Here is a 133,802-nt window from a genome sequence, read left to right as displayed (position 1 = left end):
ACATCACATTATAACGACATTTCTTCATCACGATATCAACCAGCAGCTTTATATAACGACACATCTTTTTATTTCGACCCCTTAACATGATGTGACGTGTTAGGATAACGACGTCAATTTAGCATTCCTCTATATAACGACGCCTCTTTTTATCAATTTAGTGAATAAAATGGAAATTTCTCTTCAAGTTTTACTGTTTTCCTCTACATACCTCTATAGTAAACAACACTTGTTTATGTTAGAAAGATATGTACAGTAAACATTAGCTGGTGCTTACTCAGCCCAGTAGTCTCAAGTTCGCTTGGAACATAAGTTCGTGACCGTTTATGACTGATAACCATTGCTGTGGAGCTATAAAACAATAAATAACACTTTCATGATTTACTCGCCTATTTCAAATTCGGGAACTTCTGTGTAAATCATGTCTGACTCTGGAACTGACGTCAATCGTCACATATTTCACTTTCGAACCTTGTTTCCAAGGTAACATATTGCGCTAATGTAACGCTTTTAAATGCGAAGATGTGCTAAAGCCAACATTGGATATCTATACAGTATCATGAAAGGTTCCGCCTAAAACTTTGCACCTAAAATATATCTAATATTTCTTATATACAAGTAGACATTTAACCAAGCTACCAACACAAAGGAACGATCCAAGCTACCAACATAAAGGAATGCTAGTATTCTATTGAAACAACTTGCTTGTTTATTTTTCTATTTGAGATTTTGGCAATTCAATTTTTTCCGAAAATGGCCAAAAGTTCTCCAATCAACGGTCGCCACCTGTAGGAACTTGGAGAGAAACAAAACGCAATCATACTCCGATAGAGGCCAGAGTTTACGATTCAATTCATAAAATAAAATTGGATCAACTCTATTTCATTCTGTGCGAGAGTGAATACTTCAATTTTTTATAATGAACTTCCGGCAATTCGTCAATTTTCATCTGATGTCGTTCCCTTTCTCCTCCGACTTTTTATATACATCGTGGTGCCATATAAACGGAAGTGACGTCACTCTAATCTAAAGCACACGGTGAAATTGTTTCCGTGGTACATCTTGCCGTTTCCCTTGATTGTGTTTTACGATGTTTTTCTATGTTTGTTCATGGCGTACCCACCTAATATTTTTATCAGAATCGTCAATTACAAGTGGAATAATGTATTTCCTGATACGTGGATATGTGTTCATATTCAAATCTAAATTCCAAGCAAACCAGTCAGTTGTAAAAGATGAAATGTAAGGTAGGGCTACACGGGGTTGACCACCTTAAACAAGGTGAAAACAGACTGATATCTCCAGTAGGTGAAGCTGCGTGAGATACTCACCAGGTGGCGCTGTATCTTAACACACTGTAACGTTAAATGTAGCATGGACACAAGATGATAATTTGATAATACAAAACAAAATTACGTCATCATTTTTTCTCTATCATTTGTTTGTGTTTTCATGTGAATTTTAATTCAAGGATTTAAAGTATAAGTTCAAACATTGTTCAAAAGACACGAAAGTAAATTGCATTAAGCATGTTTAATTATTTGTAAAACTGCAACACAGCTTTTAGGTGAAGTATCAAAAGTTTGAAAACAGGAAGACCTGTTGATATGAACAAAATTTCAAATATAGAATGCGGATGGGGTGGGGGAGAACACGGAGGGCAAGGTACTCTCCCCATTAATCAAGCAATTTCTTAATTTCAAGGCGGGTTTAATTTCCAGTTGGAAAAGTAACCTGGTGCAATCACATCACCACCAGGTGGAGCTAAACACATGACTCTTATCAGGTAGATTTTACACCTATGACCGCCACTAGGTGGCGTTAGTGAAGAAAAATGAACTGAAGACCGCCACCATTGCTCACCACGAGCGAACATCTGTTCACCACCAAGTGGCGTTTTTGCACACTTTGATGGAGTTGTGCACACCTATGTTTCCGCCAGGTGAAACTACATCTGGCCACACTTGCTACCCTCGCAAAGTGGAGCTATATCGATGTCTTGAAACACAGCCGCCAGGTGGAGCTTTTTGTTTGGGCTCATTGTCTATAGGAACACCCAAACTTTTACAAAATGACGCAATGCTATGTTACCGCCACCAGATGGCGTCATAGTTGCGTGCTACTTAGAATGGTCCCGATCGATGTAAATTGAACTACTAAAGCTTACAGATGTTCACATGTTTTTTTTTTCACTTTTCTTACAATGACTGATTATTGATTTTCCAACACGGCAGTGAAATGTTCGTATAGATACTATCATTTAGGCGCTTGTAAGGGTACCTTTATTCTGGAGGCGTGCCGGTTTCATGTAGTGTTGTGTACCTTCGATTTCTGTTTAGTATTGTGTAAGGAATAGGTAGGGGAATGGAGAAGGAGGAAGGGCTGACATTGTCTTTTGCATGTTACCATGTAATTAAAATGAACATGAAACGGGACACTTAAAGATGGCGAGGTTGATCTTTTCCTGACATCGGAGTCGGGACGGTGATAGCAGGGGGGAGGGAATGGATAGGTTAGGATAAAGGAATCGGGGTCTAGTGGGAGAAACAGCCAAATATCACTGAAAAGTTACACCTTCTTTTAGAATATATAAAGATACACGTGTTTTAATGTTTAGAGCACGAGCTGGTGTCGGATCAAAATTGATTTATAAAAAAACCTCCCCAATTCAGTTGAAAGAGAATACTCTTGTTTACGTTTTTAAATTGAATTTTCTTGTCACGACATTTATATCGGAATAAATCGTATATGTTGATTTCGACAAACAGTCAGCTGTATTAGTTTAAACAAAAGGAACAGTCAGTGTTTGACTTGTTGATGTAAATACATTGATTTTTATCGGTCGTGATAAATGATATGCCCAACGAGTATTCGTATACACACAGCGTGTAAGGTTCTCTCTCTTCCTTCTAAACATGCTCCACTAGACTAAATTGTATCCTGCACGCCACGTTTCTGCATACTTGTCTATATTTATCAAACATTTCTTCTACAATAATATCTTTGTAAAACTCGTATGTGTTTTAAGCACATTATTCCAGACGACTTCGTTCACTTCATTACTGCAAGTGTATAAAAGATATCTGTCATGATATGATTATTTTTTATTATATTTGTTTGGTTTATATTTATGACATCACCAGCCTCATTCTATTAACTATTGGTTGCCTCATTGAACACCATGCGGAAGCCCGCCACTTACTATCCGTAGCAGTAACGGTAACGGGGAAAATAAAAGGCTGTACCTGTTGCAATTTCGCACTAAACGGATTTAAATATCCTCCTCCTCCTCCTCATCCTCCTCATCCTCATCCCCCTTCTCCCTCCTCCCTTCTCTCCTCCTCCCTTCTCTCCTTCTTCCTCCACCTCCTCCTATTCAATCAATAAAGATGTGGAAAATGAGTAAGCGGAGGACGAGTGACAAAACAACGAGATAACCGAGGACGAGGGGAGGAGGTACAAGAAGATGAGATTGATAGAAGAGTGATCTGTACAATGAGGAAGAGACCAACGGCGACTGCGAGAAATGTCAGATACAGGGGAAATTTTCTTAAATTTTATACCAAATACTAAACATATAACATCGCCTGAGCGTATTCACCAGCATGCCTAATCTATCAACATCCCGGGAATCAAGTCCATTGAACTTTTTACATTTTTGTAAGAAAGCGAGAACATTTATTTTATCGAAATGTAATTATCTGGAGAGCGGATCCCGCAGATAGACATAAACCAAGAGAGATTACTCACAGCGGTATGGATATGTAAATTAAATTCCTCGGTCGTGATTTCATGTGATAACGAGTTGATTTAATTTCATTTTTCATAAACTATTGAATTTTACTCACATGGCTTATTGAATAGTACATGTGAAGGAATTTTTGTTAGTTATTTCTATATATTGTTGTGAGATCGCAAGTTTAAAAAAGATGCGTGTTAAGATTGCATGAATACATTTGCACAGACCTGACTAAAAGTAAGGTTTACAAAGCGAAAATGAGTAAAACCAGAGTTATCCTCCCTTACTTATATAAGTGTTGGGATTGGTTGTTCGGAAGAACTTATCATAGCGTTCTATATAAAGAAGAATTGGGAGACAGAACTGTGTTTTTATTTGTTGGATTTGTTGCCGTACCTATTTATATATATTTAATTTCGAGGTGGGGTATCACCGAACAACATACGGGAGACCCGACGAATGCTATTCAGACCAATCAAGGTGAAGTGTCTTGCCCAAGGACACAACGTCACAGCAGATGGTCCGTTTCTCAGCCTCCTGAGAAATAGATACCGCCACATGTAGGGAGCGTCGAACCACGTACCTCAGATATACACATGATACTTTGTAGAAGCATGTATATATGCAGGATATTAAATCATTTTGATCTAATTGTTCATTCGGTGGGAATATATCATATGTGAGATTTCTTAACAACGAATTATGTGTGTATATACGTTTTATTTCAATATAACCATATCCCATACATAAGTGATGTTTCATGCATTTGAGTAGAGTGCATTACGGCAGATAGCTTTAGATGTTGCTGAAACAAACGATTACACGAACCCAGTCATAGCCGTAAACATAATCTTCCTCATGGCATTGTGTTTCTCCGTACATACTGTCTAGATCCGTATCAAAAACTCGTGATTGGATTCAGGACGTTTGACCTTGTGCTTGAAAAAATATTAAAACTATAAATCTTTTACAATACTGGTCTGATTTACTTCAACAATTCAAAGCGTAATATCAGTGGCGTAGCGTCCGTGCATGCTTGCATGCTCAAGCATGCAAGAATAAAATTCGAGAAAACATGTTTTCTTTTTCTTGTTTATTAATCTATTTCCATAATGTGCATGATTCTTTTCTCGCGATTTGTTTTATATACCGTTGCGACGATATATTCCGGAAACTTTCCAAGTGAGATTAAAATCTTTATAATCTTCATATATGCTGGTCTTTTTTAATAATTTCGAATGATTACAATGCTGTAATCAAAATACCTTCAGCTGCCGCCCCTGCACCCCCAAGCATGCAATTGAATGAAGGCCTCGCTACGCCACTGAATATAACGATATTAAATCTACAATGGAGGTAATTTAACGAAACACGTGCTTTATGCCATGTCCTTGACCCTCATTTGAAAAAAAATATATCATTAGCCATAACTATTGTACCGTAAGAGGTAGAGATTTCATATTTGGCAGGTGCGTTCCTTGTCAGCAGATCTTTCCGTTTGTACTAAAAGTTTTCACGGTGTGACCTTGACTGAGGCCTTTGACATTCATTTGAAAAATTGTGCATGAAATTAGCAATTTTGACGTCCCACTTCAGATTTGTTGTAACCGGGACATAATGTTTCATAAACACATCATGTTTTCCTATGTATTTGAAAGAATAAAATCCGCTTTCTTTATACCGGTGGTCCATCGTGTGGTTTATATTTTTCAAAATCGTTCATCATTTAAAGAAAATATATATCAAAACATATATATCTCACATGCATATTGGGGAGTATGGAGACCATTGGGTAGCGCTAATCTCGATTTCAATGCGAAAACTCGACGATGTATTAGAAAAGTTACCTCGCAAACGCGACATTATCTTTTTATCTCGTCGTATTTGCAGATTACTTTCGTCACGTTGTCGCATTGGCGCGTTGCTCTCCCGCCATCTAGCTATTCTCCATATATCAATGTTACAGCCGCTGTTTCTGTATGTTAACTTCACGATCAGTAATTGATGACCGCACTTGCTGACAGACAACGAGTAACTCTATTGCCTTCACGTTCTAGTAGTATTTTTCCCAGTTAATTTCGTCGAGAAACCTCAATAGAATTTGCCAGAATTACCCGATTGCCGTGCATACGTCTGTACCGAAAACTTGGTCCAGCTTTGACCTTTATCAAACACGCGCAACGTTGTGCATCATATCTTATTTTGAGAGGGAAATCTCAGCGGTGTTCTAAATATATACATGAACGCGTGAGCGCGTGGATTCTCTACAGAGTACATACCTATGGAAGTTTCTATGTGAAGTATAAGTTGAGGATCAGATCGGTTCTTTTGAGAGGCAAAGCAAGAATCGTCTATAGAACAATATGATATTTTTTCAGGGGACTGACTTTGTCATTGTAACACAATGTGAAACAATGAGATTTGGTGGTCGCGTAGCGCAGTGGTAATGCACATACCTTTCCAGGCATCCAGGGTTCGATTACAGGACGGACTTGAAAAGACATCCTGTCCGACCCCGTGGATTTTCTGTGGGTACTTTGGTTTCCCTTTGGCAGTAAGACCCTTCGTGCGATTCCACCCTGCCCAACAAAATGATTCATATGAGTTGGATGAAATAACTGGTTTTACGATTGGTGTAAAATGAGTAATTAATGGAGAGTTCTATACATAGTTAAAGATCTATGTCATGAATAAGTCTATATCATTTGCTTAATTGTGATAGTGGTTGGGGGTGGGGGGTGTTCGAAGAAAATGAGGGAGAGGATAAGATAGGAAGTTAAGAGGTCACTATAGAACTTTTTCCCAGATAAGATTATTATTTTGCAATAATAAACGGAAATATCCAATGTCAATATCATGTGGAAAAAACATATCAAAAACAAGGAATGTTAATGAATTACTATACCGCGGTTACAGCAAAATTCTGAAGTAGGACATTAAATCTGTACTGTGTAGGGCATGTGTTAATTACACGCATATTTTTTTCAAATGTAGGTCAAAGGTCAAGGTCACACGTTGAAAATTTTGTACGACCGGAAAGGTCAACAGTTATGGGCAAGGATAAAGTTGACAGACTGATCGACAGACAGACAACACAAAAACAATACTGCCCAGATATTTCGATCCGGGGACTTAAAGATCAATAACTTTCTGTGTCGACGACAGATCAACTCATATGACATCGATTATTTTGCATTTACTTTTCGATGTTGGGTTCTTTTAATTCATTCGCGACTGGTCGTAAAGTACACCTACACGTGAAGTACACAGCAGGGAGATCTTCATTCCATCCGATTATACATATTCCTCTATCCAATTGAGTCAGCGTAGCTCTGGGAACCTTCACTGACAACCACTTTCAAGACACTCCTGCGTTGTTTTCCTTACATATCTACCCTAAAAATAATTAGATAAGTATATTGATAATAAAATTCCCTCGTAATATAACACATTCACATAGGTCTCCCCTTGTTTTCTCTCTCTCTCTCTCTCTCTCTCTCTAAAGAGTGCCTTTGAGTGCACACGTAATTTATCGATATATTTAGATTAAGTCCAGGAATTAAGCTCGTTCGATTTTTCGCTACTATTTTTCAACGAAAAATTATTTACACTAAGTTATGCACAATTACCAATTATACAGTGTATACTAATTCTTAAACACAGAGTTTGGAACTCTTTTTTGAAATGAGATAAACATCGGTATGGTAACACAACATCTTAACTGATAGATGTTTGACGGAAATGTACGTGATTTTATTTTAAATGGATATGAAGCTGTATTTAATAGTTATCGGATACACAACTATACAACACGCGAGCTAGCTTTATCTGTATTTTTAGCCCCGTGTCTGATAACTCAATGTTATGTAACATCTCCCAGTACCAGGCTATATATACATTCTGTCATTAAGGGCTTTTATCTGATTTAGGGATCTTGTTTTCAAATTGAAGAAACTAATCGATAGCAACGGCAATTCCTGTTAAATTTAAACATCAAAAGTGGCCTAAACGTATATTTCGACTGTACACCGTCATTTGGTGCAGTTGCACTGTGTGCTGCTTCTATCAGTTTAATTTTGTAGCCTTTGTCATTTACCAGAATCGTGATAATTCGCATTTTATCTGCTACACCACGTGGAGCGAACCTTTCAACGGGCGGAGAGAAATCAGTGACGTCGTGGTAGGGAATTTGGAAAATAATTTTATACTCACCTTCATGGAGAACGCGATTACGTATATCAGTATCACTCTCGGCCGATTCCTATCTTACATTCGGGGATAATATTTTTCTTTCTTCAGAATAGAAAAGAAGAGACACTTATCAGATCCCTGATGAATGCCTCGAAAATTATCAAACGCTGTCACTGTTTTCCAAATGTATACATTAGTTCAATGATTGAATAATAAAATCGAGCTGGATTCTTAAAATATAAGAAATCGTTATAATAATAATCAAAAGATAAGTTTTATTATTTATGAAAATGTTGAGAGTACAGTAGTACCTAGTACGATGTTCCTATTTCATAACCTTGTACCCAGTCTATAACCTTGTACCCAGTCTATAAACATGTACCCAGTCTATAAACATGTACCTAGTCTATAAACATGTACCTAGTCTATAAACATGTACCCAGTCTATAAACATGTACCCAGTCTATAAACATGTACCTAGTCTATAACCTTGTACCTAGTCTATAAACATGTACCTAGTCTATAAACATGTACCTAGTCTATAAACATGTACCCAGTCTATAACCATGTACCTAGTCTATAACTTTGTACCCAGTCTATAACCTTGTGCACAGTCTATAAACATGTACCTAGTCTATAACCTTGTACCCAGTCTATAAACATGTACCTAGTCTATAACCTTGTGCACAGTCTATAAACATGTACCCAGTCTATAAACATGTACCTAGTCTATAAACATGTACCTAGTCTATAAACATGTACCCAGTCTATAAACATGTACCTAGTCTATAAACATGTACCTAGTCTATAAACATGTACCTAGTCTATAAACATGTACCCAGTCTATAAACATGTACCTAGTCTATAAACATGTACCTAGTCTATAAACATGTACCTAGTCTATAAACATGTACCCAGTCTATAAACATGTACCCAGTCTATAACCTTGTACCCAGTCTATAAACATGTACCTAGTCTATAACCTTGTACCTAGTCTATAAACATGTACCTAGTCTATAACTTTGTACCCAGTCTATAACTTTGTACCCAGTCTATAACCTTGTACCCAGTCTATAAACATGTACCTAGTCTATAAACATGTACCCAGTCTATAAACATGTACCCAGTCTATAACCTTGTACCCAGTCTATAAACATGTACCCAGTCTATAAACATGTACCTAGTCTATAACCTTGTACCCAGTCTATAAACATGTACCTAGTCTATAACCTTGTACCCAGTCTATAACCTTGTACCCAGTCTATAAACATGTACCCAGTCTATAACCTTGTACCCAGTCTATAAACATGTACCTAGTCTATAACTTTGTACCCAGTCTATAACCTTGTGCACAGTCTATAAACATGTACCCAGTCTATAACCTTGTACCCAGTCTATAAACATGTACCCAGTCTATAACCTTGTGCACAGTCTATAAACATGTACCTAGTCTATAACCTTGTACCCAGTCTATAAACATGTACCCAGTCTATAACCTTGTGCACAGTCTATAAACATGTACCTAGTCTATAACTTTGTACCCAGTCTATAACTTTGTACCCAGTCTATAAACATGTACCTAGTCTATAACCTTGTGCACAGTCTATAAACATGTACCCAGTCTATAAACATGTACCCAGTCTATAACCTTGTACCCAGTCTATAAACATGTACCTAGTCTATAAACATGTACCCAGTCTATAAACATGTACCTAGTCTATAACCTTGTACCTAGTCTATAACTTTGTACCCAGTCTATAACCTTGTACCTAGTCTATAAACATGTACCTAGTCTATAAACATGTACCTAGTCTATAAACATGTACCCAGTCTATAAACATGTACCTAGTCTATAACCTTGTACCCAGTCTATAAACATGTACCTAGTCTATAAACATGTACCTAGTCTATAAACATGTACCCAGTCTATAAACATGTACCCAGTCTATAAACATGTACCCAGTCTATAAACATGTACCCAGTCTATAAACATGTACCCAGTCTATAAACATGTACCCAGTCTATAAACATGTACCCAGTCTATAAACATGTACCTAGTCTATAAACATGTACCTAGTCTATAAACATGTACCCAGTCTATAAACATGTACCCAGTCTATAACCTTGTACCCAGTCTATAAACATGTACCCAGTCTATAAACATGTACCCAGTCTATAAACATGTACCTAGTCTATAACCTTGTACCCAGTCTATAACCTTGTACCCAGTCTATAAACATGTACCCAGTCTATAAACATGTACCTAGTCTATAACCTTGTACCCAGTCTATAAACATGTACCCAGTCTATAAACATGTACCCAGTCTAATTTTCGTTACAATGTACATATTTTGTGACGGTGTAGCAAATCTGGTGCCGCTTCCAGATAACAATTCGCAACAATGTGCCTTGTTACATAGCAACACACGTGATTATTGATGCAGTCATTCGAGCTAAAATCGCCTGCATCTAAATGTTGCAACCGACAGCTGATTTTACGAGGAAACATCTCCTCACGAGAAGTGCCCCGCTGGTTACCCGAGTCTTCGAGAATGTTAAGCACAACAGTTAAGAACTCTAATACACACTGAAGCCCTCGAGATTATAAACAAAACCCAGTCGGAGAAATATTTTGGTAATACGTACATTCTCTAACGTAATCAGCGGAGTCATATTTCTAAAAATCGCTTGGGTATAAAAACACCTCGATGAAATAAGATATACACTGTATTTATAGCCTATCTTGGCGTGTACAATAATAGTCAATAAGATTTTTGTTTCGCGATGACGTCACATGGAATTAACACCTTGGCACGTGCAGATATTCCCTATAGTAACTATTAGCTGTATCAAGTTAATGTAACACCAAATAGTCATCTTAAAACACGTCTGATGTTACTCTATGTCTAAGCTCTTTTTGTGTTATCTTAAATAGCCAAATTTCAAAATCTAAACGCTTTGAAATAAAGGGTTGTGTATACAAGCATTTACCTATAAGAACTGGAGATGTTCTTTGTTATCCTGGTTCATGTTTCGTTACTTTAAACTTTTATCTAATATTAAAACTGTTAGAGAATGAATTTCCAACTAGATGTGTTAAGAAGTTGACAATACTTCACACACTCGTATTCCGGGAACGTGAGTGCACAGAAGTCGCGTTCCTTCCATATGTTAAAAACTGGGACCGGAATGGTAATAAAATTCATTGTTTTATTTGTTGGTTGGAATGTGGTTTGCCATTTAGACCTTTTTCTAATAAATGCTAGACGAAATGTTTGAACGTTGCTTTGTAAACAAACTCGGAGTTTACAATGTCAATATCAGGCCATGGAAACGTGTTCGAAAAAAACAAAACAAAACTGGTGTACGCGGGAAATAATTGATCACGTTGTTTGTTTGAAAAATCATAAATTGTTGATTTTTTACTAAACTTTTTTTATCTACAAGTGAAAGTATGCAGCGGCCAAATAAAGTACATTGTGTAAGCTAGTTTTCTACTCTGTTCTGTGCCGTCTTAAGTACAGTATTTGGTTTTTACGTATACATGTGACATAATTGCGAAGAGCGCACTGAAGTTCAACTCTTTGTTTGATTCTGACAGGGGTTTTATAGCGTTACCATGCAGAAATGTCCCAACTGGCTTACTACACACCCCCTCCCCCATCCCCTCTGTCCATTTAAATATAGATAATGGGTGAACAAGTCCTTATCGTTCGTTTACAGTTGAATGTCAACCATAGAGAAACAAGAATCAGTTTGCATTCACTCTCTTGAAGACGAAATAGGGGCAGAAGGCACATTGGAATGGAAGGAATCATTCTCAGTGCGAATAAATGGGTTAGTTGGCAGTCTGTCTTACAACAACCGCTTCTCTTTTTACATGTAGTCTTACACAAATTTTATACATCAGCTTGCGACTGGAATTTTTGTACACAATTGAAATACGACGACTTTTACTCTCTGCATGGATATTAAAGAGACAAACTTAATGGACTGTGTATAGAAGGGCGGTTTTATCTTACTTGTAATCAAACAACCATATTAAACACTTTAGAAGGCTATAAAGATGTTTTTTCTCTTACGATGTATATTCTTTTTATATCAATTAAAGTTCCATATATAGAATGCCAAGATATCGGTTTTCCTCCCTTTTCAAAGGCGTTGTCGTCATTTCTGTGACCTTTGACCCAGATACGTAAAAAAGAGCGTCTGACGTCAAATGAAGCACAGACATAGACATTACAATGAGACAAGGACATCAAATATCACAGAACCTATAGTTTATGAAAGGCGAAGTTATATGAAAATATTCAGTGTTATTTTCGTTCAGTGCGGCTCAAATAAGAAACTGGCGCAACATAAATTCTGGCCATATAGCGAATTTGTATTTGTATTTATATTTACGTCATACAGTCAGTGTATTTAGCGGAATTAGGTTTTATCGCGTTGTCTTCAGCGTGAACAGCGCCAAAATAAGATTACCACTGATTACTCGGTGTGACAGTTGCAGCATTCGAATGCCAAATTTTTAGGGGATTTTTTTCTGGTATCCGGTTGGATTTCAGATGTGAAGTTTGAGTGCATATTTTTTAATAGTACAGTCATCGGTTATGCGTTATCGGTCGTATAGAAACCAACAATGACAATTTCTTAAGTTACATTCGGGTCATGGTTCGAGTACATCCGGGTCAGAGGTCAAGGTCAAAACAAATAGCTGAAGGTGGTTCAAAGATTACAATGGTACGTTCGGGTCTGAGAGCTACGTTAAGATAGATAGTTAGAAATAGTTCAAGATTGACAAAGATATTTTATACAGAACTTGTTGTCGATCTCAACAGTAGTATTTGTAAGGAATTCCGTCTAACTGTCCCAAAATAAGCCCCAACAGATTGGTTTAGAGCAGGTCACGTGATCTACATGTAGCCAGATGGAGATTTGGCTATATTCGTTTAACGGAACTTGATTTTGTTTATTTGAATTATCATACAAATATCCCATAGGTGTCGATCACCTACTTTATCAATATATATTCACCGAATTTCTTGACAATCTTGATGAAGGTAGAGCACGCGCATGGCACGAGGTGGTCACCTTGACTCAGATACAACGAATAGATAAGTTATGTCGAGAGATCGCAAATCTTGACGCCATCATCGCACACTATCATGTGAGGTTGTGATGAGTACTTTCTCTCGGCGATTTCATATCGGTAAGATCTGGCTCGCGAATGCCTGTCGACATATTCAGTGATAACATTAATTTTGCCCCAATAAAACAGAATCACCACATACCGAGGCATTATACGCCCCAGATATAACAGTGATGGGAAACACGTCACAGATGCCTAAAGGTCATTCTTTCAATTATATTATGGTGATTCTTACGTCAAAAATAAAAACAGTTCATAAGCACTTTGAAATTGATCTTAAGGGAATTTCATCTTAGTACAGATAAAATGTATTTCGTACCGTCTTTCCCATACATTCTTACAAGAAAACGTATTCAACTGAATTCTTTAAAGAGGATACACTACATAAATCAGGAAAGTTTATTTGCTTTGCTTGTCGTCACCTCTCTTGTTCACCTCTCTTGTTCAACGTTTGCTTGGTTTTTTCCCGGTGGTTAACCCTCTTACAAAATTCATCGTGTAGATTACCTCCCTTTATGCATAGGGCGCCAGGGTCAAAAAGGAAAATAGGGTATCACAATCTTCTAATTTATAACGATGTAAATGATAAGTTTATTGCTTGCGTAGTGTCATACAATTTTCTTTAAGGTTGACAATAATATTAAATGGTTCGATGAAAAAGAAAGTTCAGAAAAATATATTTGAAAAAAGACGAACGGACATGAAACAACATAAGCTGATAGGAACGGAAGTTTGACGAATAACATATTTTCTGTTTTCTGATTTAAGGTGATTTGTCAATCCGTAATTTCATTTATTCGGAAAGTAATTCACCAGTTATCCGAATTAATGGCTCGTTATTCCAGATAATTATTCTAAGGAAAATAAGATAAGTTTCAATTATGGCGTCGTAAGTGGTAGACGATGTACGGAATCTCGATCAACCGGACCCGTTAATCCGGATATTTATACCACGCGTTGCTTATCCCCTTAATGGAGCCTCATTGTTTAATAAAATAATTTTTTACAACGCCACTAACTCGTTTCATCGCATGAGCCTCGGTATATCACTAATCACATTTAAAATTAGTACAGAGTTTCCCTGTGCTGTTACAGCTAATTGACAATTGTCCATTTGAGAATTTTGCCGCTTGATGGCTCGATTTCCTCTTTGGCGCCTCACTGCTTGTATAACACGAAACATATTTTCCCTGCATGTCATCTGTTCACTTCCCCATCATCTTGAGAGAAAAAAGGAAAAATAAACAAATACCACAAGAGTATCAGTCATCGCGGTTCTCCCCTAAAACTGGTAAAACTTCAAATGTTGACCTTGATATTACGATCTCGTGACCTTGAGGTTTCACGCCTCTTGTTACGTAATACACGTGTAAACCTTACATGAGCCATGTACAACAGTTGCGCCGCGATGAGGAATAGAGTCGATGTTTCCTTTGTCTATCTTATCTGGATATTTCATATAAAAAAGTAATACACGTGTATTTTGAATGAGTGGCATTAGATGACACTCCCTCTAAAGATGGAACAGTTGTGCGAATGCGCGTGAATTGAGCCTGATCACTATGTTTGTCTAAGATAAAAGAAAAAATATACCTGTAGTATAAAGATGGCTGGATTCACTATCCTTTACATAATATTTGTTTGGTTCTTCCATTCTTTTTTTCATTTTCTTAAAATCTAAAAACGAGGAAATTTAACTTTGTGAATAAAATTGCAAATAGCGTATATGTAGTAAAAAGCCTTTGCGGTCAACCCGAATATCAGACCGGTCTGAATACAATTATTTTTACGACAGAAAGTTTCGCAGAAGATTTTAGTGTTTGAGTTACCTCCCCTCATTTAATATGTGAAAGGATCATTTAACCTTCATATATCGCTATGTGGTTGTTCTTGTCTCCCTTTTAATCAATGTATGGATAGATAAATAAGATGTAAATGATTAAACAAAATTATGTAAATGCAATTGACTTCAAAGATAAAGGCCAGTATCACCACAGCATTTCTGTTGATTTGTTATGGTGATTTATCAACTGTTTGATAGGAAACAACAAAAGAGACAACATTTCGGTATACGGATTTCTAATGTTTATAGGTCAATGTAATCGTTGAGAAAGGGAGACAAATGTCATAAATGTAAATGTGTTGATTAGCCAAAAATAAAGACAAATTAAACTTAATATTGGTCCGGAGCACGAGAGGGTTCTGGTTATTGTTTCGAATTCGCGTCATCAGTTCGACAGCAGAATGCGTTTGTGATGTCAGACAGACAACGTGGAGATGACGTAAACACGAGACATAGTATACTCAAAGCGGCAAGTCTCCGGATCGGAGGGAGCACCGAAGTTATGAAAGCCATAGATATAAATAGAGATATTGAGTTATAAATAATTCGCGGTCACGTGACGCACTCCAGTCGGTATAATTTATACATTTCTTGAGTAATAAAGCCGTATTGGAGGAGATGTCTATCGCCCTGTCAGTCAGAATGCGCTCGTGCATCGCACGTGCAAATCAGACATGACCGAGACCTAGCTTTAGCAAGATTAGGCTGATCATATCAGTGAGGGAATTAAGACCCTACTGTAAAGTGAGGGATGTGTTAAAGGGAAGGGAGACCGAGTGCCAGCTACTCTTAAGAGGAAGACTTAATGATCTCAATATGTCATTCTTTTCTATTTCAAAAGTATTCGGCAGGAAGACGAGCTGATGATACGAGCAGGTCGTTATTTTGGAAGTGTGGATTAGATGGAGTACGGAAATGAAAGAGTTTTATGTTGAAGTAGTTTGTCTGTTTGTCTTAAGAGGGTATGCTACCTAATTTTGTATGTACATCGTTCGCTTGTAAAGAATTTTCTCCTGTAAGTGAAAAAGCAAAAATAACTTTTTGTGTAAGAAACGCGGAGGGTTTATTTGAATGGTACAGAACCACATCTGTGGTACTAACAACGTCGATTAAAAACCGATAAGGGGCAATAACTCTAACACATACCACGTGTATTAGATCGCTAACCTCAATTATAATTGATATAAAAGAGAGGATAACGTATGATTGCAGAAAGGGAATATTGTATTTGAGGAAGTATGGCGTATAATGAATGAGAGTCGCATTGATAATATATTTGTGAAATAATTTTGTTTATAATGTCAAAAAACGTCGGATATGTGGAAAAAAAAGTCAGATGCATGTAATGTGTCGTGTAAAATGTCTATAAATTAACCTTTTTTTGTATATCAAGCGTAAGTATAATGGAATGAGCTTCTAATATCAAAGAGTAGGCTGGCTACAAGTCCGGGAGTTTTTACAATTACTTTTCTCTGCTTGGTGATCTCCCCTGGTTTTGAACTGTTCTTATAAACGTTTATAAGTCTCTTTTTTAATGCTGTAGGCGGAAGCAAAACGAATATATAAATGATAAAATTAGTGTCATAATATTATATCAAAGTGCTATTTATTTAACTATTTATTTATTACAGTCTTCCAACATGCTTTTACCGGTAGCAAGATATAAAAAATACCAATTCCCTACAGGAGGGCTATCCAGGGGGTAATTGTTCAAAGAAGGAACACGGATTAGTGTATATCGGGTCGGTCAGGGTAGATATGGCTCGAAGGAAAAATAACTTTGATGGAAGACAGCCAGCTCCCCATACACGTGTATACAATGGACGTCACACCTGTAAAACAAATTAGTTGACGAAAGACATACACGTCATATTAAAGCATTCGCGTGACGTCAAACGTCTTTACAGGAGTCACGTGACCCCAGTGCGGGAATTGTAGACTCGGTAGGTATTTCATGCACCCAGCATCCACAGCCTTAACATGGATAGGTACATACACGTGTTCCAGGTGTGGGGCAATATCTTGTTAAAAGCTTAACGTGTGGAGGAGGTGAGAGATTGGAGTTAAAAGAAAACGAGAGAAAAAGGAATGGAGGGGGAGGGGGATCGGAGGGTACCATAGCACAGAAAGAGACTCACATATAGATGAAAGATTGAGAGTGGAAATGAAAACGAATTGCAGAAGGAGGGAGGGAGAGAGGGAGGAAAGGAGGAGGAAGAGGAGAAGGGGAAGTTCTATATTTGCTCCAATTTGTAAAAGATAAAGGTGTTGTTTTATGAAGACAATTCAAACTAATTAAAGTAGGTCTTATACTTATCGTGTGGTTCATCTGAGCTAATTTACAATTGTTTTGACTTGTGTGATCCGTTATCCCTGGTCACTTCTGAAAATATAGATGCTATGGCTAACATTTTCTTATCATTTGGTTTGGGTTTTTTTTAATAATTTGTTTAGAATGAATTCTTTTCGATATAGCGCAATATATAGGCCTCTTCCCTTTCCCTTCCTTTTCCATGGGACCACATCTCTTTCCCACTCCCTTTCCAGATCTTAAACAGAAGACAACGTCTCCTTTCGACTTCCTGTTTCCTTCCTCATACACGAGAAATATCTCTTTCCCACTCCTTCCCTGATTCAATATATCAGGAACTCCCTTACTCTCTTACTCCCTTCCCCGTCTTAATTCACAGAACCTCGTCCCTTTCCCTTCCTATCATCATGCTTTTAACACAAGATCTTCTAATATCATCTTGCCTTTTAGCACAAGATCTTATCCTATCATCATGCTTTTAACACAAGATCTTATAATATCATCTTGCCTTTTAGCACAAGATCTTATCCTATCATCATGCTTTTAACACAAGATACAAGATCTTATCCTATCACAAGATCTTATCCTATCATCATGCCTTTAACACAAGATCTTATCCTATCATCATGCTTTTTACACAAGATCTTATCCTATCATCATGCCTTTTACACAAGATCTTATCCTATCATCATGCTTTTTACACAAGATCTTATAACACAAGATCTTATCCTATCATCATGCCTTTTACACAAGATCTTATCCTATCATCATGCTTTTAACACAAGATCTTATAATATCATCTTGCCTTTTAGCACAAGATCTTATCCTATCATCATGCTTTTAACACAAGATCTTATCCTATCATCATACCTTTTACACAAGATCTTATCCTAGCATCATGCTATTTACACAAGATCTTATTCAATCATCATGCTATTTAAACAAGATCTTCAATCATCATGCCTTTAACACAAGATCTTATCCTATCATCAAGCTTTTAACACAAGATCTTATCCTATCATCATGCTATTTACACAAGATCTTATCCTATCATCATGCCTTTAACACAGGATCATATTCTATATACTATCATCATGCCTTTAACACAAGATCTTATCCTATCATCATGCCTTTAACACAAGATCTTATCCTATCATCATGCCTTTAACACAAGATTTTATCCTATCATCTTGCCTTTTAGCACAAGATCTTATCCTATCATCATGCTATTTACACAAGATCTTATTCAATCATCATGCCTTTAACACAAGATCTTATCCTATCATCATGCCTTTAACACAAGATCTTATCCTATCATCAAGATCTTATCCTTACCTCTTTCCTTTAACACAAGATCTTATCCTATCATCATGCTTTTAACACAAGATCTTATCCTATCATCATGCCTTTAACACAAGATCTTATCCTATCATCATGCTTTTAACACAAGATCTTATCCTATCATCATGCTTTTAACACAAGATCTTATCCTATCATCATGCTTTTAACACAAGATCTTATCCTATCATCATGCCTTTAACACAAGATCTTATCCTATCATCATGCCTTTAACACCAGATCTTATCCTATCATCATGCCTTTCACACCAGATCTTATCCTATCATCATGCCTTTAACACAAGATCTTATCCTATCATCATGCTTTTAACACAAGATCTTATAATATCATCATACCTTTTACACAAGATCTTATCCTATCATCATGCTTTTAACACAAGATCTTATAATATCATCATGCCTTTAACACAAGATCTTATCCTATCATCATGCTTTTAACACAATCATGCCTTTAACACAAGATCTTATTCTATCATCATACCTTTTACACAAGATCTTATAACACAAGATCTTTATTCTATCATTATGCTATTTACACAAGATCTTATCCTATCATCATACCTTTAACACAAGAGCCTTATCCTATCATCATGCCTTTAACACAAGATCTTATCCTATCATCATGCCTTTAACACAAGAGCCTTATCCTATCACCATACCTTTAATACAAGATCTCATCCTATCATCATGCCTTTAACACAAGATCTTATCCTATCATCATGCCTTTAACACAAGATCTTATCCTATCATCATGTCTTTAACACCAGATCTTATTCTATCATCATACCTTTTACACAAGATCTTATCCTATCATCATGCCTTTAACACAAGATCTTATCCTATCATCATGCCTTTAACACAAGATCTTATCCTATCATCTTGCCTTTTAGCACAAGATCGTATCATCTCATCATGCTTTTTTACACAAGATCTTATCCTATCATCATGCCTTTAACACAAGATCTTATCCTATCATCATGACTCTAACATTAAGTCTTATCCTATCATGCTTTTAACACAAGATTATATCCTATCATCTTGCCTTTTACACAAGATCTTATCCTATCATCATGCTTTTAACACAAGATCTTATAATATCATCATGCCTTTAACACAAGATCTTATCCTATCATCATGCTTTTAACACAAGATCTTATCCTATCATCATCATCTTATCCTATCATCATACCTTTTACACAAGATCTTATCCTATCATCATGCTTTTAACACAAGATCTTATAATATCATCATACCTTTTACACAAGATCTTATCCTATCATCATGCTTTTAACACAAGATTTTAACATCAACAATTTTTGTTTGTTGATTGCTTGGTTAATTGGTTTTTTTTTATCATTATTTTATTTGACTTAAAAATATATATTTTTTATTTTTTTTTTCCTTTTTTTTTATTTTTCATGTCAATTTTCAACAGATATTCCCTTTTGTATTCCAATAACATGAAATTTTACTGAGAGCCATTTCTCATTCATCGTTTTACTTTGAAATTCATTTCAAATGATACCAACTTTGTTTAAAACAAACAAAACAAACAAAAATACTAATAAAAAATGTCTGGTCGGTAATCTGTCTATGATTGGTACCAGTAAAAGGCAAGGGTCTCCGGGTTTTTACCTCGTCATGACGTCTTAATTACAAACAAACAAAGTCTGACATTTATTCCTCTCCATTCTAACTCTCCCGTTTTTAAAATTGCTCTCCTGGTATTGAATTTATGGAATGGTGTGTGCGTGTCTGGAAAATAACCACAAAGTTTTATATTTCTAAACGACTGAAGATATATTCATATTACCAACGGAGGCAAAATATCAATTTTCTGAAATATACTCCGAAACATTTAGTAGTCGTTGCACGGAAACATCTCCCATGGGACAGAATATATGTAAATGTGTTACCGTACTTTAACTTGAATCGGATTGCGGAATTGCTTTACTGATAAACATACTGGTGATAAAAAGGGGGAAATTGATAATATTAGTCAATAAAGGCGCCAGGCACGGCGAGACAGATTGGAAACCGATTGAAGTCTGATCACGTGATATGTAATACTCGGATGGAAGGTTCGGGACATGACGCTTCGATCACCTCGTTAGAGACTGAATTATACAGCAGTCGGGAGTATCATATGACACCATTTTCACCAGTGTAGGCAGATAGAGATATATAACTTATTACAGACAGTCGATACAGTTTTAACCTCTTGATGAGATTGATACATAACATTTTTATTGGAGAAAAACACTACTGTGCTATTTAACGTTTGTCGATAATAAGTGGCGGTTTGTGTTTCTAAGGAGCTGAGAAATTACCGGATTGGTGTGTCCATGGCCAAGACACTTCACCTTTATCGCTTTGGGCGGACATTTGACCAGCCTCTCGTATGTTGTTCATTGAGGTAGTCACCGGCTGTTTCATGGAGACCTTATCTCAGATTTACACTGGCTGCTGATGGGGAGACAACCAGACAAACAAACTTAAATTTACCTGTCCCTTTTTCACGAGGTAGTTTATAGACCTGTTTACTTGATAGCATTAGACCATGATCGACACCACTCCTATTTCCTCTACTAAGCTATCTGTGCTGTGTATAATAGGGCTGGTTTGAGGAGGGTTTTTTCCTAAGTATTTAATTGGGTATATATTTAGTTGTTATTCATCTTGAGGTTGTTTTTGTGTACTCATTTAAAAAATAAAAAATAGTTATAAAAAGATATATTATTTTGTGTTAATTAAATTTGTGAAATTAAATCGAATTATTTTACTTATCAGTGGTAATATATTATCTATCGATTTAAAAAATGTTGGGAAAAAAATAGCTGAAGACAAAAACCTCCGGCGGGACTCGAACCCGCAATCCCCGGCTTAGGAGGCCGGTGCCTTATCCATTGGGCCACGGAGGCGATGCAAAAGAGAGCACATATACTGAATATATAGTAACGAATACAAGCGATACACGTTATATTGTGCTTTTAACAAAGGATAGGAAATTTAAGAATTGTTTTTTTATCAATAAACATTGTATCGTCTGCATTTTTCAATTATTATTGATCACTGAGGATTTACCAAGGATAATAACAGAATAAAGAATACTCCATTTTCCCGCCCTTCCATGGCGGTTTAGCTTGACTGTAACTGGCCTACACACAGAGTTGGACACTGTTTACTACACCCCCGTTGTTAACATTACGGATAACCTTACCCAGATCGATGTATTCAGATAGTCATATATCAACGATTTCACCTATTAGCTCAGGACATCGCATGGATTCAAATACAAAGAAGTTGGTACACCATTCGTAGCCAAGGACGCTTTGTGTATTTACGACAACTCGTCTATTGTCATTTAAGGCGGACGAATCGTCCCATTGTTGTAAGACCAATTAGTTTAGTTTTATGCCTATATATTCTTATCTCGATAGCTATATCGAATTTCAAATAAGCAAATACGTTAAAACAGGTTAAAAATCTGCTTTTGTATTAATTCAATTTTCAAAATTCTCAAATAAGCACTCCAGAAATAACACGATATAGCTAAAATTCTACATAATATACATGTATATCAAAATATATCTTTGTAATTTAGATAAAATATAAAGTTTGGCATTTCGCTACGATTCAGCGACAACTCTAGGGTAAACACCGATATGATTTTTTTTTCATTGTAATTTACTATAACTGTTTAACATGATAATTTTTCTCACACACTTCTAGTCTTTTTAGGGTTCTCTGTAGGCGTCTCAAAGACAATTAGTAAAACTTAGTGTCAGCTAAAAGCTTGATATAACCTAATTATAAAGTTATTTCACTGATTTTTTATTTCAAGATGAAAAAAAATCTTATTTGTATATTTCACATGTAAGTACATTTTCAAACCAAAGCTATGGGATAAAAAAGTCATTTATAGTTTTTTGGGAACAATTTGGTAGCTATAATGTAGTAAAGTAATAGTACTATTGAAAATAGCGATATCATTTTGGTGAAAATAGGAACATTTTTTCTGTGAAAATACCATTATCACTGAAAGAAATGAAAATACATCATTTTGTAGTGAAAATAGAAAGTTTTTTTTTATAGTTATATGTAGTTTTTAAACGTTGTTGTTATAAAGAGTGCCATTAAGCGGTCCGGAGACAACATTTCAAAATGGCGGCTTGTAAACAACTGAACGCCTGTGCTCTAGATTTCTATGTATTTATCTGGTTTTCAAGATGGCGCACATAGCCTGTCTAATTTGAATGTTGTAGTATTCATTTAAACAATTTGAAGTAGATATTCATATTATCACTGATGTTATTTAATCTAATTCATGGAAAACAAAAGGTGAAAAAATAACCTGCACGCTCAATACACATCGTCATCAACTGATGATATATCGATATTTGTGCCAAGTCTAAAAGAATTTTCAGCGGACGAGACACAGACAGTCATTTTTTTAACTCCGTGCAAAGGTACCCTCCGTTAAGAAACAGCTTCAGTTTCGAGCTAATAATAAACAATTTCAATTTATAAACAGGATGAAAAATGCACTCAAATTTCTAATATTTTTTAACAAATAACGCGGCTCCGTCACGCGCTTCGACAAAAACGGCGATTTCGTAAGGGATAGTTCCCTGTCAGTAACCAGATGACAAAAATACGTTTCATAATGTTTGCGACAGAGGGACACTTCGTATTGATCCGAGACAAAGAGCTGTTATGCAAATACTCATTCTCAACAGCTACAGTTTCTGTTGTTTGTAGATACATGGACCTCGTTATCGATTCAGTGACGAGTATAACTAATATTCTTTTATTGGTATTTACATTTAATCTCAGATTCTACTTCAAATCAGAGATGTGCAACGTACCCGGTCAAAGGTCGCCCAAATAACCCACCATGTCTGCTATTCATAATAGAATATTAATTGCTGCTGATTTCGATACTCACACAGAGTACACAATTGTTTTAAGAAAGTGAGGAGTCACGGTGAGATAGCATAGATCGTACTCAGTACACCTAACTATCCACAGATCGGCGTATTCTTCTAATGTTTGTAAACGCCCAACTTGAATATTTTAGATTCAACACAGCAGATGATTATTGTTAGAATACAACTGTTTTAGAAAACAATTGGGGTTGGAACTCTGGCTTTGTCGCTGTTGGGTAAAAGACCGTGTCCTTGACGATTTGTTGGTATTAAAAGCATACACAATTGGAGATTTCGAAAGTTAAATGAACATCGAAGCTGCCATGTTGTTTAGAAGCGGAGATAAATATAAATGATATGCCCATGCCCGATCTTAAACTTTCCGTTTCCAGTAACAAAAAAACATGACGATTACGTATGTACATTGACTACGCATGCTCCTGAAAAGGAAACTGAATGAGCAATGCATATGTATTGAAATGAATTTTACGATACTAAAACGCATGTTTGCTTTTTAAGCTTTTACGAATGAGAACAGGTGACAAGGGAGGAAAAACAATAAAACAAACCAGCCAACAGAAAGAAAGAGCAAACAGGACAGAAAAAAACATCCAAACTTTGGAAAATTATTTGCTACCCCATTATATTACAACATATTACAACACTTCTCAAGTGCTGCTTGGAATGAGCTGCAAATCAATTTCGGCCTCTTTAACGTCCATTGATGCAGGAGGTTTCACATGACATGTAGCACATTTTGCAAAAGGCATTCTACAAGACAGTGCCGTATGTAAGACAGAACAATTAGTTCATCAACATACACAAGGTTATTTCCTAAGGTCATAAAAATGATGCAAAATATGACTATCAAATATCTATCAGAATGCCGCAATGTAATTAGATATGAACACTTATTTACCGATTCTGATCAAACGCACGTGCTTGTTTTATCGTGACCTTGCTATAATATGCATATCTAGCACTCGGTGTAGACAGCGGCAACAATTATGACACAGGAACGTATACACTAAGTCAATGCACATCAGACAAGCCAGGCAGACGATAGACAATAGTTCCGTAATGCACGTGCATCGTCCGAGATTGTGCAAACATGCATATTGCATATCACGTGCACCATACCGGGGGATTTGTTATTGTGTAATATTACCGGACGCGTATTATATCTCACGTGATAATATTCTCTTATATATCCATTTTGCACTCCACTATGTCTTCGTCTATGCTCCCACCCCCTCCCGTCGTGTGAGTCTGTGTAGATCCTGTCCATCTATAATAAATACTTCCCGTTCTTTCACATATCCTCATTCACACCTGGTGTTCGTACTATCCTTGATTCCCCCTGTCGGAAGATCCCCAATATCCTTCCCATCCTCGACAATCGGAACATCTCGTTACGTTCCGTATGCAGTGTTCTGTGTGTTCACCGTCATCACCGGTTTTCAAACAGGTTGTTCCTACTTCCTTGTCTGTTCAAAATGACTTATGTCATTTTCCCGCCTCCTCCTAATCTCTAGTGCCTTCTAGGCCTCACGATCGCTTACTGTTTCACTCCCAGTCCCTCCCCCTCTGAGAAAACATGCATCTGGTAGCATTAAGCGCAAGCAACACATCTGGTAGTATTATACGCGAGGCACTGTCAGATTTCAGATTTGTTCTTTTTCGTACTGAACGTCAGAGCTAATTAATATCAATTGCCAAATGACGTCATAGATAATAAAGGCGCACGCGAACACCAGCGTGCATGATGGTGGGAGAGAAAACCGTATATATTTTGAATACTGCATGTCCTGGTTGACACACGGAAGACCCACCAGTCGCGTTTATTCCTGTAATATATGGGCAAACAGAAAGTAGACTGTTGTCGGGAAACGATAATTCATGTGTATAAATAGCCGACATGACGTAAATCTTGATACATGACGTAACAACGGCTGTCTTTATCTAAATATAACATGTGCTGATTCGATTGCGTTCCGTCTCTTATGTACATTTCGTAAAAAATATGGTAATCTCAAATTACGGTACGATCGGTGCGTGCGTTCTGGGTCGAAAGCAATATACCCTCGACGATACTCTATATATACATTATGCATGTTAAGTTTGGATATTCATACTGTTGCCAAGACTCGCTGCGACCACGGGAGTTGAAATGCACGTGTTTTTATTGAAACAGGTGGCTACTTCTGCGGACCGATCCTGTCCATTGGTGTGAACGTCTACACTATCTGCATTAACTACTGCACTTCACATATCTAAGAACATGAATCAAACACAGGGCCACGATGCTAGTCTGCATTATATCTACCGAGTGACTCGTTCACAGGGACTTGACAAACCACGATCCCAAGTCCCTAAAACAAAGGGAAACAAAGGTCTTGTTTTGGCACATTCATATAACCTAACGTGTCTAGCACATCTTCCTATATAAATTGTGACTATTCCTTGGATCACTTTGGATTTTCCTCAGCCCCCTCCAAGGTTTCAAAACACTGACGAATCCTAGCTAGAAGGACAAAAAATATATGTGATAATGATAATTATGCAGGGGGGTTGGGGGTGGGGTTGGTTGGCTGGGGGGGGGGGGGAGGGGAGGTAATGAGATATTACATCATCAATCTCCAGACCGGAATAGGAATACACGAAATGCTGTCTAGGCACATAGGATTATCCACGAGCGGCCGGCGGGGAAGTTTATTGTACAATTCGGGCGGAACATAAGAAAATACCGTCATTATTGGAGAGGCATTCCTCAGTGGCGAACAAACCTCCCAGAATACAACATATAATAGTACGCGCTATGTCAGATATTCACTGTCTGCTGCGACACATCACGTGCTTTGAATTCATTTCGCATGTTTCCCCTATACATCATAAAACACATTTCCAATGCAAAGTTGGGCCAGAGTGTAGTTCTAATTACATTTACGGAAATAATCCGTGCTATACGTGACGTTTAGTCAAGGTCAAGCTTGGTGAGATTTCAAGGTCACCTGTTTTGGTGTTCGAGAAATAGGTGTGAATGTCACTTTTTAATTATTAAAAAAAGAAACAGGCAACATTCTTTGGACAATGACGTTACAAAGTCAGATAGCTCACATTAAATTATCTTTAAGACGAACGAGCAGTGGCGTAGCAAGGTATCGATCCTTTGGCATGCTCAGGGATCGGGGGAATGGGGTGGCGTGGAAGGGAAAGACGGGTCACCTGATAAAAAACGCTGTAATTTAGTATACATTCAATATCTTAAGATTACCATTGTATATGGGGGAAAAGTTAGATAAGCAGAAAATGAATCCGAAATACCCGATCGTATGATAAATGTTTTTAAAAAATGACACAAAATATCGAAGCCGGATATTTTTTGTGCATGTTTTAGAATGCAAGAATGCACGGAAGTTACGCCACTGACAGAAACGAGACAATTCTCTTTGTGGAGGGGTTTACGTCACCACAAAAAAGTAGTGTCACGTGAGGATGCGTGTTTAGGAAGACACCGTCAAAAAGCAAATAAAGATAGCATGAACAGGAAAGAAAGAAGAAGATAAGATCCCAATAGTCCAAAGGAGACAGAATATGTATTTCGATTTTTTTCTATGTCCAGTCAAAAAGGTACAGAAGAACTCATCCCATCCATTTCTTCAGAAGAGATTTGTCATCTCATACGACATACAAAGGATTACAACAGGTGTATCATTTCCCAGTATATGCACGGACGATACAAAATTATCTGTACATTTGAGTTGGCGTAAAAAGATATGTTTATACTACCGATATAAAACAAATACTTCCGTACTCTTAGTTTCAGTGGACAAAAAATGTCTCTGTATCAACCCCTTATAGCAATTCTTCCTCTAATGAAGCAAGTGACAAACATATCTGGGTTTCTTTGTTGTCATGTTGTCTTCGGCAAGACATTTGCCACCCCTTCCCGCAAGTGCTCTGTACAGTACGCGATGGGCGTCCCGCATGTAGTTCAATGATGAGTAACCAAATGGAGAATGCGCCTCTATAGAACAAAGACTATTCACGGTGGTCACAGGTCCATTAACAAAATAAAGAAACACATTTAAACATAAACACCCACCATTTTGAGACCGTTAAACCAATATGCTAAAAGTAGAAGAAAATCATTGTGTCAGGTAATAGATAACAGGTGTAAATCTATCACTAAACTTGCTTTATGTTTTCAGATAAAAAGCAAAACGTGGTACAAATTATCCGTACAGGGGGTTATGTACCTCAGCGACGTACCTGTATTACTACCACGGGGCCATGCATGTAGTTCATTCCTTTGTATTCCGAAAAGTTTTATCAAATGTGTATGAACGCGCGTGAATTACGTGCCGGAGATATAGTCATGTCCTTACATGACGGTTGGGTCATCTCTAACGGCGGTCAATTTCGATTCTCCATAAAAGCCTCAAAAATAGAAAGTAACCGCACAAACATCAAATGAATTTAATCCAAAGAAATTCATTCTTTCTGTACAATGCCAACGCGTTTGAATTCCACATGCCGTGCACGTGGATCTAAAAGTCTAAAAGCGTCCTACAGATCAGTTGGAGAGCCAATAAGATTTGTTTGAAATTGCCTTTAATCTATTCAGTTACGTCATTGATACAAAAAATGTTCCTAATTCAATCTATGCTGAAAGCGAAATGCTCTTCAAGATCCGAAAGTAGTATAACCGGATGTTATGTGATGTTTATAATAATAGAAACGGATTGAGCGTGTGTCAGGTGTAAAAGATTAAGCTACAAACAGCCACAAAGAACAAATTGTCCATCATAAATTCTCTCCAAACGAGAGGTCTGTTTGGTAAATATAAATTAAAAACTAATAGAAAGAAAAGTGTGTCTAGATTGGCGTACATACTTCCGGAAAGAGCGACGAACAAATTTAGTCCCGTGCTTTAAAGTACATAAATTGGATTGGGTTTTTCCATTTTTTTCCCTTTCATTTTGAAGTGGCCTTACAGTGAAGTTGTAGACTTCGTATCCTATCTGAGCGAAAAATCAAAGAAGTCAAATCATATATAACCACTGTTTTTTAATGGCGTACAGCTCTAACGGTTTTATGTACGTAGAGCTCAGTATAATGTGATCGTTGAGTTGTCATAGTAGCTGTTGACAAGTAACCATCACCACTTGCGATCTATGGAACCCGAAACACGGACTAATCCGAGGGAGTAGTGTAATTTACTTTTCTATAAACTTTGATAATTTCAAACATCAAGTCTTTAGGGTTATGTTTTTTAATTCGTTAATGCTTTTCTTTAAATAGTAATGTTGGCCTTGACCTTGACCTTCGAACCTGAAACACGTACTGATCGGACTTAACATCGTATTTGTACTTTGTATTGGTAATGTCAATTGTTTATTATAGCATTAGGAAAGCAGCCTCCCATCCAATAATCTTAGATATTTCTTAATGAGTCCCACATTTTCGTTTTATCGAAGCTTTATTAAATGGTAAATAAAATTCTTAATGTACTTTAAAAGAAAACACTTTAAGATCAAATAGTTCGATCCAGTGCACGGATCATATAAAAACAATTAGCTTGATGATAAGGAAGTTCGAATTATGATCAAAATAGTTATATAGTTTTGCCCTAACCGCACTCTTCAATCGTCTGTATGAAACAGTCCACAATCTCGGAAAATCTCACTCTATAGGCCCTCGGCAGAAATGCACCAAGCATACAAGAAACAGATGGTCTTATTAAGGTGGCAAGGGGTGTTTATTTTGATCCGTGATGACGTGCGCGGAATCGGCTACTATTCCGATAGTCTGTCTAGCACGTGCTAACCTCAAACAAGGTCATGTCGTCACTATGGAAACCTTTAGTATAGACCTTTTCCTTTTCTGATGAATGATCGATGTAAGATGACGTCGGTAAAGAGTTCTGAGGAAATATGACAGGTTTTCGTCATTTGGTCTGTCTAGAGTCTTCTCGTCTATATGAATTCCGTATGTTAAGATTTACCGACGAGCACTGTACACGAGATATACAGCATATTTTCCGTTCATAATTTTGTATTAACCAATTAATATTAGCATCTTTCGTGAATGTGCTCACAGGGTCTGGAGAATAAATTATAACATATATTACACGACTTGGCTATGGAAACTGTGGGTTTAACCTCTGTTAAGCCAGAGAAATTCTAATATGGCTTCGGATACACAAATGTGTCATTTCGGCCTCTCTGAATGTTTGGGGAAAATCGTTACAAGATGTAGTATTTGTGATTTCTATACCTCTGTAACGTGATCGTGTGACAAATGATCTGCTGATTTACATATCTATAAATGTCACGTATTTGTGTTCTACTCTTTCTATAAACCGAAGTTACCCGAGGCTAACGCTAGCTGGTCAAACAGTACGGCGCATTATTCAAGCACAAAAACAGAAGGGCAGATTTTCCGGAACTGCGAGACGAATGCCTGATCTTGGCGATGTCCATTTGTACTCATTGTTAATACATATGAGCCCTTGTTTATAAACAGAAACCTGGCAGGATGGTTTATTTAACTACAAACAAATGGTGTTTGTCTATTTAACCCCGTGCCTACTTAGCAACAAGACGGGCATTGGTTACCAAGGAAAAACTTAAACGGCCAAAATGAATAATTTGTAATAGCTTTGGTTACCATGACTGCGACTAACTCCGTCATGTAGCCCGATCTGACCCTTTTACCCCTGGTAACATCACAGAATTAAGAATATTGGGCATGGTTTACCCCCTCTACCTGCAAACGCCAAAATCTCGGCTGTTTCCCTCGAATATCGGGATTGGCAGTTAGCCTTAATGTTGCTATGTACCATGTAACAAAAACATCAATGCTAAAACATTGAGAGGTTACTTATGTAAAGGATCATTACAAAATCGGAATTTCTCTTAACTCTTCCATCTAAAAACATTAGACGCATGGAGAAATTCTACAGCATTAGAATACTGCGAAAGTCTTTGAAGAATAAGTTTTCTTCCATGCCTTAGTTTTGGAAAGTTGGGTCAATCCATACTAGTATTGTTACACAAATGCAGCCTTCTGTTCGTTTTTCTGGCGCCACTCATAAAACATTGGTCGGATTAATACTTAACAACGTGAGATATTCGTTATACACAAAACCTGTGCTGTTTTCATTGCTATAGATATAACCAACAATAAAATTTACGAATTAGGCTTAAGATGAAATATGTACATTTATTTGACATCGACGAAAAAAGTTATCCTCGAAAGGATGTATAAGGCTTAAACCACGAAAACAAAACTCACGAACATTTTATGTTTTACAGTATGCCAGGTCGGTGTCGAGGTTCCAGCGTCGACGAATATGTTCTATTACGGGTATTTGACGTTGACTTTAGTTCTGACGTAAAATGGTAAACATTATTGTTTATTTATTTATAATATACATGTCACTTACATTGAGTTAACACAAGTTCATCGCTGATTTAGATAAAGAAGCAGATGAGGGCCTTTCTGAGCGAGTTAGTAACCATGTTTCGGCAGCCTTTATCAGCCGGCGTATCTCTTTATCGGTGTTGTTGTAAAGCCTGGTACACGTGTTCCGGTGACACAAACATCCCCGCGGGTCAGAGCAGTGACGTACCCTGAAGTGAAGTTACTGGCCCGAAGGACCGACACAGGGCCATGAGAATCCTGACTATTTTATATATCCGTGATAGTTTGATATTATTTACACAGAGCAATAGGGTGACATATTTATAAAGTATTTTCGATGAATGTGTAAAATTATTCCCATGAAAACTTTCTCTTCTTTACAAGGCTGTAATTCAAGAACGCCAATCATTGTTTCCTTTTTTTTACATAAGTTTCCCCCCAATTCAATACACTCAGTTAAGCAGAAGGATTGAGCAAAAGAAACGAGTCTTCTCCACAATGACCTTACTCGCTTGGGAATCTCGTGTCACATAATAATGAACAGATGGTATCATGAGTTCTTCGGAAGTTTCAGAAATGAACAAAACAAAAAACTATGGAGCGATTACAATTTTCGATGTCAAAGGGTTTCATAGAAATCTGAAGTTCTGCTATAATCACTTTTTTTTTCTTTTGGGTTGTACCTCTTTGTTGTAACGGTATTACATATTGAAAGCGGCAAGTTCCTTCCAAATTATGTACAGCGAGATACCACTGCATTGTGTAGCTACCAGACACACTAGTCCTCATTACCTTGGCGACTGAACATTTGTTTAGGCTATCAACACTCATTAGTTAATTGTACACACGCTAAGCCAATATGCATCTCTCCAAAAGAGCGTCTCGCATACGCATAACTTTCAGGGGTCAAAGGTCATGTTTTGATACAGGAAATGAAAAAGACCTCGAAATTGACAACCATCATAAATTGCTTGATGTAAGTAGCAGACGCTCGAGGGAACCTGGCTGTTGTTACCAAGACAACGCACTTCACCGCCAACACGTGTTAAAACAGTACACATTCCAATGTCACATTTTCAAGGTCAAAACTTTCCATCATATAATGATTGATGAACATAGATAATTATGTTCATTTATTTGATAATATATTTTACTAAAAGAGGTAATAAACCAATTCATTAATATCAAGGCTAAGGGGAGATAATTCATGTTAATAAAAGAAATCTTCAGCAATTTAATTGACGAAACGAAAATCGAGAGCCCGTTTCCCCAACATAGTATTTAAAGAGAACGACAATGTTTACTTTGAAACCTTGATCATTTTGAAATGTATTTACCGAAGCACAATAATGAAACTTTCAAGTTTTTTCTACTTTCTATTTCAATGGCCTTAAATGTGGAGCAATTTCATTTATTAGAGCACATTTGGAAGTAGCCGTTTCTTATCATTTTCTGTTAATTATAAAGACATTTTATCATGAAAACTAAATATGATCCAAGAGAATTCATAAGAGAAAATATAATGACTCTGAGCATTATAGATCTTCAGAAGAAGTGAAAGACAACAGGGAAGATCATATGAAATAAATTTAAATGATTGAAAATAGCAAGGTATTACCTAGTAGGATAAAATGACTGTATAGCTGTTATTTGTACAACTTTAAATGGAAAGAAAAAAAAAAAAAAAAAAAAGTTTAATGAATTAAAATTTCTCTAGATTATCAGAGGATGCATAAATTTTGAAAAATTTTGGATGTCAAATATGTGATCAATGATTAATCAAGTACCAGTATAATTGAAAGAGATTTGATAACAACTTATGCTCATAAACTGTAGTATACTGTAAAACCATGTAAAAAAAACTATGTATTATTTATCATTTAATCCCTTACTTCCAAACAAAGTGTTACAATACCCTCGGATACTTGGAAATTAACAAGTTGTCTTGTGATGGTATGCACTGTATTTATGAAGTGCATAGGATACCAGATGTGTTAATACCCGATAAAAAAAGTGCGAAAATCTCATCCCTGCAAAAATTAATTTACAAGTTATCAAATTATTTCAGTATAATAAAAATATGAAATAAAATAAATAATATATTCCAAGAGTTTTAGTGAAATAAACAACATACAGCAAGCAATCAGTTCTTTCAATACAGAATGTAAAAATTCCAGGAATTTCCACCTCTTCCGGTAAGTTTGAATTATTTCTCTTAAATATTTTCTTGGATAGATTTAAAAGCAACTGTCAATAGAGCTTTGGGGTCAGGTCAGATCAGCAATGAATTACCTATCCAGATGGGTAAAGTGCTTTCTGTGAGGCTGACTTAAGAGATGTCAAGAAGAACAAAAACAGATTTAGTATCTGTGATGTAACAACATTAACACCAAACCTCAATAACAATTTATTATTGTTCATTATCTTACAACATTTCACAAATGCTGAACACTACTTATTCCCATTGATGTACTCGAGAATTAAGAAGCTCATCACATCACAAGCAGATGTCTATTTCACTCTTATTCCATCACGACTGTGATTATGTAACATCACATAGTACATGTGGTAGATTTTGATCAATTGCACCTGGTGTAAAGTCCACACCATTAAACTACCCAGCAGGTACTTCTAACAGTCGACAGTTGTCACTTATTTTGTATTACAGAAACACTTTATTAGCCTATTTACTTGTTTCCATGTCTCCATCATGTTGTAATATACAGTTGCTTACATGTGTCACTATCCAGGTATATACAACTTCATGTCTTCATCAAATTGTGATATACAGTTGTTGACATGTGTCACAGTCCAGGTATAAACAAGCTCATGTCAACATCTAGTTGTGATATACAGTTGTTGACATGTGTCACAGTCCAGGTATATACAACCTCATGTCTACATCAGGTTGTGACTTACAGTTGCTGACATGTGTCACTATCCAGGTATATACAACCTCATGTCTTCATCAAATTGTGATATACAGTTGTTGACATGTGTCACTTTCCAGGTATATACAGTTGTTGACATATGTTACTGTCCAGGTATATACAACCTCATGTCTCCATCAAGTTGTGATGTACTGTTGATGACATGTGTCTCTATCCAGGTATATACAACCTCATGTATATACAGTTTTTGACATGTGTCACTGTCTATATACATCAAAAGTTGTGATGTACTGTTGATGACATGTGTCTCTATCCAGGTATATACAACCTCATGTCTACATCCAGTTGTGATTTACAGTTTTTGACATGTTTCACAGTCCAGGTATATACAACCTCATGTCAACATCTAGTTGTGATATACAGTTGTTGACATGTGTCACAGTCCAGGTATATACAACTTCATGTCTTCATCAAATTGTGATATACAGTTGTTGACATGTGTCACTTTCCAGGTATATACAGTTGTTGACATATGTTACTGTCCAGGTATATACAACCTCATGTCTCCATCAAGTTGTGATGTACTGTTGATGACATGTGTCTCTATCCAGGTATATACAACCTCATGTCTACATCCAGTTGTGATTTACAGTTTTTGACATGTGTCACTGTCCAGGTATATACAACCTCATGTCTCCATCAAGTTGTGATGTACTGTTGATGACATGTGTCTCTATCCAGGTATATACAACCTCATGTCTACATCCAGTTGTGATTTACAGTTTTTGACATGTGTCACTGTCCAGGTATATACAACCTCATGTCTCCATCAAGTTGTGATGTACTGTTGATGACATGTGTCTCTATCCAGGTATATACAACCTCATGTCTACATCCAGTTGTGATTTACAGTTTTTGACATGTGTCACAGTCCAGGTATATACAACCTCATGTCAACATCTAGTTGTGATATACAGTTGTTGACATGTGTCACAGTCCAGGTATATACAACCTCATGTCTACATCAGGTTGTGACTTACAGTTTTTGACATGTGTCTCTATCCAGGTATAAACGACCTCATGTCTACATCAGGTTGTGATATACCGTTGTTGAAGCATGTTATGTCGGCAAGACCCCATATCAACATCAGAGATTCATTAGTTCTGTCTACAATTGCATTTGATTTTGACCTCACAGCACCAGTGGTAGCCAGGTATTTCCCACATTCTCATAAGAATTTCCAATATCTTTACTCAGCTTCTGACTAATATTATGTGTTTTTTGAATACTCAAATTCAAAATAAATATGATTTCAAGTTTTCCTCAAGAATTAGTTGAATAATATATATTTAATCTAACTATTCTGGAGAAACTCTGTTGGAGAAAGTCTTGGTTGAAATGAGTGATGGCCACAGAAAGCTCTGTAAATTTGACTCCAACACTTGAATTCATCATGATAAGGACTGACATAACGTTACTGGACAGTAGCATTTCTGGATGGTCAGACTGATGCAGCACAGGCTTTTCGCACACTCATCTCCTGAAATGTATAACAAAAATTATTTGAAATGTGTTTTTTATGTTATTTTTATGGGAAGGGGATTGGGAATTATTTGATAATTCTAACAAAATGTAGTTTGTTAATAATAGTCTTAGCTAACTGAACATTATTTTAATAACTCATTAGACTCTGCATAAAATGCATACTACAGACAATTTACTGTACTGCAGTAAATATTTGTGGCTGTTCTCCATCCTACGATTGTATGATATTAACACATTGACTGCTGACACTATCAAGGCCAAACACAAATATAATTTAGTCCCTTGCCAGCTTTTATCATTGGTACACACAGCCTTGGATTTCCAGACCAAGTAATTTGCTTCCTTGTCTGGAGACATTTCTGATCAGTCAATCCAAAACAGGGATCTAATCAACCATTCTGAATCCCTTACCTGTAGATAACTTTTGACCAGTCAATCGAGAGCATTCAGCTGAACAACCAATCACATGACCTTGAATAACTGATTTACAGATGATCTATGACCAGCCAATCAGAGGCATTTAACAACCATCCATCAGATGTCATGCTAAATGTGCCAAATAGCCAAGTTTGTTGCCATGGTGGCAAAACAAGGACGTGCTGAGTTGCATAACACTTTATAACGTGTCTTAGTACCAAGTACGTATGTTGCCTCACACATGGATTTGATTAAATACAAATGTTCCGACAATGCAACCACTCAGCCCAGTGGCTGTAACAATCATGTCATCCAATGCATAAATAAGGTTAAATCATGCTGTCATGGTCACTGCAATTCTAGCTGTTTGTTGTTGACTAGTAAACAAGTCCCAAGGCCACACTGCATGTTAATCTCCCGTATATAAGACAGCCTTGGGAACTGTATATTGTGTTGGAGGACACCTACCAAACCATGTTGTTTCATATCTACTGGGATGGAGGAAAGGTACATTGTCTCATTGCATTAATTTAAGAAGTTTGTGACAAATACCATTTGTACCGTTCCTCTCTCCAAATCATCATCCTCTTATCTACTGCCAAATGAGATTCCATTACTTACTTCATATAAACAAACATATCTATACCTATATCAAACTTGGGAAAAATTACGACAGGTCATTCAAATCTGGAAGCTTGTAATCAACATTTCTGTTTAATGTATATTTCGTATTCATGTATATATATACATTGCAGTCCAGGTGTTAATATAACGTAATGTGCCAATTTGCCACCATGATCATGTGGAGAATTTCCAGCTGTCTATCAGTACAACTTCCAAACATCCTATTTTGGGGATGTCGTGGTGTAATGGTTTGGCAGTTTGCAATTTCTTGGCCAAGCAATTTGATGCCATAGATCATGAGTTTGAGGCCTAGCCAGGGCACAAGTAAAAAATTATCTTCATTCAGCAATTGTTCACAACATCAAATATATCTATATATGTACAGCATCTACATATATCAAATACTAAGGCAACATACATGAAATATTTGACACGAGGTAACCAAGTTGGCAATCAAAGGGCAATTATATAAGGTCTGTTAGCTTTTTTGTCTAAAACTGCAACAGCTATGGATGGTCTTATTACTAACATCGGCTTATTACCAGATCATATAACAATTACATTTCACTTTGGACTCCTGTGATATCTGACCCCTTCAACTCTATATAACTTACCCATTTGTCTAATAGCTCTGTAAATGTAAACTTGTCAGGCATCCGTAAGAGGAGAACCTCTAGAGTATTTTGTACTGACTGCAGGAAGATGTTGGATTCTGGAAAGAAAGTAAAATGGCAAAAATATATTGTATGTAAAAATCTTATTGGAAGGGCAGTTTATCCTCCAAGTACCGGTAAGTGTTCAGTTGTATAATGTACTAAAACCAGTATTTGTCCAGGTGAGCACAGTAAACCATTCACTATTCCCTTAGACAAAGTAAATGAGAATATACCAGGTCACCAGCCATACAGGTTTTTCCATAAGTACTCCAGTCTTCCACACTGAATATTACTGAATATAATACTGAAAAATACAAATTGGCCTAACTAGTTTTTCATCACTGAAGAAAAATAGATATTTCTCTTGAGAGACATAACCTGACAGTTTTCTGCTAAGAGAATTATACAGAAACAGTAAGGTTTTGAGGACACTATATCGGTATTACTGTTTTACTTATCAATTTTCCAAACCTAAATGGATGGTCGGGTGGTAAACAGGACATGCTCTTGGGTTTCATCGAGGTGACTAGGTCTTAAATCCCTTATTGGATGTGAAAAGGAACAAGGTCACCTTATTGATCAAGTAGATTTTCCCACTGACATGCAGATTTCTTAGACCCCTTGTATGCTTCAATACAGGAAACTAGGAGTGATTAATGAAAGTGGATAGCTTGTTTAACAATTTTGGTCAGATAAAGCTTGTATCTCAAGTGCTGAATGCCTCCTTCCCCAGCAGAAAAGCCCAGGATTACACTAAGCGTGTACAATAGTACAAAAGACATACAGTACCTACTTGGTGTACTACAACAATGTGTTTTTATCCATTAGTCTACAGAAGAATGCAAACAATTTGGTATTGCAGAGAGCTGAGAGCCGGCAGCAGAAACACATAACACTTTGGTATAATGTGCTGATGATGGCTGTTCATATAAATACCTCATTCTCCCCTACACTCTGTACCTGTCCCAGTAACAGACTCCATGTCACTGGATACAATAGATATTAATTCAATAACTACCAGTAGCAGATTCATATCTGACAAATAATGTATACAGTGCACAGAGGTGACTTCTATAAAAAGATGGTGTACATAGAGAGGGAGAGGGGGGTTGGGGGGGGGGGGGGTTGGGTTGGGTTAAGGGAGTTTTCAGACAGATGACATAACAGCTGTATCAGATGATGGCATTGATAAAGAAAATTTCATACAGTGACTTTTACAAGCCAAAACCAAGAAAGGGATCCACTACACAATGGTGACCTTTCTAAATACATGATGACATATACAGAAAGGTGAACAATGATCTCTAAAAAGATAACTGCCAGGGGCCCACTTCAGGGAGAGATGACTGTTTTGTGATCTCCATGGACAATGAACACTATTTGGTGACCTCTACAGACGAAGAAGACTGTTTGGTGACCTCTTTAGATAGAGGTGACTGTTTGGTGACCTTTAAAGACAAAGATATCTGTTTGGTAACCTCTACAGACAAAGAAGACTGTTTGGTGACCTCTTTAGATAGAGGTGACTGTTTGGTGACCTCTACAGATGAAGATGACTGTTTCGTGACTTCTTTAGATAGAGGTGACTGTTTGGTGACCTTAAAAGACAAAGATATCTGTTTGGTAACCTCTACAGACAAAGATGACTGTTTGGTGACCTCTACAGACAAAGATGACTGTTTGGTAACCTCTACAGACAAAGATGACTGTTTGGTGACCTCTTTAGACAAAGGTGACTGTTTGGTGACCTCTACAGACAGAGACGACTGTTTGGTGATCTCTACAGACAGATGACTCTTTGAATATCTCTTCATACAGAGATGACTGTTTTGCAACCACTTCAGACAGAGATAACTGATGATTGACCTCTACAGAAAGAGATGTCTGTTTGGTGACCTCTACAGACAGAGATGTCTGTTTGGTGATTTCTACAGACAGAGATGACTGCTTGGTGACCTCTACAGACAGAGATGTCTATTTGGTGACCTCTACAAACAGAGATGACAGTTTGGTGATTTCTACAGACAGAGATGACTGCTTGGTGATCTCTACAGACAAAGATGACTATTTGGTGATCTTTACAGACAGAGATGTCTGTCTGGTGATCTTTACAGACATAGATGTCTGTTTGGTGATCTCCACAGACCGAGATGTCTGTTTGGTGATCTTTACAGACAGAGATGACTGTTTGGTGATCTCCACAGACCGAGATGTCTGTTTGGTGATCTTTACAGACAGAGATGACTGTTTGGTGACCTCTACAGACAGAGATGACAGTTTGGTGATCTCTACAGACAGAGATGACACCTTGGTGATCTCTACAGCGATGACTGCTTGGTGATCTCTACAGACAAAGATGACTATTTGGTGATCTTTACAGACAGAGATGTCTGTCTGGTGATCTTTATAGACATAGATGTCTGTTTGGTGATCTCCACAAACCGAGATGTCTGTTTGGTGATCTTTACAGACAGAGATGACTGTTTGGTGATCTCCACAGACCGAGATGTCTGTTTGGTGATCTTTACAGACAGAGATGACTGTTTGGTGATCTCCACAGACCGAGATGTCTGTTTGGTGATCTTTACAGACAGAGATGACTGTTTGGTGACCTCTACAGACAGAGATGACTGTTTGGTGATCTCTACAGACAGAGATGACTGTTTGGTGATCTCTACAGACAGAGATGACTGTTTGGTGATCTCCACAGACCGAGATGTCTGTTTGGTGATCTTTACAGAGATAAATGTCTGTTTGGTGACCTCTACAGACAGAGATGACTGTTTGGTGATCTCCACAGACCGAGATGTCTGTTTGGTGATCTTTACAGACAGAGATGACTGTTTGGTGACCTCTACAGACAGAGATGACTGTTTGGTGATCTCTACAGACAGAGATGACTGTTTGGTGATCTTTACAGACAGAGATGACTGTTTGGTGATCTCTACAGACAGAGATGACTGTTTGGTGACCTCTACAGACAGAGATGACTGTTTGGTGATCTCTACAGACAGATGACTCTTTGAATATCTCTACAGACAGAGATGACTGTTTTGTGACTTCTTTAGATAGAGGTGACTGTTTGGTGACCTTAAAAGACAAAGATATCTGTTTGGTAACCTCTACAGACAAAGATGACTGTTTGGTGACCTCTTTAGACAAAGGTGACTGTTTGGTGATCTCTACAAACAGAGACGACTGTTTGGTGATCTATACAGACAGATGACTCTTTGAATATCTCTTCATACAGATATGACTGCTTTGCAACCACTTCAGACAGAGATAACTGATGATTGACCTCTACCGAAAGGGATGTCTGTTTGGTGATCTCTACAGAAAGAGATGTCTGTTTGGTGACCTCTACAGACAGAGATGACAGTTTGGTGATCTCTACAGACAGAGATGACTGTTTGGTGATCTCTACAGACAGAGATGACTGTTTGGTGATCTCTGCCGACAGAGATGACTGTTTGGTGATCTCTACAGACAGTGATGACAGCTTGGTGATCTCTACAGAGATGACTGCTTGGTGATCTTTACAGACAGAGATGACTATTTGGTGATCTTTACAGACAGAGATGTCTGTCTTGTGATCTTTACAGACATAGATGTCTGTTTGGTGACCTCTACAGACAGAGATGACTGTTTGGTGATCTCCACAGACAGAGATGACTGTTTGGTGATCTCTACAGACAGAAATGTCTGTTTGGTGACCTCTACAGACAGAGATGACTGTTTGGTGATCTCCACAGACAGAGATGACTGTTTGGTGATCTCTACAGACAGAAATGTCTGTTTGGTGACCTCTACAGACAGATGACTCTTTGAATATCTCTTCATACAGAGATGACTGATGATTGACCTCTACAGACAGAGATGACTGTTTGGTGATCTCCACAGACAGAGATGACTGTTTGGTGATCTCTACAGACAGAAATGTCTGTTTGGTGACCTCTACAGACAGAGATGACTGTTTGGTGATCTCTGCCGACAGAGATGACTGTTTGGTGATCTCTACAGACAGTGATGACAGCTTGGTGATCTCTACAGAGATGTCTATTTGGTGACCTCTACAGACAGAGATGACAGTTTGGTGATCTCTACAGACAGTGATGACAGCTTGGTGATCTCTACAGAGATGACTGCTTGGTGATCTTTACAGACAGAGATGACTATTTGGTGATCTTTACAGACAGAGATGTCTGTCTGGTGATCTTTACAGACAGAGATGTCTGTCTGGTGATCTTTACAGACAGAGATGACTGCTTGGTGATCTCTACAGAGATGACTGTTTGGTGATCTCTACAGACAGAGATGACTGTTTGGTGATCTCTACAGACAGAGATGACTGTTTGGTGACCTCTACAGACAGAGATGACTGTTTGGTGACCTCTACAGACAAAGATGACTATTTGGTGACCTCTACAGACAGAGATGTCTATTGGTGATCTCTACAGACAGAGATGACTGTTTGGTGATCTTTACAGACAGAGATGTCTGTTTGGTGACCTCTACAGACAGGGATGACTGTTTGGTGACCTCTACAGACAGAGATGTCTATTTGGTGATCTCTACAGACGGAGATGTCTGTTTGGTGATCTCCACAGACAGAGATGTCTGTTTGGTGACCTCTACAGACAGAGATGACTGTTTGGCGACCTCTACAGACAGAGATGACAGTTTGGTGATCTTTACAGACAGAGATGACTGTTTTTAATTCATTTCAGGTACATTTGTATGTTATTCAATATACTTCATTTACAAAAAATTATCCTTCCTCCTACTAACTTGCTTAATGTGTAGACCAACTAATCTCTGGTGCATACTAACTAGCCAACCATGTAAACAGTATAGACCATTTATACATACTAACCTGAGTATAATGACTATCCTGCCAAGTGTACCAACTAGTCTGCCGTTTATACCGACCAGCCACCCTTAATAACAAGTAGCCTGCCATGTATACCAACTAGTTCATTGTGTATACAGACTAGCCTGCTGTGTATACTAACTAGTTCATTGTGTATACAGACTAGCCTGCCATGTATACCAAGTAGTTCATTGTGTATACAGACTAGCCTGCCATGTATACCAACTAGTTCATTGTGTATACAGACTAGCCTGCCATGTATACCAACTAGTTCATTGTGTATACAGACTAGCCTGCCATGTATACCAAGTAGTTCATTGTGTATACAGACTAGCCTGCCATGTATACCAACTAGTTCATTGTGTATACAGACTAGCCTGCCATGTATACCAACTAGTTCATTGTGTATACAGACTAGCCTGCCATGTATACCAACTAGTTCATTGTGTATACAGACTAGCCTGCCATGTATACCAACTAGTTCATTGTGTATACAGACTAGCCTGCCATGTATACCAACTAGTTCATTGTGTATACAGACTAGCCTGCCATGTATACCAACTAGTTCATTGTGTATACAGACTAGCCTGCCATGTATACCAACTAGTTCATTGTGTATACAGACTAGCCTGCCATGTATACCAAGTAGTCCATTGTGTATACAGACTAGCCTGCCATGTATACCAACTAGTTCATTGTGTATACAGACTAGCCTGCCATGTATACCAACTAGTTCATTGTGTATACAGACTAGCCTGCCATGTATACCAACTAGTCCATAGTGTATACAGACTAGCCTGCCATGTATACCAACTAGTCCATTGTGTATACAGACTAGCCTGCCATGTATACCAACTAGTTCATTGTGTATACAGACTAGCCTGCCATGTATACCAAGTAGTCCATTGTGTATACAGACTAGCCTGCTGTGTATACCAACTAGTCCATAGTGTATACAGACTAGCCTGCCATGTATACCAACTAGTTCATTGTGTATACAGACTAGCCTGCTGTGTATACCAACTAGTTCATTGTGTATACAGACTAGCCTGCCATGTATACCAACTAGTTCATTGTGTATACAGACTAGCCTGCCATGTATACCAAGTAGTCCATTGTGTATACAGACTAGCCTGCTGTGTATACCAACTAGTCCATAGTGTATACAGACTAGCCTGCCATGTATACCAACTAGTTCATTGTGTATACAGACTAGCCTGCTGTGTATACCAACTAGTTCATTGTGTATACAGACTAGCCTGCCATGTATACCAAGTAGTCCATAGTGTATACAGACTAGCCCGCCATGTATAGCGACTAGTCCATCGTGTATACAGACTAGCCTGCCATGTATAGCGACTAGTCTATCGTGTATACAGACTAGCCTGCCATGTATAGCGACTAGTCCATCGTGTGTACAGACTGCAGTAGAGCAGGAAGTGCATGAGCCCTTAATGCTTTAGACTTGAAAGAGATGTCATTTTTTGTAGACCTGCTCAATAAAGGAAATAAACAGTAATGTTTTTACTACAAAACGGTAAATATGAGTTAGAAAATAACTGATGTACAAAAAAAGCATTCTCAATAACATGACCATGCAGTACAGCATGGGCGCTAAGACAGAAACAAACACTTGTGTGCCTGATAGATTCACTACCATGATATCAGAGTATGTGCAACACTTGTAACTCGTTGCCGAAGGAGACAAATTATTTCTCTGTACTTAATGAAGCGTGGGAAAGTTTGATTAAAAGTACCTGCTAATAAACACTCAACCTGCCTGGTTAATATTTTGAATCCCTACAAAGTTTAACACTAGTTGTGCTGTCTCTATTAAGTAAAATGTTAACTGATCAGCTGTGTATCATTCTTTAATTGCCTCCATTTTCCTCCTTTTTTTTAACTGAGGAAATTGTTAATGATCAACAGCAATTTAAATGCATCTGGTTTGACTTGCAGACCCCAGGTGTTAACCAAGTTTGTCAGTTCTCTATTTGTTTTTGACAGAGAAGGCTAAGCTCACCAGACTCATGCTTGATAACTAAACTGACTTTTTCTATTTATGCCATGTTCATGTTTGAATGGGTCTTTTTCTTGATACAGACTTGCCATTAATGCTTCCATACAGAGATTAAATCGCTTTTAAAATATTTTTTGGAGGAAGAGGAGTCAATAATGGGCCCCATTCTCAAATTGAATATATTTCATACTTCCCAAATTCAAATATTTAATACAGACGATAAGCATGGAGCTCAATATGGTGAGATTATAATGAAATAATGGTCTTTGATCTTTTCTAAAAGACATGTTAGATCAACATTGGGACCAATCCTTTTTATAAAAGTATTCTCCATTCTGTATTTCCAAATAAGAAAATTTTCAAAGAATTCTAAATTGCTTTTGAACATCCTGAGAATTATTGGTATCATGTACGTTACAGTTGGTTATATCTACAGAGGATTGGATTGTGCTGTATTCGTGGTCATTAAGAAGGTACAAAATTTAAAAACCTAGTAAATATGTTTACAGTGAATGGAAATCTTGGGAAATACATGTTATATGCTCATGTTCATGAACACCAATGTATAGGCATGCAAAAAATTAAATCTCTGTGAACTAGCCTGAAACAGGAAAATCTGAAATAACCCTCCGAACTTAAAAAATTATATAGTATATTGTTTTTCCCGAAAAATTTAGATTTCTTAGTTTGTTGGAGATCTTTACTTATAAGAGGTAAGAAATACCACTACAATGGAAATTTGATAGAGTAATTTTCCAGACCTCCACATCTTAATTCAGACTTAAACTGTGTGTCTAGACAGGTCAGAAACGTATGTAAATCAATAACCCTTGTCAAAACAGTCAAACAAGGGGCCTGTTTCTCAGTATGTTACATTTCAGGAAATATTGATACAAGCATTGAAAGGCTTTATAAAATTTCAAGAGAAAGCAAACAAAGATCAGTTCAACCATATTTATAACAAACAACCCTGGTCCCACTTTTACAAACCTATTCATCAAAACAAACCAAATCTGGTTTATCTGAGGGAGGGGAGACAACCTGCTGAGAAGAATTACTCACCGTATTCTGTTGCTGTGGTGTCACACTCTGGACTGTTGTTGGGATACGTTCCCGGAACTTTAACAGATATGGGTGGTATACTGGGCAGGTTCTTATCATCTGTGGATAGAAATACCAGACTTATCTATACACAGAAATATCCCATACATTCTGTTAAATCACAAATGTCTATCTACTAATCCTTAAAGTACATACAAACATTTCTCATGATCAGCTAGAAACATCAGAATTAGCTTTGATAATCTCAGTGTCGCCGATTCATCTGATTTCATCAGGTCAACCTGATACTGACCATCACAATGATTTGCTCAATCCGTGAAAAATGCAAGAATCACATGCTAGTCTTTAACTTTTGATTAGTGTTTTAAAATTCCAAAACCAATTTTTTTAACAAATATAGGCAAAATAATACCATAGAACATCATGTAAATATACACAAATGTGGTAGTTATACAAGAGAAATTTTATAAGGGTCCCTTGTTATCCCTACAATGCAGCCCTTCACCTTAAACTTTTAAGGACCATGACCAGTTATTAGATGGCTAGAGGTCAGTGACACTGAAATCTGAGATACTTTGATCTGAAATCTTGGGACTCTAAATAAGGATAGAACATCAGGGTACAGACACATTTTATGTTACAGTTACACTAAAACGAGTGCTTACAGAGATAAAGCATAACTTTTTACTTCTTGTACCTCTTAAAAAAGTTACATTAGATGGACTCTGCAGATAATTCATATGTAAATGTTTGAATTATATTACAACCAACACCGATGCAAAACTGACTAAATCCTGTCTACATCAATACTGAAACAAAAATCTTTGTGGTTACCTAGGCGACAAAGAAGGTGGATATCCTTGGACCCGCCGTGTTGCGTTGGGTCAAAGTTGACTTTAAAGCGATTTCCTAGGCGTGCAATTTCGCCTTGAAGAATGTGAGGGATTTCATCATGTTCTTGTTCCTCAACACGGCGACGTTTCGGAGGTGGACTTGGCGCCCTGGAAACAATTGAAAACAATTTAATCAAAACTTTCATTCAGTGACATCTTAAGAACATATTATATGTCTCACCTGTTCTTCATCGTCTGAAATTTTTAAGTAATCTGCTAAATACAACAATAATTTATATCTGTTTTCTCCCTATAACACTGAAGTCAAATTCTGACACACTGTAAAGCAGAAAAGCTAGTAAATTCTACAGTCCTAACAACAAATACACCAAGTTTAGTTAAAGTTTGACTTATAAATTTTGAGAAACAAAACCAAACGAAAAATTTTAACAATGGAATGTTGATGACAACTGATTTTTCATTGTAAAGAATTATTCAACTGATCTTCATACTTTTTCTAAGGACTGTGTTTGCAAAGGGAACAAGGACGACTGTTGAGGCTTATTAAAATACACTTAAATAAGTTGGTGGCCAAATAATCATATAGAAATCAGTTGCTCATGAAATATAAAGATAATTTTATTAAATAGGTTCAATAATTTTATAAGGTACAATTCTTTTTATGGAAATATTGAATGATTTTGTTAAATTTCACATAATATGTATTAGTGCAAGATTCTTTTGACCACATGGCTCACATTCTTCAGAAAATCAAACAGAAAAAATATTTTCTGAAGCCAGGTAATCTATAGAATTAAGCTGGACCTTTGGTCTGTATTTCTATATCTTATTAAAATTCATCTTTATTAATATGACTACATCTGTTTCTTTATACCTGATTGGACTGCCATGTAAGGCTGTAACGGCTGGACCAAACGTCCGCTGTAAGGAGTGGTTCAACATTGGTGATGCCATGTGTGCAGCCACTGCATCTAATAATGGCTGACACATGTGAGTGGCTGTCGTTGTGGCCTTGGTGACAACTGTATCTGCTGATGGAGCCTGGAACATAAATATATAAAAGACATAAAGACTGACACTGGTGAGTGGCCGTCCTAGTGGCATTATGATGTGACGGACGTATCTGTTAACTGAGCTTGTAACATATACATGCAATGCATGTAAAGGACTTTCCTGTTGCCTTTCTAACACATATTAATGACATCAACACCACAACAAAACTTATTACAGATCAAACACATGATATATGTTACAGAATCCACAGAAATAATCTGTTAGTTATTAGGGTGTTTGGGTTTTATCGTCATAAAAACCATAAAAACTGAGAATATCAAAATGCTGATAGACTATAATATATAGATTCATTTTTTTTCAACACCCGAGGTTATATTGCCACATTTCTATGAACATTTCAATGAAGCCAGCACTCCTCTCTATCTTGTTTCAGTGTAATTTTGATTTTCTTACCAATTCTCCAGTTTTGTCCTGAAAACAAAAAGGAAAACAATCAACAAATTACATTTGAATCACAGAAACAGGTAATATTTCATGAAATACAGAGAGAAAAAATATTTATCAATAAAAAGCAACCCACAATCTTAAGGAGTTTTCACTTATGACTGAAAATTGTGAAAGTGAATGACTACATCTCCAGTAAAGTATATTACCTATTTTCCTTGCCACATACAAAAAAACATTTTATAGAAACTAGAATCATCAAAACATCAGACCTGCTGCCTGAACATCAGTTGTTGAATACACAAGGATTTGCAAAGCAAACTTACATTAACCTGACCTGTCTCAATAAATCTACAGACATGAAATGATACAAATGTCCCCCCCCTCCCCCACCCTTTTTAAAAATTCACATTTGAAAGAATTTTCACCAGGGGCCAGGTTTGATGTTTAACATTATATTTCTTAAACTCATTATTTGCCCTTGTTAAATAACATAACTATGACAATGACCTTATGAAAACGCCCTACAAAATGTGACCTTATGATCAGGTGAGATCACATCTTGCCATTTTTGACCTTATCATGTCATCTAGTACGTATGATTTAATGAGACAGGATATAGATTGATGTGACCTTTAACAGCTGACCCTGATATGACCTTGACTTACCCATTCCAGTTCAAGTTTGAGTAGCACCTGTTCACATTTGAGAAGAGTTTTCCATGGTAACCTGAAGAATAATATAGATCTTATATACCAATAAACCCTGGTCACCGTTCCGTTACAGTGATCTGGAATTTTTAATTTAGGAATCAAATGGTTCCCATTTAGTTATTTACACATTTCAAATTTTTCTGGATAATATATATCTTGAACAACATATCAATTAAGTCAGCAGAGGCTCCTATAGACCTGTCACCAACCCCTGATAATATTTCTTGTCAGTGGTCAGATGTAACTTTCTCACATTTTATCTCGGCAAATTAAGACTGAAATTAAATCAGGCATAAAATTTGATGTGATATTATGGGAATAGGATTTAAATTTGTTCACATATTCATACAATATCAAATACACTCAAGAGGAAATTTACTGAACAATATGTTACCTTTTAGAGGGATCTGTCAAGATTTCCAGTAGGTTCTTCATCTTGTGGATTTCCCTCACTCTGTCTGCAAATACAACAATACTGGCATGTCAACAGAATCTTGATTTATACAAAAACTAATGAAACAAGAGAAAAATATCCTAATAAGGAGAAAATTTACCTAGTAATCCTTAAGAAAAAGCACTTCATTACTGCTAACTCTACATCACTGTTAATCCCTCATTACTGCTAACTCTACATCACTGCTAACCTTACATCACTGTTAACACTTCATTGCTACTAATCCTACATTGCTGCTAACCCTTACCTTCATCCTTGTCTGCAGACTGTCTGTTCATCATACGACGATTTATTCTCCTAAGTGGCTCTATGTATTTAGACAGCTGGTTTAACTTGTCAAGGTAAGCTTGGTCCTCCTGTGATATTGGAGCCTGGCCAGATCCAGCGGCTAAAATCAAAGGGACATAACTCCCATCAAAAGGTATTACTACCACCAAAAGGAGAACATTCTGATAGAATGGGAGTACTCTGCCCACTATTTTTCATACCATAGGACTGAGACTCCCATCACAAAAATATATATTTTGATGACAAAGAGGCATAATTCTAATAACAAAGGGTACAGTAGCAAGGCAGCTTAGCCACTTCTTCCATGTGTACCAAAAACTGCTGAAATGATGAACTAGGTAAAAGTGATTGGCCAGTAACACAGAAATCTGTATGTCCGAATTCATAACAAAGGAACATGATTCTGATTACAAAGAAAATATTCTAATGACAAAAGGACATTTTTACTTAACTAGAAAATGTCTTGTAAGACATGAATGACTCTGGTCCCATATTTGTATAACAATGATACAATGTTTTTACACTGTAGCAAGAAGAGACTCAAGGGGCCTGCATCACTCGCCTTGCTTATTTAGCTATTCACCTATTTACTAAAGAATTTCAACTATAACAAACAATTTCTGATAAAATTTCCATATTTGGGTCCAGACCTTGTGGTCAAACAAAGGCCAGATTCACTATTCATTAAATTGCTTCAGACCAAACTTTGCCAATACCCTTGTATGGAAGGAGGATTCATATGAACTTACATTTTCCCAATTTGGCCCCATCCCTCTCGGCCTAGCTTCACCCAAGAGTACTTCAGACCAAATTTGGCCAATATCTAATAATTCCTAATGGAGAAGTAGAACTTAAAGAAATTTGTTCTTTTTCCCCAATTGGGCTCTGCCCCTCAGGCCCCAACGGGGCAGATTCCACTGACAACTGCTTCTGCTTCACCAAACAATGAAACCCACCATTTATACAAACTTGATACCCCTTTACCCAACAATGCTTCAGACCAACTTTGGGCAAAATCCTATCTGGAAGAGTAGTAATTTAAAGAATTTGCTCGTTTACCCCTCTTTAGCCCCACCCCTCAGACCCAACGGGGCCAAGACCATCCATTTATACAAAATTGATGCCTCTTTACCCAAAAATGCTTCATACTAAATTTGAGCAAAATCAAATAATTATTACAGAAATAGGATTTTAAAGAATTTGCTCTAATTCAGGCCAGTTGAACTAATAATAACTTCAGGAGGCCCATAACAAGCTTGCTTTTCAAGAGGAAGAGGCACAACCCTCATAGTAATCTTAGTATTATAGACAACATGACATCCCTTGAAGATTACAAGTGATATGTACTTTACCTGGTGTGTTGAGGTTTGTGCTACTAGGAGAAAGAGCACTGAAGTTCCGAGACGCAGGGGACGGGACTACATAGCCCTGGGGGGAGGGGGATGTCATCATTGAGATTGGTGAGTGGGTCATCTGGGACCTGTAACAGATGTGAGCATTCATTATTTAGAATTTAATAAAGAACCTGAAACAAAAGGGAGCGTTCATTATCTCAAATATAATAAAGAACATGCAACATATGCCAAATTTAATTCAGGACCTGCAACCTGTGGGAATATTCATTACCATAAATCAAATGTAGTTTGTATTATTTAATAATTATTAAATATCTGACAGTTTACATTAATCACTTTTACGATTAGATGTAAATCATAAAATACACACAACCTGGCCATGTTAATTTCCTCCTACCTAAAACACCTTTATTTTACAATCCTATTTTAATATAACTACTGGTTATGGAGTAATAAATTGACATATCTGTGAGGGTGCCTTCTTCAGAATGATCATCTTCCTACTAAGAAAATTTTAATTGCCAATTTTTTCCTGGAGAATGATCAGTTTTCTACCAAAAGGTTTTGTTCATATGTCTCAAGTTTAATTACTGTATAATCATTTATTTTTGTGGGAGTTTTATTTTCAAAGCTTTCATTAGTACTCTTCATCTATAAATTCATAGGTACTCTAAATCCACAAACTGTTGAAATTTGTACAAGCGGATTTATTCAGCTACATTATCTACAAAATCAAGTGTCCATGAAAGGGCCTTTTTTTTTTTTAAAGAAAATTGAAAAAATTGAGATCTATGAGAATACAGGATTTACACTTAACCAGGGTTTAATTTAACATATACAGCAATGAAATAGCAGTGATGTAGATTTTTCTAATTTACAGAGCAGTTTAATAATATATAGTTCTAAATACAGTCAAATTGTTGTAAGGAACTACCAAAATAACTTTGAGACTTTGAATCATGCATGATGGGTTATATTGACGTTTTCATGTCATGGCTATATAAAGTTAATGACACAATATTTCTACCTGAATAAACACAACAATTATCAAAAATACAAGTTTAAATGGAAAGATGCATTTTTATTTTAAAACACAATATTTTCATTCAAGAAAAAAAAAAAGAAAACCCTCCGAATTTAAAAATTCTGTAAACTAGACCGAACTAAATGCCATTACCACAATGGCAGCTGTGAACATCACACAACATTCAATTATCTTTGATTTAAATATCATGGCTTTTAATTAACCAATTAAATTCTAATCTGTGTCCAGTCATTAATTAACCTCATAATACAGAGCCAATGATAGCGGGCTATGGTAATCCCATTGTCAGGTAGCATTCTTCATTAAAATGTGTGAAATTTTGCAGCAGCAGCAGGAAAATACCTGCACAGTGCAGGTAAATGCTTTGTTCGAATCATCATGTATCAATGACTGTGTTATCATAGCTTACGGTGCGTAAAAAACTTTGATACATCAAAAAAGTTTGATTTATAAATCTTTGATTGATAAAGGGGTAAGTAAGTAGTAATATATAAGAATAAAATTCGGGACAAAACAAAAACTTTGATACATCAAAAAATTTGAATCATCAAAGTTTGATTCATAGAAGTTTGCCTGTACATTGCTTTATAATTCAAAATTTTGAAAGTCAAACAGCAATAAAAAATTCCACCTCAAAAGTATTTCATTTCAGACAACAATTACATGGTGTTCTAACATAACTCTACAGACTACTGACCCTGTTGACTGTTGGATAGGGGAAGGAACAGCTGATGACACGGTGCTGGCCTGAGACATCATTTGTTGAGGCTGTGCCTGCTGCCCAATGTTCTGTGCATATAAAACAGATAACAATATGCATCATTTTCCAACTTTCTTCTACTTTTAAAAATTTTCAAAGTGAATTTTCCAAGCCTAATTTTAGTGTGGTCCAATTTCTCAGATTCTGAAAAACCACAAACCATTGTTGGGAAGGGATCCAGCCTAACAACCTCAAATCTTCACCTGATGTTTTATTTGGCTGATACTTGACTAACTGAGCAATTGTGGCCCCCTCATTTATTATCATTTTCTCTAATAATAAGTGACTTTTTGTAATATGTTAGGTTCCTAACTTACCCCCTGAGGGAAGTTTCCAGGTTGGGACATGGGTACCCCCTGGGGTCCAGGTCGCTGTTGTCCTACAGGCATGTTCTGGTGTTGGTACTGGGACTGTTGTTGTTGTTGTTGCTGCTGCTGCTGAAGAAGAAGACCAACTCAAGATCACTGCTAACTTATCACAATATTAATATCATGACATGGCCTTTCTTCAGGGGCCTGAAATAAGCCCAATTGTCAACTGAAAGTATTCCATATTTAAGCCAAATTTCCAAAATTTGCGATTTCCTTTTTAATTCACCAATTTTCTTCTAAAAATGAGGTAAAAATGCCCCCATCCCAAACAGTGAAGAAACCCTGAATGATTATTAAATACATAATAAAAACAACATTTTATATATTAATTCTTTTTCAAGTACATGAAGACTGTTACAAATCATTCTTGAAGACATCCAAGATATTTTACTTTGCTTTAAGGTTTGCAACTGTTCCGAAGAGCAGGTTTCTCATAAAATATAATCACAAAATATATTGCCAAATAAATTTACTACTGAACCTGTGTTTTTAAAGAAGAGTTACCATTTCATATTATCTACAGTCCAGATCAGTGGGAAAAAAACTATAAATGTATTAAACATGCAGATGTCATATGTATTTGCAGTTTCATAAATGTTTGGATGGGAAATTTTCAGTTAAGGAAACTTTTGATGTAGTGAACTTTTGATGTAAAAATTTGAGAGTCAAAATTTAAAAATTCAACAGATTTTGTTCTGGTTGTAGGAGACATACTGGGTTGGCACTGGCCGGTAGCTGTTGGGCAACAGGCTGAATCTGAACCTTGTCAGCAGATGTCACAATGAACGCATCCTGCCTCTGAAACAATGAAATATCACCAAGCATTTTCTTAACAAAATATACTGTGGTTCTATTATATAAAAAATAAATCATCTATTGCATACTAAATGTATGAAAAATCTCTAAAACCATACTTGCTTCAGTGAAGAAAAACAGTATTTCATTATCAATTGAATTTTAAGAAAAAGGAACATGTAATTAGTCTGGAAATGCAATATTCTGACTAAACAAAAGGTCTACTGGCCTTGATGGTCACATGGTAACATTGATGATTTCCAAATGGAAATAAACAATGTTATGCTCAAAAATGCAATTTTTTCCATAGAAATTACAGTAAGGTTAACCTCCTCCACAGGAAGAAATGTGAGGCCCATTTTGGTAATTAATGCATCTTAAGACACTTCCATCCATGACGGGCTTTTGAATCTACCATACCTAAGTGTTGAGATGAAGATTTTTGAAATTTAGGTCAATCTGGCTCCTTTTGACCCTGTCCATCAGCCAATGGGGGTAGGTCAGGATCAATATATACATATCGTCCAGTCATCATCCCTTGCTCGTAACTCTAACAAAGTTTGAAATATTTCTGATGGAAATTAAACAAATTGTGCTCAAAAACCTAATTTGATTATATAAATTTGAGGCAATTTGACGCCTTTTGGCCCCACCCTTCAGACCCGCGGCCATGAACTCTAAGGATCCTAAAGTAGTCTTTTCTTAAGCTTGAGATCTTCACATATGAATATTCTTGAAAGAGTTTGACCTCTATAATTAACTTGCACTCTGACAGATTAACATTTTCAAAATTATGACCTAGACCTTGACTGCAATATCATCAGCCTTGTGACACTAAATGACCTACAATGAGAGACTTGCATGATATTTATATTGTGACCTTGACCTTTATCACTCATATTAACTTGTGAATCCTGACCTGTAATGGTGGTCGCTGTTGTTGCATATTGGCCATGTTACGTTGTTGTTGTTGTTGCTGTTGCTGCTGTTGTTGTTGTTGTTGCTGTAGTAACATGTGTTGCTGCATCAACTGTTGTCTGTGTTGCTGTTGTTGCTGTTGCTGCATCTGTGCCTGTTGCTGAGGAGTCAGTATTCCTGTAAGTAGCTATAGTAATTAAGGATACACATCAAATAAAAATCCCTTCCACAAATAAAAAAATCCTCACACTCCAATTGCCATTCAATTTCAAAATAATGAAACATGTTTGTCATTGTTTGATAGGTGACATGTTTAACAGGAAAATTTTCATATTTCTTGGCTAAATTTTGGATTAACTACAAAAATAAGAGGACATGAAAATCTCATTGACATTGTATGGAAAGGCAGCACAATGGCAACAAGGGTCTGTTTATTTCTTTGTGACTTTACGTCCTTACAACAGCCAGTGTTGTATGGTGACCATGATGTCTATCTATGAGCCACCAACATACTTTTATAGTGCCTTCACAGTAAAATGTCAATACATTGACAATGTAGCACAACACCATACCCTGTCACAATATAATGACTAGAGGGACACTTTTATAGTGTCATCACAATGAAATGTCAACACGTAGACACTGTAGCACAACACCATACCCTGTAACATTATAATGACTAGAGGCACACTTTTATAGTGTCATCACAATGAAATGTCAACAAGTGGACACTGTAGCACAACACCATACCCTGTCACAATGTAGTCATTTTAGGGCCACTAGGATGTCATCAGTGTCATACCACTGAAATATCACCAACACATGGTACCATGACACTTACTCTTGTCATATTATACTAAAAATGGGCTATTAATTGTTAATACATATCATTCCATGCCAAGTAACAAAAATTGAGCACAAAGTTCAATTATAACTAGAAATTGTTGGCCAACAATTTGACACGCTTTTCACCTATACACAACATCTTACCTAAAGGTCAATAATTTCTATAAAGATGATAGCTAACCATTCAAGCAATTTATACACTAGATATCTAGACAGTGCAACATCAGATAATTTATTTGTGTTACCTAAAAAAGAATTTTTTAAAAGTGACCTCTTCCTGAAACGGAAAGTTGACATTTGACACAATATTTTCTTACAACTATCGTATGCAATATGCAAATGATGAAACCTTATCACCTTGTTCCTCTTAGTTTTTTAAAAGAAGTTACTTTAGATATTTAAACAAAATTTTCCCATGTGACCTTGAAAGAGGGTCAAGGTCATTCATATTATCAAACCTGATAACAAATAACTGGGACATCTTGCATGTGAAATATCCAGGCTCCACACCTTATTGAACTTGATAAGAAGAAGTTTTACATAAAGTTTGTTACCTAAAATGGTAATTTTCAACTTTGACCCAAATCAAGAACTGAAGAGTATTTGATTCTACAATATTTTGATGTTGAGGAGAAGATTTTTGAAATCTGAGTCAATTTGACACTTTTAGGTCCGTCCCTCAGGTACCTGTGGGGTGGGGACCATATTAACTGTTTTTTTAGTTTATCTAAGGCCAGGGAAAGTTTCAGCAAAATTTCATTGAAATTGGTTCAGAGGTTTTTGAGGAGAATTCAAAAATGTTAAATTGTTTACGGACAAAAGGGGGTCGCAATAAGTCACCATGAGAACTTGTCTCAGGTGACCTCAAAAGCTGCTTAAACTTCTTTCATACCTGATGCACCTTTTCTGATAAATTGAAAATCACCTTCATATCCATTGTCAGGTGAATAACTTTATACTGTGAAATGAATAATTTTAGTGCTCATTTGATATTAGTGGTTTTCGTGCCAAGACATCAAAGTGCTGAATACATATGACTGCCAAAACTTCCATGATGCTTGAAACAGATCAATGAAAAAGTGGAAACTGGAAAAACAATTTATTAACACCAATAATTTGTACAAAAGTCCAGTAACAATGTCTAATGATTTGGACAGTTTGTGTTTTACATCACATCTAACATTCCTATAATCTACCTAGAGGAGCTTTTTGTTTTGTGTGATGGCATCATCATGACCTCTCACAAGCAATGCAGTGTGAACAGGTAAAAATTCTATACTGCCAACGGAATGAAAAACAATTCATACCTGGGAGCTGCAATAATTGATTCAGTATCTACATTGACACATATCAAAAAACCAGTCAACCGTACCCGTAACTCTGTTCACCTCTTCTGACTGCTGAGATTATGTTGTAAATAGAACAGGAATACACCACTTGCACAACTTCAAAATTTATGCTGCTGTTTCCCAGTGCTAAATTTAACTGCGTGAAAAAGGTAACAAGACCCCAGAGCGCTAAATATAGACTGTGCCAAATTAAATTCTTTTACAGTATTAACGTCCAGTCAATCAAATTGATATATCCAGTCAGCACATTATTTCCAGAAATTATAGAACTATGTAACTACCTGTTTGCTGGCCAGACACAGTTGTGCCTTGCATGGCAAGATTCTGAAGGGCATTGATTGGGTCCTGCATTGGCTGTTGTTGCAGTCCTGTAGCGCCACCTTGTGGCATACCCTGTTGTTGAGAATACATCATCCCTCCTGGACCCATCCCTTTCTTTTCCTTTTCTTTTTGGGCATCTATGAGGAACAAAGAATTTAACTTTCTCCTTTATCATTTAAAATGTAACCTGTCTGAATCTTTACGAACTTTCATTTTTTAGAAAATAAAAATTCAGCATATATTTTTTGATGCCACTTTTTCAGTGATTGGCATGAAGTTTTTAAAATTACTACATTGATGTATTTAAACACCTACAATTTCAATCTAAATCCATTTTTCTATTTTCTAAGTCAAAATGTTAAATCTTAGTATTTTTCCCATTTTATTCTGTTTAATTTCTGTTCTCTATGAAATTCTCTTTGACAAATATTTAATATGACAACTTCATATTTTATTGAAAGTTAAGGAAACAACCTTAATAAACCTTTACTATGCACCAGGCACTTACTTATTCCTTTGACGTGGAGGATAAGTCTAGCTACAAGTGCTAAGTACTCTTCCTGAAATGACACAAAACAAAACCGTAAAAATATATGCTTTCTTTTACAAGATTTCTACCCCAGTTAATGATGTCTATTTTTCTTCAAAAAAGTTGTACAGATGAATACTTTACAACAACAATTTTTAAAATCTGAAAAAATTGTATACATGTTACATATCAGTATTACACAAATCATGTGTACTACACTTAGGCAACTGTTGTAAAACAAATAAAGTTTATATTTTACCAAACTGAAAACGTACATATGCAGTCCATACAGGAAGCCCATTTTCTGAAAGTTTTTATATGGTTAAACACTTACTCTGGTCTTGGCTTTAAGAAATACATGGTTTTCCATTTCCATGCTAGATTTTGTCATGGGTGTAGCAGCCATTCTCACTGCTTCGTCTCTATGAAACGTATAAAATACAAACATAATATTCATTTAACTTTCTGAATACACATTCAAGACATTTATAACAATATTGAATTTGATTGCTTGCTGGGTTGGTCATTTCACATTATTTTGAGGCTAAGTAATAACTAGAGTCGAAAGTTTCTTTCCCCAAGGACTCAAACACATACGAATAGGGTGGTCTGTGAAAAACATAAACAGCTACAGGTAGGGAACAATGAACCATGCACTTCAGATGTTCACCTTAGGTAATGTAAGCCAATAAATATCATGGCCCCTAGAAATATCCAATAAATCACACTATCATCAGACAAATACCATGTAATAACTTAGCCCCAGACAGTTCACAATCAATGACTATCAGACTTTTATCAATATGTATTAATATATTAATGTAAAAAGTATGAAATGCCTCACTGAGTAATAGCAAATAGCACCCTTCCAGACATTCCTGATAAGCACCCTCTTAGGTAGCATCAGACACCTACCACACAATACATGACTTTGAATAAATTGAAGTTATTATGGTTCATTGAGAAATACAACTTAACACCAATCCTAAGTTTTGGAGAGAATCATCAACATAAGGTAATTGTAACAGGTCACATGAACAGCATGCACCATCACTTAGGCCAGAAAAGGGTAAAATCCCTCTCTTGCAAATAAAAATCTAGTACAATCCACAACAAAGAAACACCTCAACATCTAAAAATCATTCTCCATGAACTTTACTCTCTTGTGTTTTTAATATTAAAGCTGGTAAAGCAAATTGTTGCCATGGAGAAAACAGATCCTTGTGTGACCTTTTAACAAAATCAGGTCAGATCTTATCAGAGCAGTTTGGCAAACTGACCTAATTACTTTCATTAGCTGTGAATTAATCAAGATACAATTAATACCTCTTGAACTACAGACTGAAAACTCAGTCACACTGACAGTATCCATGGATGAAAGTAATCTATACATGATGTGACAACTGGCAAAACAGACACTGTTGATCTAAATATATAGAGCCAGCAGGTAAACAAGTGAATCCTGGAATTTTTGTACCAAACCATTTTTGCACTAAGAATCTTTGTACAAAGTCGTCTTCACTTAGGGAATATTTGTTCAATAAATCAAAGATAGGAAATTAACAAAATGTGAAAAAAGAACAGAAAGTGGTGCATGCCACAACACTAGAATCATGTTATATTTCTATGATTGAAAGAAATTACATAAAACGAAAATGAATACCGGTACTTCAATGATAAATTTCTTAAAATAATGATAATTACAAAAAATCCTTTTTTGAATGGTGAAAAATATTATCGTATGTTGTTTAAAAAAAATTCAGCTGAACCTGACTCTTCTGAAATGGCTACATTGTGTAAAACAAACAACAGTACCTAAGCCAACTGAAAATGGACCGAACCGTATATATTTTTTCATTTTGGCAAATAATTTATGTTCCATCAACAAAGACTAAAAACACAATACATTAAATGAACTTAAAAAGGAAATTAAACACAAAAATGTTTTTTTGGGCAGATAGCAGTGATCCTGAATTCATAGATAAGACATAATATCATTTCCGATGACTATTTTCAAAAAACATTTCTAAAGTGCATTTAAGCTTATTTAAACCATTGTCTCTGAGGAGTATAGTCTAGTGTCTGATGTGATGTTTTAGTGTAACAGGATTGAGTAATGAAAACACTCTGCCATCACCTGGGGTACAAACTAGCAACCTTCTAGCTGTACACTACGCTGCTTGACTAAATGGAAATTCTCACTAGTTTCTTAACATCCTCACAAATCGAAAGATGTGCCAAACCTGCCATTCTAGCTGGGTCCAAGGAGGAACTGTATATTCAGAACATGTATGAAATATATGGCAAGTTATATACAATGTAATCTGCGAGTAAGTCACTCTTATCATATAAGCTTAGATATATCAATATCCTTACTGTATACAAAGTATATTGCAACTTGCCCCGTGCCTGGCCGCCAGCTGGGACAGTGTTTACAATCAAGTCAATGGGAGTGTTTAAAACGAAACTTAATATTCACTTGTTTATGAAAAAGGTATAAGATAATGAGGGTTTTGCTTGAAGCCTAACATGAATGTCTGATAACCACTTCTTTCTTACATCTGAGCGATGACTTTACGTCGGAAAGCTTCACTGCGCCAATCTTCCGCCATTTTCGTTTTAGTGTGAAGAGTTGTATGAAGGGAAGTAACTCGTCTTCGATGTACGTTCTAAAAAATAACTAACTATATATCCGTTTTTCGGTCTATATATAGTAAGAGTGTCAGTAAAACACACGATGAATCAGTCTACGGTACTGCAAGCGTATATAGGGACATGTGACGGAAGTTATGTTGAAGTCGTATCTTATGAACAGTTTTTATAATAGTAATAATAGCTCTACAAAGCTCAATGTTTTATGGTTCAAAAACACATATTTAGAAAAAAAAATCTTGTATCTTGTAAGTGTTGCGACAAAACATAAAAAAGTAAACAGACCTTTACATTATAGACATGCAGAGCTAAAGAAAAGCAACACAAGCATAGCTGTAACATTAGAAGTAACCAATGGAGTCACACATCTTAAGGACGTGGAAAGAGGACATAAAAAGGACCTCTTTCACGAACAATGGGATTTTGTCCACGATCCGATTTAATCCAAACCATGTGGCATTTATAGCACCCCAATACCCCCCCCCCCCCCCCGGAAATAGCACTAAAATTTTTCAAAAGGCCCATAGGGCCTGAATTATTATAGAATTTGTGACATTTACTGGGGTATAAGGTAAGGTTCAGAAATGGCTCCATAACAAGACAAGGGTTCATCGTAAGGCTTCTTATAACCACTTATTTTGTTCATTGGAATTTATTTGTTAATTTAAGCAAACTTTACTTGTCGTCAAATTTGGCATAAGAAAAAAGTTATGATCAATTAAATAAAGAAAAATGTGATTTTTTCTTGATTTTTAGAACATAGTTTGATCTTAGGAGGAGTGTTTCAAACTCTTCCTGTTTCAGTGCACCCAAGTGCTTTTAATATAATTTGGCCCCTTATATTTGCTGTTCTTAGCCAAAAAATCGAAAAAAATCGTGACCGGTAAGTTTGTCAATTAGCAGCTAAATTGCGTGGAGTCAGAATCTCGAAAGTGACATCATGTGATTGATATGATGTTGAGATATATTTCTTATCTTGGTTTTTGTTCTTCAAAATATGAAAGAGAGATAAAGAAAGTTTAGAGATGACATTGGATATATAAACATCTTTGTAAGTAAAGTAAGAGGCCTGGAGGGCCCGTATCAGTGCTTTAGATCAAGTCTCTTAGAAAACATATTCAGTATGCACAGTAAAGTTACATATTTCGTTATGAACATCTACCAAGTAGAATAACACACTACTTGTGTGCACCTCATTCCATTTGACTTTATTTCATTAGATATATCTGGTAAATTTGTAGTTATATAAAAAAGAGAAACTGTAACCGGTAATACTATTTGTAATACATGGTCAGAGTCTGGAAATGTAAGCTATATTTTAAAACAAATGTAGCTTTTGACTGTCATCTTTTGATGCATGAATGTATGATCAGCTGTTGAAGTGAAAATGGGTCGGAGAACATAACAAATATGTGTCTGGCGGGTTAATGTACTTAGTGCCAAATGCCGCTGTTTTCTACTACAAGAGTTCCTCGGAACTGTATGTGTCGCCTGCATAAAGTGTCACGGTCACCCAGAAATTGAACTGGATGTGCAACGATCAACCATAAAGTTGTATTACCAAATTTCATTTCTATAACTTGAAGCATAAAGGGAAAACTGTACAAAGCAATATTCCTGAGAAATTTTCCAAGTTCAAAGGGGTATAACTCAGCCAAGAAGGGTTACAGACAGCCAGCAATCAAACTTAATCTGTACCCTTGCAACAAGAAGCCATATATCAAATTTCATTTCGATAACTCAAAGCATAAGCCAAAAAAGTCCGGAAAACCATATTCCCAGGAAATTTTCTAAGTTGAAAGGCGCATAACTCTGCCTAAAAGGGCCACAGACAGCCGGGAATCTACCTTAATCTGTACCCTGGCAACAAAAAGCCATATGCCAAATTTCATTTTGATAACTCAAAGTATTACTGAAAAAAGTCCGGAAAACCTTTATACGGACGCCGACGACGACGCGTGACGTCGGACAAAGTGATCCCTAAGTGTCTTCTAAAGTGATTTCTTTATTTTACAAGAATAAAAGAGAACATAAGAAAGACATTAAAGATTAAAGGTTTTAGTAAAGATCTGAATGTATGTATAAAATTCCCTGTATAAATATTCAGTAAGAAAGTAGTTCCGACGCACGCAAAAACATACAGTGTATTTCCGCTCGGCCAGAATACAGCAAAAGTATATGTAGCAGCTGTATTCCATTTACCGAAGCCCATGCAGTTGCAGGATAAAAAAATGTTATACTGTTGAGTTAAAATCCATAAATTCAATGAATCTGTATTGTAAATCAGCCATCCACTTGAGCCAGGTTATTATAGCCTTATTCCTATAGTTAAACGTGGGCGATGCCTATGAAAATGGTATATCTTAAAGAACTGATATGGGCCCTCCAGGCCTCCTTCTTTACTTACAAGGATGTTTTATATCCAATGTCATCTCTAAACTTTCTTTATATCTATTTCCTATTTAAAGAACAAAAACAAGGATAAGAAATATATCTCAACATCATATCAATCACGTGATGTCACTTTCGAGATTCTGACTCCACGCAATTAAGCTGCTAATTGACAAACTTACCGGTCACAAATTTTTTCAATTTTTTGGCTAAGAACAGCAAATATAAGGGGCCAAATTATATTAAAAGCACTTGGGTGCACCGAAACAGGAAGAGTTTGAAGCACTCCTCCTAAGATCAAACTTTGTTCTAAAAACAAGAAAAAAAATCACGTTTTTCTTTATTTTATTGATCATAACTTTTTCTTATGCTAAATTTGACAAATGATGTTTGCTTAAAATGACAAATAGATCCCAATGAACAAAATAAGTGGTTATAAGAAGCCTTGCGATGAACCCTTGTCTTGTTATGGAGCCATTTCTGAACCTTACCTTATACCCCAGTAAATGTCACAAATTCTATAATAATTCAGGCCCTATGGGCCTTTTGAAAATTTTAAGTGCTATTTCCGCGGGGTGTATTGGGGTGCTATAAATGCAACATGGTTTGGATTAAATCGGATCGTGGGCAAAATTCCATTGTTCGTGAAAGAGGTCCTTAGTACATATTCATCAAACTTATTTCAGATTACCCATCACATCAGATTCCTATCACACGACAGAATGATTTGGGGGACTAAATTCCTATCATAGCAGATCACAGAACTGTATATAGATTCTATAGAGAATATTTTAATTGTGCCTTGTGCACTCGTGAAAAATAAAAAAAGACACTCGAGCGGTTAAGGTTTAAATAGACTAGAGACATCTTAAATAAGGTTAAGTAAAACAAAAGTTAAGAACAGATCTACACACTAAATAAGTTACACCTACAGATTTGACCATTTCTGGCATGCAACATCCTCCGAAATGTTTTGTAATTCTCTACCTTTTTGGCATTTATCTATACGAGAAGCGCCAATGTAGTTATCAGCATCTGGTAATTTGATGTGAATGGAAACAAAGAAGCCAGCAAAGTTTATACAACAAGTAGTCTAGACTGTGATTAACAGGAAATACTCTAGGCAGTGAAAAACACTGCCGCCGTTGAAGTTCGAACTAGTGACCCTTCGGTTACTAGCCAGGCACTCTACCGCTCGGCCGAGTAAAGGAAAATCCACACCAGCCAGTTTCGTAGGGTGACCTGCATTCTCAACTTCTACATTGATCTCTTCACTCCTTCACAAAGTCCTTGACTCCGAACGGACAACAGCAACCCAAGTTCTGAAGTTCCAAGAAAGCATTGCAACCTCTTATAGCTTCTACCTATGGACTGGCCAACGACACCAAGTATGTAATAGGAAGGAATAATGAAAAACACACAGCCGCTGTTGGGGTTCGAACTAGGGAACCTTACTTCGAGCAAGACGGGCGATCCGTCTACCGCCCACCAATAAGCCAATTATAGTAAAGTGACACGTACTCTCAATTTCTACAGAATCAGAACAGACATTGGGAAATTACACGAGACTACGTAATCTGACTAACAAATGTTAAAAAATCCCTGTCAGAATATTTTAGGAAGAGTCGTGATGAGGGTCCTAAATCTAAATATAGGGATTTCCAGGAAGCCATTAAACTGTTTCTATCTAAACAAAATCTGTCAGTTGTGATTATAATGGTATTCTATGTGGGAAGGGTAAAGATTGCTAACACTAGATACATATAACTAGATATATTTGAAATCTTCAATTTATTTTTTGCAAACGTTTCAAAAGATATTGGAGGAAATCTTGAAAACGTAAATTGTTTAAAGAATCAACCAAGGATGATTGAGTTTACAGAATAGACAGTCATAAGTCACATGGCGTCTTTATAGTTAAGGTAGATGACCGTCAAGGTCCGTGGGACCCTTGTTGTTTCTACTATCAGTACTGGTGTTACACTTGTGTCTTTATAGTAAAGTCAGATGACCGTCAAGGTCCGTGGGACCCTTGTTGTTTCTACTGTCAGTACTGCTGTTATACTTGTGTCTTTATAGTTAAGTCAGATGACCGTCAAGGTCCGTGGGCCTTTTGTTGTCCCAACTGTCACTACTGCAGTTCCAATGGGTTGACACGCATTAGCGGGACATTATCAAACTTGTTATTTTTCCATACCTTTCCAGACCACAGGATTTGACATGAATTCCCAACCCACATCCCATATATATGGATTATAGTAGTCCCTATGTCCTGGACAGTCTAAGGTACGCTAGAGTAATCCCTACTATTAAGAAGGTTAATCCACAGACCAGTTTAAGTGTGCTTCCTAGTATCTGTAAAGTGTATGAAAGACGTATCTGTGATCATGAATGTGAGTCTGAGGTTCAGACTCGGGCCTAGGGTGACTGGCTATGATAGGGAGTCCCTCGTCCGCTGAAAGGCCGAAAGGCTGTTTTAGGGAATAAAACACCATGAATGAAACAAATAAATCTCCGTATACATATAAGGAACCATGTGTTGCGGTCCTTTTACAGTAAACGTGTATGCTAAGGTTTTAACAGTTTTCATCTTTCAATGCTATTGTTTAAACATGTCTGCTTGTTACTTTTATCGATTAGGGTGTCTGCATGTTTCATTTTAAATCGACGGAGAAATCCAGTTAACCAGAAAATCCGATCACTTTTTTTTTCATTTTACGCTCTGTACATTTCTTCTTTGCTCATCAAAGAAATGAGATATTACGTCATCAGTATAGTTATGAAGAAGAGCAAAGGCGAAGGTATGAATTGAGATGTGTAGGGGACATTTCTTACAGGTATTTTTCTTGGCATTTTGGGCAATTTCGGTGTAATTTAAGTGATAGTAATTGTAGGAAGGGACATGCCAATATGTTCCAATGTCCCCACGGTCGTAAGAGTTTCCCCATAACGAGGATACAAAAGCGAGAAATGTTCCCTTAACTACGGGACAATCGCTTGATCATGTGTAAAACGCCCGACAAGTATAGCTCGAAAGAGGTCATGCATATGACCATTTATCTTCTTTGTTTCGTTTACAAACCACGAGTGAACAGGCATCCAAAATGTTAAACATTAAAACCGCACATAAATTGTACCATATGTTGCCATTCAGCGCAAATAAATTGAAATTTGAAAAGTATATTACGAAATGCGTAGATAAGTTGAATCTGGAAACTTTTAATCCGAATGTGATTTATATTTTCCGTGTACGGATGTATGTCACAAATTAAATGTAATACCCCTGGGCTTGCGTTTTTCATTGCTACGCCACTCAGATATAAATTGTGATGTCAACTGGAGAATGACGCTAAGTCATGAATTGAAAATGGGACAACAAAAGTGCTGCCTCCTAATTTTGTCCATTATCTGTTCATTTTGAAAAGGCATCAAAATTTGATGTAATTAAAAAAATATAATGACTTATGTGATCAAAATGTACCTGATTTGGTCCACTTCATGTGCGACTGATATTGTATCAAACTCTGTTCGAAGTTTTAATTTCTGTTTACTGCACAGGCTTGCCAAAATGATAACCTCTGATATTGATTTTATAAAATCCCAAATGAAATGAAGCTGGCTAATTTAAGCTAATATATTCAAAGAAACGAAGTACTGAGAGCTGTTATCCATTCAGACTCTCTTTCTGTTCTACAAAGTCTTAGCAATAGAAATATCGAAAATATTTTCATTCGTAATACCTTAATACTATATATCATGAACTTGCTTTGAACGTTCGTATTGGAATATTGGAATACCAGGCAATGAAAAAGCAGATCGTGTCGCAAAGGAAGCTTTATCGCTACCACCTGTTATTTTTTTAAACTTCATTTTACCGATTTTAAACCATCCATTAAACACATTTTAAAAGCCCAGTGGCAGGAGGATTGGAATACCTATACCAATAACAAATTGCACTCCGTTAAACCGCTGTTATTGGTCTCCATGCTATAGAGACAACCACCGAGACGAAGTTGTCCTTGCCCGTCTTCGGATGGGTCATACATACCCGTTACACATTAATATATGTTGAGGGGCGGAGATAATCCTTGGTGCATAGGATGTGATTAGCCATTCACCGTTAAACATTTTTTTATTGGACTGCAGTGACCTTCTGTCTACCCGAGAACATTTTTATCGTAACATTACATGTCTAAAATTCCTTTTTGAAACTGTTGAGATTTGTAAAATTCTACATTACCTGAAAGATGTTGGTCTATATAATAGACTAAGACGTACCATTTTAATCTTTTGTGTTAACATACCCATTTAAGATTTTTAACATTTGTCTTTCACCTTTTGGTTTGTTTAATGTTATTTCCTTTTGGATCGCTGTGTGTTTTACCATTTGATGGCCCTGGGTCGTTAAGAATATATTATTATTAATAATAATAACAGTATATCCCTGATCTTGGTCACGCCGGGTTGCATAATTTCCTGAAGTAGAACGCCACGGTTTCTAGTTTAATTTCCTGTTATTTCGGAAACTGAATCGACTCTTTTAAGTGAGGCTAACATCAGCGAACTACAAACATCGTTGCCTGTAACATGTTAAAGAACAATAAAATATCGTTATGTGTTATAGACTTCTTAGTAGATTAGGGACATTAATGAGTTCGTTAATATGGCGATGATGGTTGAAAAAGGATAGTTATTAGTTTCCTATAGCTATCAAGATATTCAGTTATAAAAATGATACCGGCGTCATCTATCGCGGCAAATGAAACCGTGGAGGCCGGAATAGGGAAGCTTAACGATATTGATGTCGATGCGTGCAGAGAACTGACGAATCAAAAACGACCACCTGTCACAAGTACTCTCCCTTGTCAACAGATGGCGCTGCAAACCACACTTCCTGGACATTCGCCGGTTTGGACAAGTAGTCAAAACATGTTGACGGTGTGTGGTCGTGTTTTTGCAAACATGACGTTTTGTTTTTGCCACAGAAAACGTATGCTTTTCCTGTTATGCACAATTCTGTCTTTGATAACCAAATCGTTAGGTATTGGCGAGGTTGTATGGGCTGTGAATTGTGGCGGCGATGCACACACCGACATCAATGGTATCCGCTACGAGGCGGATTCTCTCAAAGTCGGAATCTCTTCCGATTATGGAAAGACGTTGATGGTTTCACGGGTGGTAGCTCAGGACCAGATCTTGTATCAGACTGAACGATATCACATGTCAACCTTTGGTTATGATATCCCTCTTAACGGAGACGGTGAATATGTGCTCGTCCTGAAATTCTGCGAAGTTTGGTTCACGTCGCCAAATCAAAAAGTAGGTGTCTAAAAGGAATCCTACATCTTTTTGTTGCCACACGGAATCTAGATAACCCTGGTTTATGAATACAAACAGTTGTTGTTAACAAACATTTATTATAGATAAGCATTGATTTTAAAATCAGTTTCCGTAATCAATATAATCTTGGCAATATTGTTTATAATTTTTATTTTAGTACCACCAGGGACGTATAATACAGAATTATCCCTGGTACCACGGTCATTTACATTGCAGGCGGGAAAGCTTGGGTCAATTGTTGTTTGTAAAGTGTCGATGGACAAAAACTCCTCTGTTGTATATATTATTAACTTACTGCACAAAACCAGACGATTTGAAACAAAAAATACATTAAAATATTTGAATTGATACAGGAAGTGAAACAAAACTAGTTATTAATATCAGGGACGTGTATAACTGTATTTTACGTCCCTGATTATATACAATAATAAGATACTTCAAAATACATTATCCCAATGGGGCCAAGTTTGCTCAGTGGATAGAGCATAAAGGTTTTCAGCCTCAATTGAGGACTTGGGGTGTGTAGTTTGAAGATCCTTATTCTTAGGTGGTAGGGTTGGTGTTTCTCAGGAGTTCTTATGCTGTTTTTTGTTGTATTCCTTGTCAAGACGCTTTACCCCAATGGTCCAGGGTAGTATGTGAGGAGTCTACTAAAATGGGGACTGTTTGTTGATAAAAGCTACATACTGTTAAGTTTTGTTTGCATTATATGAAATTTTCTTTGTAAAATTGTAATAGATTGATTTCAGAAATACTGTCTAAAGTTTTACATGTGCTCAATAAAAGAAAATAATTTTCACAAACAATTTTTGTAAATCTAAATTAAGTTTCCAAGGTGATTTTGTTTTGTATTGTCAACAGCTATGGTATTTAAGGATAGTCTTCTGGTGTATAGGGGTTGAATTCGAAGTAAGTGCAGGAATCGAATGCATAAAGTTTTTGAAGGCTGCAATATGTGCATGTAAGACTCTTTGTGAAGGCATGGAACTGATACCAACATTATTGTGCCACCACTTGCATGAACATTGAGGTGTCCCGAGCAGGACACTTCAACTGGTCACATTGGACTGATTGATGATTAATTTCAAAGGAAAAAAACCTGGATACTTAAGAATTGTATAGTTGGTAGTGTTCTTTATGTATGTGCTTTACTGTTTTCTAGGTATTTGATGTCACACTAAATGGAGAACACACTGTCGTGGATGAACTTGACATTTATAGTAAAGTCGGACGGGGAGTGGCACATGATGAACTTATAGAATTCACAATCAGATCTGGGAAACTTAAAGTCAACGGAGAAACTTCAAAGATCAACAGCAAACTTTTAGTAGAATTTATGAAGGTATATAGTTCCACAGAAATTTTCATTTCCATTTCACATCAATGATCTTCTTAGTTCTAACTTAACAAATAAATCTTGAATGTTTTATGTGTCATATGATAGATGACATATTGTCCAGTTTTGTCTTTAAAAATTTCGAAGATAATCTGTAATTATTATGTTCAAATGATTATTTCTTAAAAAGTATTTTCTCTTTTTTTTCAGGGAGATTATGATAACCCAAAAATAAATGCAATATATTTAATGAAGGGAACAATAGATGGTATGTATACTTCTCTGATTTTCTCTGTCATCTTCCAAACCAGGCCTTTTCCAGGGACTTTGTAGGGTCAAATAAAGGACCCACTCCTGATATGGACAGATTCCCATAATATGTAATTTACTCCATCATAAAAAATACCTTTCCAATTGCGTATTTCCCCCCTAACATGAGATTGAAAAAGTACATTCCCAAAAGAGTGGAAAAAAGTCCTGCAAACTATATTAGTTTCTTTGCCAAATATAGTATTATACATGTAAAGTATACTGAATTATCAGTAAAAGACCTGTCATTTACTTATGATATAAATTAGGCGACTAGAAACAGCAGCTTCAATAGTGATGTGTAATATGTTTTTTTGATGTTGGAAAATGTTAGGAAATTGAATTGTGTCTGGCAAAACAATTTGTCTTCTTGGGTGACAATGTTGATTTGTGATTGATGCATGAATTGTGGTGTATGGGATCCTTAAGGCCATATGGAAAAATGTGTTGCTCTTTATTTTGTCTGAAAAATTATGTTGTCCTTTCTTTCAAATATACTATAACTATACAAATCAGATTTAAAAAAAAAGTTGGTTTGTTAAATGTTAAGTCCTGAATTGAACACATTTTGTTTTTTTAATGGTAATAACAAAAGTTAGCTAGGGCAATAACACAGATAATTAACATGCATGGTAAAATTCATCTTAAAAAAATAGAAATAAAGATTTTGAAAAAGTTGCCTATTGAAGGACAGGGTAGCAATATTGAAATTCTTGTTCAGCTCTGCACCCACTCAGAATAACCAAAATATTGTTAGAAATTGAGAATAATGATTTTTGATAAGTTTGAGGAGATACTTAAAATGTGTCAACAAATAAATGGAAATATTATATTTTGTAAAGGTTTGATATATGGTTATTTAGTCAGAGCAGTGAGATTAACACACATGTAGATATAATATTTAGCCTGTCAATAGAAGTTGAAAATTAGTTAATTGCTTATTAGGCTTTCAGCGTCAAGAGCATATGGTTTTTATTCCTAACCCCATTATCTTGTCTTGCTAGCTATTTTTTTTTCAATGACTTTGTATTGAATAAAAATGTTACCACATTTAAGAATGTGTAACATCTTTAGATTTAATATCTCAATTGTTATTGCAGATATTCCCAAGTTACCATCATTACCAGGAACAGAGACTTCTCGAGAAGAAGAAGAGGTGGATGAAGAGGAGGAGACATCTGATCGACCATCCAAGGCGCGTAGACCTTCAGGCCCAAAGGTCAAGGACCCTTATGCATCTGATGACACAAGTACCATGCTCCTCCCTGTCATCATGGCCTTAGGTGCTTTCATTCCTCTCCTCTTCTGCCTCTGTAAACTCTGAGGTAGTGGAGGGGGCTATATCAGGGGTGAACATGTGTAAGGTCAGAGGTCAACATGTGTAAGATCAGAGTTCATGTGTATGGTTAAGTGTCATCATGTGAAATATCATGTATGTTTGGTCTGTTTGGGCAAGAGAGGTGTTTGAGTATATGAGATAACAGACTTAAAGTTGAAGTGGTGGAGAAAGAAGGGAGTGGGTTTGAACTTGGACATCGAAGGTAATTTTTTCTCTGTGATGAACAAGTCTACTCACTAATCTTTAAAAGGTTAAAGGTCAGTTGATGAATGTTTAATGTCACAGTGTATGTAAATTTGTTTTGTGAGGTCAAATGTTATTGTATAAGAAGTGTAAATGATATATAATAATATATAAAACAAGACCATAATAGACTACAAAAATAGATACCTGTGTTTTTGGAGAAGAAAAAAAAAAAGAATAAAAATAGAATATAGATAGAATTTCCTGTGCTTAGAATTAGTTCTAATGCAAACTGGTTCATCTTTCAATAGATCTTGAATTTTGAAAATCAAAAATGTAAAAGAATGCTTTGTTTTATTTGGAGTTTAATAGATAGCCAAGAATATAGATAGATTTTCCTGTGCTCAGAATTAGTTCTAATGCAAACTGGTTCATCTTTCAATAGATCTAGAATTTTGAAAATCAAAAATGTAAAAGAATGCTTTGTTTTATTTGGAGTTAAATAGATAGCCAAGAATATAGATAGATTTTCCTGTGCTCAGAATTAGTTCTAATGCAAACTGGTTCATCTTTCAATAGATCTAGAATTTTGAAAATCAAAAATGTAAAAGAATGCATTGTTTTATTAAATGTTTGGTTTAATCTTTCTGAAGAATATGCTGCTAAGTATGTTTTTTTTCACAAACAATCTTTACTCTTAATCTCACTTAACATAACATGATCTTTGTATTTTCTTGATTAAGTGTGGATTGTCAGCTGGTATTGTCTAAAATGTCCAACTTCTTGGCTATTATATCCCTTAGAACTAGCCTGTTTCTTCGTGTTGAAATATTTTGTACAATTTAAACATCAACCTAACTTTTTTCTCCTGATTAATTATTTGTATCTGTATTGCCCACAAGTTGAGTGGTAAGCTTAATTTTTCTCTGAAAATTGGAAATGGTAGGAAGCATTTATTTGTTGTTTTTTTTTCTTTTACGATTTTAGCATTCCACTGCTATTTAGAGACTGTTTTCTAGAATACATTGGTAGTTAGCAGTATGTCAGCAAAAAATGCAGGTATATTGTTATGGTCTATAATTTTTATTGGTATATTTTGGACTTTAATATGAATTATATGTATATGTGTATATTTTATTGCCTAACAATTTTTTAAATCTTGTTTATTTTATGACTAACACATCATTTTCATTTTCATGTGTAACTGCCTGTTTAAATACATATTACTGGTAGGAAAACATATCCTTGAAGTTCAAAATGCGGGGTTCCTTGTTACAATTTTAAGAAAAAGGAACTCCGTAATTTGGAACATTGATGTCTATGCTAATTTCCGGGAGATTTGTCTATGATGTCACTCATTATCATTATCATTCTGAATATAACAAGCTACCCACAGAATTAGTATGGATGTGGAAAGTGACCACATTGAGAGAGTCTTGTAAGGCCAATATCCATATCATTAGTAATGTATGGTCTCAAACTAGATGTTATGTGTGTGAACATTAGGATTCATATCAAAACAAAAATAAGCAGGTTACACACTGGACAGAAGATTGTAACTTTATTGAAAAATTACATATTCACACTAAACACAAATGAACTGTTTATTTAATAGCTGTTCACAGTTTGAATATGATTGTATATTGGTTAGTAGTTGTGTAAGACTCATGTGAATGCTTGTCACAAACTTCTAAGAGACAAATACTAAAAATAAAGATCTATCTCCCTATAATGTTATTTCCTTAATATAGAAAATGACCCGTTTATAATCTTCTATTTCACAAAGACTTGCATGTTCTCTATATTTTCTACAACTGCAGAGTAAGCTAATTGATACATTTTCTAAATACCACTAAAAATATTTAGGTATAAATACAAATTTTCAGATGAAGGCTATTTTTCTGTGATGGATAATTTCCCTTTAATTGTGGGATCACACTCAAACATTTTTGCTAGCATTATGGCACATTTTATCTTCCAATCATATCAGGGGTCTGTTTTTATTCATAATAAAAATGACATGCCTTTGTTTGAATGGCAGAAATATTCTACACTGTAATTTTTCAACTGTATACCTAACACAAGATCATGCTATGATGTGTCTAACAGTGATATTATGAGCATGGAAATGTACAGAAAGAACATGTAAAGTATATAAAAAATTGCATTTATATGTCAGTTATCTTATTCTATGGTTGAATTAAGAATTTCAAATATTTTGTAGTTCTCTTGAATCTTCAACTGCCAATTTCTTTGTGAAATTAATGTGTTTCTCCAAATAAGAAAATTACACATCTTCCATTCCCTTTTATCTTTAAAACTTGAAATCATTTCAAGGATGTAAATCTCTTGAATCAGGTTGTTTATGCAGTTCTGCTAGTATTTAGAATCCCATTATGTATTTACACAGGTACCTTATACACATTTTTCATTTAAATGTTTAAAGCATTCGTCATGTATCATAGAAGTCTTGCAGCCTTAGAACAGCTCATCATCCAACAAAATGAGATTTTTGATAAACTTCGCATGGAGATCATGATTGGAGAGTTTCTAGAATTCATCTTAAAGCTTGCAGTAAGAAAGTATGCATAGCAATACTGAAACTAGATTGAACCAAAGTTTCATAAAAAGTATACAGGTACTTGATAGCCAGAATGATCTTTTGTTTTTCTAGCAGTTTTTATATTTACATATCATACCTCTGAACACCTGTTTCTACTTTAAGTACTGTAAACCTATTGGGCCAGAGTCAAGAATTTCTGTTTTTGTATGTTCTACTATCTTACATAGTATTGTGAAAATCTCTGTTTTGAATAAGCTGAAAACAGCAATGGACATATTCATTGTCATTTTGTCACTGAGCCATATTTTAGTCTCTGCCCTCTGGTTAACAGCGTAATTGCCAAAGACTCCTAGATATGTCTATTTTAACAAAACAGAGTTGACCTATACTCATATTTAGGAGAATCTCATATAGATCGTAGTCATAGACAGCATTATGACATCAAATGTAATGTTCTTGCATTCAATATGAAGGAAAGGCCATCACATATATTGTTTTATAATCCTGAGGATGAATAGGTGTTGAATAGGTCATACCATTTAAATATATTAGTGGCATAAGCAGGTCATACACAGTCAACTGTGTCACAACTAAATTTAAATGGGTCATTGTATTTACAGGGCACGATGGAACTACAGTTCAGGTCATATAAGTTAATGGTCACTATCAAGGGCGAGTAATTTTCGGTAAACAGAGCCAATTTTTTTTCCAAGTCATTAATGACATAGACTCTGTCAAAATGTGATGCAAGTGGGGTAGTGATAAGTAGGTCATACAGTTGAAACTAGGTCAAGCAGTGATAAATATGTCATTACTATAGTGTGATGTAGGAGTTAATAAAGTAATAACTAGTTTATGTAATGATAATTAAGTACTGTAGAAGCAAATATGGTGTGAAGTGCTAATTAGGTCATCATACAGTTGAAACCAGGCAGTGTGGTAGAAACTAGAATGTGAAGTGGTAAGTAGGTCATCACACATTTGAGACCAGGCAGTGTGGTAGAAACTAGAATGTGAAGTAGTAAGTAGGTCATCACACATTTGAGATCAGGCAATGTGGTAGAAACTAGAATTTGAAGTGGTAAGTATGTCATACAGTTGTAGCCAGGAAATGTGGTAGTAACTAGGGTGTGAAGTGATAAATTGGTTATACAGTTCTAACCAGGCAGTTTGGTAGTAACTAGGGTGTGGATTGGTCAGTAAGACGACACAGTGGTAGTAACTGGTATTTGAAGTGGTAGTTAGACTGCAATCAGTAGAAACTAGGTCACACAGTGATAAGTTAGGTCATACAGAAGTAAAATTATGGGGTCATTTACAAAGTGCAATGATAACCAAGGCCAGCAGTGGTCACCAAGTCAAGCATAATACATTATTGTGTAACAAAGCCAGAGGATCATTACTTTTGACTCAAAGTCAGGGGATGGGCTTATTACAGGACATTGAAAAAGTATTTGTTCGTAATTCTATAGAACTATAAAATAATATAGATGGACTAATTACCAGATAGGGACTTAATGTCATGTGCATATCGTAGTTAATTATTCAAGGATCCACTTCAGTTTTTGATCCATAACACAAAAAAATCAGTGTGTTCTATAGAAACTGCCTTTGTTTAGAGTGCACTCTGTTTTCTGTGGATGAGTTATATAAAAAGTCATTAAACGTAATACCAATAATTTTGTTGGAAATTGCAATATTTATTGTGGCCTCTGATTTGTTGGTTTCTTACACCACCGCAGAGTCCAATTAAACATTGCTTTACCAAATGACATCAATATGTTATGGAGTGACAACATGAAAAAAATGGCCAATGAAAATGCTTGTTGCACAGAAGATTAAATTATAACCGATTTGATGTAACTATAATTCAAATATTGGAAATTTTGCTGTTTGTCAAGTCAATGAAACATTTCAAGAAAACAATGATAATATCAAGAAAAAAATTAAGGCATATGTCTGGATATAACTGATTATATTTACTGTTTTAATTATGTAATTTTTGTTAGACGAAGTACACAATTGTTTTCTGCAATGTGAAGTTTGGTGTGGTTCAAACCTGTATCACTTTGGAAAGAAACTTTCAACATTGATTGTGAACGGCCTAATAAGATGTGTTGTGTGTCAGATCTTTGGAGAAATGCAGCAACTGCACTCACACACCAAGATTTTTTGTAGTGTGTGTTTTTGTACATTTTGTTTTTTCTTTATTCAGATTTAACTGTCTAAAATAATAGTGTCGTTGTTTTCAACAAAATTTCTCCCCTGCTTACAGTGATATGTCTATTCCAAATCTTTTACACGTTTGCTTTTTGACAATTTAAAAAATCATGAATATCAGAGTGAAATATTCAGTTCACTTCTGGGAAGCAAATTTTCATATGTTCATGAAAATTAAGGATAATGAAATTAAATTTATTTTGGGAGTAACACACATGAAACAAAATGCCACAAATATTTCAGGAGTGTTAATTTAAAATATAGATTTTCTTTTGGCTGTGGGTCGCCATGCTTTCAAACAAATATTTAAAGTCTTACAACAGGAACTAGACATGTATACATCTATTAGGTAATTGTGTTGTAGAACACATAAAGTATGGATATGATATTTGTTTAGATATTATTTCATGTTTAAATTGCCTGTGATTCTTGGAAATTATCAAGGTTATCTGCCTTTATTTTACCAAATTCCTCCCATTTGTGTATTGAGCTGCTAAAATGTAAATATGTACAACTTACTTAAATAAAGGAACAAATTTAACTGTCAGCAGAACTGATATTGTTGAATTTAGAATATAATAACATGAGGAAGATTTCAGTAATCCCAATAAATAGTTTGATCTCCTCATACCAGAAAACAAATTTGCAAAAGTCACAAGCTCATGATATTGATAAAGTGTCTGAGGGTTTTATCTCAGCATTAGCTACATTTGAAATATACTACCACATCAACTACTGTTGGAGTATACTATCACAATTGAATGTCCTGTTAAGTGTTATTGGTGTCCAGAAATCGTCCTGTATGACTGGTTTTATACATTAAGATGTTTTGTAATTATGAAATAATATATCTAATGTTGCCTTGTGTGTGACTGAAGTGTCTTCTTGTGATAAAATCAAGTTCTTTGTTTAAATGTTGGGATGTATGTTTCTTATTGGGATGTAAGTTCTGTTTTAATGTTGAAGGTTTGTTGTAATAAATTTAGACTTAAATATGACTTTGAATGTGAACTATCAGGAGATACATTAAATTCATCATAAGGAAGTGACTTGTCTTCTTTATTTAAATATTGTTTATGTCCTGTGATTAGCCATAGCAGTCAAGCACACTTCTTCAAATTCACTGAAAAATCTTTGTCTCAAGATCTAGATATAAATGAATTAAATTGTCTTTCATGATCCCATGGTCTTCCATTATTCATGTGGGAGGTGGTAGAATTTAATATACTTCATTAAGAAAATGATATTTTTCAGCATAAGAAATAATAACGATTTGCTCCATACGATAAACTGATCTTATGATTTACATTTACACACTGTTGAGTTTCTAAGCAAAATCTCTTGAAAATAGAAACTCAGGACTCCAGGGCCAAGTGCCATGGCAGAGTGGCCATCATCCGTGTTAACTTTTCCATTTAAACAACAACTCTTAAAATGACTTCTGACTAACAAAAAAGAACAGAAGCATGGTATTTGGCCGATACAATTCTAGGATAAAGCTTGACAGAGCTTGTGAGAAGAAATGATCTTGAGCCTGACTTGGGATCACAGGGGCCAAATTTTGTAGAAACCGTAAAATAACTTCTGTGCAGGAGCATGGTATTTCGGTGATAGGTTTCCAGGATGAATTTCAACAAAGTTTGCTAAATGAAATGACCTTGACCTTTATTCCATGGTCACATTCATCAAATTGTTACAACTTCCAAGCAAAATGTAGAAGCATACAGAATTATTTGGCTGACAGCATCGGAGGATGATGCCATACATATTTTGTGAAAAGAAATGACCTGATCCACATTGAAATCACAGGGATCGATTTTGTTGAAACTTGTAAAAGACTTTGTCTGGTAAACCAAAAGCTAAGAGGCAGGAGTTTTTGTGGAAAGATGTTTTTAGATCAAAGCCCAACAAATTTCGAGAAAAAAGAAATGGCATTTACCTATAATTGACGTCATAACTGACGCTGTTCAGCGGGCCTCTTGTTTTAATTGTAATACTTTCATTTGAAGTCTTTTTTTTGTCAAAAAGTATAATGTTAGCAAAATCTAGTTAAATTTTTAATTTTTGGCAGACAGAAGACTTTTTTATCTTATTATTATTATTACAATCTTAATGGCCTGTCAACACATAAAAGGTCATTAGGGCCATCAACCGGTGAATGACACAGAAATGGAAATAACATCAACTGAATTAAAAGGTACGAAACAAAAGTTAAAAATCTCAAAGATTAAGATGGTAGATTAAATCCTATAATAAAGACCAACATCTTTCAGATAACCTGGGCTTTTATAAATCTGAATAGTCAAAAATTGGGTTGTTAGAATTGAAACATCATGATAAAAAATTTCTCGAGTAGACAGGTCAATGCAGTACAGTATAAAACACTAAATTCTGTATCTTCGAATTCGCTAATGTGATTTACTGGCTTTAATGCAATCTGGACATAGAAGAAAACATGAGTTGGAGCAGAAGATGGGTGATATAAGAAGAGATATGCATGATGCAAGATGAGAAGAAGAGGTCCATTGGGCCTGTATCACACACCTGTTTAAGTTTGTTGAAATTGATAAATTTTAACTAATGGAATGATATTTTAAACACCTGAATCTGTTTTCATTGGCAGGCCTGGCCCCTCCTTCCCAAGGATGCTTCAGATCAAATTTAGACAAAATAGAATTATTCCAACATGGGAAGGATGTTTTTATTTCCTTTATTTCCACATTGTGTTGAAAGCCTTTTCCAAATCAAAGAAAACAGCAACCAAGTGCTCCTTTTTTTAGACAAGCCTCGTGCACAAAAGTTTCAAGTCTAATGATCGTTGGTACCTGTCTTAGATCTGAAATCGCTTTGTAGAGATGATTTTATGTGATTGGATTCCAGCTACCAAATTAATCTTGAATTTATCATCTGCTCTAGGGTTTTACATACACAACTCATGAGTAACTGGAGGGATCTGTCTTATCCTTACCCTTTTTCGGGATAGGAATCACAGTTGCCTTTTCCCATGACTTTGGAACATTACTCGATCTTAAAATATAGTTAAAAATATCAAGAAGTTTCTTCTAATGATGACTCTGTTAAATGTTTTAGAAAATGATAGCGAATATCATCAGGTTCTGTTGCAGAGTCATGTGATTTTTTCAATGATACTCAGAAGTTGAGAAGGTTGGTTGTTTCATTATTTTTGGAAGAGAATTTCAACTTTGCTTTTTCTCAACTAGACTAAAATTTTTGAAATTTTTGGAGTGATTATTTGTAGACAAAGTTTTGGAAAAATTTCGATGTTGCTAATTTCCAATTGTTTTTTGAATGATGTTTTACTGCTGATTCATTTAATAATTTCCATACATATTCAGATGACCCATTGTTTTGAATGATTCTTTTTACCGCCGACTCATTTAATCATATCCCATTTCGTTTTGGTGGATGTATTTAGAATTTCATTTGGACACATAAAATCTCAAAGACAATTTTTTGTGTAAATGTATAGCATGACAGGCTTTTGCCCTAATGCTTGTATAATTGTTTAAGCTATCGCTTGTGGAATTGTGGTATTCCGTCCAGGTAAAGCTTTCCGGTGACTATGACTATCTTAGTTTCGTCCAACATTACTGATTTTTTCGCGATGGAACATGCTGTCGTCAGTATTTTACTTTACTGAGACAGTTTTCTCTGCTTCGCCTAGACTTTCGCCTTGGATATAATACCTAATGAATCAGTGACACTGACTCTTCTGTGGTATTTCATTTTTGTGTAATATTTCAGTGAATTTGCTAGCACTTTCTTTGACTTGTTTACATTCATAAAAACACGTGTTTTGTACAGCGTATTGTGATAACATGTATTGGAATTTATTTTTGTAATTTTCTTAGCTTATTTTCTTTAATTCATTATTGTTTATTTATTTATTTTTATTTGATTTATATTTGGTTCTTTTCTTTTTTGCACTGCCACTGTGCATGCACTCACACCCATTGTTTTTTTTTGTGTAAATTTGACTTTATTCGACCTTTTGACACATTGAACTCAGGTTTTGGTTTCTGTTTGTTTTTTTTTGTTTCTGTTTGGTTGATTTCCTATTATGTTTGGGTTTTGATATATTTCTATTGTATTTCATATATTGGTTTCTTGTCGTGTGGTATTTTCTGTTTCGCTTGCAAGCCGCTTTCGCGTTATCTTTTCTTTTTCTTTTTCGTGAATTTTGCTGCCTGTCCATCTCCAGGAATTTAGTGCTGCTCCATGTGAATGTATTTATTGGTAAGTGTGGAGAATTAGCATTCTTATTTTCAGATTTTTGTCGTTATTTACTTAATACTTTTTGTATGTGTTTTCTTTGCATTTGTATTTCCTTTGTATATTTTCGTTTCTAATTTTCTTACATCTGAATCTTGTAAGTTTGATTTATCTGGATTTTGATTGTGTTTTCGTTTATTTTCTTTTGAATTTTCTTTTCAAATGGACTTTTGAATTTTCTTTTCAGATGGACTTTTGAATTTTTTTTCAGATGGACTTTTGAACTTTTGTGGGTTTTTTTGTGTGGACTTTTGATATTTCTTTCAGCAGGACTCTTACTTTATCCATGGACTTTGCTCGTGCATGGTAGTTTGCTTCATAGTAGCACTTCAAATTATTTTATAGCTGGATTGTCTTGATATTTTTTTATTTTTTTATTTTTTGTTTGTGTTTATTACCTCCAACATGTCAGACTTTAGCGAAGATGAAGTTGCAAAGCTGGTTAGCCACTTCAAGACTTTGAATGTGAAACCGAAGATGGATACCTTGCAAGACTTTAGGAATTGGATGTCTGATTATTCTAAAGCCAATGCAGAAGAGACTGACAGTAAGGAACATGTCATCAACCAGACTTACCCAACTTCTGCAATCCAACATTTCCCGAAAATTACTCACTTTTCTGGAGATGCTAAGAAGGATTCACCTTATGATGTGTGGAGAAGCGAGGTGGAATGCATCAAGAAGGAGGGCCATCCCCAGCACGCCATTGCACAAGCCATCAGAAGTTCTTTGAAGGGAGAGGCACTCCGTGTTCGCTCCAGGCTTCCTGCTGATGCTAGTCCTGATGATATCCTAGCGAAAATGGATAGTGTTTATGGAGTTGTGGAACAGTCCGAGATGTTATTTGCCAACTTTTACAGTGCCAGACAACAAACAGATGAGGATGTTTCATCATGGAGTTGCCGAGTAGAGGGGCTCTTGGCCAAGGCATGTGAGCACAACCACTTGGAGGAGTCTAAGTAGAATTCCATGCTGCGGACTGTTTTCTGGACAGGACTTGTTCCACATCTTAAGGATTCTACTGGACACTTGTACGAATGCATCACCAATTTCGACAGGCTTCGGATTTCCATACGTCGTGTTGAACAGGACCATGCTTCTCGTTCGGAGGAGAAAGTGGCCAAGTCACGTCCAGGGACTTCTAAGTCGGCTGTAGAGACTACATCCTTGGACCTTGGAGAGATTAAAGGACTGATAAAGCAGCTGACAACTGATGTCAATACCTTGAAGACCCAGACCGCTAAGGATAAGAAGAGGAACCAGAGGACAGGGCCCAATCATGGTCGTCAACAGTCTTCACAGCAGTATTCTGATCAGCAACGGAATTTCTATCAGAATCTGGACCATACGACCCAGAGAGTGGACGCTGTTCCAGCTGCTGAAGGGGAGCCTACATGTTTCCGATGTGGCCAGCCAGGACATATAGCTGTTGGTTGCCGAGCACATGTAGATAGAAGGACCGGACATCCTTTAAACACCAACAGACCTGCGTGGAGGGGCAAACGTCAGGTCTAGAGACAAGAGGGACAAACTTTATGCAGCATGCGACGAAACGTAGGCCTGCAGACCTAGTTGGTTCACCCACCGAGATTTCAGTGACCATTGAAAATTTACCTGCAAAAGCACTTTTGGACACTGGATCTACAGTCTCTACCATAAGCTACGCTTTCTACAAGCAGCATCTCCATCACTTGGAGTTAAAGCCATTGCATACCATCTTGAAGATAGAGTGCGCTGATGGACAAATGCTACCCTATGAAGGCTACATTGAGACTGACCTGGAGTTCAACGGAACTGGATTAGGAGATAAGAACAAGATCATGAAGGGAATATTTTTAGTTGTCCCTCAGAGCCCCTACAATACAACAGTTCCCGTTTTAATAGGAACCAACGTACTTTCAGAAGTCATGACGCGTGTCAGGGACCAGCATGGCGCATCTTTCCTACAGACTGCAAGGCTAGTGACTCCGCTCTACCTAGCATTTCGATGCATGACGCTACAGGAGAAAGAGTTGGAGCGACACCATGACCGACTAGCTGTGGTGAGATGTGCTGGGACCAGACCTATCACTATCAAACCGAACTCTGACATCATCATAGATGGATATACAGATAAGTGCTTAACTTACCCTCGAGTTTGTGCTTTGTTGCATCATACTGAAGGGTCAGCCATTCCAGAGGACTTAGATATTGTGCCTACCCTTGTGCCGTATTATTACAACCAGCGGAAATTAGTTCAGGTCCACATTAGCAACGTGTCTACACGCACAGTTACCATACAGCCCAAAGCTTTGCTTTGTGAGCTGCAGGCTGTTACAGTGGAGGACACTGGGAATGTTATAGGAGATAACGAAGAAGATGTACTAGAGAAGGTTGAAGTCTGCACTGATGGACTTACCAAGGAGGAGATAAACAGAGGGAAACAGTTTCTGGAGAAGCACCGTAACATCTTCTCTACAGGTGACACTGACTTAGGACACACATCAACGGTGAGGCACAGGATTGAACTTACCAACGAAGTACCTTTCAAACAGAGATGTAGACGCATCCCACCATCGATGTTTGAGGAGGTGAGGAACCACCTGCACCAATTATTGGCTGCTGGAGTCATCCGCCGGTCCCACTCCCCTTGGTCATCTAACGTGGTACTAGTCAGAAAGAAAAATGGCAAATTACGTTTCTGCGTCGATTATCGTCAATTGAATGACAGGACGGTGAAGGATGCCTATGCCTTACCCCGTATTGACGAAATCCTAGACTCACTCGCAGGGAATAAGTTCTTTTCTACCATCGATATGAAGTCGGGGTATCACCAGGTTGAGATCCAACAGGAGCACAAGGAACGGACTGCCTTTACTGTGGGACCATTTGGCTTTTACGAGTACACCCGCATGCCCTTTGGACTTGCCAATGCCCCGGCTACATACCAGCGACTGATGGAAGAAGTACTGCATCAGTATCACACCAAGTATTGCTACATCTATATAGACGATGTCATAATATTCTCTGGATCTTTTGATGAGCAGCTACATCGACTTGATGCTATATTTCGGACTTTGAAGGAAAGTGGAATGAAGCTTGCGCCTGACAAGTGCTCCTTCTTTCGTCGCAGGGTGAAGTATGTTGGACACATAGTCTCGGATGATGGAATTGAGCCAGACCCAGAGAAGGTGGAGAAGATTACAGCGTGGCCAACACCCGAGAACTCGGATGAAGTCAGGAAATTTCTAGGTTTTGTTGGCTACTATCGCCGATTCATCCAGAACTTCTCTCGCATCGCCCGTCCGTTGACCATTCTGATGAACCCTGTTGAGAAGAAGAGGAAGAACTCCAGGAAGAAACCAGAGGGCCAACACCCATGGGTATGGGGAGAGGAACAGGAGGAGGCATTTCAAGCTCTTAGGACTTGTCTTGCTGGACCACCTATCGTCAGTTATCCGGATTTCACCAAGCCATTTACCCTTCACACGGATGCTTCGGGACTTGGACTAGGAGCTGTATTATACCAGGAACAGAATGGAGTCAAGCGAGTTATAGCCTATGCTAGTCGAGGATTGACGAAAGCAGAGCATCGGTACCCCACACACAAGCTGGAGTTTCTTGCTCTCAAGTGGGCTGTCACGGACAAGTTTTCGGATTACCTCGTCGCTTGCCCATTCACAGTCTATACAGATAACAATCCGTTAACATATATTCTTACCTCCGCCAAGCTGGATGCAACATCACAGCGATGGGTTGCAGCCTTGGCCGCTTATGACTTCAGCATCCTGTACAGGCCAGGTGTGATTAATGCTGATGCTGACGGGATGTCGCGTCATCCAACATTGCCCAATGAGGAGCCAGTAGTCATCTCCAAGGATATTATACAGGCTTTAAGCAAGGGCATCAACGCTACTCCTTACATCGAGACTGTTGCTGTATCAGCACAAGCACTTGGAAAAATACAAGAGACTGCAGTGTTACAGCCAGTTCAGGGATTGAGGGAAGAGCAATTACAGGACCCTTTCACAGGCTTTTGGATTCAGTGTGTGGAGTCAGGACTTAAGCCTGCCAGACATGATCTGCCATCTGCAACTGGACACCAAGCGATGTTGAAGAACTTTGAGAAGTTTAAACTCATTGATGGTGTACTTTGCCGGGATATTATAGATGATGGCACTGCAAGGAGCCAGATAGTCCTTCCAAGAACTGTCATCCCCAAAATCCTCACCATGCTACATGATGACTTCGGACACCAGGGTCGGGACAGAACACTATCACTTGTGAGGGACAGGTATTTCTGGATAGGAATGACAAAGGATGTGGAGAGATGGATCAAGGACTGTTACAGGTGTCTTCTAAGGAAAACACCGGCGAGAGTCTGCACGCCGCTAGTATCCATCAAAACTTGCCAACCTATGGAACTAGTGTGTATGGATTTTCTTTCCTTGGAAACATCGAAGGCTGGCATCGAGAACATTCTTGTCATGACAGATCATTTTACCAGATACGCCATCGCAGATGGTGGATGTATTTAGAATTTCATTTGGACACATAAAATCTCAAAGACAATTTTTTGTGTAAATGTATAGCATGACAGGCTTTTGCCCTAATGCTTGTATAATTGTTTAAGCTATCGCTTGTGGAATTGTTTTTGAATTGCTTCAAAGCAGTTTTCCTATTTCAAATAGCTTTCTCACAATCTTCATTAATCAAAGGTTTTTTTTATTGCGTTTCCTTTTGGACTTTGGTTTACATTCTTCGGCTATCTCAAAAAGTTCAGTAGTAAAGGATTCTATCGGGTCTTCTAAATGCAGGAAATCAACGGTGTTGAGAATTTTAGTACAGAGATGTCAAAATTTACTCCAATCTGCCTTATATAATTTTCAATGGGGCACATGATCGTTCTCTGTGAATCCACACTTCCTTAGAAATATTGGAAAGTGGTCACTTCCACAGAGATCGTGATGCATCATCCATTCGAAATCGAGTAACAAGGATTGGTGACATAAAGTTAAATCAAGGTGCGAGAATGTTCTGGAAGAGGGATGCCAATAAAATGGAGATTTATTATTGTAAAGACAAAGGTTATTTTCCAATGTAAATTTTTCAATTTTTGTTTCTCTGCCATTAGTATACGGTAAACCACACAGCGATCCAAAAAGAAATAACATTAAACAAACCAAAAGATAAAAGACAAATGTTAAAAATCTAAAATGGGTATGTTAACACAAAAGATTAAAATGGTATGTCATAGTCTATTATATAGACCAACATATTTCAGGTAATGTAGAATTTTACAAATCTCGACAGTTTCGAAAGGGATTTTAGACATGTAATGTTACGAGTGTAAGATTAACAGCAGTTGCCTGGAGGTCTGTATTTAATGTTATATTTCTGTGAGGAACTTGGTTGTCAACCAGGATAGCAACTCCACCGGTTGCTTTCTTGTAAACAGGACCGAAGCAGTTAAACAAAGAATATTTTCTGAAACTGTAACGGTTCTGGTGAGCGTTTCTTGGAGATAGATTACACTAGGGTTACATTCTTGCGACAGTCGAAAGAATTCCATCAATATTGGATCAAAGACCACTACAATTCAATTGGATTATTGTATCCATTATAACTAACCAAAAAAAAAAAGAGATTAGGGGACCATTGACAATTAGCCAGACTTCTTATTTAACCTAAGGTGGTTTGACATCTTTAATAGAGATCTTGGAGGATCTGGAAGTAGCTACCTGGTACTCTATATCCCCAGAGAACCGAATTTGTTGAAGGTGTGAATTGGGTACTCGAAGCCTTTTTTTCCTTCTGAGGAAATTTAAATTTTCTGCTTGGGCTGATTTTGGAGTGCTGGGAGCAGGTTTTGGGGATTGAGGGTTTTCATTGTGTTTTGATGGTGATTATGGTGGTCGCGATGACTGTGTTGAAGAAATCTTTGATGTAGCAGGCTGAAGGCCAGAAAGATTGTCGCACCCCATGTCAGTCTGTGTAGCTGCATGACATGTCTGTGTAGCAGCATCACGGGTCTCCGCGGTCGAAAAACCAACCCTTTCAGGACGGCATAGAATGGACCCGACACAGGTTTTTCAACAATCTTTCTTGTTTCGGGAAAAGTATACTTGACGCGAAGGATTTCTTTTTCCTTGCGCAAAGCAGAGCAAATTCTGGAATATGCTGGATGCCTTCCATCACAGTTCACACAGTGAGTTCGACTTTCACAGGCACCATCTGCCGACCCATCTTCATGGCTCACAATTCCACATTTAGCACAAACTTTCTGTTTTTTACAGTTTTCCGAACAATGACAAAATTTCTGGCAACCAAAGCGTCACAGTGGATTTGGGATGTAAACATCCAAAACCATCACTCTCGAAGCCAACTGTTACACGTTTCGGTAAAATTGGGTTGTTAAAGGTAAGAATGAAAATATTGGTGTCATGGATACTGCCATCTCGCTTCACCCTGATCCGTTAAACGTGGTTGACCTTCTGTTTTTCCTTTAAGTAACAGAGTGTTCTCCTCACTCTCCCTGAAGAAATGGACAGCGTATAACTCCTTTTGTTGTGTTCAGGGTGGAATGACGGACAACCTGCACAGCCATCTCGATAAACTTTGTCATTCGTAAGAGGATCTAGGCCTGTTGCTGGCGGATACCCTCTACAAAATGTTCGCCAGATCACATTTTTTTCCAACTCTTTAGAGTACCGCATGTTGACTGGATAGTCTTTTCAATTACGAATGGTGAAACGATGACATTGGTTTATCCCTTTCAAACAATCGTATGACGATGGACTGGTTGAAATCATGGTCATCCTCCGAGTCTGATGATAAAAGACAAGGTCGTTTAGTTTTGAGTTTTTTGTGCCCATAGTTTGGCGTATATATTTTCATAATCGTGCTCCTCGCCCACTTATACCCTGCGGATAGGGGTTAGAATATATCCGCTGTGTCCTACTGCATGTGGTAAAAGTCCACCAAAAGGGACAAGCTGTCTGTCGTTGGTTGCGTCCCGTTAGTACTGGGAGAAAGATCCTGGTGGTCGAGTGGTTGTTACGTGGTTTGCGCTTTATTCTCAAGCATTATCACATGGCCTCCCCCTAATACATCGCTTTGGCCTCTATCTCAGTAAGACGGGTAATCATTGTGGTCCTCAATGATTAATCGGCTGGTCATACCAAGCCCTGGGTCAACTATATGTCCTAAGTGTTTCGTTTTTCCTTTTTATTTTACTCAACCGCATACCTATCTATTTTTGTAGCTTTTATTTTACAGTTGTATCCCAGAAGGCGGTGACTTAAGGATCAATCAAGAGAGTTCTATTCTTTCGAGTATACGACCTGTGTATCCTTGGCACTCGTTTACCGGAGATCCGTACCGTTAGTGGTGTTCCCTTGTTGGGCTCCGAGGTGGGTGATGAGCACGGTTAATGAAAATCTATACACCTAACTATGGGCACAAAAACAAAAAACAAAACGACATTGTCTTTCATCATCAGACTCCGAAGATGACCATGATTTCAACCAGTTCATCGTCATACGATCGTAGGAAAAGGATAAAACAATATCATCCGTTTCACCATTTGTTATTGAAAAAACAATCCTATCGACATGCGGTACTCAAAAGAGTGTTAAAAAACTACGGTCTGGCGAACTCCTTGTAGAAGTTATCCGCCAGCAACAGGCCAGAACTTCTCAGGAATGACAAAGTTTTTCGAAACAGCTGTACAGGTTGTCGCTCACTCCTCCCTGAACAGATCAAAGGGCGTTATACACTGTCCATCTCTTCAGGGAGAGAGCGAGGAGAACATCCTCAGTTATTTCAAGTAAAAACAACAAAGTCAACCATGTTAAACGAATCGGGGTGAAGCGAGATGGCAGCATCCGTAACATCAACACTTTCGTTCTTACTTTTAACACCCCGATTTTACCAAAACGTGTCAAGGTTGGCTTCGAAAGCATTAGTGTGGATGTTTACATCCCAAATTAACTGCGATGTTTTGGTTGTCAGAAATCTGGTCATCATTCTGGTAACTGCAAGAAACAGAAAGTTTGTGCAAAGTGCAAAATGTAGAGTTGTAGGCCACGAAGACGGGTCGGTAAATGGTGCTTGTGATGGTCGAGCTCACTGTACGAAGTGTGGTTGAAGGCATCCATCATATTCAAGATATTGCCCTGCTTGGCACATGGGAAAACAGATCCTCCGCGTCAAGTACACAAACAACATTACTATCCCCGAAGCAAGAAAGATTGTTGAAATACCTATGTCGGGTCCATCCTATGCCAGTCGTGAAAAGGTTGGTATTGCGACCGTGGAGACCCGTGATGCTGCTTCACAATCATGTGATACAGCTACACAGACTGACATGGCGTGCGACAATCTTTCTGGCCTTCGGCCTGCTACATCAAAGCTTTCTTCAACACAGTCATCGCGACCACCATAATCACCATCAAAACCTGCTCCCAGCACTCCAAAATCAGCCCAAGCAGAAAATTAAACTTTCCTCAGATAGAAGGAAAAAGGCTTTCGAGTACCCAATTCACACCTTCAACAAAATCGACTTTCTGGAGGATATGAAGTACCAGGTACCTAATTCAAAGATCTCTATCAAAGCTGTCAAACCACCTTCGGTGAAATATTGCTATCATTTTTATTATTATTACATTTTTAACGGCCCGTCAACACATAAGAGGTCATTAGGGACATCAAACGGTAAAACAAACAACGATCCAAAAGGAAATAACATTAAACAAACCAAAAGATAAAAGACAAATGTTTAAAATCTTAAATGGGTATGTTAGCACAAAAGATTAAAATGGTACGTCATAGTCTATTATATAGACCAACATCTTTCAGGTAATGTAGAATTTTACAAATCTCAACAGTTTCAGAAAGGGATTTTAGACATGTAATGTTACGATAAAAACGTTCGAGCAGACAGAAGGTCAATGCAGTCCAATATAATATGTTAAACGGTGAATGGCTCACCACATCCTACATAAATGTATGCACAAAGGATTATCTTCGCCTTTCAACAAATTTGTTTCAAAGGAAAAAATCACAGATTTTTCTTTGAAATTTAAAGTGAAATCAATTCAATTTTATTAAAAGTATATTTTAAAGTAATCGAAAAAGAAAAGGATTACAATTCATTTAATGAAACTTATTTATTTCTTTATTCTCAAAGTTTGTTCTAATTCCAATTAAAACTCTTCTACAATTAGCTCAAAGTGACGCTGTATCTAGTTAAGCTTTAAAGAAAATAACTCGGTAGATTCTTAGAATAAGACATCCCTACTTATATAATTTTTCTGAGAACATACAATACAAATAGTATGGTGTAGTCCTGTTTGTCCCAAAAGTGGTAACACAGGTGAAAAATAATTTGGGACAAACAGGAATTGTGTATGTAAGCCAGTAATGGCAAAGAAAACAACAGGTAATTATGCTCATTAGACATTTTATTTGAAATACAGGTACCAGGTGAAATCCAGGTAAATCCAGGTGAATAAGTCATTACAAGCATAGCACAAATTAGATAGTCTCCATTACTCAACACTTACACATCCATTGCACTATTTGTTACTTTAAAATGGTCATAATAAGCACTGAAAAATATTTGTTTTAAATCAAATAGCATGTACATTTTTAGCCTATATAAGTTATATAATAGCCTATATAAGTTATATAATAGCCTATATAAGTTATATAATAGCCTATATAAGTTATATAATGTTGACAATAACTATGTTTTAAACCATATTGATATATCATAACAACACATTTACAAGATATATACAAATAGTATTTCTGTTCCATATTGTTTCCAATTAATAAAAAATCTTAGCACTAATGTCACTTTAAGAAGAGGCAGCTTTTATAAACACTAATACACTATTTTTTGTTACTGTAAAATGGTTCCAATAAGCACTGTTCTCTTTGTACACTATAAGGTGATTCCATTTTGTATCACACTTGAACACTACAAGATAATTCCATTTAGCACGAAGACACACTAAACACTGTAAGATGGTCCATTAAACACTTTGAGATAGTTCTAAGAATAACACTGTTGGATATATTCACAGTTTTATCACTCCATATGCAATAGATATGTGGCTCTGTCTCCATAATTGATGAAGTTGATCTCGTCGTTCTGTAGGAGAGTCTTCAATTGGATCAGGCGGTCATCCAGGTTCCAATAGCGTCGTCTCTTTAGCACAGGTAAACCTCCAGCAGCACGTTGAATCCGGTTGATGTCATTGGCAGCTTGGATGTCTTTCAGTACACGGATGAACAGATAGATGTTTGGGTGCGCATGTGGAATCCTCTTCTTGAGTTTGCTGTGCCATCCTTCAAGATTGTTGGTAGTCCTCGGCCCGTCGTTGTCGAAGTGGTTCCAAACATGTCGGTCTCCTTCTATCCATTGGGTTGTGACATAGTCGGTGAATGGTGTTGTATCCACTGGTAGGTCGACATCTTCAAGGTCATCCATTGCGTTGAACCAGTAGTCCTCAATGCGTTGTGGAGGTATAAGTGGGAGAACAGCTGCATGTCTAACAAGTCTGTGGATATCCTCGTTGTCTCTGTAGTAGGTATGGAGTCCGAGTTGTTGCGTCTTTCTCCAAATGCACTGCGTGAAGTGGAAGAAGCACCCTTTCACTGTAATTCCCTGGGATATGGATTTGGCGGCGTTCTGGGCGGCAGATTCAAAGTCCATGAATATCACTGTCGGGTTCAGTTGAAGTTGTCGTTCTTTCATTGTAGACTTCTCCAAGAATCTGGTGTAAAGGAGCTGTGACTTCCCTGGTAAGAGTGTAAATACAAGTGGGTGCATCTGGTTGTCTATCATGGCATGGATGGTGTATAGTTGACTGAAGAACCTCGGACAAGTGTAGAATGTTCCGTCGCAATACAGAGTGGTAGCTGTTGACAGGATCTCTAGGTTACTGGTAGTGGCAAAGGCTAAAATCCTCGAGTTGTCTCTGTTGTCATCGAATAGTACAAACTGGTCCCCTGTGTTGGTGAGCGTCCATTCGTTCTCTAGTGTGATATCTGCCACTGAAGTCGGTAGTTTGGGTAGTAGCTTCGCTCTGCTGTGGTAGAGGGATGTCTTGCAGGAGGGATAGGTTGGTATCTGTTCCACCATTCGTCGTTTGTCATCTGTCCAATCTAATGTCTGTAAGTGGGCGATTTCTTCGTCGTAGATGGCGGGTACGGCTTTAAGTTCTTCTCTGCATCTCTTCTTTATACTATTCATGACCTTCTTTACTTCTACTTGAAATCGGTTGGGTCACTGGAATGTCATCTCTGGTGTTGATGGTTGCTGGACAGTCTCTAATGCAGCATCTCCAATAGGTTGTATCTCGGTAGTTGTTCTTCACTATATAACTAAATCCGGCTTGATGTAGAGTCCGACCACCACGCTTGTTGGTTGTGAATTCAACTTGAACTTGGTAGTTTGCCATAGTTGCAACGATAATGTCCATTTTCAACTCTTGTGATATATATGTACTTCCGTTAAGCTTGGGTATTCACTATTTCCACTCAGCAGGATGACATGTATCTTGGGTATTCATCTCAAACTCACTTTGGTGTTAACTGTTCATATTCAAATCTTTCATAGTTGTTCTCTTAATTACTCATTTAAAAACCTTCATTGTCTTAATTGGTTTTTATGAGATCCATGATATGTATTTTCTTAATTAATCTTTAAAATAGATTAATTATGAGTTTGAGTTCAGAATAAGTTTCTATAAAATAATGATCACAAACCCATTTAATAGTACGATAATTTCAGATGAAATGTTTAAGAGAAAACAAAATGCTTAAAATAATATTATCTATCTGTTTATTATTTTTTTTTAACTGAAATACACACACATATCACATTTTTTACAAAATACCACATACTAATTTACCTGTATGAATTTTGGGACAACTTCCTTTACCTGTTAAAACAACACTGCAGTACCTTACTGTTATAACAACACACAGGATTTCGGGACAAACAGGATTTATAAATTTTCAGTTTTGGGACAAACAGGATTAAACCAATAGTATTACCAGACTAATTGCTCAAAACATCTTTCTTTTATGTTCTCACTCAACAAAATGTCTTTGTACTGGAGTCATATCAAACAACATATTGTCCAAGATACATTAGCAAATGCCATTGAGTAAATACGGTCAGCGCTACATATGCATAGTTGACGTAACAATTCAGATTATTAGAGCTTTAGGTGTCAAACCCACGCGATCACTTTCCCAAATCCCGATCAGGGTCCGACTAATCAAAAGCCTGTAAATTCTGTAATCCGAATGAACTGACCAATCAAAAACTCACGTGGTCAAGACAGTAAGTTTGAACTTATGCATTACTGTCCGAAGTCTTCAATTACAGATCTGCAACAAGAAACCCCAAATATCAACATAATATATGTATGTGTAAGGTATTATGTTCTTTTCACATAACGTAATGTGCCCCACTGGACCGAAAGACGATTAACAGGATTGGACAGAATCGGGCGGTTTATATGTAGAATTTGGGCATTAAATTGTTTTCAACATAATTATTATAGTGTTAAATGATCTCAGTTAAAATACTATCATTTCATATTGATCAAAAACGGCCAAAAAGATATTGTCTTCTTTCCACATAACGTAATGTGCCGCACTGAACCGAAAGACGATTTGCAGGATTGGGCAGAATCGGGCAGTTTATATGTAGAATTTGGGCATTTAATTGTTTTTAGTGTAATTATTGTGGTGTTAAATGATCTCAGTTAAAATATCATAATTTCATATTGACAAAAAAAAACGGCTAAAAAAGATATGTTCTTTTCACATAACGTAATGTGCCCCACTGGACCGAAAGACGATGGACAGGATCGGGCAGAATCGGGTATAGTGCCATTTCAATACCATCATACGTGAAACATTATGATTTGTAGATTCATACTATAATTATTAAATATATCATGGAAAATTGATAATACTTTTTTGTGCTGGATTAACAAGTTTGGTAATCCCCCGAACCCCATCCCCCACAATAGCAGGGAATAGTAACTATACTTGGTAATAATGTTGTCGGCAGTATGTAAAATAAGTCGGGGATATTTTCCTTTGTTTTATCCTTTACTGATATAATGTAGAAAGCAATCTGATATGGTGATAATGTCCTGATAATACTGCTTATAAAGTAACATTATCTGGAATATATCACCGCATTGCCCAGGTCTCTGGATCGTGGATCCTGCTTCTATGGAGACCATTTTTTTTGGTGTGTGTGTGTGTGTGTTTTTTTTTTTTTTTATGTCTATCTGTACCTAAACAACACTCTACAAATGTCATGATAATACTTTGCTAGTCCTTTGACACTGAAGTGGACAAGGTCTGTCGCATATATCGCTGGATATGGAATGCTCATGTTTACTACCCTGTCCTTGAACACCTTGAATAATTTCCTGTCCACTGATGACTGCTGGCGTTTGAAATGTTGCATGGATAAGACACCCCTGAATTTACCCCGCGCCACAATTTCCTGAATTAGAACTGTCTTCACGCCTGACGCTTCCTTAACATATACTAAAAGCTTGAGACTGTCTCCGATATCTGCTGGATATGAGTCGGTTGAAATGTCATTCCCTCCCAAGCAAACAAACACAACGTCAGCCTTAAAATCTAATAGTTCATCAAGGCACTTCCTAAATCTTGGCAGAGAAAACACTTTATTAGCCACCATGTCACCTTCACCAAAAAAACGTACTGTCCCTTCAAACTCAAACGACCCTCGCAAAATCTGCTACGACGTGCAATGTAGCTACTTCCAAATAACGCTATTCTCAACATGACTTCAGTTGTAATTGTGATAAGTATTAAAATCCGTGTTAGACCTAGTATTTGAAATGTGTGGGCTTATACAGCTTTGTTTCTGTGTTAGTTTTGTTGAGTTTTCCCCTCCTTTTTTCCTATTTGTTTACTTTTGTTTTTAATTACAAATACCTATATGTTGGGTTATTTTTCACAGTTTAAAATTGTAAATGGAGGAGTGTCACAAGGCTCAGTTCTTGGTCATCTATTATTTCTTCTCTACATATATTATATTACCTCAAACATAACCACTAATATTTAACTATTTGCTGATGGCACATCCCTATACATAATCATAGATGACAACCCAGCACAGGCAACACAATCTCTTAACGCAGATCTTTCTAATATAGGTGAATGGGCTAAAATCTGGGATATTAACTTTAATGCTTATAAAACTAACTGTCCTCTTTTCCAGGAAACAGAATATCTCCCATCCCCCACTTTTCTTTCAAAACAGCCAAATAACGGAACAGTCATCACACCAACACTTAGGGCTTACTCTTCAGGAAGATGCAACATGGAAACAACACATTCAAAATATGCATAAAAAAGCAGACAATAGACTCAACATTCTTCGTTATATTAAAAACACTGTAAGTAGAAAATCATTAATTAAAATTTATACAGCATTTATTAGACCTATTATGGAATATGCAGATATATGGGACAATTGTACACAATACGAAAACAATCTTTTAGAATCAATTCAATTAGAAGCTGCAAGAATTATCACAGGTATAAGATCAAGGACATCACATGAAAAATTATATAAAGTACTGGGTTGGGAAACTAGATGTAAGAAGACAAAATCACAAACACATAATGATGTACAAAATTATACATTGTTCCCTTCAAAAATCGGAGCATGAAAGATCTCAGAAGATCAATCATTTCTGAGTGAAGTATATGAACTAAAGGATCCTCTCTCTGAAACAACCTAAAAAACCAATCACACAGAGTAGATAGGCTAAGCAAGAAGTTGATCCGAACCAGAGCTGTGGGAGACTTCAGCATAAGGCAGATCCTATTGTACCTGGCGTTAGTCTCACTAAAATGAAATACATCTAAGAGCAACAAATACCTACACACATATCACGGAAGAATAGCCTATTTACTTCAAAAGTTGTTGCAATACACATCTCAAAGGGCCTGTTTCCAGTAATGTTAATTCTCCATAGGAGCCTGCCCCCGTATAATTTCTTATCTAGCTCAACTACTGTTTTTTTCTTTTCCGAAAAATAATTTTATACCTTTCCGACACCCAGATTTCATAATTTCAGTGAAAATGTATTTCTATAAAGTTGTCAATTTCAGCATCAAAGACATAAGTACATAAATAAAAGAAGGTTATCTCGAAATTGTAATTCGCAACATAGTATAAATTTCTTTTGATAAATATTTCCAAAACATCGTTTTTATTCATAAAACATAAAAAAAATATTCTCGGATGAAAATGCACTTGCAGAGACACAATTATGAAAAAAATGCCATAAATTTGCAATTTTCTCCTGTTATATAGTTTTGGATGCAAATTTCCATCAGAAAATCGGATAGAGCTTTACTTGTTTTATATGTGTACCAAAAATCAGTTAATTCCATGTGGTGGAACGTTCTCATATCGCCGCCTGAATGTGGTTGTAAATTGAAAGAAAAGGGGAAATGAGTAATAACCTTGTCTGAAACCCTATTATATAGCTTATTATATACAAACTTTTATATTGAATATCAGAGCGGATATTTTCATGACAGTTTTATGATGTGTAACGACTAAATAAATAGTATCGATATAAAGATTTACACCGAGGACACCCTGATACATGAATACTGTTCTATCCCAAGCTGTCCTCTTCTGAATTTTCTGATCGTGTGGCCTTGTACATTTATCCGTATCTTCTTGTCTTTGTCTATACGTTTACGAAATCATTCACTCGACGCTAGCTATTCTTGTCTCAATTTCCTTGTTTTATTGTCCCATCTCCAAAGCGTTGTGGCTCTGTCAGGGTTGGGACCCTGACTTGTCTCACTTTCTTTGTGCCTGCCGACCACGCCACATCGAATAAATAGATTATCCATATGAAATACTTTATTTTGTTCTAAGTAATCAATCAATTCTGCGCTTCTTGGAGGTATTGAATGTGATTTATTATATTGTCTTGTTATTTTGTGTAATTAATTGTTCGTTATTTATCACACATTTTCGCATAATTGTACCAAACTACTAAGTATTAGCTGTTTACAGCAATCATCGGTGGCTTGCTATTTTGTTTCTTTATCGACGCTTCATAAACCAATCGTTATTGTTTCAAGATGGAGGGTAAATGTGTTGGAGAAGAGTGTCAAGTATACTTCAAGAAACGTAGTGGCAATAAGAACAGAAGTGCACGCAATGTAAATAGTCAACAATATAAATGGCTCCTAGATACGCTGGTGCAACAAGGATTGATGTCTGCAAAGGAACAAGCATTTATTTGCCAGAAGTGCTACATGAAGTATCTTCGGAACAAAAATCAGCCTGAACCTGAACCCGAGCAGAACCAGGAAACGGAGGAAGAAGACGACTCCCCGTCCCATATCCTGCCGTTGCTGACCCTTCATGATCTTTTGAATGGATCATCTTCACACAAAAAATGCTCTGTCTTGTTACCTTTCCAAAAAATGGAACAAAATCATCAGTCTTACCAAAACGTGCAAGACATCACCTGATCTATTCACACAAACTGTGGTGTCCCACCTCATCCCGCGTCTGCTCCATTCATTGCATATGTCGAAAGTATGTTTGGGGCTCGATATGAAAGATCCCCGTTACCATGTGACTAACCAAACTTATAAATATAGGTATTATACAATCGCCCGTAGCTATGAACACTCCCGTAAATGCGAAAACCAACCAAAATCATAAGGAACACGTTTTGTTTGTTGTTCTGTCTATTTGTCAGCCAATGTCTTCAACCACGGGGACTTGTGAAGTAGCCATCTTGGATTTTTTTTATGAAAAAGTGTTTTTCTCACTTTTTTTCATATCTGTGTACATATTCTCAACATACCAAGCAAATACTCTCGTTTGTTTTGTTAATTATCTAAAGAAAGTCGAAAATCGGCAATTCAACCATAGGCTAATTCAACCCAACATTTGAAAATGTTCCACCACTTACATTTTGATGATTTTTCCTCTCATCAATAGCATATTAAGTACTATTTAATAGGATAAAAATTGGTTTGCATCCAACGCCCATAAAAGGGTGTATTCTCTAAAAAACACAGTTTTTGTGTCTAAAATGTTATTATCGAAAATGGCATTTTTGAGATTGTTTCTTCTATAAAACAGCCAAATGGCGCGATGGAAACATGATTTTTTGTCACAATCATGCCATGAATGTATTCTTTACGGTGACTATCATTTGATTAGATTTTCATTAATATTTTACATAACATGTACATTTTATCAACACTTAGACAGCTTCTGAAAGGTACAACTTTGAGGAGCCATAAAAAACAACCAAGTGACCTAAATCTTTATACTTTATAGATTTGTGACTACAACGGCATGGGCAATGCACCACCAACAGGAAATTTGAATCGGAGAAGGGGCCGTTTTGGAAACTGGCCCTTAAGACATTGGTGAAAAATAGACAAAAAGGATCAATATATACAGAAATGGTTCGATGATATATTTAACTCAACTAGAGGGCAAACATATTCCATTTTACACAATATTTGAAAAAGAAAATATCTAAAGATAGGAAATAATGTGCAAGATTCGTTCTTCAAATTTTCACTCACTGACCTGTAGAAACAGGACGATGGTTAGATATTCCTCGTCCAGAGAGAACCTGTACTTAATGTAACACCGACATTGGAGTTGAATTTCACTGTCTATTTAAATGCCAAAATGAATCAGTAAAATGTTTAAGAGCGAAATATATATCAAAATATCATTTCAGTTCAAGTGAAATTAAAATGCAAGATCTGATTGATATATTCAATGTAAAAATCTTCACAATAAATTGTAGATTTGTAGAAAATCTAGTAGTTAATTTCCGTACCTGGTTGTGATCTTTCTCCATGCAATTATGCAAAAATGAAATATCATTATTAACAGAAATTGTTGTATTTTTGTACTTATTATCGCACGCCATGTATCATGATAATTATATGTGTGTGACCTCTTGTTACACACGTGAGTATGTCTGTCAGAATGGTTGAATATAACCCTAAACCTGTGAAAGCTTTAAACTTGATAAATATGTACATAATTACTATAATATGACTGATTAAGTGATTGAGTAATGCATGCGTACCTAAAATACGCTTTGTTAATAAAATCGTATCTTTGATGTGATCACTTCTGGTGTGTACTCAGCACGGCAAAGACATTGATTTTTATATTTTATTGGAATATGACCGTTTCGAGATAGCGTTATAGTTGCTTGACATTTATGTTAAAAAATATCACATAATATATTTTTGAATATAGAAAATGAGGTGTTGTCGACTGTATTCATGTATACATTTGTGATTGTATAACGCGGAACAATTTACTATGTGAACGTGTTGTGATGTAAACGTCATTTTATATAGTTTTCTACCAGATGTTAACCCTCTTCAGTACTACCTTAGGAAATTTTTGCCATAGTCATATACTTCAGTAATTGCATTTCGCTTATCTCCACATGATCTTCGTATGTGAAGAGGTAGAAATGAAAGAATATGTCAAAAATGTAATTTGAGAGATATTGAAGATGATTTTTTTTCTTGTTTGTCCTCTTAATAATGTTCTAAGAACTCATTATATTGATAACTATTATAAAGTATATCCATCTATTTTCAAACTATTGAATTTTCTCTCTGTTAAAAATATAAGAAGGAAATAAGTAACATAGCAAAATTACCAGAATTTTGTGGTTGCAGCTTCTAAGGTTAGATCAAAATGTCCATGCAAATCTTATTGTCCATCCTCTATAATATGTCTATATCACTGTAATCACTGTTGTATTATGATGAAATATTATTGTACTGTAATGGTTGGTTGGTGGGAGATAGGTAAAACAAGCTTACATTACAAGGTAATGTTGACTGTACTCAAAAGGTTTCAACCTGTAATTTTAGAGGATTATGTTCCTGCCAAAATCGGAGCGGATGGAAATTGCTTGTATAGGGCGTTGTCATCAGGACTGACAGGGACAGAAAATTACCATCTTATTATCCGCCTCAAAACCGCCGTAGAGCTACTGACCAACAAACATCATTACTGAGTAACTAGTCGCCATACTCCTGAACCTATTAATGACATTCGCGCCGTGACATCATCCTACATGAAGCTAGTTAGAGACGCCTGTACCATTGGAGCCTATTCAGAGCTCATTTATATGTATGCTGCTAGTGCTGCCCTGGACAGGACATTCCGGTCCTACTACCCGATGTCGACGATGACAAATATTTTTCACACCCAACCCTACAATAGAATCATAGCCGGGTGGAGTTGTAGGGAATCTCGTTCGGCGGACGTAACGGTTATGTGGACGCAGCTGCATGTACCCGACAAACATACAGACATTAGACCTAATCACTTCATAACACTTGTTCCAATTAGCGAACCCGACCATGTGGATTTGACACCACCTATATACGCACAGACAACAAAGAGAAAGCACACGAACATTAAAGGTAGAGTTGACGGTCAGGTAAACAGTCAGACGGACATTGATCAGAGTGACGAGTGGGGCGACAAAGGGCAGGTTAATAAGGATCAGAGTGACGAGGGGGCTACAAAGGACAGGATAATGAGGGTGACATTGATCAGAGTGACGAGGGAAACTTTGACGACGAGGCAGATGTTGTTTCAAAGACGGGGAGGTCGATTAGACGACAGCACTGGTCAATTTATTGCCGACATTGACGGAATCTTTAGATACTATCCCATAGGGACCTAAACAATGTGTATTATGTATCAAAAAACGACTTTGAAAAAAGACAAAACATCTAACACGTGCATTTTCTGATGATTGTGGAGTATGGGCTTCAAAATCAGGATGTTCACCAAAAATTACTAATTTAATTACTAACGACGGACATGACTTAAAGAAACTTTTTACGAGAACGATAGACGGTCAGAAGACATTCTGTAGTGAAGCTATAGTTATGGGGAAACGAACTTACATCCCACTTGTCCCCCAGCCTGCCCCCGAGGAATCAATAGAGGTGCAAAGGCAATATAGAACGCTAAAGTTTGACAATAATTACAAAAAACGTGTGACTTGGCTGGGAACGAGGGGTAGAATGAATAGTGCAAGACATTTGGCTGTTGTAGAATACTATGGCAATTAACCGGGACTGGCTCCCCATGGGAACAGCAAAACCGACACTGTAGGTTACATCAGAACGCCGACCGACGTTACGGACGATATCAATGACATGCGTAAACATGACGGTACAAAACCCCCAAAAAATTATGACAAATTAGTGAGGACACGTGACGAATTGGTGGCTCCGATATCTGTCAGACAAGTGAGAGACGGAAGAAGACGACAGCAAATACGAGACCTACTAGAACAGACTGGACAGACGTACGAACGTTTGAACATCGTTGACAATATTGTTCGTCTACAAAACCTTGTCAAAGACAACCATCCTTTTGTGAGATCGGTAAAACACTCCTCTGGGAAAACACCCAGTGTGGTACTGTACACGGACGAACAAATGACAGACATAAGACACCTTTGTTGTACTGGGTTTGACAAAACTTTCCACCTGTGGGACATGCACGTGACCGCTTCTTGTTTTAAACAATTGGCTGTGACTAGACCAGACACGAACGACGCCCTTTTGTTTATTGGACCTGTGTATATGCACGACAGTAGTGATTACGAAAGCTGAAGCATTTTTTCTCTCACCTTAAAACCAAACTGGTTGGTACTGACCTGTTGAACCTGGTGATCGGGACAGATGAAAGATCAATGGTTACGCCATTAAAGACATTTTTATTGAATCGACCCACGTGCTATGCACGAGACATTTGCGACAGAACGACATCGACAAGCTGACAAATGACAAAATAGACAAACACGACAGGAAAGTGCTAGTCGACAAACTCTTTAGCGAAAACGGGGTACTTGACAGTGACGACAATTTGTTTTGAGGAGCACTGCGACGAATTTAAAACATTGTCAAACGACAGCCCCTAAATTCGTGTTTTATATCGACAGAGGCTTGAAGGACATTCTACTCACAACAGCGAACCTGAAAGACTAAGCAAAATTGAGAAACACTGGACAAACAATAATTGCAAAAGCATAAATCACATACTTGAGCAGACAGTTGACTGGAAATGTAAGCCACTGACTGAGTTTGTACAATCAGCCCAAGACCTAGTTACTGTTCAGTATAAAGACCTGCGACGTGCATTACTGCAGACAGGACAGTACAGACTGGCAGACACCCAAAACCAGTTTGAAATGCACAGAGACGTATGGGTTAAGAAGACTACAGATGAACGAAATCGACATTACAACAGGTTATGACGTTATGTATACAAAAACAAAATACAAGTTACCTTGACTGAAGGCCAGACATTAATTCAGGGACCAAAGACACGCGGTAAGAAACCAGGACAAAGGAAACGGAAAACAGCCAGAATAACAACTACGATTAAGAGACCAAAACAAGTAATAATTGACGACTCAATGACAAAACCGTCACCATTTCCTTAACATGGGAAACCTAAAGATAGGTCGGGACGGTCGGACAAGTGAAACACATGTAATACTGACGATCAGACATTTATTTGGGGACAAGGACATGCAGTAAGAAACACCCGGAAGAAGAAGAAGAACAAAGTAATGACCGACGACGACGACATGACAAAACCGTCACCATTTCCTTATCAAGGGAAACCTAGAAATAGGTCGGGACTGTCGGACAAGTGACGACACCCTTTTGTTGCAAGCCCTGGGGGAAACAAGTTCTTAAATCATTGTAATCTATATATTTTGTTTTGGCAGCTTATTTCTTTTTTCAATATTAGTGAATAAACAAGCTTACGAGAATCCAGTGTGCAAATAGTTGTCGTTGAAGTGGTTGGCCGTGACGTCGATATATGCAGAAATTAGTTTTACATTTTGAAATGTAGGTCATTTGTACCAATCAGAAAAAAATCCATATGGCGAAACAGGACTCACATAATATTAATTTTTCTTCAAACTAACACAAGTCCAGCATATCATGTACATCACCTTATCATATCAAATGTTTTAATACATTTAGTATCCAATTCCGACTTCACTTTTCAATTCTTCACCCCTTTCAGAAGTCTCTCAGTCACATCCCTCAACCTCACAAATCTTTAAATGAAATACAAAACTTGTAAGTACTCACGCGGTCAATCACTAATCTTCCTATCTCATTAACCCATTAGGTAGCCGTATTAATTAAACTTTAAAAAAAAAATCCTTTCTAAAATTGGTCTTGTCATGTTGAAGTGGACAATGTGGGGTTCCATTTCTTTAAGCTTTGTATTGGAGATGATTGTTTGGGCATTCTCGAATCTGTGTCTACGCACCAATTACTAGTATTTTGCATTTTTCAGTTGGTAACCATGGAAATCACATGTCCGAAATCAGGATTTATTTTAACACAAATTGATCTCTCTACTATTTATGTAATTATTATGTAGTTTATAAATATACTGAGAGGAAAAAGAAAAGCAATTAGGAATTTCCAGGTCAACTGCTGGAAATAGAAGAGGGTTTTAGAATGTAATTATGGTGTAACTGGAAGATAGTTGACCACTCTGTCATTTACGAGAATTTCATTCGTGTATGTTAAATAAACTTTTCAAATTTGACGTTGATTCAAGAGTACCCCACTCAAAATGAAGTGCTTTCTGGATCCATCAATATCGTGTGTGCCCCCGCGAGCTGCAGTAACTGCACGAATTATTTTGTGCATTGAATTGATCGGGATATTAACGCTCCTCATAGGTATACGATTCCATTCCTCATTCAGCGCCAACGCCAACTGAGCGACGTTGATTGGAGGAGTCGGCCTACATCTTATCCTTCTGTAAAACTCGTCCCATAAATATTCTATTGGGGAGAGGTCACAGCTGTATCGGGGCAAGTCTAGGGTGGGGAAATTGTATGCTGCGAGATTACCACTGCAAACCCTTGATACATGCGGCCGGGCGTTGTCACTTGACGCTGCTGTACTATAGGAACAACATGCGGCGCCAAGACTTAATAATGACCACAGGAGTCTTGATACCATGCGCAATCCCTTCCCATACCATGACCGATCCTCCTCCAAAGCGGTCATTTTCTATCAATCAAGCATCTGCATAGCACTTGTGGGTACATCTACAGACACGATGTCGGCCGTCTGCCCGGTAAAGCGAAAACCTGGACTCATTGGAGATTAGGACCCTTCTCCAACGTTGCATTGGGAAGCGTCTTACGGAATGTGCGTTCAGCCATTGCATTTGTCTGGCACTTCGCTGCGCATTAAGCTGTGGTCCAACATATGGCCATCGAGGTCTTAGACCGAAGGCACGCAGTCGAGTCACTCTGTCTTTGGATAAATTGGAACATGATGACACCCAATTGTGTTCCTTGCTGTTTCTGTGACTGTCAGAAAACGATTGTGTAAGTGCGAAAGTCGCATTGCCCGATCCTGTCGACGCGTCGTCACACGAGGGCGACTGCTTCGGGGACGGTCTGCAACCCTTCCGGTGGCATGTAGTCCTTGGATTAGACGGCAAATGTTCAATGGATGGACTTCAAATTGATTAGCGACCTGATTTTGCAGGGTACCTTCCATAAGAAGTGCAATGGCACGACCCCTGTCAACTTCTGAGAGTTGTGGCATTTTTTACAGTGAACTACTGTGGATTCATTTATTTTCGTTGGGTTCAATTTTCGTTGTTTCTACAAATTAGACAGTTTCGTGGACTCATAAATTCGTGGATTTTTGATTCTCCGGGAAAAAAATAAACACGTTAGAATTTTCTCTTTTTGCTTCCAGTGGAAATTTTTTCTGTTTGTATTAAGGCTATGGTCACAGGAATTAACACTGATGACAAGAACAAAAGAACGTTTTTTTTTCAAGATGGCGTCCTGTGTTTTTATAACGCTGGTTTCTGTTTACAACAGTCTCGCATTAATATCAAACCACAAATCAGTATTTATCCTGGCGTGTAATCAATCGGTAATTATCAGAAACAATTGTTTTCAGTGGATAAACATTGTGTGCTGATCAGTCGGTGTACCGCAGCATATGAAAACACCACGCTTATCAATTGGACCATGTGTGTAAACAGGTGTGTAAACAAGATCTGCAGAAACAATTATGAAGTAAAAACACAACTCACTGTCGATAGTATAAAGAAATCACAGTGATGAACATATCATTATGTATCTTATCCATCATGTCGTTATCACAGTGGTTAAAATCCGGGAAATTGAATCTGCGAAAGCCTGACGTTCCTGGGCTACCCAACCCTTCAGAAGCACCCAGCAGGGAACAAGCCCTAACATACCAAGCCGCGAATGATGAAACGGAACCAATAATCACCAGTGGTCGTAAACGTAAACGTGGAGAATATCAGACATATGATGATGAAACGAGGGCAAAGATCGCTAGGTATTCCATAGACAACGGGGTAGCGAAGGCATCCAGAAAATTCAGTGCTGAACTTGAAAGAAAAGTTAGTGAGACAACGGTCAGGAGTATGCGCGATCAGTACGTGAAATTAAAAAAGAAAGGTGGAACTGAACTGTCAGTGTTATCCAAGTCACCTAGGGGAAATCCCCTGTTGCTAGGCGAAGAACTTGACAACCAAGTGCAAGACTGGATACGACAAGTGAGATTGAACGGTGGTGTTATCAATGTGCGAATTGTGATGGCTGCGGCAGAGGGTATCGTGACGAAATTCATGCGACGAAAGCTGCAGAGATATGGTGGACATATTGTGATAACAAAGTTCTGGGCTAGATCTCTTTTACGGAGAATGGGATTCGTGAAACGCAAGGGGACAAAAAGTGTCAAAGTTACTCCGGAGGATTTCAGTGACATTCAGCGAAAATTCTTGGAGAAAGTGAACAATGTTGTTAGTGGTAGTAACATTCCGGATTCTCTAGTCATTAACTGGGACCAAACAGGGTGTCAACTTGTGCCAGCGGGTGATTGGACAATGGACATGCGTGGTTCCCAACAAGTGTCGATCTGTGGACTTGACGACAAACGACAGATCACGTTATTGTTAGCCATAGCTAAAGATGGATCGTGTCTGACACCACAACTTATCTACGCGGGAAAAACCGACCGATGCCTACCGAAAGATGTGAATTTCCCTGAATCATGGGACATAACTCAGTCGGACTCTCACTGGAGTACCGAGGAAACAATGCTCCGTTACGTGGACAACGTTATCGCGCCATACGTCAATAAAATTCGTGAGGAGCTGCCGTTATCTCAGTGTAACCAACAGGCCGTGGCAATATTCGACGTCTACAAGGCGCATCAGGGTGCAGCACTGTTGGCCAAATTGAAAGACCATGGAATCACGCCTCTCTTTGTACCGGCATGCTGTACCGATAGACTGCAACCACTAGACCTGTCTGTTAATTATGATTACAAGGAGGAACTCAAAACACATTTCCATGAATGGTACTCTCAACAAGTGATGGCCAAGTTACGTGATCGAGAGGATGATGCAGACAATATGTGTGGAGCTGTTGTAGACTTAAAAACATCCGTACTGAAACCGATACACGCGCAGTGGGTAATTGACACGCACGAGAAAATCTCTCAGCGCCGAGATGTGATCGTACGTGGCTTCCAGAAAGCAGGACTAATATGAACTGATTAATAATCATGATATGTTTAGAATGTTCAGAATATCAGAATATTGTGGGGGAAAAACATTTAATTTCATTAATGATTCGCAATTCGTAGTTTCTCAGAAGAAAATGTTCATGGACTCCTTAGTGCTGGAATATTATGTCAAGGCGTAGCATTACACGTTTCATAAATGTTTAGGGTGTTAAAAAGTTTTGTATGATCTAGTGCTTACTTTGTTGTTGTTTTCTTCTGATTGAATATTTGAAATGCATAAACTAATTCATTATCTCATCAAATTGTGTCTGTTGTTTTTATTAATAATTATTGTGAACCTGTAGTCGGATAGAAATACGGATCCAATCTTCAATCGACAGGATGGTCCGATCAAGCCTAGTGTCCACAGTGTCGCTAACGACTGCGATCCCATTATACTTCGCATCACAATGGGTAATTACCCTTTGTTATGTTTAATAATATATAATTATATGTCGTTGACACCAATTTAGCGTATCCATGTCGAGCCTCAGACTACCCGACTCCCGACTAATTACGGGGCTTCTGTCATTACCGGTGGACGTTTCCGGTGTCTGCAAAGATTACTTGGTCAAATTCCAAAATTACTTTAGTAAGAAGTTCATATTTCGTTGTTTTTAAATTCGTGGATTTGCTCATCCACGAAAACAACGAAAATTGGACCCCCACGAAATAAAATGAATCCACAGTATTTATGCTTGAAATGTGGGAAATCAAGACGGATATGTCTGAAGATTCGCACACACAGATTTTGAACCAATCCTTTATACTGGGTTCGAAATATCGTGCTTTTGTCTCTCATTCTTTTGTACAAGCGGCGTGCACAGTTAAGCTATGTATCAGTGCTTTTATAGGGACCTAACTCAAATGCACACATTTGTCAAGTTTCAAGGGTGTACGTCAAGGATTTAATTTACAATATTAACTTTCTGCTAATTGCATTTCTTTTTCCTCTCAGTATATAAATAACCAAACTGCTTTACCTACCTCAAAACATGATCAATATTTTCAGGAAAATGCAAATCAACTGTTTCCTGCTATCTTACTTAATCCTATTTACTCTTTCAATTTCACCCCGTCCTCCCCTTCCTTACTACTATGACAGATAGGAAATACATGTGTCAGAATTATTAAAAATTATTTCATTATAATAATTTAATTTATCATATGAAGACCACACACTCTTTATGGTAAGCTATTCCAACTTTAGTTAAAGTCGTTAGAGTTATGTCCCTTGTATCTGTAGAGTTAACTCCCTTGATGTTCATTACGTCTTAGCCGTGCATTCACCATTTTGCAAGGTCAAGCTTAGGCAGCAAAGAGATCAGTGGACGTTTTAGCGAAAAAATATCTTCTTTTTATTCGATTACGACGAATATCATTGGATTAGGACGCATTTTAGTTCGCCAATACTGTTTATGTTAACAGGTTGCAACCGTGGTTTGTATTGAAATAGATGTCGTTCGATTTTAATCTCTATTGTATGCAGCGTATTGAGCTCTACAAGATTATGAATTAATGGCGGGGCGGTCGTTCCACGTGGTTTCACGTCGGAAGCTATCGCGCTGTTTAGCTGTATCTCTTGATATGATGTAGGATAACCGTCATATATCTTTATCAGAGATATTTTTTTTTATAATTTTGATACATGTATATGCATATATTGTTTTTGTTCCCATGTGGTTCATGTTAACTTAGATACCGTCACGCCTGTTGTAGGAGACACTGTCACATTGTTAATTTCAGGGAATGTTATTATTTCCCCCTTGGGTCTTTTACATACAGACGGGATATGGTATTTCATATAAAAATACATATTCTTATATCTAAAATAAGGATATTCAAAGTTCCATAATTAGGGTATAAATTGCCATTAAAAGGGGTTTTTTTTATCTTTGAGCCCATTCCACTTTTTACCTAACATATTTGTGATGTGAGTTTCAGTTAAGGATGCGAGGTAAAGGTGTCAAGAGGAAGTCGACCAGACCAACAAAGAGCCCCTATGCTAGGGCAGCTAGGCCCGATGCTGTAATGGACCAGAGCCAGGCTCAAAGTTCAGGCAGTTCAGCACCTCGGGTTGTTTCTGCAGAAGGCCCACCACTCTCTGACAGGCAATTGGAGCAGGTGGTCTCCCAAGTGACAGCCCGGGTGGCGCCGCAACTAGTGGAGGCAGTGCATCAGGCCATTGAGCCAGTTACTGGAGCACAGCCAACAGGTATGGATGAACTTGGTATTGCTCCCAATGATTCCACCCCAGCCCAACCTGTTCGGTTAATCCTTGATCAATTTGATCCGATGTCACACAGGATCCCCAGTGTTTCTGACGATTTGGGAATGAACGTATCCCCGACTATTAAACAAAAAATTATAAGAAATGAATATGTTGATCTGGGCATTTTGGTATCTAAACCAATTCCAGTGGATGATGAGAGACACTTATCTCTGTCTAATGGTGAGATGGTTATAAAAAGTAAACAAAAACCAACTAAAATTAACAATATAGACATATGGACAGATGCCTTTATTGTTTACATATCCATTTATACATCTGCTCATCCTCATGCTATTTCTGGCCTTTTGAAATATTTGCATTCTGTTCGGTTAGGTGCTAGGCGGGCCGGGGGAATAGGCTGGAAAAATTATGACGAACTGTTTCGCCTGAAAAGGGCTCAAAGCCATTCTTTGCCTTGGAATGTTGTTGATCAAAAGTTATGGCTCCTTTACATGCACGGGAGTGGGAATGCTCATTTTAATACAAAACAGGCTCCGAGTGCAATGGGTAGCATTAAGAAATGTTTTGACTTTAACAATTGGAACTGTTCTAGGTCTGTTTGTTTTTACAAACATCTGTGCTTGAAATGTAGTGGTAGTCATAAGAAAATAAATTGTCCTCAACAAAATCAACAGTCCAGCGCTAGTTGTCTTCTACTTTTAGGTCTGCAAACAAACCTTCAGTCGGAATGCCCGGCTCAACACATCAAGCCAGGGGTAATGTCAGACCTAACGTCCCCAGGAGTAACACCAATTAAGTGCAGTGTTTAGCTGAATTTGCTTCAGTTACATCCAGATAGGCAATTAGTTAGGGAATTAGTTTCTGGGTTCAGCTCAGGTTTTTCTTTGCGTTACCATGGGCCACGCAAGCACTCAATATGTAGGAACCTGCTCTCTGTTGAAGGCAAAGAAGCAGAGGCGTGGCTCAAAGTATGTAAGGAAATAAAGGCAGGTAGAGTTGCAGGACCATTCAATTATATCCCCTTGCCAAATTTAAGGATTTCACCAATAGGTTTAGTTCCGGAAAAAGATGGTTCGTGGAGGCTAATTCATCATTTGTCATACCCTAAGGATAATAGTGTCAATACTTTTATTGATGAAGATCTGTGTAAAGTTCACTACACTAGTTTTGACAGATTTATTGATATCATTAATTCTTCGGAGTGGTTATTGCCACGTACGTGTCAATAACCACTCCTTTTGTGCCACGTATTTGATTTTCGTTAATATGTATTATTTATCAATAATATTGCATATACATATTCATTTAAGTAATGGTTCAAATATTTTGGTCGAAAACTGTGATCAAATGTAATTTAATATGCCCATATAAACGCCGAAAGTTACACTCTTTCAGCGTGACACTTTTCTTGTTGTTTACAATATGGCGTCCAAGTAGAGTGGTCTTGATCATAAAATCGAAATTCTGCAATCAAAGTGGTGAATTTGATGTAATTTTACTATTATATAACACAAAACTTTACCATTCTGTTTATAGTTCTTTGCGTTCATAACATTAGAACAAGTGCTCAATTTACGTGTCAAAGCTAGATAGGAAGCCATAACAGCTGATTTGCTCACTTACTAGTCCAACATATTCTGAGAAATCTACTTCTATTTTTATCACTCTAACGGTTACTAATTCTTATCTGCACAAAATAATTACATGAATTTTTATGGTATAAACACTGAAATCATGACAATGGTATATCTTTGTAAGTGAGCTTGGGGTGAATGAACACTGTTCATAAGACATGTAGTCTGAACAGGTGTTAACCAGCAGCCCACTGTAGCTATAGTATACAGACAGTGGTTAGTTTATTCTGCTTTTATATTAAATATTATTCGGTATAACAACATTACAGTAATTTCTGTATAGCCTAGGCCTGGTATATATTTAGATGTAATTCTTATATTCATTCTTTTTTCAGATATATTTTGTGTGTATATATATATAGTGCTGTATATATTTTGTGATAATTTAACATTGCTTTTTTTTCAGATTTCTTTTGTTTCACTGTTAATTAATATATTTATTCTGCTTTTATATGAAATAAAGATTAAATGAGTGAATTACTACTCGCTTTGCATATAACAACATTACAGTTGAATTTATGTGTATAAATACCAGTATTTTACAGTCAGTCTTCATATTGCAACAATTTGGGTGGTAGGAAGGTAGTTAGTGGTGCAAACAATTTAATTCATGTGCTAAGGATATGGCAGGTTAATCCGGAGGTTGTTGTGGTGTTGTCTGCTATCCTTCCACGTGGTGACAATAGGTTTGGAGATAAGTTGGTCAGGTGGTCAGAAATCAGTTAGTAAAAAGTCTGGTGGTCCCAAGGTAGTTGGTGCTAAGTCGGGTGATAGGAAGGTAGTTGGTGCTAAGTCAGGTGGTCAGAAATCAGTTAGTAAGAAGTCTGGTGGTCCAAAGGTAGAAGGTGCTAAGTCAGGTAGTAAGAAGTTAGGTCAACGGAAAGTAATTGTTTCTAAGTTAGGTATTAAGAAGGTAGTTGGTGGAAAATCAGGTGTACAGGAGTTAAGTAATGAAAAGTTAAGTGATGATGTGAAGTTAGGAAGTCATGTTGGAGGAGGAGATCAGTTTGGTATAGGGTCAGTATTTCCAAGTTTTGAGTCTTTTCAGTTTGCTCTAGATGAGTGGAGTTAAAAAAATCACCATTCTGTTCGTGTCAAGGATAGTTGTAAAATCAAGGGGTCGGATAGTGCAGAGTTTCCTTATGATTATTTTGTAGTTGTTTGTAAACATCAAGCTCAACAAAGAATGAGAGGTAAAACATTTAGAAGTAATCAATCATATTTAGCAAAAGATTGTCCAGTTATGTTGAGATTAAAATTTGATGCAAAGAAACAGCAGTATGTTATAACAAAATTCTGTGACAACCACAACCATCCTATCTCGGAAGATCTTTACAAACTTTATCCAAGACATAGACAACTCAGTGACACCGACATTGACAAAATTAAACATTTCTTTGACATGAATGTAGACACAAAAGACATTAGGGATTATGTTGTTGACAATATAGGGAAACAGGTTACGAATAGGGACATAAATAATGCAAAAAACAAGACTAAGACATTTGAGAAGAAAGGACGGACAGAAGCACAACTGGTGGTTGACATCTTAGACGAATATAAACAAAAAGATCCTAGTGCATCTATCATATATGAGTTGGCAAATGACAATTCTTTGGAGCTACTTTTTATTCAAACCACCAAAATGAAAGAACTATATAAACAACATCCTGACATTATCTTTGTTGACGTGACATACAAACTCAATATAGAAAATTACTCTTTATTAGTGATAATGGTAGAAGACAGTGAAAGACATGGTAGACCAGTTGCTTACTGCTATCTCAAATCTGAAAAGAAGGAAAATATTTCATCAGCAATTAGACATTTTTGTAAACTCAATGACACTTCATCAACAACAGTAGCTATGGTTGACAAAGACTTGACAGAGATATCAGTAATAACAGAACAAATCAAAGATATAAAGATTTTATTGTGTACTTTTCATGTAATGAAATATTTCAAGAAAAAGGTTAGTGAATTAGAAATCAAACGTGATAGGAAATCTAGTTTAATGTTTCTTCTTTCAAAACTTATTTATTCGCCCACAGCATCTGATTACAATGAAAATTATTCTGTTTTGCAAAAAGAATTTCCTGAGTTTATAGATTATTTTGACACAAACTGGCATAGCTGTAAGGAGATGTGGGTCCACCATTTTAGGACAACAACCAAATTCTTAGGAAATCACACCAACAATAAAGTGGAAAGCCACAACCAGAAACTTAAGATGTATATCAAGAGAAATTCACACTTGTCAGAATCAATTAAGGGACTATTTCGCTTCATAAAAGATTCTTTTGACTCCATAGCTAAATCAACTTTCAACACACTAAAAACAAGAGTAGATTACAAGAAACTTAACTCAGTAAGTGATATAATTGTTAATTCCTGTGTAAAAGCTGCATATGATCTTATTCGACCACAACTTGAAAAACATTCTGAAAGAGATTTTGACATCCGTCTGATTGAAAATACTGAAAAGTTAGAAGTTACATACCAACACAAGACATATTATGTAGACAGAAATATGGAACAGTGCTCCTGCACATTTTATACTATATATTGTTTACCATGCCAACACATCTTTGCTTGTAGAAAACATTTAGGAGTGGAGTTATTTATACAATCCCTTATACCATCCAAGTGGCAACTCAATAGTAAGTTTGATTTTGAACAAGAGCAGGAGGAATCACCATTACAAAACATTGTGCTAGTTAAAAGGGAAACTGAAAGTACCAAAAAAGTAGACCCATTAACAGAAAGAGAAAAATACAACAAAGCAATGGAAATTTTGAAAGATATGGCATCATTTTTAGCTACTTGTGGACAGGAAGAATTCATTGAAAAAATAGAACATTTAAAATCTTTAAAAGAATCCTGGGAAAGTAATAAAAAAACTTGTACTGAAATTACAGAAGTAATTGAACACTCTAAAGAATCAGAATCACCTTTAACAGAAGTAAAGTGGATAATGAAGTAAGAAACATAATGAAAATAAATGTTGTAAAACAGCGTAGAGGTAGGCCAAAGGGAAGTAATAAACCATTCTATCATTTCTCAAAAACAAATAAAAGAAAAGAAATTCAATCAGAAAATATTAAGTTTTCTCAAAATAATGGAAATTTATCAGAAGAAAAAAAATCAATGATTGAAAGAGAACAAATGTTGGATGATACAGTGATATTAGCAGCTCAAAACTTAATGTCAGAACAATTTAATATGAAAGGTTTGCAACCAACTATATTTTCTCAGCATCTGGACAATTTCAAAAATGTAACGGATCCTATGGTACAAATTATGTTTGAAGGTAATAAAAGTGCTGGTCATTGGATTACAGTATCTACCGTTAATTGTAATAAAGATGAGGTAAATTTGTATGACAGTCTTAATAAGAAAGTTTCAATGGAAGTTCAAAAACAAATATGCACCATTCTAAAATCAGAAAATTCCCAAATATCTGTTAATCATGTTCCTGTTCAACAACAATGTGGAGGTGTAGACTGTGGATTATTTGCAATAGCATTTTCTGTAGCAATCTGTTTTGGAGAAGATCCTAAAAATATAATATTTGATCAAAACAAAATGCGTTCTCATCTTGTAAACTGTTTAGAATCTGGAGCTTTCATAATGTTTCCAAATACGCCAAAGTCAAAATCAACAAGAAATTCAAAATATGGAAAATTTAAAATTCAAATTTATTGTAACTGTAGACGACCATATGATGAAGATGTAGACAATATGATAGAATGTACAATTGCATTAATCGGAAATCTGTGAAAAAATTCAACAATCCTGATGGTCCATTTTACTGTAGTGAGTTCTGTGAAGCAGATAGAAGACCAGTATAAAATTTTAATAAAAATGTAATGAAATCAATAAATAACATTAAATCCAGTTACAAAATTACTTTTTTTAGATAATAAATTAAAGAATTCAAATTATAAATTCAATTTTTTTTTGTCACAAATGAAATTCTAAAACAAACAAAAAATGCATGAAATTTTAGCAAAAACAATTAGATATCTAGCATTCTGATTATCAGTAAATTATTCAGTAAATTATTAAATTTCATTCAAATTTTAGTTTAAAATTTAAAATTTAAATATTGGACTCAGGGTAGAACCACGTCCGCGTCGTTGAGTCTGGAAACATTTACATTAATGGCTAAGAGTTCTACATTTTTTCCTTGATTTTTAGCTGGAGGAAACTGTCCAGTCTGGTGTTCATATCTCTCTTTACTTAGGGATTATGCCTATAAATCCCACTTTATGTGACACAATTATATGAAGAAAAGGAAAAGAAATTTTAAAACTAAATTCAAAATTAATAGAAGTAGAATCTACATCCATGTTTTTGAAACAAGTAATAAGCTATTAATTAGCTGCTATTGCTACATATATACTGTAGATGCAAAAAGACAGATTTTACGTGTCACAGGCAAGCAAGTTTGAACTGTGTCAGAGGGGAAATTTTGTACAAAAATTCAGTCAAAGTTACATGACAAAAATTAATCCAGTAATATCCTCCATTGAACATATTTACTATGATAATGATTACAACAAATATTCCATCAGTCCAACTATATATTAGAGAGAAAATTCTTCATTATACATTGTTGAACTGTGACACGTAATTTACGTGGCACAAAACCTACAGCTTCAAAAACGATCCTCTATTGAGAAATCAAGTATTGTCATCGCTATATAAATAAATATCCTCCATTGCACATTAACTATGATAATGATTACAACAAATATTTCATCAGTCGAAGTATATTAGAGAGAAAATTGTTCATTATACATTGTTGAACTGTGACACGTAATTTACGTGGCACAAAAACCAACAGCTTCAAGCTTCACAGAAATCAAGTATTGTCATCACTATACAAATACATAACTTGACTCATATACATCATATTAACATCGTGCATTACATAAAATGTCACAAAACTAGTTAAATTTATCACGAAACATCATTATTTAACTCCAATACAAGTAACGTATATCATACACGGCAGCCATGACAGTTTACCTTGTGCCACTTATTTTTTTTTGACATCAATGTGCGCATGCGTCATTTCTAAAAATACGTGGTAATAGCCGGTACAGTTATTGCCACGTACGTGTCAATAGCGGTTGCCTTAATTCTTTAGGTCCTAATACTCTAATGGGCAAAATGGATATTAAATCGGCTTTCCGTTTGCTACCGGTAGATCCATTGGATTTTGAACTATTAGGATTTAAATTGGGTGATAACTTTTTTGTAGACAAATGTTTACCCATGGGGTGTGCCATTTCGTGTGCACTTTTTGAGAAATTCTCCTCGGCTTTAGAGTGTGGATTGTCCGTAATAAGGCGTTGTCCTTAAATACTGAGCTAGCATTAGGGCTTGACCACTATTTACATGATTTCTTCTTCGCTGGAAGAGCAGGCACTTCTGATTGCCTTTATCTTATGCAAAAATTTGAGCTAGTTTGTCAAGAGTTGGGTGTCCCTATTGCTGAAGATAAAACGGTACTATCAAGTCCAGTGCTAGTATTTTTAGGTTTGGAAATAGATTCTGTCAAGCGCATAAAAATACCTATTGACAAACTACAGGCCCTTGCGAGCCTATTGCATGGAGTTCGAGTTAAGAAAAAAGTAACTCTTAAAAAACTCCAGTCTTTGGCAGGATCCCTAAATTTCTGTGTAAGGGCTATCCCATCCGCACGTGCATTTATTCGGCGTTTTTATAATGCTATGTCAGGGGTGAAGAAGAGTCATCATTTTATTAGGGTTACACATGGCATGACAGAGGACATTCAGGTCTTGCTTATGTTTTTTGAGCTTTACAATGGCTATTGTAGTTTCCCGGAGAGATTCTGGGTAGACAACTCTCAGCTGGAGCTCTATACTGATAGTGCTGGTGGGGATGGAAGTAAAGGTGGAGGGGCCTATTTCCATGGGAAATGGGCATTTATTTCCTGGCCTAAACAGTGGATTGCATCTGATGTTATTCGTGACATTACTTTTCTGGAACTTGTGCCTATAGTCATGTCAACATTTATTTGGGGGGCAGAATTACAGAATAAAAAAATCCTATTGCATACTGATAATCAAAGCTTGGTTACAATTTTGAACAATAAAACCTCTAGGTCTTGTAGAATCATGGGTCTTGTCCATCCCTTGGTATTGCGGTGCATGCTTCATAACATACAATTCAGGGCATTGCATATCCCAGGAAATACTAATTCTATTGTTGATGCCATCTCTCGCAAGCAGTGGGATCGTTTCCGGTCTTTAGCTCCGCATGCGGCTCGGCTTCCGGAAGTAATACCAGCAGCATTCAAACAGCTCATCTCCAGCATGAAATTGAGAGAATTTTGAGAGCCTCTATTTCATCGAACTCTAGACAGGTTTACAACACAGGGTTAGAAGATTTTCGGCAGAAGTTTAATTTGGGTTTGACTTGGCCACCCACGCAGCAGCAAGTTGTCGAGTTTATTGCATTCTTATCTTCAAAGGGTATTGCTCCTGCTACAGTTAAATCATATGTCGCAGGATTAGGGTGTAAATTGCTTAATGTTTCAGATGCGACACATTTTTTTTCTTGTCAAGAAAATGTTGCTAGGCATGTCAAGACTGGATACACGTTCAGATACACGTCTTCCATTATCACCAGAACTGTTACGCAGGGTTATTCATATTTTGCCTGTTGTTTATAGCTCCACATATGAAGCAGTATTATTTTCTGCAATTTTTTCCGTGGCATTTTTTGCCTTTCTACGTGTAGGAGAATTAGTTGTCGACAAGCAGGGCATTGCCGGGCATGTTTTATTGGTACACAATGTTAAAGTGTTCGATAAGGAGGGGGTGGTAGAGATAAGGCTTCCTCATTCTAAAACTGACCAGGCAGGGGCAGGGGTTGTTATAGCCTTAAGAAGGAATGCTTCAGATATCTGTCCATACACTTTAGTTAGACAGTATCTTGATATATGTAGGCCCTGTCCTGGTACCTTCTTTTGTCACCTTGACAGTTCTGCAGTAACACGATACCAGTTCTCTGCAGTTCTAAGGAAATCATTAAACGCGTTAGGGGTGGAAGATAGTTACAAATCACACTCCTTCAGGGTTGGGGCTGCAACTTATGCAGCTTACAAAGGCTTCTCAGATGAGAATATTAAGGAAATGGGTCGTTGGGAATCAAGGGCTTTCAAAAGGTACATTAGAATACCAACTGCTGAGTTAGTGTAATAGTGTTATGCCAATTATCATTTTATAAATCATTGCAACATATCTGTTTAAAATCAAGGGATTATCAAATTCCACAATCGATAGTTGGATTGAAGTTGTTGATCTAAAGTGGTTATATTTTGGTATTATTCAGTCATGGAAATTGTGCACTGTTGGTTTGAATACAAACAAGTAGTTATGGGTTCTTTTAAAAGTAACTACCATGTTATCAATTCTCATTGTAAAATTTATACAATTTTTGGAAAACTGGCAAACTGATTTTCAATTGTTCCTCATCTGATTATCGATTGTGAATTGTTTCAATGTGCTGGAAGCTTACTTTAAGCTCAAGTTTCAGCATGCAACAGACGAATATGGATAGTGGGCTCCTCTATCATTCGCCGAGCCTTTTGCCACGCCCGATCATCACCAGAAAGGTCACAGCTGGATATGGGGCGTTTTCAGGCATCCATTTCATGGCACGCCAAGGGTGGTTTAAGGTGGAATAACCTTGTAAGACACATTAAGGCTCTATAACCAATTGATGACCCTCCCGAGCTGTTGGTTATTCATTGTGGAGGTAATGATGTGGGGCAATGTAAGTTTTGCCATTTAAGGCATAGGATGTTGGCTGTTCTGAAGACGATATCTGTCATGCTACCAAATACTAGGATTGTGTGGTCAGTGATTTTACCAAGGTTAAAATGGAGGGGTAGTTCGTCTCATAGTGCGGTGCGAAAGATACCAGTTCGTATTAATAGTCAGATCAGTGCATTTTTACTCAGAAATGGTGGTGGTTATATTCGGTACCCGGAAATTACAGACAAGGACTCAGCATTTTTTATTGATGATGTTCACTTAAGCCCTTTAGGTAATGATATTTTTCTTTATCGGCTACAGGAAGGATTAAAGGCATTCTTGTCGACCACTTCTCGTATGTCCCCATCGTTAGGTGAATCTGGCCCATGGCTAGTTTTTTGAAATCCTAGATTTAGACAACATAAATTTCCAGGAGAATGCTTGGTCAAGTTTACTGCCAATTTAAAGCTAACATTTCTTTTGTATGTTTTGCTTTGTGCTGTTTTGATGGCTGCCAAATAGCCCAATGTTTGTTGCTAGGGGTCGGCGCCATATTTTGATCTGTATCTTGTTGGCAGATATTTGTATGTATTTTGTGATACTACATACTGACAGCATGGGACAACCCAATTTTTTATTTAACCCAACCCAACTTTTATGTAAGTACGTTGAATTTGCTCTACACCAAAGTTTGCTTTGTGCTAAATTTGATTGTTTTATAATAGTATTTTAAGTAGAAAGTTTTCATTATCTGCCTACGACCAAGCATGATTTCGCACTCTGTTGTGGCGGTTGCAATACTGTTTTCAACAGTATTTCAATTTGGCTCAGTTTTTTGCACTCTGACAACAGATTGCTGATTATTTCCTGAATTTAATATTAATGCCTCACTTACTAGTTAACATCAGCTATTTTTGGAGGAATTTTCTGTACCCAGTTTCCTCCATTCTTATGCTGATTCAGTTGAAGTCATTGGCCTATATTCGCCATCTATATAAAATATTACATCCCTCAAAATAAATATGACCATAATCTGTATCAACTGTCTTGGTTATTTATTTAGTCTTCTATTTGATAAATTAAATTATTATCATATGAAGACCACACTCTTTACGGTCAGCTATTCCAACTTTAGTTAAATTCGTTAGAGTTATGTCCCTTGTATCTGTAGAGTTAACTCCCTTGGTGTTCATTACGTCATAGCCGTGCATTCGCCATTTTGCAAGGTCAAGCTTAGGCAGCAAAGAGATCAGTGGACGTTTTAGTGAAAAAATATCCCTCCCACCCCTCCAGTTTTCATTTCAAATTCTGCTGTGCTTTTTGTTTCTGTGTCTTTGCAGTGACCTGGACATCAGGAACCTATCTGTCAAGACTTCAACTACACTCCTTGCAGTGGCTCAGTTTATTGCACTCTGACAACAGATTGCTGATTATATCCTGAATTTAATATTAATGCCTCACTTACTAGTTAACATCAGCTATTTTTGGAGGAATTTTCTGTACCCAGTTTCCTCCATTCTTATGCTGATTCAGTTGAAGTCATTGGCCTATATTCGCCATCTATATAAAATATTACATCCCTCAAAATAAATATGACCATAATCTGTATCAACTGTCTTGGTTATTTATTTAGTCTTCTATTTGATAAATAATGAGTACATAGATAATAAAGGTCAGTCTGCCCATTACAGTGTGTATAGATAGTAGCGTCATGCTGGGTCAACATCCCCCTGGCTGAAGGGAAGGGTCTGACCCCTCCACAGTGAGCTACAGTTACATTATCTAGTATCCCAGAATGAAGAAATGTGTTTATCTTATATCTAAAACAAGTAATAACTTTAGATATTGTACAATTTAGATCAGAATATGAATGTCATAAGATTCATTAAGTTGTTAGGAATTTGTACCTGTTCTCAGAATTGCAATAGATAGCAGTCTTGAAACTGCATAGCAGTATATTGAAGTTAGCTTTTCTTAAATATCACATAAGTATAACAATACTTTTAAATATGTAGTATATCATTAGAAAGTAGAGGAAGTCTTCTTTTATCATGACCTTTTATATTGTTTTTAAAAAGTGAAGCTTATCTTGTATACTAATTTACCATTGGTGAAGAAACACAGAAAGGTCCTGTCTGGTAAATTGTACAGTTCCCTAAGGAGCCTGAACAGGGTGTCCTCTGTCAGGTACAGGGCTACATGATAATATAGAATGTGTGAGCCCAAAACTAGTGAGCGAAATTACACACCTTAATGCCTCGGCCCTACCAGCCCCCTCCCCCTTAGTGTCCTTGGCTCTGTTATAACCGGAACAAGGACGTTCACCTAAAAAAAAAAAAAATCTAGTGAGCGGGACACACCCAATTCCTGACCCCAAGCTGTCGACACCTCCCTGTAGGCTTAGCGTACCTTTGTTACCTGTTGTCAGTGATATAGTGTTAGGTTCCGTTATTTATCACCAGTGTTTCTTGCTCCAGGATGTACATCTATTTCCCTGTGTTCTATTGCATTCTAGTGCGGGATTTCTGTGGACATTATGTGTTCATTCTGAAGGATATCAGCGTGCTTGGGATAAATCAGCAGACCGAGGATAGATTAGACAACAGAGTTCCCGAGAAATCCAACAGAACGATAAGTACTTTTCTAGTTTTCTTAATTATTGTTTAGTCTTAAGGTTAGTCCTTCTGTTTTTATCTTGTATTTTAGCGTTGGGAAATCATAGTAAATATTATCTTGGTCTGTATAGTTTGTTATTTAGATAGGTACTGTATTAAAGGTGTTTTATAATGATGTTATAGGTATAACTAGGTTTAGTTATATATCAGATATAACAGGTAATAGTATTAGGTAGAGTTGTAGTTCTGTAGGAAATATTTCGTATATCTCTTATCAGAGACGTATATATCAGAGACTGGAAACTCCCGCAGTTCTCGTGATACCACGCACGTCCTACTGTCTTCTTGAAGGAAATGTATCGAGTGCGAGATTTGGTTGTGCGCCTGCGCTGTAAGTCGGAACCGGCTTTCCGTGTGTTGTTTTGACAGTAATCATCACATGGTTTAGCGATAACGATGAAGGCGACGATGGTCTGGTAATTTATTTCACGCACGAATCTGACTGTATTTGTCAGTTCGTGCCATCATGTCACCTCACCTCAGGTAAGTTGGGAATTGTTATTTCATATATTGTCTTCCACTAGAGAGCATCACAAAATTTCTTGTCGGAAATATTGTAATAGCGATATTTAACAGTTTTAAGTTTTAACTGGTGACTGTGAAATTTCATGAGCATGTATTTTCAATGGCATCATCAGACTTCTTGTCATGGGACGATGATATAGACTTGGATTATTTATTAGAAGAATGCACGGACAACGAAACACATGACCATAATAGTAGTGATAGTGATTTTGAAGGACCGTCTGACGAGAAATTAAAACTTGAGAGCAGAACAGAAAAAGCAGTAGATCTATACGCTTGCCCAGTGTGTAATAGACATTTTTAAAGTATAGCTGGTTTTCGCGGTCACACTAAGAAACAACGTAACAAATCTGGACTGAAAGGTAATTTTATGATTTATTACCCTTTTATACATACTCATTTTCCACAAACAAATCCCATATAAAGCAATATAAGTGAATAAGTTAGGAAAATAATAATCTTAATCGAATCAATTTCTTAACATAATCATCTTTCTGCAGAGAAATACAATGATCAATAATGTATTGTTATGGAATATCTGTGCCCATTTGGCATTATATCCAAAATAACAGAAGAGAATGTGTGCAGCAATGATAAGTAACCTTACAAATGTAGGTTTCATATAATTATTGATCTGACAAGTATCTCCATTTCATTTTACCATAATGCCTGTTCATACAGGACACTGCCTCATTATTCAATCCCGATTCAAGTTAAGATAAGAAAGTCAAGTATGAACTTTTAATAGAACACTGAAATTTATTTCGCAAATCAGAAGGGGCATTTATGTCTTACAAACATTATCTAGTTTTCTTCAAAACTCTGGAAATATAACCTTGATCTTTATGGGAAGAGTTTTGGGCCAGGGATAACAAGCCGTTCTCTGTGGAAATAAGGCAAAAAATTCACTGAATAAATCAGATAACTCTCATCATATCTAAATAGTTTTCTCTACAACAAATATTCGCAGAAATAAATGTCCAGAATTCCCAATACTGAAAATTTACTAAGTAAAGGAAATGTTACTGTTTCAGCAAGTGATCATAGATTGCCAAATAAGAGTTTACCACCGTCATCTGCATCTACATCGTCAAAACCTCCCATCTTCTGAAAGCAAGGAATCGGTTGGAAAAAATTTTTGTTAAAGATATTTTCACAGATAAGTTTTCCAGTGCATTTGTGCAGAGTGTGATAGCTATACAAGATGACCATATAATAATTTATTTGGAAGTTCACTCGTTGAAATTGCCAAGTTTGTTGTGGGTAATTCTGTTATCAAATTGTTTTTTCAAGACTTGTTCTCATCTTTGTTTACCACTGACATTAACTTGTGTTTGTCTGAAGATCGAGAGTCCTTCTTTAAGCGCTTGCATCGTGTTCGGGTATGCATTGACACTGAAATTAAGATAAAAGAAATATTTTTTGGGCAAGGATGTTTAGCCAGTGACTGCGATATAAATAATTTTGTGCAGCAATTACTTTTAGGCCTGGTCGAACATTTGTTAAATTTACAAGTAGCATATTACAAAGATATTTCAACAACTCAACAATCAAACTTTTCGGACTCCGATCAATCCATCTATTTTATATATCTGGATATATCATCAGAGCTCTTCGAAAACGCTACATCAAATTGAAATCCAGTAGTACGGAAAATAAATTAGCCTGTGTTGGTAAGCTTGAGTGCAAATCAGATCAATGCACTTTTCTGGACAAGTATAAGCGTTTGGACAAGAAAGAAAGACTGTGGTGGACTCCTCTTTCCCAGCGATACGTTCTATTTACTTGTACGTGAACTTGAAAATGTAGTGCGGTGTAATGTTTCCATGGATAATTTGTCTTCTAATTCCTTGAACTGTCTGAACCTGAAAGAAAAAATCATGGAGTCTTTTATGGTGGAATACTATACAAATGATATCTTCTCTTCTGCTGAGGAGACTGATTAGACTGATTCAACTGAACATGTGTTTGTGATGGAGGACATAATTTCACTTTTTCTACGGGTTCGAGGTTTTGCAGTAGTGAGAGTAGTATGATAGAGAGATTTTTTGTAACCATGTATATTGTTCAGTAGGGCTCCCTATACCATGTCTGTTGATGACCGGAAGTGGTCAGTATTTCCGGAAGTAAATTTGTTTGACCGGAAGTCGGTCTCCAATGTAAACAAACATGGCTGTCCCCATGCTACACATGTCATACTTGTGTGTCTGTATATTTTCTATGATTATTTTATTATTCAAATATTTTCCATGTCAATTTATTGGTCTCTCATCTCCTTTTCACTTGCCAAATGGCTTTACCACTTTTCTTTTTATAAATATTGTTTAAATGCTATTTTAATACATTTTTCATACCATTTTTTTCTTAGAATTTATTTGAGAATTATGCTAATTTTCCCCTCATATCAATTTTGTTATCATAATGTTAATTCTCCAAAAGTATAGAATAATTTTCTATAATTATCACATTTATGCTCAACTTCCCTTTTTATCTTTTCAAGAGTTCAAACATTATGTATGTACATTTAAGTCCCTTGTAGTTCATTTCTTTGTAAATGGTACTCAGTTTATTAGTAGGATATCTTTGTATCCCAATACACTAATATATACTAGAGATATTATTGTGAATGTATTTGTATGTATATGACTTGAAACCAGGACTCCAAATAAATAACATCATCTTTAACAGCTGTCTTTGCGTATTTTCAGAATCACCCAAAATCCAAGATAATAGTAGACCGAAACAAATTGATGTCATTGTGCAAGTCTAAAGTGAAAGCATCTTCTGGTTTAAGAAAGTCTCTGATGCAAAGATCCTGATGAGAAATTATGTAAAACATTAATGTAGCTACTGTGCTGCACATAGGTCACTGGCTGATATTAACTGTACATGCACTATATTTTCTCCAACTAGCAGTATTATTCTAGTAATGATAGGTCTTTTCCAGTATTATCAGATTTAAGAATGAAAGCATGAATTGCAGAAAGTCATGTACATGTACTGTATGTTCTGCAAATCAACCTGTGTACATGTGCAACACCCCCCCCCCCCCAATATGTGTTATATATGTCTCTGCTCTTATATATATAATCCTTACCTTTATCTATTTTCTTTCTCAGTTATTTCTTTCGGACCATCTTTAAGACGGCCTTATACCATCTTAATATCTTAACAAAAGAAATTCTGTACAAGGTTCTTGTCCTTTGTCTTTCCGTGGCCAGGTATCGCACCTTCACGCCTGACTGCACCTCCTCCGCAATCCAGGTTTCTCACTTTCACGCTTGACCGCGTCCCTTTATCTATCAAGTTATCTGTCGCTCCCTCTCCAGGTAACACACCTGACCTTTTGTGCTAGGCTAATTAGGTTCTCTTCACAGGATTCTCTCACCTTATTCATAGACAAACCCGCCGTGGTAATACTGACCCCAAGGGACAGAAAACCACTACATGCGGGACGTGTACGCGGGGACATATCCCAGTACACAGGGGTGACCAGTGACGTCAAGATGCTACCGTCAGGTATTATATTAGTCCTCTGCGCCATAGTGATGAGCGTCACAAGGGCGCTGAAAATCTCATCCATAGACGGAACCCGTGTACGACACGGCTGTCTAAACGGCCATACAAAAACTCCCCACCCAGACACAAACAAAAAATGACACGCACAACAACAACAAAGGGGGTCATTTATCGGATCCCCCTCAACACATCATTAAACAAAATAAACAATGTCAAGACAACAAGTAGGATGTACAACAAAGTAAAACAAGCTACAACATTTATCCTATTGGAATTTCACACAAACACTTTACCCAAAGAAATAAAGTTACTCGGTAACAAAATTTAATGCACCACGCAAACAACAAAAGCAAACTACAAAACACACCAAACCAAAATATACCCAGGGCTCGGCAACCCAAATCAGCAGCAACAAAACTACAGCAAATCGACTGTACTCGGCAGTCGTACAAAACAACACATACAAACACATCAACACAACTACAACCAATACCACATAAATAACACCTACACATTACGGAGTATTTGTCACCACGGAGCTACTCGGCAATATTGTCCTGTTAGCACGTGATCAAACACTCAGACAGGCAAGCACTACAGAAAGTCAGGGCCCTAATAAAAAAAACCGGGTACCCGGCAGCACAAGTCATCCCAATAACAAACTAACACAACGCCCACACAAACCTCACCAATACAGTCCACACCAACACTATTCTCAACACAAACAACACCCCAAACCTTAACAACAACCACACAAACCAAAGACACACCTACACAACAAACAATACTGGACAGTTAGACGACTCGGTTCTGTCCCACACCTCGCTCTACTACTGGATTGTATAGGCGTAGGACACAAACAAACAACAATACAACACCAATTCGCCCTAACACCAGATCACTGACCAAACACACAGGCACTCAACCAAGACCTGGAAATAGCAAACGACAGCTATACTAGGGCCACAAGCACACTAAATTTCACATAATACCCATTTTCTTTCGCGGGTATATTAAATGACCAGTCCGGCCTCACTGTCATGCATTGGAATGCAGGGGGCCTTAAATCTAAAATTTCAGAATTAAAATCTTTTCTGAACGAAAATTCTCCCGACATTTTATATATTCAGGAAACACTGCTTAAACCTAAACACAAAAGTTTGAAAATTAATGGTTACAATCCCCCCTTTAGGTACGATTCGGACCAAGGTTTGGCTATATATGTAAATGCGTAATTGCATACAAAGAGCATGAAATTAAAGATCAAGATCTTGTGGCTCTAGGAATAGAACTACACAACAAAACAGTCATACTCAACATATACCTCTTCCCCACAAAACCCATTCCATTTAATTCCCTGGTAAGTCTGATAGAAAACATCGACACGGATAACATCATAGTAACCGGGGATTTTAATGGACATCATACACTGTGGGGAAGTAACAAAAACAATTCCCGGGAAGAAACAATACACAAATGGGCAGATGAGACTGGTCTAACTGTACTAAATAAGGGTAATCCCACTAGAATAGATATAATGTCAATACCATTCAGTACCCACCACGATGGGTTTGTAATAAGGCCAATTGGGACCAATTCAAAATTTTAGCAGAAGTAATCCAACATGAGGAAATTTTCGATCAAGATGTTGACGTCTTTAATGCAAATTTAACTAGGGTTATTTTAGATATAGCGTCAACATCTATCCCAAAAACTTCAGGCAAACCCAAAACTAGGAAAGATAATCAATGGTGGAACGATGAGTGTAGGTTAGTCAAAAAACTCAAAAAGAACAGCGGAAGGAAATGGAGGGCAAATAAAAATAGTGAACTATTAAAATCAGAGTATACAAGATGCAAAACAAATTTCAATAACGTCATTCAAAACGCCAAAAAACAATAATTGGGAAGAGTTTTGCATAAATAATAAAACCAATTTGAAAAAACGTTAGTCAAAGCTATACAGGGGATAAATATATCAGAAATCCCTATACTTGGTAAGAATAACATTACCGATAAGGAAAAGGCAGATACTCTAGCTAAACAATATCAAAACGCTAGTAGTAATGACAATTTGACCCCTGAACTAAATAAAGTTCACAATCAGGTCAACATCAATAATGAAAACAACGATCCAGGCCCCAACACCGGTGATCTCAACTGCCGATTCACAATCACAGAATACAAACAGGCACTACAGAACAAGAGAAACACGTCCCCGGGTGATGACAACATTTCATACAACATACTCAAACACTGTCCAGACAACATCACGGACATCATAATACATTTTTACAACCACATATGGGGCACGGGTATAATACTTGAATCTTGGAAAAATGTCATTGTTATACCTATACTAAAACCAGGTAAAAATCCACAAGAACTTGCATCATATAGACCCATAGCTCTAACTTCACACCTATGTAAGGTTATGGAAACTATGGTAAACAATAGGACTTCTGGTCTCGCTTAAAAAAATTTGGCATAAAAGGTAACATTTTTAAATTCTTCAGCAGTTCCTTAAAAACCGTAAAATTCAAGTTAGGATCCATAACACTTTCAGATCAATTTGAACTAGACAACGGTGTAGCGTTATTTCTCCGACACTCTTTAATATACTGAAAGGATAGAGAAACGCAGGGTAATATTTATTCCGATATTTTGAAAACACGTTTTCCAAATAAAGTGAAACTTTGTGGATTGAGTAATTAGGTCATATTACACCTTGTCATGTATCGAAAATTTAGTCACGGTACAGTGCGCAGCTCTGGTAAATGGAGGAAGGAAGAAACAAGAATCTTGTGCACCATGTTGTTCTGGTCTCATGCAGCGTTGGTCAAATCACTCTTTGTTAGTCTTTATACAGACCAACTGCTTCCCTAAAATTAATTGAGAATTTGATTCGTTTTAAGAATGGCACGACTCACAGAAGTTCAGAGGGGTCAGGCCATTCAGATGCTAATGCACGGACAGCTGCAAATTCAGGTTGCTAGGCACTTTGGTGTTAATGTTTCCACCATAGAACGTCTTGTAAGATGTCTTCGGGAAACTGGGCAATTGGCCGATCGACCCAGGTCAGGACGTCCGCATGTAAAGTTACGACGTCAGGATCACTATATTGTCGTCTCTCATGTGCGTAATTGGCGCCTTACTGCCGTTGAGAATGCACTTAATGTTTGTGGAAATCATGGGCGTCCTATAAATTCAAAAACTGTAAGGAAACGATTACGAGAAATTGGTGTAAGAGCACGTCGCCCCTACGTAGGTCCACACCTTACCCCTGCTCGACGTCAGCGTCGTATGGCCTGGGTCGATGCACATGCTCCACGACGGTTTCCACTGAGGCAGTGGCGACAAGTTTTCTTCACAGATCGATAAAGACAGAATCGAGACTCGTCTGACGGCTGTCAACGTGTCTACCGACGTCGTGGCGAACGTTTTACGGACGCTTGCGTTGTAGAGAGGGATAGGTGTGGGGGTGATTCAGTAATGGTGTGGGGAGGAATCTCACACGGGTTAAAATCACAATTGGTTGTTATTGATGGCAATATAACAGCAGCTAAGTATAGAGATGAGATCCTCCGACCCCATGTTATCCCTTTCTTACAGCAGCATAATCTAACCCTCCAGCAGGATAATGCTAGGCCCCACGTAGCAAGGATCTGCCAAGTCTTTCTGGCCAACAACATTCAACCACTAGATTGGCCGCCATATAGCCCTGATTTGTCCCCGATCCAGCATCTTTGGGACCAGTTGGATAGACAGGTCCGAAAGCGCCAGCCACCCCCTGCTACTCAAGAGCAGTTGACCAGAGCTCTGCTTGAAGAGTGGGACAACATCCCCATAAGACGGATTAACGCTCTCATGAACTCTATGACCAGAAAAAGGGCCGTGACCACAGCAAACGGCGGACACACAAGATATTGATGACTCAGTTCAATTTCCTATGGGTCCATTCAATTTAATCGTTAGTACCTCTAAACCAATTGTCATATGCAAAATACAGACGTTGGAAATTTTTAAGCTTTAATTTATCTGTATACAAAATTTCGTTTTAAATGAAGCCCGATATCATACTTATTTTCTGGTTTAAAGTTCACCCTGCGTTTCTTTATCCTTTTAGTATATTTACATCAACACACTGTCAGATACGCTAAACAATAACACCAGGTTAGCGCAATTTGCAGATGATGGGTGTATCTGGAGTACAGGTAAAAACATTAGATTTTTAACTAAACATATTCAAAAAAATCTTACAGCAATCAATAAGTGGGCCAATAAGTGGGGTTTTAAACCATCTAAACAAAAAACTGTAGCTATGTATTTCTCTAAAAATAGAACACTACCAGAATTATACCTAGGCCAAACCAAATTAAAATTTGAAAAACAAGTTAGATATTTAGGCATGATATTCGATCACAAACTCACTTGGAGTAAACATATTCAATATGTGAAGGAATCATGCCAAAAGGCAATGAACACCATGAGGTATATTTCAGGTTGTAAATTTGGCGCCAATAAAACAACTCAATTAATGTTATATAAGGCCTTAGTTATATCAAGGCTAGATTACGGGTGCCAGGTATATAACATAGCTAGCGACACAGTATTGAAACATCTAGATGTAATACAACATACAGCCTTAAGGGTAGCGCTAAGGGCCATCAAAAACACCAATAGCAAGTCTACCAGCAGAGGCCGGCGAAACCACATTAACTCTTAGGCGAGAAAACCTTACACTAAAATACTGGGCTAGAACTAAAAAATCATGGGGATAGGTTGGAAAACTTGGAAAATTGTTATTAATTTTGTATTAAATATACATAGCTGTATAAAAATCGCGGAAATAAAAGTGCACCCTGCCTATCACCCTAACCAATGTTCAAAATCAACCAGGTGTGACGAGAAACCTATGCACATCCAGCTCGGTAAAAACATCAAAAACCGTGCCTGTACAAACATATGCGTTCTTTTTCATTCAAACCAGTGTCAATTTATCACTAACAGAAAGCTGGTCATCGAACGAAAGCTCCGGGCCATAGACACTTCGACAGACGTAACCATTACAGTCCTAGATGCCCTCTACATGCTAAAGAATGCCTGGCGACAAGTTACCCCAGCCACAATCTCCAACTGCTTCAGACATGCCAGTTTCGTACTGCCAGACTCCCCGCCATGTGAGTCCATTGCCACCCCTACTGATGTCGACGATGATGATGACGACGACATTCCACTAGCTGTCTTGAGAAAGCTGTCCACTGGTGTATCTTTTACCGACTACGCACGTGTTGATGACCAAGCCCTTACCTGTGCCGAGATGACCGACAGCGACATCTTAGAAAGCATCGTGTCCCAACGCCAACCGAAAGCTGAAGATGACGACAATGACGACGATTCCTTGCCAACGACAAAGCAAACCATCCATGACGCCATGAACGCCCTAGATACAGTCCGAGATTTTCTCCAGCAGACGGGCATCGGGAATAATACAGACTCAGCCGCCTCACAGATTGCCGACGTCAGTTATTCCATCCAACAGTATTTCCTCCTCGAGAGAAAACAGTGTACCCTGAGTGAGTTCTTTGGAACTGTTTCTAAGTGTGACTGATTAATGTGTTATTTGTGTTTTATGGTGATAGTGTTTAAGAGTACTAAATAACTGACAGTGCCAATTTCGTGCTTTTCGTGACATGTGATTTTTCTGTTCCGTAAAATACATTTACCCATTTCGTCATTTACGTGTGATACTTCATTGCCATGTACTTCGAATGTTTCATGTTATTTATTGTTGTTTGGTCGTAATAAAATTCAATTTAACTGTTTTTGATTGTTGAGTCTTTATTTAAATCATTAATACACACATAATTGTTATCTTTTGTCTAAAACATAATGAAAAAAACTTTTAAATACGGACCCCTATTACGTGGACCAGCTATTTGACGGAACTATTTTTGTATCGATATTTTTATGACGGTCCCTTGAATATCGAATTATCGAAGTTTGACTGTACTTAGATTAAAGCATAAATATATGGTTTAGAAGGTGTCAAGATCTCCCACAAACAAGATTTCCAAGTCCCGTGGTTAAAAACACCACCTAACGTATCGCTAGTACTACATAAGACGTTAGATAAACATCACGACCCAATAGGCGCAAAAACCTAGCATTAGAGTTGATAGATAATAAATATAACTTTGTTAAATTTTATACCGACGTCTCTAAAAATCCAACCAATGATAGAGTAGGGTTAGGCATATTTAACGATACTTATAACATCAGAAAATTTCTTTGGCTAAGTGACAGAGCTTCGGTCTACACAGCTGAACTCATGGCTATTCAAATCGCATTGCTAGGTATCAAGAAAAATCACACCAAATTTGATAGAGTAATCATTCTTTCGGACTCCCTCAGCTCTTTACAATCTTTGATAACTGGAAATAGTAGACCTAAATTGCTTAATGCAATTCAATATCACCGAGATTAGGAATAGATATAAAATTCGAATGGATTCCATCTCATGTCGATATTTTAGGTAATGAGATAACCGATCAACTCGCTAAAGCAGCAGTGTCACATGATGTTCATTTAAATATAGAATTGAGAGTCTCAGAGGTCGTCAGTATAATCAATAACAAAACTCCATTGATAAGGCAGGAAAATTGGTTGAAATTAACTAATAACTGGCTCCATTCCATCGAGAGCAATGTTACGATCCAACCTCAGTTATATAGTTATAATAAAGTAGAGGATACTGTTATCACTAGACTTCGATTAGGTTACACCAACCTCGGTCATAACATTAACCGTATTAAAAAGGAAGTCAGTCCATATTGTCCTAACGGTGGTGAACCAGAAACCATAGAACACAAACTGTTCGAATGTACCACCCATGACAACCTTAGAACAGTTTTCCAAAACCAAATTGAGGATATTGACAATATGAAATTTGATTCAAAAACGGTACTCAACCCTCCTAAAAACATAGAAAATATGTATTCGACCAATTGACCTCCTATCTGACTGATAATGATTATGATAAAATCTAGGACAGCGATACAAAAAAAAAAAAAAAAAAAACCCACAATATACGCAATTACGAGTCCACGTCCAGTATAGAATAAAACGCAAATAGGTACCACTTGTAGATCGTACAAGCACTGTTTACTATAACTGGATAAACAGTAGGCATATTCGTATCTACCCGAGCCAACTGGGTGTTACTGTAACCTAGTTAGGTAGGGAAATTAGGGATACACAGCCCTCGTAATTGACTTTACAGGGAGGTGTATTCAACACTGGACACAAGACCATAATCTCACCACCCCACACATACCAACAATACCCTACAACACCTACCAATAACACACACCACATACCTTAGCAGGGAGCGCAGTAGAAATACAGTAAGAACCCTTTTTAAGTAACCATACCCACAACATCACATGCATACATAAAAACATCATCCACATAAAAACAGCATTCACTTGGCGAAGTCCCCAAGCCAACAACATCTGGTACACAAACTCTTCTCTTCCTTCCCCCTTCTAATATACAAATCCCTGTTCTAGTAGGGTAGGCATGTAGACAATTATACACAGTAATCTACAGTCTCCCGAACGACATCGTTTGTATAATATTTCACATTAATTCTCATTAATCCTAATAATCTACGCTAACCCAATTCCAGCACATTCTTTTCCTCACCCCATCACATCCACTCTCATAACTAAACCTAATATTCTAGTTCCCCACTTTTGAACCCACTCTAGAACATCATGACTAGCGAAGTCAAATGGTGGCTAGAACTCTGTCTACCAATAACAAACCTACACCCGCTAACAAGCTAAACCTATTTTCCAACTTCTCACTTTCCCATACGCTCTCTCCCGCTATCTTCTAAACCTCTTGTCCTTCAGAAGGGACGTTAAACGGGGGTCCGGTGTACGGTGAGTCACGCTGTGCACGTTAAAGATCCTCTGCTGGTTTTCGAAAAAGAGAAGGCTAATTGCTAGCCGCCACTGAGTATAGGTTTATAATAGGTAAATATAGAGTTAGACTAGAGTAGGAATAGGTGTTTCTGCGACAGTCCAAAATCCCCCTCCCCAACTTTTTTTTTAGATGTTAGGGTATAGAAATAGCCGGATCTGTCCTCCCCACATTAGACCTGTTTGACGATTACTAAAAAGCGAAATTGCACACCTTAATGCCTCGGCCCTACCAGCCCACTCCCCTAGTGTCCTAGGCTCGGTTATAAACGGAACAAGGACGTTAAGCTCAAACAAAAAAAAAAAAAAAAAAAAACTAGCGAGTTGGTTAGTTGGTGAATTAGGGAGCGGTTTAGACTTCTACTATATGTGACTAGTCATTACTGCGACTACTGCTACATGCTCCCTGTTTCCCTTAACAATGAGGTATCATATGAGGGATGCATTCATATAATGGATGAGAACGTGGAAATGATAAACCATTGGTACGCCAAGGCAAGACGGGGTAATTTAAACATTTTATTTCAGTAATAATTACCATAATTTAGTATGCAAATACAGTACCTACATCCATCTTTGTATCCCAACAACAAGAGTAAAATAATACCGCCCTCCCTACGATCCATGAGCCATCACGGCAGGAACATAGTGATCTCCCTTCCTCTTAACCTTTATGACTGCCGACGAGTGCGGAGGTGTCTGAGCTGAGTGCTTTCTTTACTTCTCTTCCTACTGCTATTATTGTCCGAGTATATTGTTACTCCCTGTTCGAGTGCATGACCACGTGTCCTGTCGTTTGGATTTTCGTGAAGTAGGAATTGTTTTCCTGCTGCTTCGTTGACCGTTTTCTTTTTTAATGCAGTCTTGCTGTGTACGGTAGGCATTGTACTCTCGTTCATAGTTTTTTGATTGTTAGAAAACTCTGTTGCCTTGTTTTTCAATTGTTACAATTTTTTTATTGTTTCGAAGATGGATAGTGCCGGGTTACGTTGAGGGGGAAGCACATGGGTGTTCCTATTTCTATGGAGAACAGAACCCCCATGATGCCTGTCCCCTTTGCCGACCTCGCAGCTAGACTTTGCCGTGTGAACTTTGTTTGCACACGAAGTCTGCTGCAAAGGCTACCATGCCTGTCTGGCCAACTTTCCGCCGGAAGAGGGATTCATCCAGTTCTTCCGACAGGGGAAGTAAGCCTTCCAAGTCCTCCACCTCCAGTGCTGAACCGGTGGGTGTTTTAGGCGTTCCTGCTGGGGGTGCTCTCGTTCCTTCCAGCTCCATCCTCGAGCAGGGGGTGGTCCCCCCTGTCCAGGCGCGCCCTGGAGTAGGGGGGAGGGGGGACAGCCTGACCATGACTTGGCGCAGTCAAGGGTCGAATTGGCCGGTAGCTCCCTTTTGCCTTGCGTCAGTGCTGGGCCTGTCTTCCCGCTCACACTGGTTGCTTGTTCTGGTCAGTACCGGTCCAGTCCAGAGCCCTATGCAAGGGTACCCAGGGGGTTTCCCCGACAGGGTTGGGTTTTCAGACCAGGCGTCTGGTCACCTTTTCCCCCTGACTCTGGGTATACAGGTGCCTGCAGAAGGTTCTGGATACCAGCAGTAATGGCCTAGCCCGATCATGTCTGGGTGTCCACCTGGTGGGAGTGGCGGTCCATCCGTGTCTTTCAGACAGGATGGCCAGCCCCAGACTCAGGCCAGTTCTGGGGTCACTCTCAGCCCAAGGGACCATTCCTATTCCCTTAGGGGTTTCCTTGTGGAATCCCTGGGTTTTGGTCTCTCCCTATAGGAGACTGTTAAGCAGTTGGAAATCCCCCCAACGTTCTGCTACTTCGGGGGCCTTGGCGTCTTTGTAACGTGGGACGGGCCTCTGTGCAGTATATCAGGAAATCAACACAAGAATGCAACAAATGAACATATACACAAATTTATTAACATAGAAAACATGAAAACTACAGACACCCAGTCACACTCACAATCACTCTCCATTCATACACTTTAACAGTAA

General features: G+C 37.1%; 5 protein-coding genes and 1 non-coding gene across 7 annotated transcripts; 3 read left to right on the top strand and 3 right to left on the bottom strand.

The window, feature by feature from the left end:
- Nucleotides 1-21,439: 21,439 nt before the first annotated feature.
- Trnar-ccu (transfer RNA arginine (anticodon CCU)) lies at nucleotides 21,440-21,512 on the bottom strand. The gene has a single exon. It is a non-coding gene; the product is annotated as a tRNA-Arg (tRNA).
- A 12,614-nt stretch (nucleotides 21,513-34,126) lies between these two features.
- LOC132550906 (mediator of RNA polymerase II transcription subunit 15-like) lies at nucleotides 34,127-59,701 on the bottom strand. 2 transcript variants are annotated; one of them, XM_060215004.1, is made up of 18 exons: nucleotides 59,649-59,701; nucleotides 57,424-57,511; nucleotides 57,069-57,120; nucleotides 56,521-56,697; nucleotides 54,046-54,221; nucleotides 53,046-53,129; nucleotides 52,278-52,397; nucleotides 51,898-51,989; nucleotides 50,153-50,280; nucleotides 48,760-48,900; nucleotides 48,453-48,516; nucleotides 48,014-48,074; nucleotides 47,355-47,372; nucleotides 46,762-46,928; nucleotides 45,868-46,034; nucleotides 45,034-45,132; nucleotides 37,040-37,137; nucleotides 34,127-35,379 (listed from the first exon to the last, which is right to left on the bottom strand). In XM_060215004.1, exons 1-18 carry the CDS (start codon nucleotides 59,699-59,701, stop codon nucleotides 35,341-35,343), a joined length of 1,824 nt encoding a protein of 607 aa, XP_060070987.1. In that variant the 3' UTR covers nucleotides 34,127-35,340. The 2 variants fall into 2 exon arrangements, with proteins under 2 accessions (XP_060070987.1, XP_060070988.1); XM_060215005.1 differs by having other exon boundaries at nucleotides 52,278-52,394.
- A 7,303-nt stretch (nucleotides 59,702-67,004) lies between these two features.
- On the top strand, nucleotides 67,005-76,467 carry LOC132550917 (malectin-A-like). The gene is made up of 4 exons (XM_060215019.1): nucleotides 67,005-67,451; nucleotides 68,635-68,814; nucleotides 69,019-69,076; nucleotides 70,218-76,467. Exons 1-4 carry the CDS (start codon nucleotides 67,005-67,007, stop codon nucleotides 70,439-70,441), a joined length of 909 nt encoding a protein of 302 aa, XP_060071002.1. The 3' UTR covers nucleotides 70,442-76,467.
- A 13,323-nt stretch (nucleotides 76,468-89,790) lies between these two features.
- On the bottom strand, nucleotides 89,791-90,957 carry LOC132550930 (uncharacterized). Its single transcript, XM_060215032.1, has one exon. The coding sequence runs from the start codon at nucleotides 90,955-90,957 to the stop codon at nucleotides 89,791-89,793; it is 1,167 nt and encodes a 388-aa protein (XP_060071015.1).
- Nucleotides 90,958-110,547: 19,590 nt separating this feature from the next.
- On the top strand, nucleotides 110,548-112,287 carry LOC132550929 (uncharacterized). The gene has a single exon (XM_060215031.1). It carries the CDS (start codon nucleotides 110,548-110,550, stop codon nucleotides 112,285-112,287), a length of 1,740 nt encoding a protein of 579 aa, XP_060071014.1.
- A 2,473-nt stretch (nucleotides 112,288-114,760) lies between these two features.
- Nucleotides 114,761-115,672, top strand: LOC132550928 (uncharacterized). Its single transcript, XM_060215030.1, has one exon. It carries the CDS (start codon nucleotides 114,761-114,763, stop codon nucleotides 115,670-115,672), a length of 912 nt encoding a protein of 303 aa, XP_060071013.1.
- The last annotated feature ends 18,130 nt before the right edge of the window (nucleotides 115,673-133,802 follow it).

Source organism: Ylistrum balloti, unplaced genomic scaffold (assembly GCF_031769215.1).
Source record: "Ylistrum balloti isolate Yb309-2 unplaced genomic scaffold, AGI_CSIRO_Ybal_v1 Utg370158, whole genome shotgun sequence".
In the NCBI taxonomy this organism is placed as follows: domain Eukaryota; kingdom Metazoa; phylum Mollusca; class Bivalvia; order Pectinida; family Pectinidae; genus Ylistrum; species Ylistrum balloti.
The sequence above is the reverse complement of the archived record's forward strand: the minus strand, read 5'-3'. Positions and strand labels throughout refer to the sequence as shown.

Bases quoted from the DNA above. Each gene is read 5' to 3' on its own strand.
- LOC132550906 (XM_060215004.1), bottom strand. From the start codon at position 59,701: ATGGCGGAAGATTGGCGCAGTGAAGCTTTCCGACGTAAAGTCATCGCT. The intron at 56,698-57,068 runs GTAAGTGCCTGG...TGTTCCTCATAG, and splicing joins CCTCCACGTCAAAGGAATAA to ATGCCCAAAAAGAAAAGGAA. The intron at 45,133-45,867 runs GTAACCACAAAG...TTCTATCCACAG, and splicing joins CCACCTTCTTTGTCGCCTAG to ATGATAAGAACCTGCCCAGT.
- LOC132550930 (XM_060215032.1), bottom strand. From the start codon at position 90,957: ATGAATAGTATAAAGAAGAGATGCAGAGAAGAACTTAAAGCCGTACCC.
- LOC132550929 (XM_060215031.1), top strand. From the start codon at position 110,548: ATGTTGAGATTAAAATTTGATGCAAAGAAACAGCAGTATGTTATAACA.
- LOC132550928 (XM_060215030.1), top strand. From the start codon at position 114,761: ATGCAAAAATTTGAGCTAGTTTGTCAAGAGTTGGGTGTCCCTATTGCT.
- LOC132550917 (XM_060215019.1), top strand. From the start codon at position 67,005: ATGGCGCTGCAAACCACACTTCCTGGACATTCGCCGGTTTGGACAAGT. The intron at 67,452-68,634 runs GTAGGTGTCTAA...ACTGTTTTCTAG, and splicing joins TCACGTCGCCAAATCAAAAA to GTATTTGATGTCACACTAAA. The intron at 68,815-69,018 runs GTATATAGTTCC...CTTTTTTTTCAG, and splicing joins TTTTAGTAGAATTTATGAAG to GGAGATTATGATAACCCAAA.